Genomic DNA, 144179 nt, shown 5'->3' with positions numbered 1-144179 from the left:
CTTTGTGAGCCTGATATGGTGGCTCATATCTGAAATTCCAGTGGCTCAGGAGGCTGAGGCAGGAGGATCTCAAATTCAAGTGCAGCCTTGGCAATTTAGCAAGGCACTAAGGAAATTAGTGAGAGCCTGCCTCAAAACCAAAAGAAAAAAAAATGCTGAGGAAGCTGAGGCTATGACTCAGGGCGTAAGCACCTAGGGGTTCAATCCTCAGTACCAAAGGGAAAAAAAAAGAATTGGATAGAAAAAAGAAAGAAAGTCTTGTCACATTGCTTTGTTCTACAATATCTTTGCCTCCAAACCTTAGTGGCTTAAGGAAGTAGCTACGAGCAGCTCCTCTGAGTTTAGCCTCAGGCACCAACATGTCTCTGAGGTCTCTCAGAGTCTCAGTGTCTCTGGTGAAGGGGATACACTGAGGACAGGAGTGTCTCAGAATGTGGACAAGCCTGCGGGTAGGGTGCCATGTTTTCAGGTTGGGTGATGGAGAAGAATCTCCTGGAAGAACATGGGTGAGGATGGAAATGGAAAAAGGATGGAAAGTCCTACACATGCACATGGACTCAACTCTGCATGGTTTCCTGAAGACTGATCCTCAGGAGTCCTCTGGAAGAAGAGGGATGAGGAGGCAAGCCATCCACTTCGTGTAGGGTGGGCCTCCCTTCTTCTGCATCAGGTGCTTATGCCAAGGTCCCCACTTTTGGGCAGGGCTGGGATTGCACCAGGTTCTCACACCTGCTAAGGAAGTGTTGTGCCACTACAATTCACACCGAAAATGACTCAGCATGCCCTCCTCCACCACACAGAAGGGTTAGGGTTATAGCCACAGAAAAAGAGGTAGTTGTAGAAAGTGGAAGTGAGGTACAGGCACTACCCACTCAGTGCCAGCTTGCAACTGCTTTATTTGAATATGGCTTGTTTGGGTGGCTGCAGGCCATTGGCTGAACCTGGGCTGACTATTCTGAGAGTGTGAAGTAGTCTGTCTGCAAGTCGAGTTAGGATAGAATTTGTTATGTGTGGAGAGACATTTAGACCAAACTTAAAATAGACACGGAGGCAGTTTTTGAATTTACTTAACAAGAGAGAGAACCTGTTTATTTTTAAATGTTCGTTATTTTCCTTTTTTTTTTATTCGCTTATTATAATTGAAACAAACCATTTCCCATCACAAATCATTCTTCTGGGTAACCCTTGTCTTTCCCCCAACAGGGGGAAAAAAGCTTTCCTGAATTCTTCATGCTTCTACAAAAAGCCCTAGTTTCCTGGAAAACAGAAATGTGTAGGAAATGAAGATGGACAGCAGCTGCTTTAACTTTCCCCAGAAATGTGTGGCTCTTGTTACATGGATGAGCCCAGCATGGCCTCTGTGGGTCCACTCAACTTGGCTCATTTCCTCACCACATGCTGAAGTGCATTCGATTAAGGACCAGCTGGAACCAAACGCTAATTTTCCACTTATCCAGGTATTTCACAAGTGAAATACCAAACTAAGAATAAAAAAAATATTTTTGTGGGCATTTGGAGTCTAAAATATCGTGTGCAACCTCATTGGACAGCTGTGACCTGTGGAAAGAGGGCCTGGCAGGGATAAGTCACACGCTGCTCTGGAGCTTCCCCTGGGGCTTCAGATCCAGAGCTCCTGCTGCACAGACAGCCTCACCACCTAGACACCACACCGTCCCATGATTTCTCTCTCTCTCCAGAACTCCAAGGTAGACTCTGGAGAGACCCCTGCAGTGGAGGAAGCCCCCACAGCACCCTGCCCAGGTGTCATTCCACAGAGCTGGAGCGGCTGTGCCTCCTGACCACAGCCTCCTCCTCCATCAGTCCCCGAAGCCCTGAACCCTGTGGCTCTGGCCATAGAGTGAGATAAGATCTGTAGCATTCTTTTTTATGAATTCTTTTGATCCAATATCAAAATGGTTTTTATCTCACCCAATTCAATGAGAACAGCTGGGAGAAAGACTTCAAGTTAATCTCCAAGGTGTGTCCATGGGATGACCAAAAGGAAGAAGTCCAGAGTTGGAGACATTTCTAACATGTAAAAGGAAAAAATAATGAGATTTACTCTTGTTAAGAGTTACATTCTCAAACGTTAGGATGAGAGCCCAAGATCCTTCTTTTTTTGTTCTAAAGAAAATATTTTTCCTGCCAATCTAAGAACACATGAGGCTTTTCCATCTTCTAAGGTCTTTTTCAGTTTTGTTCGTCAGGGTTCTATAATTTTCATTGAAGAGGTCTTTCTCCTCCGTGGTTAGATTTTTTCCCAAGTATTTTTTTATGTTGTACATAGCATTGGGACTCATTTTGACATGATTATAAAAGCATGGAATAGAACTTGAGATTATTGTGAACAGGGCAGTTTTGCTGATTTCTTTCTCAGCAGATTCATCACTGGAGGACAGGGAATATATTGATTTATGAAAGTTGACCTTGTTTCCTGCTCCTGTGCTAAAATGGTTTATCAGCTCTAGAACTTTTCTGGTGGAGTTTTTTGGGTCTTCTAAAAAATAGGATCATGTCATCAGCAAAGAGAGATAATTTGACTTCTTCTTTTCCTATTTGTATCCCTTTAATGTCCTTTTCCTTTCTGATTGCTCTGACTAGAGTTTCAAGAACTTTATTAAATAGGTTCAGCGAGGTTGGACATTCTTGTTTTATTTCTGATTTTAGATAAAATGCTTTTCATTTTTCTCCATGAAGTGTGATTTTGTCATTTGATTTCTGATAGCCTTTTCAATGTTGAGGTAAATTCCTTCTATTCCTATTTTTTCCAGAATTTTTTAGCATGAATGGGTGCTGGATTTTGTTGAATGCTTTTTGTTCATATATTGAGATGATCATGTGATTCTTGTCCACAATTCTACTTATCTTGAGGATTATATTTATTGGTCAGCATGTGTTGAACTAACCTTGCATCCCTAGAATGAAAGTGACTTGACATTGGTACACTATCCTCTTAATGTGTATTTCACTATGATTTTCCAGTACTTTACTAAAGGTTTTTTTAAAACTAAGTTCATTGTGGATATTGGTCTAATATTTTGTTTCTTCGATGTGTCCTTGGTATTAGTATCAGGATGATATTGACTTCATAGAATTCATTTGGCAGTGTTCCCTCTCTTTCCATTTCATGAAATAATTTGAGGAATATTGGTGTTGGATCTTCTTTACAGGTTTGGTAGAACTTGACTGAGAATCCCTCTGATCCTGAACGTTTCTTTCTTCTTGAATAGACACAATTAATATTATAGAAATGTCCAAACTCCCAAAAGTTTTATGCTGATTTAATGAAATTCCCAATAGAATACCAATGACTTTCTTCATAGAACCAGAGAAAACATTTCTGCACTTTATTTGGAAGAATAAAAGACCCGGAATAGGCAAAGTAATCCTGCCCAAGAATAGCTGGAGGCCTCACATTACCTGATCTCAGATTATACTAGAGAGCTAGAGTAACAAAAACAGCGTGGTATTGGCATCAAGACAGACATGAAGACCAATGGAATAATAGAAGACATAGAGACAAATCCACATAGAGTTGTCTGATACTTGACAAAGTTGCCAAAAACATGTTGGAGAAAAAATAGCTTTTTAACAAGTGATTCCAGGAAGATTGGATAGCCACATGTAGAAAAATGAAACTAGATTCCTTTCTTTCATCCTGTACCAGTCATTAAAAATTGGGTCAAGACCAAGGAATTCAACCAGACATTTTGCAAGTGCTAGGATGAAACATAGGTTTGACACAGCAAAATATTGGTATAAGCTCTGCCTTTCATAATGAGACTCTTAAAGTGCAAAATAAATAACTAAATAAATAATCAATAAGTGGGATGGCATCCAATTAAACATCTTCTGTACAGCAAAGGAAAGAATTAAGAGTGTAAAGAGCTGTATGACATGGTAGAGGCCTGTAATCCCAGTGACTTGGGAGGTTCAGGCAGGAGGATTGTAAGTTCATGACCAGCTTCAGCAACTTAGCAAGGCCCTAATTTAGTGAGACTCTGTCTCAAAATTTAAAAGTGAGTAACTGTGACTTGGTGCTTAAGCACCCCTGAGTTCATCCCTGGTACAAAACAAACAAAACAGTGTAAAGAGCCTACAGAATTGGGGAAAATAAATCTTTGCCAACAATTCCTCCAACAGGGGATTAATATCCAGAATATATAAAGAACTCAAAAAACTTAACATGAATGAAACCAAATAACCCAATTAATAAATGGCCTCCAAATAAACAGACACTTCCTAAAGAAAGAAATACAAATGACCAACAAGTATATGACAAAAATGTTCAGTATCCCAAGCAATCAGGGAAATGTAAGTCAAACTACATGGGGATTTCATCTCACTCCAGTTACAATGGCACTGGGAATACAAATAATACCAAATGCTGCTGAAAATGGTGGGGGAAAGCGTATTCATACACTGTTGGTGGGACTGCAAATTAGTGCAACCATTTTCAAAAGCAGTGTGGAAATTCTTCAAAAGACGAGGAATGGAACCACTACCTGACCCAGCTATCCCACCCCTTCTTATTTATCCAAAAGTACTAAAATCAGCATACTATAGTGATAAAGTCACATTAATGTTATTAATCTTTATAGCAGCAGAATTCACAACAGCTAAGTTATGGAAGAGTCCAGATGCATGCATACAGATGATGGATAAAGAGAATGTGGTTTATATATGCACAATGGGGTTTAAGCCAAAAGAAGAATGGAATTATGGCTTTTACGAGTAAATGGTTGGAACTGGAGCACATCTTGCTAAGTGAGGTAACCCAGATTCACAAAGCCAAAGGTCAAAAGTTTTCTCTCACATGTGGCAGCTAGAAAAAAAATATGGAAAGAAAGAGTGGGAGGGACGAGATCCCATGAAAATAGAAGAGAGATCAGTGGAGCAGGGGAAGGAGATGGGTAGGCGTGGGAAAAGGGAGGGATGGTGGAATAAAATTTACCAGATTTCACTATGTACTTATATGGAAATACCTCAGCATTTATGTATAAATATGTATATAAAGCACATATTTTAAAAATCCTTTAGAAAAAAAAATTATTTTTTGAATTTACTTTTAGAACAGGGAGGAGGCTATCATCTCAGTCGCTGCATCAACAAACAATATCATTGCTGTCCTTCAGTCCTCTCTAGGATGTGGCCCACCACCACAAAGAAAAACCCCCTGTCTCATCCTGTTCCCTGTGTGCTAAGGTGTGCAGGGCTCAAGCTGCAATGTCCTCTGGCTGTTGATCTGGTTGCATCAGTAAAGAACCTTTTCCTCCTGACCGAGGTCTCCTGTTCTTGTAATAACTCGATCAAATGAAGAATGCAACTGTCAGGCAGGGAACACCTGAGGCTCCTCACAGATCTAGACACACACCCAGCGATCTCCTATTATTATCCTTGTAATACACATCTGCAATATCTGGAGGTCAACTTCATCTCTGGATATTGGTGAAAATAAACTTTTGCAGGTATTCCTGAGTCCATGACCCTAGAGTACATCTAGTTCCATGTCTGGGTTTGTACTGAATTATTGAGATGCATGTGAATCAGAGAATGTTGAAGACTATTATTAGAAAAAGAAACACCCAAGAGACATCAGGAGAACATGTTCATTTATTCATCCAAACATGATTAATTTCTGCTGTCAACCAGGCAATGTGATAGCCACTAGGAATACAAGATAGACATGACCATTGACATTGAGATCTCAAAGTGAGAGAGACTCCAATCAAATTGCCTTGTTGATTTGTGTGTATACAGTGTGTATTTACTATACACCTGACTGTTTTTAGAATATGGCGACTATAGGGATAAAATGACTTGACTGAAAGCTGTACTTGCAATGACCATCCCTGTCTACCTTGATATTATTGATCACCATGAAGTTAATATTGTGGTTACCAAGTGATTCACAGTTTCTTTAAAGGGAGCACTTCAGCCAGGAAGAATTCTTGCATCATTCCTTTGGGGACATCTTGTAACTTTTAAATTAAACCAAGAAAAAAGATATTTTCCTTGGAGAAAAGAATCTATTTTGCCTTATTACTGCTTACATAGACACATAATTGATGGAAAACTTTTCCATTGTGATACCTTCTGTGTACTGCAGGGCAGCTGAGTCATTTGGAGAGTACAAAGAAAACAGAATGATTTACTTAATGAGGTGCACTGAGAATTCAACCCCTGAGATGGTAGAAATTTTCAGCATGCCCCTTCTCCCCTCCCCTGTACTTCTCTGCTCCAAGCCTCTGAGAAAACCCAGTGGGCTCCCTAGGACTGGCTGTGCAGAAGGGTCGTCTCCAGTGGTAACACTTGGAGAGAGTCAGTGTGTCCAGGATGGCAGGTGGAGCAAGAAAGAAAAGGAAGGTGGGCTCTGGGCTTTACTCCAGGACAAGGACCCTGGGACAGCCCAGTGTGGTCAGTCTAGGAGTGTGAAGGTCCTGCACAAGCAAGGTACTTTATTTTCCACTGACTCATCTTTTCAAGCTCTCATTCTGTCTCCTTCCCTTGCTCTCTGGAATTCTGAAACTTAATGTAATATTCTGAAATGGCCATTCCTTGAAGGTAGTGCTTCCTGGAGAGTTTTCCTACCTTCTCCACTCCCTCCCCTGAATGACAGTTCCCTGTTAGATTTCCTATTTCAATTACTTTGCTAACTGCTCACTGATGATCCCTCCTGCATGTGGATTGTTCTTATGTGACTGGATGTTTTTTTGAAATCTACCTGTGCCTGATGTCAGACTGCACTCAGGACATCACTGAATAGCTGCATATTGTAGGGGTTGTCACTGACACTGTTCACTTCTGTGACCACTGTATGTATAATCATATGATTATTTGTGATGTTTGATTCTCAGGCCAGTTCTGACCTCATCTCGGGAGGACACTAAGTGATTGAAGTTGGAATATACTCTTTTGCCATGTTCATGAGTTGAACACAAATATCATAGCATTTAATGTTACCATCTTCTATTTGCTGTGGTTTTCCAACAATCATTTTTTATTGTGTTAAGATGTTCCTGTTGGTTTCCTCGTGTCTGAGGACTCTCTTCTGGCTTCTAAGAACGGCAATAGGTGCTAAAACGTCGCAAAGACATTTTTTCTGATCAGGGTTCTAATTTCCCTTCATCGACCTCATTCTTTTATGTGTTATTGTTGACGTGACCTTCAATGACTCTCTGGAGGTCACAGATCTCAGTCTTTTTGGGCAGCCAACATCTGCACTTTTTGAGCATCTGCAAGGTGCTGTAGACGTCCTCGGGTAGAAAAACGAGCAAAACTGCCCCAACCTCAGATCCACAAATCAACTCAGCTTTACCAATGTGTGAGGGGCCTTAGGGAGGATCCCAGCAGCTCCACTGTGGGCCTCAAACTGTCCCTCCAGAACCTCACCCTGCTCCATCCCTGCTGTCTGTCACCCTGGCCGCGGCCACCCCCTCGTACACCAGCTGGCCATCTGGCTGGGTGGCCACACACCCTCTTCTCTCAGACTAAAAAGTTTCTCCCTCACTTACATCCCCCATGAGCAGTCACCTGTCCTTCCTCTTCCCACCCAATCTTTCCTGTTTCAGAGAACACTCTCCTCTCACCTTCACAGAACAAATTGGTCTGCAAGGATTCTTTCCTGTCTTGAAATAGTTAACGTTCTCAGGTTTCCATAACAGTTACTCTTTGTAAAGTTTTATTTATTTATTTATTTATTTTCCCCAGCACTTATTTTGTTTTTTAAATTTTGAAACAGGGTCTTGCTAAATTGCTTAGGGCCTCACTGAGTTTCTCAGGCAGGCTTTGAACTTGCAATCCTCCTGCCTCAGCCTCCTGAGCCACTGGGATTACAGGCATGCACCACCACGCCTAGCTATAAACAGTTATTATTTGGGGGACTGCATACTGGGGATTGAACTCAGTTGCACTCCACCACTGAGCCACATCCCCAGCCCTATTTTGTATTTTGTTTAGAGACAGGATCTCACTGAGTTGTTTAGCACCTCACTTTTGCTGAGGCCGGCTTTGAATTTGTTATCCTCCTGCCTCAGTCTCCTGACCTGCCAGGATTGCTGTAATTTTGTCACCTAATGTTTCTAGTGTCTTTTGGTTTATATAATGTTTGATGTTTGCAAACAAAACCATCAATTATATAATTTGCCTATAAAGTGCTGAATTTAGGACAAATCCTCTCTGCTCAATCCCAAGACACCTGGGCACACACTCTCATGTCCCTTCTGCATGAGTGTGATGTGGTATGTATTTTTTTTCCTCCTCCTATTTATGAAATCCCTCTGCTTTTCCTCCTATGGTAGCAATGCACCTGCCAGGAATTCTCCGAGACAAGAAGGCTTAGGGAAATCGATGAACTACAAGTGCTGTGTGCAGTTACAGGAGGTAAGACAACTGTGGTATTTACATTGATGAGAATTGCATCCTCAGTCGCTGCCCTGTTCAGGGGGATTCTGACCAATGGTACCCATGGAGACGGATCATCTTTGTGATGTTAGGAGCACTATCATGCCTATGAAATGCCCACTGTGAGTCCCCAAAGCCATAGGAGGGCTGCATGCATTATCCTATTGACTTTCACTCCCCAATCTTACATGTAGTGAGTATATAACTCCTACTGTGCAGTGGATGATAGACATCTAAGAGAGCTTAAATAGTTCCTCAAGATCACAGAGATGGCACCTGATGAACCAAAATTCTACTAAACGAGGTCTGACTCAAAATCCAATTTCTGAATGTTGTTCTCACATTGATACAATGAGAGAGATGAGAGATATGTTTCCAAAGTAATTATCCTAAAGGAGGATCTTAGTAAGTATAATATTTATAATACAAAATCATTTTTGAGATACTAATATGCACAAAGAGTTTTTAAACATCTCAAAAAATAGCAATAGTAGTAATCATTCATTTCCAAACAAATCATGTAAGCTGTGGGAATCACAAATTGATAGTGTTAAGTCAGAATAAGCTTTCCTTCTATTGAAACTCCATGTTTCTTCACTATGATAGAAGAATGAGGATGAATGAAGTTAAAGATTATCAAGAGAAGGTGATGGACTGTGTACAGTGATGCACGCCTATAATCCCAGCAGTTTAGGAGGCTGAGGCAGGAGGATGGCAAGTTCAAAGGCAGCCTCAGCAACTTAGTGATGCCCTAAGCAACTCAGCAAGACCCTCTCTCAGGATACAATATAAAAAAGGCTGGGGATGTGGCACTGGTTAAGCACCCTTGGGTCCAATCCCTGGTTTAAAAAAATGAAAAGCGAAGAATTTCTTCATATACTTTGGAAGACTCATGCAAGGAAGAAGTAAGTTGTTGAATCTATAAGATTCAATTCAGTTAGGAAAATTGTAACAAGTGAGTCGGTGACAGAAAAGAGAGAGAGAGATTTCTGCAAAATTAAGGTAATTCAAGACTGTGCATGATGACTCATGCCTGTAATTCAAGTCACTTGGGAAGCTTAGGCAGGAGGATAGCATGTTAAAGACCAGTCTCAGCAACTAAGTGAGACCTGGTCTCAAAATTAAAAATAAAAAAGGCTGTGAGTGTAGCCCATGGTAAGGAGATCCTGGGTTTAATCACAAATAGAACTAAAAAGTGAGTACATAAATAAAACTAAAGAAGCCAGAAGAATTTTACACATTTGAAATGAAAATGGTCTGTGACTTAGCTGAGTGGATCACAGTCACTGGCAGGATTCAATGCAGGATGAAAACCTCCATCTAAGGGTGATACTGTAAAGAGATAAGCAACCAAGGTGAACATGAGACATGGCTCTTTCTCAGCAGGTGTACCAGTGCTATGGAAGAAGGAAACCACACAGGTGTGTTACAGTTCCTCCTCGTGGGCCTCTCAGATGATCCTGAGCAGCAGCTGCTGTGCTTTGGGCTTTTCCTGAATGTATATTTGGTCACAGTGCTTGGGAACCTGCTCATCATCCTGGCCGTCAGCTCTGACCCCCACCTCCACACCCCCATGTACTTCTTCCTCTCCAACCTGTCCTTGACTGACATCTGCTTCATCTCCACTTCAGTCCCAGAGATGCTGATGAACATCCAGACACAGAACAAAGACATCTCCTACATCAAGTGCTTCACTCAGGCATATTTCTTAAACACCTTTGCTGGAATGGAAGATTTCTTACTGACTGTGATGGCTTTTGACCGCTTTGTGGCCATCTGCCACCCTCTGAACTACACACTCATCATGAACCCCCGGCTCTGTGTCCTTCTGGTGCTGCTGTCTTGGCTCCTCATGTTCTGGGTCTCCTTGGTTCACATTCTACTGTTGGATCGACTGACCTTCTCCACAGGCACTGAAATCCCACATTTCTTCTGTGAACTGGCTCAGCTTCTCAGGGTGACCACCTCTGATACCCTCATAAATAACGTCTTTATGCATACGACTACTGCCCTGCTGGGTGTGCTTCCCATGACCGGGATCCTCTACTCTTACTGTCATATTGTCTCCTCGTTACTGAGGATGCCCTCCCTTCCTAGCAAGTATAAGGCATTTTCCACCTGTGGGTCTCACCTCTGTGTGGTCTCCTTGTTCTATGGAACAGGATTTGGGGCTTACCTGAGTTCTGATGTGACCCATTCTTCCCAGAGGAGCATGATCGCCTCAGTGATGTACGCTGTGGTCACCCCCATGCTGAACCCCTTCATCTACAGCCTGAGGAACAAGGACATGAAGGGGGCCCTGGGGAGACTCCTCAGCAGAGGAGCTTCTTGGCTGTGATTCATTCATTGGCCTCAGGAATAAGGTTTTGTGCATATTGAAAAAAAACCCACTACAATAGTTTCAAAATTCTTATCTCTAGATCTCTCAGGACATCTAGTTCTTTCATTTAATTCATGAGGTCTATGACTTGACTCTTCTAGTTTTACACACCCCTGAACAACTCATCTCATAATTTCTTTGATGGCATCCCTGCTCTATCTACTGTCCATGAACCAGTCCTTTCTTCATTTTTACTTCCACACTGGTGAGTTTTAAATTTGAACTGGCAGCACTTACAATACCTTTGTAACCTCAGAAGAGGTTCTTAAGCCCTGGATCATTCACTTAACTTAGCTCTATGGGTTTGCATGTGATTGGTGCTGTTGTTTTGTGTTGTTGTGCTGTAAATTTTTTACTGCATGTGGTATGAATGCAATAAAGGTTAAACTTTGGTGGTAATTTGTATTGGTTAAGAGTTAATTACTTCCTACTCTCATATGAACACTTTCTAGTGGTAATGATCACCATCACCCTTTTATAGGTGAGGAAAAGGAGTCTCTAGGAACACAGGAGCACACACATGAACACTCACAAACACACACACACACAAACATAAAGCAAAACAAAAACTGTTTCACAAGGTTAACGAGGGATCAAGTAGGCAAAGCAGGCTTGAAACCCAGAACTCTGTCCGGATCCATTTTCTCACCCAATGGACAGCAACAATGGGTGTTGCTGTTGTGTGCACCTCCGAGGTTCCTGCACCAGCCTGGATAGTATTACTCCTTATCTTCTATCAGATACCTACCATCTTAGCATTTCCTTTCTCCTTTGAACTTGCACGTGGTCAATTTTTGTTTGTGTTTGTTTCTGTTCAGTTAAATACCAGTGGAAATTAGGTGGCAATTATGGCTCAACCATTTAAGAGCTCATTCATTATTTTTAATATTCTTCCATTTATTGGGCATTTGAGGAAGTATGTGTTGATATAGACATCTCACAGAATCAAAGCTGTCTGGAAAGTTGAGCTAATACATGAGGACTCCGCAATCCAGTTTCCCAGATTGGATCATTTTCCTGGGAAAGAAATAAGCTTTGATTTCTTTAAGTCTGTGGCATTTTGCACTGTTTGCTGCAGCAACATCACCTGCCCTACCTTGGCTGTTACTCATCCCATGTCTTCAGATCCTAAACTGAAACTCCTCTACTCCACAGATTTTTAGTGTTACGCTTATGTTAATTCTGAGATCTCCCTTTTCCTTCATGTGTGACCCTTCTTGAGAACTGTAATCCAGTTTCATGTTACTACATACACCCACGCATGCAAGGACAAGAACCTATTCTTTATTCTGCTTGTGCTGCTATAACAACACACCTTTGACTGAGTTTGTAAAGAGTGGAAATTCATTTGTCTTGCTTCTGTTGGTTGGGAAGTCCAAGATCAAGGCACTGGCAGGTCTGATCATCTGGTGAGGGTAGCGAGGTCTGGCGGGAGGAATGCTGTGTCCTCACAGTGCAGAAGCAGAAGGGCCAGGAGCCACATGCTCTGGGACACCTGCTGTATAAAGGCCTTTGTCTCATTGGAGGGAGGAGTACTTGCTGCCTCTCCTCCTACCCACTACTAGCAGTGTCACAAAGGCAGTACCTGAATTTTAGAGGGGACACATTCAAACCATAGCAATATGCATGCTAATATCTATGTGATTCACAGTCCTCAAGAAAATTCATTGATTATTGTGCCAGAAATACTATTTTCACAAAATGCAAATTCCTTTTGTCTTTAATATTTTGGAGCACCAGGGATGTAGCTTCGAACATGCTGTGCAGGTGATCTTCCACCCCACTACACCCTCTACCCACTCTATTTTATGTCTCCCAGTCATTACTGCTGTCTTCCTAAATTCCACATTCTCAGTGCCTTTGAGGAAAGAAATATCTTCTCTGCTCCCCCTGGACCCATACAGAGGAGCAGTCTCTGGCGTTCTTAATATGTGTTGACTGGATGAATCTAAAACTTTGCCTATGTGCAGACACACAGAATAAGAATTATTTGAACTAACACAGCATTAAAGTTTAAGAAAAATTTACTCTGATTGAAATTGAGCAACTATTGTGCAGTAAACTGATGTGACTTAAAGTGATTATGTATTTTCTTTTTTATGTGATCTCTCCTAGCATACACTATGTACTATATAGATTTATTAAACATCTTATGTCACACTAATATAAGAAATGCAATAAAATACAGCAGCACCTTGTAAAATAATTATTTTAACTTTGTCAATCATGTATTTTAATATCTAATATTTGCATTATCCTATTTTCATATTATTTACATCATTTCAAATATGCAATATTTCCTAGATTATTGTGAGATTCAATAAGAGGCGGGAAAGAGACCTTGAAATCATCTTTAGGATCAACTCTTTTCTCATCAAAAGTGTGTTTCTTCGGCCCCTCTGTATGAGGGTCCGGTGAATTCTCTGGTACCAGCACACTCCAATCATATCTCCATATCGCTTTTGGTAGATACAATATTAATTATCTTGACAATATTAATTCTTCCTATTCAGAAATATGGGAGGTCTTTTCATCTTCTAAGCTCTGCTTCAATTTCTTCAGTGTTCTCTAATTTTCACTGTAGAGATCTGTAACCTCCTTGATTAGACTAATTCCAAGTTTTTTTTGGTTATTATGAATTCAATTTTTCCCTTATTTTTCTCAGTAGAATCACTGATGGAGTCTAAGAAAGTTATTAACTTGTGAATGCTAATTTTGTTGAATCTGACATTTTACAGAATTCACTTCTCAACTCAAGATGTCTTCTGCAGGAATTTTTTGGGTTTCTAGAAATCGGATCATGTCATCAGCAATCACAGAATTTGACCCTTCCTTTTCCTATTTGTATCCCTTTTACTTCCTTCTCTTGCCTGATTGCCCAGCAATGGTCTTGAGAACTATACAGAATTAAGCAACCTCATCTTGTTACTGATTTTAAAGAAAATGCTTTCAGTTTTTCTCATTCCATATGACATTGGCTTTGTGTTTGTCATATACAGCCTTCGTAAGGTTGAGGTGAGTTCCTCTGTCCCTAGATTCTCAGGCATTTTTAACATGAATGAGTATTAGATTTTATTGAAAGTTTTTTCTGCACCTCTTGAGATGATTAGATGATTCTCTTTTTTAAAAAGTCATTTTGGAATTTTTTTATTATTACTTATTATCTTTAGATTTTTTACACCCTGCATTTTGATTCATTGTACACAAATGAGATACATCATTTATTTAGGAATTTTAATTTGGGATTAGGAAGCATACTCATGAATATAATGGTATAAAATTATAGCTGTTTTTCCTTTGAATACAGAGTGAAAATACCTAGAAATTAATAATATTGTCAATTAGCACTCTGGGCTGCTTTTTCACTTTCGGCAGCATTAGGATAGTTGTTAGAAATGTCTGATATTTAGGTAACCTGTGCTGAGTCTGAGTATTACCTGAGTGAAATGGTTTCACTCTGCCTTAATAACCATCATTATGCTCTGATTTTACATCTGAGTCCTTACTGCTGGGTCTGTTCACCTCCCACGCTGCCTAAGTCACAGTGTCCCAAGCACTGGTGACAACCCAAAATGGTGATGTGTATTGTGCCTGACAAACTCACAATCTGATCAGGAAAAAAAAATATTACAAATCTCTTCAATAAACACATCTGGGGATCTGTTTCCTTTGTAGCATTTTGTGGTGGATTTTTGTAGGTGTCCTGATCATGACTCCTGGTTGTTTACAAACCCAGCGCTGTACGCTGACAGAACAACTGTATGGTGTGAAGAGGGATTTAAAACCCAACATAAATGCTCCACGAGACACTCTCCTGTGTGCTGAGAACGAAGGCGGAGGCTCTTCGGAATCAGGTTTCCCACATTTTGGCCAAGGGTGTTTTTCCAAGGCATTTCTTTCACTACTGCAAATTCCCTCAGGGTGCAAGCCTCAGGGTTCACTGCAAACCTGTTCTCACAAACACACGTTCCCAGCATTAATCTTTTCTCCCCCACACCATTGTCTATGGACAGCAGAGAGGGATCCTTCTACCGCAGGTGCTGCAGGGTTGTCCCCTAAGGAGACTGCCTCTCCACACAACCAGGTGCTCCACCAAGGAAACGGAAAGCGGTGTCAGGTGCAGCTCCTCCAGCGTGTCTGCCTCTCTATTTCTACTTCTTTATGGTGGATGTAAATCAACAAAATGTACAGTCTTCATAATACTCTGAAGCTACTGGCTTACTGCTATTTAAAAAAGGACTACTTAAACAGTTTCCTTTTTTTCTTTCTCTTTATTTTTTCTGTGCTAGGGAGGCATTAGATAACATGAATTTCCTCACCCTCGTACATAGCAATTATGTGTTGCGTTAGGTTTTATAATTGAACAAAGGTGACACACATTTGGATAACAACTCCAGGTTATTCGGATTTATCTGCATTCATTAAAAAGCAAACTCCAAGTCAGAGGGATAGCCAGCCCCACTGATGGAAACCAGCAGGTCAGCAGCTCCCTCCTCCCAGCTCTGGGCTGCTGCTGGCTCTGCCTCGGCCACATGGGGGAGCGCTTGCCTAGGAGAAGGAGCAGGGCCGCCCTCCACCCTGGGACAGCTCACTGGCTGCAGCTGTGGGAGCCCAGTTTCCTGGAGACCTGAGTCAATGAGCTGAAGGTGAAGTTCTCAGTTTTCCTTCTTGATCCTAAGTTGGTTCCATCCGCTACAACCTGAGGAGACTGTGATCCCATATTCTGTCCCTCAGACCACACTCTGCCCACCTCTGTCGCCCTGCTTCCTAAGGTATGTTGGAATTAAGGTGTGGAGGGGGGAGTCCTGGAAACCTTGAGAGCTGATATGAACACTTGGAGACTACCCAGCTTGGTCTCCAGGGCAAGAATTTACTTTCACAGCAGAAGGCGCAGAGCAATCAAAATGGAAAGCAGGCAGGCAGAGCAGGGGTCTGCTTGGGCTTCATCCCTGATGCAGGGGATCTGGCTACAGCTGGTGGGTTGGTGCTGACCACACAATCTTTGGCATGATAACTATTGAGGAGGTGTTCACTTTAGAAAGGCAGCTGGGTTGCAAGGAAATGGAAACCCTGAAGCTAACTAAAATGAAGTCTCTGGTTTGACAGAAAAGACTTGTTTTGCCTCAAGTAGAAGAGAACTTGGCCTCCACTTGGGTGGTGGCCCAGGGAAGGACGTGTAGAGGAGGCAGTAAAGACACTGTTTGTGTCCCCTGCGCTACTGGTGGTAGATTCCCCAAGACACACTCTAGTGTAACTGCCCCACTCTTCTGCATGACATGGTCTATCTGTGCATAGTAGGGCTGGTTTTGTGGGTCCTTTGAGCAACTGGACGTTGCAGGACATTGAATCTGTGTACTCTTGCAGCATCCACATGTGAGGATTATGACTATTGTGCTTGGCCACCATGGACAGGAGGGTGATGGCGCTGTCATCCCCCAGACACCTGCCTGCCCCATCTCCTACTCATCAGAGAGAGAGAAGTGGACAGTAAGGCCAGAGCGGGCACCAGACGTCCTGGCCTTACTCAGCACCCACAGCTTCTCCTTGAACTTCTCAGTGGATGAGTGAAGGTGCTGCTGATGGTGGAAAAGCCCTCACCTGCTTCTGCAGGAGGGGGTCCAGGCTCCCCAAAAGGCCTGGAGCAAGGCGGTTCTGTGCTTTGGGGAAGCCAGGAAAATCCTAGCCATCTTTGGGCTGTTGGTCTGCAGATCTCAGGGGGGGAATGGACATGCCATGTGCATGTGGCTCCTTGCCTACGGCAGACCCTACACAGGAGGCATTGTGAGTACGGGGCTTGAAATTTGCCATCTGTGTCAAGGGCAGGACCAGTCTCTCTACCCCTGGCCAGTGAGCTCTGCACTGGCCACAATGTAATACTATTGCAGAATTTCTGGTTTGATGTTGGTGATGATGGTGTCATTGCCTCATTGGTCAACCCTCTGTGCCTGGAAATCTGAATGGAGAGAAGAGGGGACACTCCCTGGCCTTTGTGAGCATTGCTTTGAGGCCTTTGTGTTTGGGGTTTGTTAACATTTACATATTAGATGTCCCCCCAAAAGCTCATGTGGGAGACAATTCAAGAAAGTCTAGAGGTGAAATGATAGAGTTAGGAGAACTTCACTCTAATCCGTAAGTTATTTTCAATAGCAATTAACTGAGTGGTAACTGAGGCAGGTAGGGTATGACTGGAGTAGTGGTCAGTAGGGGTCTTGGGGGCAGATATTTTGTCCCTGGAGAGTGGAGGCTCTCTCTCTCTGCTCCCAGCTTTCCTCTGTTACATCCTTCTGCCTGATGTTCTGCCTCACCTGGGCCCTAAGGAATCAGGCCAGCCCTCTCTGGACAGAGACCTCTAAAACTGTGAACCCCCAAAATAAACTTTCCTCTTCTAATTTTTCTTGTGAGAACTTTTGGTCAGAGAAGTAAAACAAAACATTACAAAAAACCCTGACTAAATCAGTATTCAAGGTTACTGTCCTTGTCGGTAACATGAGACTCACAAACCACATCGCAGTGTGTCCATCTTCAAACTCTTCCACAGTTGAGAGGCTCACTGCAGTAGCAGAAGTCACAAGAGTCTCTGGTGTCATTAGAGACTAGCTTTGCTCTCCCTGGTCTCCCAGGGTCCCTTCCAGATGGGCTAGTCTGTGTCTCAGACGGCAGCCAGGTAATACTGGGACCATCAGAGTGAAAACTTTTGATGTCCTGGAAACAGCTCCACTCTTGGGATCCAGCAGCTGTGAGTGGCCAGTGATAAGGGAGGCCAGAGCGACAGCCCCACACTGTGGTCAGGTTCCCAGGGGAACCTTCAGAAAGCAAGTGTTTCAGGTTTGCAATGAGGCTGCAAGTGGTCCCATGGCTGTGGGCCCAGCTGACAAATCTGCACAGATTCTCAGATGAGGTTTGAAGACAGTCTCCATGTTAGGGGATCCGCAGTGTCTTTCCTGCAGGTGTCTGTGAGTCTGTCCATAGGAGCACAGGCAGTGTTGGAGGAGGAGCCTGTGGGAGCTGGCAGCCCAGGATGGACTGGGCAGGACAGACAGCAGGGGCAGAAGAGCAGCAGAGAGCCCACACCAATGGGGGCAGACAGTGGTGCAGGCCAGAGCAGGCCACTAGCCTGGGTTGTCCACCTGCACATACCCCATCAGATGATTCTTATCCCTAATTCTATTTATATGGTGAGTCACATTTATTCATTTGCATATGTTGAACCAACCATGCATCCTTGGGATGAAACCCACTTGATCATGGTATTTTAGCTTCTTGATGTGTTTTAAATGTGATTTGTTAATATTTTATCAATCCCCATCAAAATACCAATGGCATTCTTTACCAATCTAGAAAAAAAAGTCTGTCAATTTATTTGGAAGAGTAAGAGACCCAGAACAGGCAAAGCAATTCTGAGCAAGAAGAGCAAAGCAGGAGGCAGCACAATACCTGATCTCAGGTTATACTACAGAGCTCTAGTAACAAAACCAGCATGGTATTGTCATCAAAACAGACATGAAGACCAATGGGATAGAAGATAGATAAACCCACATACATAGAGCCATCTGATAATTGTAGAGGTACAAAAAATATAGATTGGAAAAAAGCCTTTTAAATGGTGCTTGGAAAACTGTTCTTACATAGAAGAATGAAACTAGTTCCCTCTCTCTCACCATGCATAAAAGTCCAATTGAAGTGGGACAAAGACCTAGGAATTAGACCACTACTTTTACAACTGATAGAAGAAAACAGAGGGTCGAACTCCATCACATTGGTGCAGGCACCAACTTCCTTTACAAGACCTTAGAACTCAAGAAAGAAAACCAAGAATCAATAAGTGGGATGCTATTAAATTAAAAATGTTCTACCCCACAAAGGAAACAATCAGGAACATGAAGAAAGAGTCCACAGAATGGGAGAAAATGTTTGCCAGCTACTCCTCCGACAGGGGATTAATATCCAGAATGTATAATGAACTCAAAAAACTTACCACCACCAACAACAAAACCCAATAAGAAAATGAGTCAAAGAACTTAATAGATATTTCTCGAAAGAAGAAACACATGGCCAACCAATATATTAAAAATAATTCAGTATGTCTAGTAATCATGAAAGTGAAAATCAGAATTACACTAACATTTCACTTCACAGCAATCGGGTAGCAATGATTAAGAATATAAATAATAAGTGTTGGTGAGGATGCGGAGGAAAAGACACTCATACATGGTTGGTGGGACTGCAATTTAGTGCAGCTGCTCTGGAAAGCAGAATGTAGACTCCTCAAAAACTAGCAATGGAACTGCCACATGACCAAGCTAAGATACCCCAGTCCTCGGTATTTATGCTGAAGAGTTAAAGTCAGCATACTACAGTGATACCTGCACACTCATGTCTACAGCAGCAAAATCACAGCAGTCACATTACGGAGCCCGCCCAGATAATCAGCAGTACAGGAATGGATTAAGAAAATGTTGCATTCATGCACCACAGAGTTTTACCCAGCTAGAAAAAAATGAAATTATGTCCTTTGCTGGTAAATGGAGGGAAATCGACATTATGTTAAGTGAAATCAGCCAGATTGAGAAAATCAAGGGTCACATGTTTCCTTTCATATGCAAAAGGTAGTGAAAAATAAGAGGGAAAGCGGGTGGAGAATTGGATATCATGAAGATAAAGGGAAGATCAGTGGAGGAAGGAGATACAGAGAAAGGGAAGGACAGGCAAGGAGAGGAAGTGTGGAATGGGTTCAGTAACACGATGCCGTGTGCATATGTAAAGACACCACATGGAATTCCACATCATGAATATGTGAAAAGCATCATTCACAAACAAGTAAGTAAAAGAATAAGGGAAAGGAAGACCCATAGAGTAGAGAAAGGAAAACAGGGGAAAGGAGGAGGGAGAGAAAAGGGGTGGGGACAGGGACAGAAATGGAGTAAGTCAAATTCCTTGCATGTATGATTTTGTCATAATGAACCTGTTTCTGTGTGACTATAATGCTCTAAATAAAAGGACCTCCAAGACTGGGTGTGTATCTCGATGGTGGAGCGCTCTGGGTATCATCCTCACCTCTGGGAAAAAATATTCCAACACACTCCAGGTGATTTCATTCACTTTAGAGTAGCAAACTCACCTTCTCTATGACCTTCCCAAAATAAGAACACATTGAATCATTTCTGGTTCTTGAACCACATGATAGTCTATTTTTGATGCCTTCAAAATTAGTTTGATGACTTTCTTAAACACCCCTAATGGCATGTAAGTCACTTACCACGCACTTCACCCATTCAGTGCCTCTTAGTGTATTCCAGACATGCGGAGCCATCACGGTGGTTGAACGTGGGACATTTATCTCACCTCAAAGAAGCTCTGTCATCTTATGTGTCCTTTTAATCCCTTCAAAAACATGAAATGTAAAACAAAATTGATAAAAATTCTAAAATAAAGAACACAAGAAATCTTAAAGGAAAAATTTTCAATTTATATTGGTGGCGTATGTGCAATTAGTGTGCATATACTACATATGACCAATTTTTGTAAAAGATTGCAATTGGAGGGTAACGTCACATTTGTCTCCAAATTCTACTTACAATTTCCTCACTATCTACCTGGACACTATTAATTTTTATGAATTTTCTTGTTTTTTTTTAGTTTTTTACTCAATTTTTTTTAATTGAATCATTGTACACAAATGGAGTACAACTTTTCATTTCTCTGGTTGTAGATGATATCATGAGTTTTAACATTGTGAACACCAAGCGATTCATAAAACCTTCAAGGATTCTCTAGAGGAGGCCCCTCAGAGAGGAATGATTCTTGGGTTTTCTTCCAGGTAGAAATTCCTAAGGGGACACCTTGTGATTTTAAATCAAAGCAAAGAAAAAAGAATTTTCCTGGCAAGGAGTCAGTCCATCTCACCCTCTTGCTGCCCCCACACACAATATTGACTGAAAATTTCTAATTGCTATGTGCTCTGTGCCCAGGGGAGCTGAATTACTTGCAGACTGCAAAGACAAAAGAATAACATACTTAACGAGGAGCAGTGAGAATTCAGCCCCTGAGATGGTAGAGATCTTAAGCATGTCCCTTCTCCCCGCTCCTGACTTCCCTGCTCCAGGATCCGTGAAAACCCAGTGGGCTCCCTAGGACTGGCTGTGCAGAGAGACGTCTCCAGTGAGAGCCCCTGGAGAGAGTCAGCGTGTCCAGGGTGGCTGGTGGAGCCAGAAGGAAAGGGACGGTGGGCTCTGGGCTCTACTGCAGGACCAGGACCTTGGGACAGCCCAGTGTGCTCAGTCTGGGAAGGCGAAGGTCCTGCACATGCAAGGTGCGTTCTTTTCCTCTGAATCACCTTCTCAGGCTCTCATTCTGGCTCCTGCCTTGCTCTCTGGAATTCCCAGTCTGATGCAAGAGTCTGAAATGGCCATTCCTTGAAGGCAGTGCCTTCTGGAGAGCCTCCCTGTCTTCTCCACTCCCTCCCTGAATGACAGGTCCCTGTTGGTTTTCTTCTTTCAATTCATTTGTTTGTGAACTGCTCACTGAAGAGCCCTCCTACGTGAGGTCTTGTTCTTATGTGACGGGCTGTTTCTTTGGGAATCTACCTGTGCCTGCTGTCAGACTGACTCCATGACATCCCTGAATAGCTGCATGTTGTCCTTGGTTCACTGTTATCACCTGTTCACTCAGGTGGTGCAGTGTGATACAATAATGCAGCTATGCCTGGTGTTTGGCACTCAGGCCTCTTCTGATGGCATCTCAGGAGGACACTGATTGACAGTGCAGCAGCTCCTGTCTCATAGGACAATCCCAGGCTCTTCTCACCTGCAGGAAAGTCCCTTCCTTCCTTCCTTCCTTCCTTCCTTCCTTCCTTCCTTCCTTCCTTCCTTCCTTCCTTCCTTCCTTCCTTCCTTCCTTCCTTCCTTCCTTCCTTCCTTCCTTCCTTCCTTCCTTCCTTCCTCCCTTCATTCCTGATGAGCAATGATCTGTTCTGCCTCTCTCAGCCCAAATGTTCCAAATATAGAGAAATCTTTCCTTACAACCTTTACAGACTAGATTGGTCTTCAGTGATATTTTTTTTTTCTGTCTTGAATTAATCAGTGTGCAAAGGTATCACAGTTCTAACTCTTGATAATCTTTCATTTTTAACCCATAAATTTGCCTTTTATTTTCTGTAGGATGATTTGTTTTATGTTTGATGTTGGCAATCAGATCCACTGACTGTATATTTTGGCCTTTAATGCTGATGACGTTAATTTAATACATCTTCACCCAAGAACATGGATATATGAGCACACATTGCCACATATCCCTTATATTTGATTTTTTTTTTCAGTACTGGGGAGTGGACCCAGGAGCACTGTAGTAGTGAGCAGCATCCCCAACCCTCTTCATTTAATTTCATCTTATTATAATTTATTGTTATTCACATATTTATTTTTTTAATTGTGGGGGTTAAGCCCAGAGACATTCTACCACTCTCCTACATCCCCTCCTTTGAGGCAGGATCTTTCTAAGGTGCCAAGGCTGGCTAGGAGCTTGCTGTCCTCCTGTCCCTGAAGCCTGAGTAGTAGTAGGGACTCCAAGTGTGAGTCATGGTGCCAGGATTTGCTTTTTACCCTACTGGTTTTGTGTTTAGCTTTCTTCCTCAGATATCTGTAGTCTGCAGACTTTTCATTCCTCCTGGAACAACTCAAATGGTGGGATTCCACTGAAAAGGGAGCTAGGAATCTTCACGAATTATAAGTACTATATGCATTTAAAACAGGCAACACACGTTTTGTTTTTAGTGTTTGGAATTTCATCCTTAATGACTATCCCCATTAAGAGGGACATTGACATTTGGTAGCCATGCCAGACACATTTAGTGCAATGTTAAGAACAGAAGCTCTGACATGCCTGTGTCCATTAAATGGAATAATACTTGCAGTACTTCATTATCTCCAGACACACCATGTTCACTACATTCATTGTATTTATAACCCTATTGTGAGATGAGGGATGTAACCTAAAGGAGTTTATATAATTTTCTCACATTCCCCCAGGTGGCCCATTGCTAAATCAAAATTACATTGAATGAAGTCTACTAAAAATCCCAAATTGTAAATCACAGCTCCATACTGAACCTTGGGAGAGTTATGTATCTGCAATAGGTATCATAGAAGAGGAGATTAATAATGATTATGTTAATATTACCAGTTATGTGAATATTACAACAATCACTGATAAGTTCCCATAGTGTCTGAGGCAATTTTAAACCTCAAGTGTACAGTAATATTCATAATGATATACTTAGAAAGAAAACAGTTTTGGAGTGAAAGTTAGCTGTCACAAATTGATAGTGTCCAGTCAAGAATATAGGTTGATTGAGTTGAAATTCTATATTTAATTCCTATTTCAGCAGTATTAAAATAAGTTACACATAGCTATCAAGAACACATCATGAAATATCTTCCAGCATTTTCAAAGGGACGTGAAGGAAGAAATTAGTTGATTTCCATTGATTCAGGTAGGAAAACCAAATCTAGAGGTGACTGATAAATGGAGAAGGCTTTTTGCTACACTGAAGGAAACCAGGATAACATCACCCACTTGAAAATGGACCTGGGTTGCCATTTTGCTGAGCCGATCACTGTCATCTTGGAGGACTTAAAGCAAGATGCGTGGCATCCATCCATGGGCGAGATTGTAAAGAGTTGCCATGGGAGGGGCTTGTTAGATATTCTGTGAACAGTGAATTTGCCTCTTTCCAGCAGATGCACCAGCTCTATGGAAGTGGGAAACTGCACAAGTGACTTCCTCCTCCTGGGTCTCTCAGATGATCCAGCCCTGCAGCCCATCCTCTTTGGACTGTTCCTGTCCATCTACCTGGTCACGGTGCTTGGGAACCTGCTCATCATCCTGGCTGTCATTTCTGACTTGCACCTCCACACCCCCATGTACTTCTTCCTCTCCAACCTGTCCTTCATTGACATTTGCTTCATCTCCAACACAGTCCCAAAGATGCTGGTGAACATCCAGGCACATAGGAAAGACATCTCCTACACAGAGTGCCTGACTCAGGCATATTTTTTAAATACTTTTGCTGGAATGGAGAATTTCCTCCTGACCATCATGGCCTACGACCGTTTTGTGGCCATCTGCCACCCGCTCAACTACACAGTCATCATGAATGCCCAGTTTTGTGTCCTCCTGGTACTGCTGTCTTGGATCATCATATTCTGGGTCTCTCTGATGGATATTTTACTGGTGAAGAAACTGACTTTCTCCCCTGGCACTGAAATCCCACATTTCTTCTGTGGATTGGCTCAGCTTTTCAAGGTGGCCACCTCAGATATGCTCATCAATAACATTGTTCTCTATGTGGGCACCATACTGCTGGGTGTGTTTCCTATGACTGGGATCCTCTTCTCTTACTTTCAGATTGTCTCCACCTTACTGAAGATGTCCTCCTCTGTGGGCAAGTACAAAGCATTTTCCACCTGTGGGTCTCACCTCTGTGTGGTCTCCTTATTCTATGGAACAGGACTTGGGGTTTACCTCAGTTCTGCTGTGACCCATTCTTCCTTGAGAACCATGATTGCCTCAATGTACACTGTGGTCACCCCCATGCTGAACCCTTTCATCTATAGCCTGAGGAACAAGGATGTGAAGGGGGCTCTGGGAGCACTCCTCAGTAGAGCATCTCCTGGCCTTTGAAGGATCACTGACCTCAGAAATAAATGAAAAGTCTATCCAACAATGCAAATGTGAACTTGAATACCTAGGCTCTTTTCTTCCCTAGAATACATGAGTAATTGATTCCATTCCTTACAACTTTGCCTGTGATTTATTTTGTGTATGTGTATTTTCACTCTGTTTCTTTAGTAATCGATTTCAATTTTCTTCCCTATACATGGTCCACAAATTTCCAAGATGTATGTGTTCTAACAGGAACACCTGAGATTTCCAATGTGACATGAAGAACTTACATCAGGTTCTGATATGGTTTCCTCAAAAATTATTGCTTGAATATTGGTGTTCTTCACCTGAACAGCAATGCATTCTTGTTTTCCCTAGAGGTGGAATGATAATCATCCAAGTGCTTATCATGTCTGTTTCTGTGCTTGTTGATTTACATGTTTGAGTTTATTTATCCTCCAAAGAGTTTTTTGATGTAAGGAGGAGACCTTCAGGGGTGCAGGACATTGAGTCTTCACTGAGCACAGACTCCTACATTTGCAATCCTGCTTTTGACTATGAGCTTCAAAGCAGGGACCTCCCTTGGAAATGGTCATATGATCGTGGTGATACAGTGCCTCACTTGCCTCATTCTTTGTGATCCTGCTGTGTTCCTATTTTTCTTTTCTTGGTTTTGCCAACATTTCCCTCTTCTTATGATCTTTCCTTTCTCTCTGCTAGGAAGGTTATTGTTGCTGATCGACTCATGGCTGTGCACCATAGGTCTCTTGAAGCTACTCATCAAATCTGCCTCCAATGTGGTGACTGTGACTCAAGCCTAAGTCCCTGACCTCCACCCCACAGCTCTCTTGGATACCGTCTTCTCTGTTTCTCTGAATTCTATCAGGTCCTCCTCTAAGTGAGCTCACTCACTGCTTGTCTTCCTGTGCCTGGCCTATCACTTACAGCATGTCCCACGGGCTCCTCCATATTGTGTCAAATGCCCAGGTGGTCTTACTTTTCATGCTACAATGGTATTTCATTTTGTATGTACAGCACATTTGTTCCTTTATCTATTCATATGATAATAAACTCTAATGGTGATTCTTTACATTAACTTTTGTAATGAGTAATGTTGCCTTGATAATAGGAATGGACATCTGTGTTGACAACTCATTTCATGTATATTATACAGATACACAGTACTGGGATTGTTGAATCTTATACTAGTTACTGTTTCCCCTAATCATGGGGCTGGTTTACTTTGCCTATAATAGCAGTTCATGGTCCCTTTTCTCCATACCCTCATGAACATTTGTTTGTCTTCAGTGTTTTTGAAAATACCCTCTTTAACTGGTGTGACCTGATGTCTCATTGTGGTTTTAATTATCATTACCACAATGATCTGTGATGTTGAGTCTATTTTCATAAATCTGCTGGACATTTTTATCTTCTTTTGGGAAATGGCTAATATTACCACCCTACAGGACCAGCCTTTAATCATCATGGACACAAATCCTATTCAAATCATAACACATTCCATTAAGGGAAAAATTAATGTTCAAGGAAACTTTGTCAGCTGGGCATGGTGGTCCAACTCTGTAATCCCATTGGCTAGGCAGGCTGAGGCAGGAGGATCACAAGTTCAAATCCAGCCTCAGAAACTTAGCAAGGTCCTAAGGAATTTAGTAAGAACCTGTTGAACAATAAAAAAATAAATTAAATAAAAAGGATTGGTGAGATAGTTAAGTTGTTAAGTATCCATGGGTGTTCAATCCCCAGGACCAAAAATAAATAAATAAATAAATAAATAAATAAGTAAATAAAACAAGAAGAAAGAAGCCTTGTCACATTGCTTTGTCCTACAATATCTTTGACTCCCAACCTTAGTGGCTTAAGGAAATAGCTACGAGAGCAGCTCCTCTGAGTTTAGCCTCAGGCACCAACATGTCTCTGAGCTCTCTCAGAGTCTCAGTGTCTGTGGTGAAGGGGATACACTGAGGACAGGAGTGTCTCAGAATGTGGTCAAGCCTGCGGGTAGGGTGCCATGTTTTCAGGTTGGGTGATGGAGAAGAATCTCCTGGAAGAACATGGGTGAGGATGGAAATGGAGAAAGGATGGAAAGTCCTTCACATGCACATGGACTCAACTCTGCATGGTAAGACTGATCCTCAGGAGTCCTCTAGAAGAAGAGGGATGAGTTTGTGTAGGGTGGGCCTCCCTTCTTCTGCATCAGGTGCTTATGCCAAGACCCCCACTTTTGGGCAGGACTGGGATTCCACCAAGTTCTCACACTTGCCAAGGAAGTGTTCTACCACTACAATTCACACCAAAATTGACTCAGCATGCCCTCCTCCACCACACACAAGGTTTATTTTTATCACCACATAAAAAGAGGTAGTTGTAGAAAATGGAAGTGAGGTACACACACAACCCGGTCAGTGCCAGCTTGCAACTGCTTTATTTGAACATGGCTTGTTTGGGTGGCTGCAGGCAATTGGCTGAACCTGGCCTGCTTGTTCTGAGAAGAGGAAATCATCTCAAGTTAGGTTAGAGTTTGCTATGTTTGAAGAAACATTTAGGCCAAACTTAAAATAGACATGGAGGCAGTTTTTGAACTAACTTAACGAGAGAGAACATGTTTATTTTTAAATGTTCATTATTTTTCTTTTTATTGACTTATTATAATTAAAACAAATCATTTCCCATCATAGATCTTTCTTCTGGGTAACTCCTGTCTTTCCTGGGGAAAAAAGATTTCCCAAATTCTTCATGCTTCTACAAAAAGCTCTAGTTTCCTGGAAAACAGAAATATGTAAGAAATGAAGATGGACAGCAGCTGCTTTAACTTTCCCCAGAAATGTGTGGCTCTTGTTACATGAATGAGCCCAGCATGGCCTCTGTGGGTCCACCCACTTTGCTCATTTCCTCACCACAAGCTGAGGCACATTCGATTAAGGACCAGCTGGAACCAAACACTAATTTTTCACAAAGCTAGTTATTTCACAAGTGAGCCAAACCAAAAACAACAAAATATCTTTGTAGGCATTTGGAGCCTAAAATATCCTGTGCAACCTCAGTGCACAGCTGTTACCTATGGAAAGAGGGCCTGGCAGGGATAAGACCCAACCCGCTCTGGAGCTTCCCCTGGGGCTTCAGATCCATAGCTCCTGCTGCACAGGCAGCCTCACCACCTAGACACCACACCATCCCATGATCTCTCTCTCCAGAACTCCAAGATAGACTCTGGAGAGACCCCTGCAGTGGAGGAAGCCCCCACAGCACCTGCCCAGGTGTCATTCCACAGAGTTGGAGCGGCTGTGCCTCCTGACCACAGCCTCCTCCTCCATCAGCCCCCAAAGCCCTGAACCCTGTGGCTCTGGCCATAGGGTAAGATAAGATCTGTAGCATTTTTTTTTTAATTTTTTCACCTTTGTATATTAATTGAGATGATCATATGATTTTTGTTCTTAACTCTATTCATGTGGTGAATTACTTTTATTGATTTGTATATGTTGAACCAACCTTGCATCCCTGGAATGGAAGCCACTTGACATCAGTACACTCTCTTCTTAGCATGTAATTGAATATGATCTGCCAATACTTTATTAAGGATTTTTTCATTTGGTTCATCATGGGTATTGGTCTGATGTTGTCTTTCCTTGACATGCCCTTGGTAGTGGTGTGACATCGGATGATATTGACTTCTGCACGGAATGAGTTTGGCAGTGTTCTTGCCCTTTCTATTTCATGGAATGATTGAGGAGGATTGGGTTAGTTCTTTAGTGGTCTGGTAGAACTTGACTGAGAATCCATCTGATTCTGAGCTCTTCTTTTTTCATGAATAGAACAAACATTTCTAAAATGTATTTGGAAGAATAAAAACATAGATCCCTAGCAATTAAAGTGGAAACTTTGTAACCATTAGAATAAACACAGTCTTGACAGCCCAAAATTCGGTATAAGCACCAACTTCCTTAATAAGTGGTCACTTATTAATTGGGTTATTTGAGGGCTTTGGTGTTTTTTGAGTTCTTTATATATTCTGAATATTAATTCCCCTTTGGAGGAGCAGCTGGCAAAGAATTTTTCCCATTCTGTAGTCTCTTTCTTTACTGCCCAGAAGATTGCAGTTTCCTTTGGTATGCAGAAGATTTTTAGTTTGATGTCATCCCCCGTATTGATTATTTATTTATTTAGCAGATTAATGGTCTTTGTTAAGGAAGTTGGCATTTGTGCCAATATTCTGGCATTTTTTTGTAGTTTTTTTCTTTTTTTGAAGCACAGGGATTGAATCCAGAGTTGCTCTACCACTGAGCTACATGCTCAGCCGTTTCTATATTTTATTTTGAGACAGGGTCTGGCTACGTTTCCAAGGCTTGCCTCCATGTTGCTAAGACTAGCCTTGAACTTGTGATCCCCCTGCCTCAGTTTCCAGAACAGCTGGGATAACAGGCATGTGCTACCATACCTGGCTACACCTTCATTATTTATAGAACATTCAAGTTCTACCCTTAATTCTATGAGTTTGTTTCATAGAATTAGGTGCTATTAGAGAAAAATCCTATTGAATGTTCATAATAAAATAAACAAAATACATTTAGTCTCTCTGGATTTCTTAGAGATCTTTTTGTGCTCTTGACACTGAGCAAGATTTGGCTAGAGATGTTTTCTTAATCCTTAGATTTGTGAAGACAAAGTAAAATGTTCCTGAAGGTAAGCTGGGTGCTTTGGAGGCCCATCTGAGAGAAGAATTGTTTTAGGAAGAAAAAAAAAAAGAACCAAACTTGTAGGGCTGGGTGGTCACATGCTTTTAATCCCAGTTATCTGGAGGCTGAGGCAGGAGGATCCCAAATTCAGACAGTCTGGGTACATTATTGAGATCTTGTCTCAAAATGAAATTCATAAAGAATATAAAGGGCTGGGAATGTAGTGCCCCGGTGTTCAATATTGAGCATTAGAAGGGGAAAAAAAGGAAGAAAAAGTATCTAGTCAGGGCTGGGATGTGGGGCTGGAGTAGGTGAAGGACATGGACTGTAAACGGGGCAGAATAGATCACTCGTCTCACCCCCAGGAGGGAACATCTCTAGAAAGACAACCAGAACAGCAATTTATTTAATAAGAAGTTAGAGGATTCATTCCTCCTCTTTGCTGTTCCCTGCTCCCTTATCCCAGGCCACAAGGAAATGACCCTGGTCAGCCAGGAGTAGCTCTGGCCCTGGGGCCCTGGGATTAGCTCTTTGTCCTTGCCCCTCTGGGGTCCCAGTGCAATTCTCTTTGGTTCCCACTGGGAGGAGCAAAGATAATAGAACCCTTCAGAAATCCCACTGTGATTCTTCAGAATCTTCAGAAATCCCACTGTGATTCCCTAGTTTGCTCAGAAAGTGCTGTGGCAGAGAGGTAAGCTGGGGCCAAGCTTTACTCGTGCACTTTCCTGATGCCTAGCCAGGGACACTGGAGGCAGAAGAAAGTGAAATCTGATAGGCATGTGGGATCTGGACGGGGCTCTCCCAGCCCCGCTTCTTTATGCTCCACTCTGCATCTTCAGGTCTGCTCTTTCTCCCCGCCTTTCATCTCTGGGTCTCCCCCTCATCCTCCTCCTCCATGCAAGTGGACGTCCTCAGACGTCCTCAGAGTGGACATCTGCACCTCTGCAGAGCCTCTCCCTCACTAGCATTGAGCTGATTCGGCACATCAAGAGTGGGAGGCAGAGGAATCCAGGCCAGACCCCACACGGGCAATGTGACAACACCTTCCCGTGTAGTCCAGTCTTCTACAAGTACAGCGGGGGCCAACAAGAGGGTGGTCCTCACTCTCTGGGGCGGTCAAGGAAGATTTGGGGTCAATCTGTGGAAGGAAAGGCAGAAATTATTCAAATGAATAAGGGAGAAAGAGGGTTGCCAGGGAGGAGGGCAGATGAGAACAAAGGACCAGATCCACGAAACGGCACAGGATGTTCCTGGAATCGTAAGATGCTGAGTATCTAAAGCTGATTTTTGGTGGAGTTAATGCAGAGTTCCTTAAGTGTGACCAGCGAATAGTTTGAGAGCTTGAGGAGGGAGACTCTCCCTCCTCAAGTGGTTCCTTGGGGTTCTGATCAGAATCGTCACTGCAGTAGTATTTCCAAAGTGCAACACTTCCAAGGTGCTCAAAGCTCCTGCAAGGGGGAGCCTGTGCCTCCTCCCTTCGCATTCTTGGCCTAACCCTGCCTGAGAGTGGGCACTCACATACGTGTGGAGTAAGTAGAAAATGAAGAGGACGTGAAAACAGTCGTTCAGATGTATCCAGGTATCTAAAGACTCACAGTCAAGAGAAACCATCTTCCGAGAGAGGAACTAAGACTGTGTGAATTAAACAGAAGCGCATTTCAACCCGAGGGAAGAAAATGTGAATGCAGTTTACGATGATCTTCTCAGTTTAGAAGCTCCCTTCTGTGACAGACATCTAGTATTCAGACAGAAATTAAGGTCTATTTTTTAATGGAGCAAAACGAAAGGTAGAAGGCTCTCAATCATCAGTACTAGGAAAATAAATAAATAAATTAATTTTAAAAATTGCCTTGACTTAAAGAAATTTAAGAACTTCCACAAACATGCAGGTCACAATTAGAATACATGGTATGGGGGGGGGGGTCTGATTTGCGCTTTGGCATATGGAGGCATGCTAGGATGCTTGTGTCTTCAGGGTGGAGGTAGAGGGACAGATGGGGACAGGGCTGCAGATGTTACTATAATAACAGGAATTTCCTATGAAAAATTTGCACAGTGTTATGTGAGTTGAACTTGAGACAGGAGAGAGTCTGTTTCAGGACATGGTCAAAGGCATGAAGGCACTGACTGGCCATTACATTCTGAAACTCCTACTGATATCTCTCTCCCTCTCTTTCTCTTTCTCTCTCTCTCTCTCTCTCCATTTTCCTGGGATGAGAGGAGACCACAGCTGCAAGACAGAAAGGAGGTATGAATGAGGATGATGGTTCTTTCTCAGGAATTAAACAACAGAGGAGGAATTGCCATGGGTCAGAGACAATGCAAAGGAGATCTCTGCATAGTATGGAACATTTATTTATAAGAGTAGGCATTGCAGGTGCTGGTGGTCAGGGCACAGAAAAGTGGTCAACTGAAGAAAACAAAATTGTTTAGATAAAACATCAGGCTCATGAGTGAATGGTTTTTAAATGCATGGCACATTCCTGTTTTAAATACGCTTTCCTCTTTCAGGCCAGTTTCCATGAGTTACATGGAACCAGGGAACCAAACAGCTATTTCAAACTTCATCCTTCTGGGGCTGTGGGAGGATAAGGCCCTGCAGCCTCTCCTGTTTGGGCTGTTCCTGTCCATGTACCTGGTCACCATCCTGGGGAACCTGCTCATCCTCCTGGCTGTCAGCTCTGACCCCCACCTCCACACCCCCATGTACTTCTTCCTCTCCAACCTGTCCTTCGTGGACATTTGTTTCACCTCCACCACAGTTCCAAAGATGCTGGTGAACACCCAGGCACAGAGCAAAGCAATTACATATGAAGGCTGCCTTACCCAGGTGTACTTTTTCATGATTTTTTCTGGGTTGGACAGTTTGCTACTGACCGTGATGGCCTATGACCGTTTCGTGGCCATCTGTCACCCCCTACACTATACAGTCATCATGAACCCTTGCCTTTGTGGTCTTCTGCTTCTGCTTTCTTGGCTAATCTGCCTGACATATTCTTTGCTGCAGAGTTTGATGGTTTTGAGGGTGTCTTTCTGCAAAGAAACAGAAGTCCCCCACTTCTTCTGTGAACTTGCTCAGATCCTCAAGCTGGCCTGCTCAGACACCTTTGCCAATGATGTCCTGCTGTATTGTGTAACTGGCCTGCTGGGCATTATTCCCCTGTCTGGGATTCTTTACTCTTATGCTAAAATCATCTCCTCCATAGTGGGCATTTCATCTGCTGGAGGTAAGTACAAAGCCTTTTCCACCTGTGGGTCTCACCTCTCGGTGGTTTCCTTGTTCTACGGTGCTGGCCTTGGGGTCTACCTCACTTCTGGAACATCCCATCCCTCCAGAAGGGGTTCAGTCGCCTCGGTGATGTACACTGTGGTTGCTCCCATGCTGAACCCCTTCATCTACAGCCTCAGGAACAGGGAACTGAAGGGAGCCCTGAGGAGACTTCTTCAGCCGAGGAGCTTGCTCTCAGAGAGAGAACGGAAGTGAAAGATAAACAACAGAGATTCAGAGCAGATGGCTGGTGTGTCTCTGCACCAGTTACATCCCTCTATATGCTGAAGACAGAAAAGAAACACTGCTCTTGAAATACTAGCAGAAAATAATCTTGAAAATATTCTGGAACCAAAGACAATGTGAAGTACTACATCAAAAGGCTCTCCACCCATTGAGAAGAATGAATGATGGGCAACCAGCAACGAAGCTTCTGAAAATAGACTAATTCGACCATACAGACTCTGATAAGCATCAAGGGAAGGGAAAGAAAGCAAATAAAACAAGACAAGAGAGGACACGACTAAAAATATAAGTTATGGGTGTTTTTGTTTTGGTTTTGGTACCAGGAATTGGTTTAACCCAGGGGTGCACTTCACCACTGTGTCCCACATCCCCAGCCCTTTTATTTTCTGAGACAGGGTCTGTTACTTAGGGTCTTGCTAAATTGCTGAGACTGGCTTTGATCTTGTGACTTTCCTCTCTCAGCCTCCCAAGCCACTGGGATTACGGGTGTGTGCCACCACGTCTGGCTGTTATGGTTTAGATATTAGGTGTCCCCAAAAGCTGATGTGTGAGACAATACAAGAAAGTTTAGAGGTGGAATGATTAGTAAATGAGTGTAACCTAATCAGTGTATTAATCCCCTGATAGGAATTAGCTGGGTGGCATCTGCGGCTATGGCTGGAGGAGGTGGGTCACTAGGGCTGCCCTTGGGGTTTACGTTTTGTTTGTGGTGAGGGGAGGTCTCTCTCTGCTTCCTGGTGCCATGTCCTGAGCCACTTTTCTCCACCACTCTCTTCTGCTCTAATGTTCTGCCTCACCTTGGGCCTTGAGCTGGGAGTTGACCATCTAAGGACTGAGACCTCTGAAGCCGTGAGCCAAGTAGACATTTCCTCCTCTAAAATTTCTCATCGGGTCCTTTGGCCGATGACTAAACCAACCAATGTTTACACATTAATGGATCCTCTTTACCCGTCTCAGCTCTGTTCTAGGTTCTAGCGCCATGCCTGCTGGACCACGCTCTTCCCTTGTCTCCACCTAGAAAGTATGTTACCTGACTGTCCCAGGATGGTTTCTCCCTTTCCCCATGAATTTCATTCACTGAATCTTGCTTTAGTGGTTGCTATTAAGGCTGGAAGTGTGACTCATGGTCGAGCATCTGCTTAGCATGTGTGAAACCCTGGGTCTGATCCCTAGTACCACACCAAAAAAATAAAGGTGGTTGCCATCGACCTGTACTGGGGACTATCACAAGATGATTCTAGGAAACCCACTGTAGTGTCTACTTTAAGAGGAAGAAAACTCAGGGTTTTGTCAGTATGTGTAAGCCAGCACATCTGAAACACAGGCACAAAGCAATCTGCTTGCTACCATCCCTGCCTGACCACACTTCCCCAGTGGTCACTTCTAGTCCCTTCTCACAATTTAGGCTTCAAATAATACTGTCAGCTTCTTGGTCTTGACCACCATCTTCCAACCCATTAACAGAGCATAATGGTTAAGGGGGTTCTGGGTTTAAATCTCTTTGACTTGCTAAGGCAAAATCTTGAGAAAGTTACTCCTTACGAGCCTGAAGTGGTACTGATTGCTCTCCATCTCTCCCTTAACTCCTGTTCTAGACATTGTTATTCTATTCCAGGGTTTCTGAACCGGGGCACTGTTGACATTGGGGTCAGATATTGTGAGCATGCATGTGGTGCAGGCTGTCCTGTGCATTGTAAGACATGTAGCAACTTTGTGTCCTCAACTCATTCGATGCCAGTAGGAACCTCCCCTCTCCTTCCCTGTTAAGCCATGACCACCCCTAGACATTGCCGTCATGGGGACAAAATCCACCCTGGATGAGAACCACTGATCTACCATGAACTGGAAGAGTCAAGGAAAGGGCAATGTAGGGAAGATTAAATGAGAAGATCCTGGTTGTCCTAAGACCCAGAACAGAGTGAACCCCAAAGACTGGCCTTTAGTCCAACATCCTTGGGTACCGGAGGCCTCAGATCTGGAGAAGAAACACTGAAGCACACTTGATGAATAAGTTGATGAGCATTTTTACTTATTGCAAACTCCAAGAACCTTGAAACAGGACACTTGTCTGTTCTAAATAAGATTCTAAATAAGTTTTTGCTATTAGAGGTTTTCCATATGCCCACTACCTTACACATTTTACCTGTTTACCCATTTAGTCCACACTTCACCCTATGAGGCAGTATCCTACCTCCATTTGCAAAAGGAAAAAGTAGCACAAAATGATCCAAAGAAATCATTGGCTTGCCAATATCAGAACATCTCCGCTGTCTGAGCCCTAAGGCAGACCTTTCCTATCATTTTGCCTCAGTGAATTTTTGGGAAAGATATGTCTTTCTGCTGACCTTCCTTCTTCCTGGAGGGGCTCTGCAGGAAGTTAAGTCCCAGGAGCCTCTGAGTTGCAATTCCTTCTATGAGTTAAAGGACCAAAGGCTACGTTAGCACAAAGTTGGCTGAATCTCCAAAGCCTTCATCAGGGATGTGGACCACTATCCTTTTGTCCCATTTACTGGCCAAATTTCTGGTGGAACCATCACTTAATTTTACCAGAAATCCTATTTCAAACCAGAAAAATAAATAAATAAATAAAAAAGCCTAGGGATAGAAACACATAGGAGGGAAAGTCACGGCCTCCAACTCTGGGTTGGACTTTTTCACTGAAAAAGACTTTTGTCAATCATACAGGATGCCATCCACAGACAACTCCCTTCCCATGCCCAATGACCAGAAATTTTTAAAAATAGGGGCTCTAATGTCTCTGAATAAATAACTGATAGTCTTCATATAGAACCTGCATGGCAAGTACTGTGCTTTTCCATTTGGGACCTCACAGTACAAAAGCAAGGGTCCAGTAATTAGAGCTTTTAGGGTTTACTCTGCCCCAGGAGTAGAGAAGAATCTAGAAAATTAGATTTATTCTTTTGAAGTTTTTCAGGAATGAAATTTACTCCTGGCTCTACAAAGAATTTCAATCTCATAAAATAAGGGGCTTTGGTCTCTGGACAATTCTCTGATCAGTTTTTCAGAATTGCAAACCAAATTTCCTTCCATTTATGCAGTTTTGTCCCCATCCCTAGAATTCTCTATGTAGCAATTTCCACACATAGTTATCAAAAAAAACCCAAAAAACTCTGGACTCCAAACAAGTACCTGTATCTCATCTCCCACGAGAGGAGGAAATGGGGACTTCACTGTGAGCTCTTCCATGTTATCACATGGATGGGAAGATAAAGGATGGGGGCTATAGTGAGGAAGCAGGGAAAGGAAACTAGCACTTGGAAATCAGACTGGGGGAAGGGTGAGCCATTCCTACTCTAAAACAGATCATGGACTGCCTGGGAAAGAACTGTGAGAGATTACAAAGGTACCTGAGGAGACTTCTGGGGGCTCCCTAACTTGATTATGGTGATGGTTTCATGCAGGCTCACACTTCCCAGGTTGAATACTTTAAATAAGTGCTGCTTCCTATATGTCAATTGCATCTCAATAAAACTATTGCCTCCAATTCCATCCACACAAATGGCGTGAATCTACATCATGCACAACCACAGAAACGAAAAGTTGTACCCCATCATGCACAACCACAGAAACGAAAAGTTGTACCCCATTTGTGTACAATGAATCAAAATGCAGTCTGTAAAAATTAAAAAAAAAAAAAAAAAAAAAAAAAAAATATTGCCTCACTTGGATTTTGGCAATAAAGGTATACTGACATTGTGGCAGATGGGAAGTGAACCTCCGCTTGGTCCTTTTCCATAGCCACACCCCTTCTGCTCAGGGATCACCTGAGATTATACTGGCTGAGGCGCTGTGGGCAAACCTGACGCAGAAGGGACTTGCAAACCAGGGGAGCCTGTACTCTTCTGGACCCTTGGGGAATGTGTGCACAGGACCTGCCTGGACTGCTGGAGGATAAGCCTGGAGTGGACAGCAAGTAACTGGCCACCCAACCTGGCAACACACTGCAGATGCCAGTCCAAAAATCTCCCCAGCTGAGTGTAACCCAAATTGTCAACCAAACAATGCTAAACTACACAGATAGTTGTTTGGTTGTTTTTACTGGGGAATGAACCCAGGGCACTCTGCCTCTGAGCTACAAGCTATATATCCTTTTTTTTTTTTTTTTTTTTTTTTTTTTTCATGTTAAGACAAGGTTTGTTAAGTTGCTGAGAGGCTGGCCTTGAACTTGTGATCCTCCTGCCTCCTGCCTCAGCCTCCCTAGTCCCTGGGATTACAGGTGTGTGCCTCTGTTCTTGCCAAATGGTTGTTTTAAACTGTTGTTCTAGGTGAATTGATATGTGACAGAAGCTAATAGAAATTAGTTCCCTTCATTCCATTTCCCAAGAGAGAACAGTGGTTACCTTGATAAATTGAAAATCTCATCAAATGCCAATTTCCAATTAATAGTTGCAAATAATATGCACTCATGTGCCATGAATCTGGGCTGACGGGAAGGGCTGCCTATATGGCTCATCACAGCAGTCCCACAGGATTATACTGCCTAGTGTTTGAAGCGCACCTGATGTTCACAATGATGAAGTCACCTGCACCCAAGAACACATTTTCCCAAACATGTCCCCATTGTTAAGTGACACACATGTATTGTTGGTTCATGATCTGTGTCCTAACCTCCAGCTTTATCTCCTACTTCAATGATCCTTTTTTACTGGGTCTCTGCATCCAGGATTGACAAGTCAATTCTGTTCCTGAATTCTCTTAATAAACCTTCTCACTTAGCTTGCATCGCCTTTTCTACCTGCTGATTGCCCCCAGTTTAACATCCCCTTCTGGGGTCTCCTGAGTGAACTAGCCCTGATAGCCGCCTTATTGTTTCTCTCTCCTCCCAGGCCCTTCCTTGGTTAAGGACAGGAGCATGTCTTATTGATTTCTTTCTTCCCATCCCCTAAGCGTAAGGAACACCATGATATTCATGATGTATATACAGGTTTTGCTCAGGGGAAAACATTTGAGTGGATTGAAACTTCTTCAAATGTTACACAAGGCAGAGATGGGCCCTGCTGGAGTGGCTCCAGCAACTGAAAGTGAGGTAAGGCAGCTGGTTAATTAAAAGTTCCCTCCAGAGAGTAAGACACCTTGTCCTGAGTACTGGCAGGGAAGTGCCATTAATGAGAAGCAAGAGCCCTGGGCCACTTTAGTAATGAATCCCACAGGAATTCATTACTTTTTCCTTCAAATAACTGATGGGACAGATAAATTGGGCGCAGAGGGAACAGTTTTCCTGGATTCCCCAAGTTCCTAATTACAGAAATGGCCCTGCTTTAGTCAATGTTAAGTGTTCTCCTCCCTTGAGGTGTGGCCTCTGTGGTACACATCCTTTATTTTCAATCCTAGGCAAAAGGCAGTAAGTGATTACTATTTCTTTACTAATGAGCTATGAAAACTTTTGACAAAGGCCCACTGAACATTCAGCGCTGCCACTCAGGGATGTGCAACTGCCCTGAATGGTACACCAAGGAACTGCGTGGAAGACTGCAAGTGCAGAGGAAGGCTCTGGAGCTACAGGTGGCCAAACAGAAGACTGGGAAGCCCTACGATCGTGCAGCTGTCCAGGGATCAGCTCAGAGCTCTCCTTCTGAGCCCCACTGATGCACCAGCTGACACAGGTGTGAGGCAGGGAGAAGCAAGTGCTGTTTGAGCCCATGTCCCAGTGTTCAGCTGGAAAGTTGACTTTTTAACCTGTCTCTTCCTCTGCACAAGGTGAATGACAACCTTCCAAGGGTGCTGGAGAGAACAATCTATGTAAATAGCTCGTCTGCTATCTTCTTGGGTTAGGTAGACAAACTATTTAAAGAATGATCATAGCTGGGTATGGTGGTACATACCTTTAATTCCAGCAACTTGGAGGATTCCAAATTCAAAACCAGCCTCAGCAACTTAGTGAGACCCTGTCTCAAAATGAAAAGAAGGGGTGAGGAATGCAGCTCAGTGGTAAAGCACCTCGGGGTTCAATCCCTAGTACTACATAAATAAATAAGCACAAATGTTAGCAGAGATAATTGTCAAGGCACAACATCAAAACTTGTTTTTAGGAAGCAGAAGACTGACTTAGATCTTTGATGAGTAAGTGGATTGATTCAACAATCAGCTTCTATTCTGGAATTCAAAAAGTACCTGTGGTCTAAAGACAAACAGAATCCATGTTGCTTAAACTGAAGGATTTTCTTGGATGAAAGACCAAGATCTTGGAGGTCAAACTAAGTTAGAAGTGAGCCAGAAACAGTGGCACACATCTGTGATCCCAGCTACTTGGAGGCTGAGGCAGGAGGATCACAAGTTTCAGACCAGCCTGGGCAACTTAAAATAAAAATGGGCTTGGGATGCAGCTCAGTGCGAGAGTGATTGATTAGCATGCGTGAAACTGGGTTCTATCAGTACAGTTAAAATAAAACAAAACAAAACAGCACATGAACTTATAAAAATGCAGATGCAACTGCCCTAGAAAACAGGAATAAAAAAGTCAGGTTTTGACATGACTGAGCAAACATTTTCAATACTTGCAACATGAAAGCCAGGGTCTCAATTGCTCTCAGAGCAGAAAGAAATCACCATGCAATCCTTGTAGGCATTCCTGACCTGCCTGTTCATGGAGACTGGGAGGCTGAGATACAGTTGCCTCCAAGGATTTCTGTGAAGACCAAGTTTCCTGAGAAGGTCAAGCAAGCAAACATGACTATGTACCATGCACAGCACAGAGTTCATGGGTTGAGACCCCTCATCTCTCCACACCCTTACTCAACTGTGTTTTCCTTCACAGCACTGACCACCATGTTGCTACACATCCACATCCGTGTGTACTCTGACTCCAACAGTGCAACACAGATGCATGTGAATGTGACTTACACACAGCAAGTGCCTATGAATACCTGGAAAATAAATGTCATCCCTCAAATATCTGTGGGGGACTGCTTCTGGAATCCCCTGCAAATACCAAAATCCTCAGGTACTCAAGTTCCTCTTTCAAAGTGGCCTCATATTTGCATAAGAACATAGCCATACCCTCCCATATATTTTAAATTATTTCTAGATGACTTTTAATAATTAATACAATGTAAATGCTACAGCCATTATACTGTATTGTTTAGAGAAAGACAAAGAAAAGCATCTGTACACATTCAGTATGAACACAGCCACAGTAAGGCTAACTAACTACATAGTACCTGCCAGCAACATTTTTTTTTTTTTCTCCCAGAGATTTTCAATCTGTGTTTGGTTGATTCTGAGGATGTAGAACCCACAGGTCTGACTGGCCGTTAATACAATCAATCAGTTAATTCCCCGTGTATGCAAGAATTTAATACAGAATGCATTTTTAATGTAGTTGATAAAAGCAGCTGTTTACAAAGGAGGTAGACAAATGGGTCATTACAACAGGGTCTCCGAGTACAACATGTCCTACCATTAAATGAACTACTTGCGCCTTCCCAAGAAACACACCCTCATTCACAGCATTGAAAGGACTGGGGATCTCTGGACCAAGAAACCCATATCCAAGCTCAGACACACACTTGATAGACTCCCAAGGATCTTTACAAGGAGAAAGTCAGCATGATACACAAATCTTTTTCAGGCAAACTGCTGAAAATTCCCTGAGAACCCAAGGGAGGGGAGGGCCACTCTACTACAAATCCCATACTCTGTCCCCGGATGAAAATATTAAGCAGTGTGATGCTTTCCCCTGGCAACTCCGGTGAGGAATGACACCTACAGAGGCAGAATGAGATCGTGAAATCAAGCAGTGAACTAAGGAAGCTCACGAAAATGGCAATGTGGGAATGGAAGAAGGCAGAAGGCTACAGGGACTGGGCTTGTAGCCCAGTGGTAAGAGCACATGCCTAGCATGTCCAAGGACACTCCTAGCACTAAATAAAGAAAAAGAAAAAGACGGGGAAGGATTATGAAGCCTGCCAAAGAACCAAGCAAGAGCATAATAATATGAAGAAAAAAATCTGGTCCCAAAGTCTGAGTCCAGTCCTGCTCCTGTGAAACCCAACCCTTTAAACACACTAGGGCAGTCTTAGGATGCATTATATCAGCTGCAGCTGTTTCTCCATGTGGTAGGTTCAGCTGATTGGCAGGTGCTACACAAGGGAATGAACAGAGTCCACTGCAATGAGGTCTGGAGCGTGCACGCCTCGAGATTCTAGTTGGTTCTCCAGGCCCATTCTCAGCCTCCCCAGTCTGGAGCCTGGACTCCCGTGAGTGGGAACATCACTTTGTAATGATGTCAGGTGTATCTGGCTGCTGATGGGGACCTGAGACCTCGTCTCAAGTATCTGAGACAGGGTTGTCAGAGAGATGGTAGAAAAATAAGGAGCATGAAGTGGAGAGTGTGTGGGATAGTTAGTTACCTAAGTTCTAAAAGATAATAAGAAAAGAAAAAACAATAGGGTCATTTCATCCACAATAAGGTAAAGCTGTGCACCATCTCTGCATTAGAAGCACTGGCCAATGCAATCAGACAAGCAAAACCAATTAGACACATAAGAATAGATACAAAAGTAAAGTCATCTCAATTTGCTGTTTGGAATATCTGGAAAACCTCAGAAGAGCAATGATAAAACTGAAAAAAGTAATTCAGTGAAGTAGCAGGTTATAAAAAATTAAGACACAAAGTCAGTAGTTTTCATATACACAAACCGAATAGAAGATGTAATGGCATAAAAAAATATCACTTATGATGAAAGATTAAATACACAGGAAAACTACGTAAGTTTTTAACTGAAGAAGGCAAGAGCGGTTTTTTGCAATGTTGACCATTCTTTCTTGACTTGGTTTTATGGATATATTCTTGTGAAAATTAACTGAGCTGTCCACTCATTAACTAAGCACTTTCTTAATGTTTATATTTCAATAAAACCTGTTTTTAAACACAGGAGGTGTTATCACCACCATACAAATGACCTTAGCATTTGTTAATACAACCTGGCAGTTTCAAATTCCTGGAGAAAGTAATGCTTCAGAAGTCTTGCGTGAGACACCCTGTAGCTGCATGATCCATAACTGGGAAAAATGGAAACAACTAACCGTACCATCAGCAGAAGAGAAAATAAGTTGATATAATACAGAGGATCGCTGTCTCAAGAGTAAAATTGAAAGCACAGCTCTTTTCATCTTGATTCACTAATAAGTCACCCACACCCCACCAATAATCTGGTCACGACGGCACCTTACTTGAATTCTGCAATGGCTTTCCAGTTGGGTTTTGGTATGTACCTTAGCCCTGTGATCCTTTTGAAAATACAAACTTGGTAGTGATCACTGCTCTGTTAAAAACCCTCCACTATCTGCCACACTGAGAATGAAAAGAAAAATTTCTTCCAGTTCACCTACAAAACACTCCTGGTAAGTTCCTGGGGTACAGACCTGAACTTATTATCAATCACAGGGCCCAACCTTGCTCCACTCATCACACTGATTCCTCTGTTGTAACAAGGCTTGTCCAGGTATCTATCATCTTTGAAGTGCCAAGAGTTCTCACCCCAGATTACACTGTCACATGCCCTCAGTATACCTCTGTTCAAATGTACCTTTAAGTGAAAAGCTTTCCTTACCCACCCAAGCTCCCTTCTATTACCATGCTTAATGCTTCTTCCCACTGTATTTACCACATCTGATACACAATATTCTTACTTGTCAGATGTCACAATCCCACCTAAAACATAAGCACCAAGAGGGCAAGAATCCCGAGTCAGGCCCTGGGTATCACAGACCAATGTCTGCGGTCAAACAGGCACGCAAGAGTCAGATACCATGGTTCAAATCCAAGCCCTACTACCTGCCAATGGGCTGGCCTTGGATAAATAACCAAAACTCTATATAGCCTGAGATTCCCCCATGCAAAATGAAGATGCTGACAACACTTGTTTCCTTGAACTTTTGTGAAAACTAACTAACAGGAAGTCCATGACAGAACAGTTTGATTTAGGGCTTTTAGACTTTATGATGTGTTTATCAGGATGTATCTGCATAGTAAGCCAAGGAACATCTAGAGACTTCTATCAAAAAACAAGTCAAGAAAATAAATGTTTAAGGACATCAAAGATTTAAAACATAGCTTTAAAATGTGGTCTAAAGAATTTAAAAACCTATATCCAATAATTCAAAGTATATACATTATACCCATACACAAAGGTAGCAGTTGTTAAATACCAGATATATGGGCCCCAGAGAGCACCCAGCTGGGCTGGGAACCCTCTTCCCACCAAGAAATAAAGCCAACAGAAAAATAATGAAATATTCACAGTGTCATAAACCAGTAATCAGTTTTATTTTTTTCTCATGAAATAGGTCTGGAAGTAACAAACCCAGGAAACCCAGGGTTAATACAGACACTCAAAAGGCCACAGGGAAGCCCTGCTCACTGTGACTTTGCTGCAGTGTTCTCCTTAGACTGGCTTTTGTCCTCATAGCCACAAGACCTTTCAACACTATGTGCTGGATCTCCTTGCAAGGTGAGATGTAGGGAGAAAGGAACCATATGTGGAGGAAAAAATCTAAGTAAGGAGGACCATTTTTCAAGAGCTTTTTCTCAGAAACCTATACAGTGGCCTCTGCTTATTTGTCAATGGCCAGGGTTATGAGATGTGGACAGCACCAACTGCAGGAAAATCTGTTTGAGAGATTTTTTAAAATAGCACCCCTAACTGAGATCTGGATTCTTTTGATATGGAAGTGGATACTGGGGAAGCAACTAGAAGTCTATGCCACTCTTGGCTGGACAGCAGGCCACAAACATACCAAAGGATCCATGTGATAAAGACTTCATGCTTTGATCACAATGCACTGGAATCAGATACCAGTAACGGGCACTATAAAATACCCACGTTATCCACTACGTAACACAATTCTAAAGATGCCATTGGTCAAGTAAATTACCCAGAAGAAAATTAGACATAGCAAGAATGAAGATACAGTAAAAATACTATATACAAACCTTTTTGTGATGAGGCCTAATGGTTATTTAAAGGAGCATCACCTTAAAAATAAAAACTAGAAATTCATGAGCTAGGGCCTGTTTTCAAGATGAGGGACCGTAAGTGCAATCCTGCATTCACTGGACAATACCATCAGGCTTCTCTCCCAGTGAGAATTCTCATACGCACAAGTGAGGGGACTGACATCATTTATACACAGGGACTATCAGCAATGTTAAGTTCTCACAAATTTCTTCCAAGAACCACGTTAATTTAAAAATTTTTAAAAGAAATATCTGTTAATTTGAGTGCTCGCAGTAAGTGCAATGATTCTCAACCTCAGCAATACTGGCACTGGAGGGCACACTATTCTTTGAAGTGGGGGCAGGGGACTCCTGTGCACCATCCTTGGGCCTTGGGCACCATCCCTAAAGTCTTCCCACTATATGCCAGTAGCTCCTGCCCCAGTAACAACCAAAAATGTCTCCTGATGCTGCCAAATGTCTCCTGGGAAACAAAACTGCTCCCTGTCAAGGACCACTACTGTGGACCAAGGCTTAGCAAAGCTTTTCTGTAAATAGCAAGTACTTCAGGCTTTGAGGGCCACAGAGAGTCTCTGCACAAACTCATCCTCCTTAAAAATGAAACAACTATTCTTAGCTTATGAAAGTTGCACAAAAACAGCTGGTCAGTTTGCTCACCCCTTTCATGGACTTCACACATTCACCCTCACTTCACAGGTTTCTCTCTTCAGTGTGATTTCTCTCATGAGGAATAGAGCGCAAGAACAAAAAGACTTCCCCCATCACTACACTGACAAAAATTCTCCCTAGTGTGTCCAGAAAGTTGAGAGAGTGTTGCTGAAATCGTTTTGTCTGCTTGTTTTTGTGGGATGGATCCCAGGGCCTCAGGCATGCTGGGCAAGCACTCGACACAGGCCGCAGTCCAGCCTGCTGAAGTTATTTTGACAGTAAATGCCGAGCAGGGCCCCTCCCCTAAGTTTTCAAGTGTTTAAAAACTAGATGGAGCCGAAGGCTTTTCCACACCAGCTACATCCCCCGAGACATGTGTTCTCACCCATCTCCAAAGCGACAAGAAACTTGTCTTCCTACAGGCTTCACACCCACTGGATTTCTCCTACGTTCCGTGAACTCTTGTGCTCTGTAAGGAGGGAGCTTATGAGATTCCTGCCTCCTTCACATCCAAAGGCTGCTTTCTGATCTGAGTGTTCCCGTCCCCTAAGAGTGCTCACTGGAGCCTTTTCCACACTGAGGCCGGGAAGAGCTTCTCTCCCCGGTGAGTCTTCACGTGGCTCCGGAGGGACGAGTGGTCGCTGAAGGCCTTCCCGCAGGCGAGGCACTCGTAGGGCTTCTCCCCGGTGTGTATCCTCCGGTGCACGTTGAGGTTGGAGCCTATGCTGAAGGCCTTCCCACAGTGGTCACACTCATAGGGCTTCTCTCCCGTGTGACTTCTCATGTGGGTCTTCAGGGTGGACTGGTTCCTGAAGGCCTTCCCACACTGCCGGCACTCCACACGCTTCTTTACCAGATGGATGCTCATGTGTCTCCTCCGTGACAGATAATCACCAAAGACTTTCCCACAGGCTGCACATTCATAGCGTCTCTCTTGGGTGTGTATCTTCCTGTGTGCGGTGAGGTTTGAGCTGGCGCTGAAGGCTTTCCCACAGAGATCGCACCCATAGGGCTTCTCTCCTGTGTGAGAATTCATGTGTGTCTTCAGGATGGACTGGTTTCGGAAGGCCTTCCCACACTGGCGACATTCCACTGGCTTCTTCACAATGTGGACTCTCATGTGTTTCCTCCGTGACAAGAGGTCACCAAAGGATTTCCCACATTCTTTGCATTCATAGGTTTTCTCCACCATGTGGTTCTTCTTGTGCAAATTAAAGTTAGACTTCCAGCGGAAGGCTTTGCCGCACTGTGTGCACTCATAGGGCTTCTCCCCGGTGTGGTTCCTGACGTGTTCCTTCAGGTGTGAGGGGTGCTGGAAGGCTTTCCCACAGTCCTGACACTCATAGGGCCGCTCCCCAGTGTGTGTTCGCTTGTGCGCAATGAGGTGGCAGCTCCTGCCGTAGGCCTTGCCACACTCGTCACACTTGTAGGGTCTCTCGCCAGTGTGGACCCTCATGTGTATCTTCAGGGCCGAGAGGGTGCGGAAGGCGTTCCCGCACTGACTACAGTCGAAGGGCTTCTCTTTGAGGTGGGTCCGTGCATGGCTCCTGAGGGCGGAAGGGTCGTTGAAGGCCTTCCCGCAGTCGCTGCAGCCGTAGGGCTTCTCCCCTGTGTGTATCCTCCGGTGCCGGGTGAGGGAGGCGCTCGTGGTGAAGGCCTTCTGGCACTGCTGACACTCGTGCATCTTCCTCCCATCATACACACTCACGTGCTGGGTGAGGGGCATCCTGCTCTTGAAAGCTGCCCCGCAACTGTGGCGGTGGTAGGGCCTCTTGCCAGGGTGCCTCCCCATCTGCTGAGTAAGATGAGCACCCATGCTGAAGACTTCAAACAAGTGGGCATATTCAGTGGATCTCTCCCCAAGGTGAGCTCTTTCCTGTTGGTGAAGAGAGGAGAGCTGACAATGCATTCTCCACAAACATTACAACCTTCTTTTTCCTTCTGGTGCTAGGGATTGAACCAGAGCCTCACGCATGCTAAGTGCGTGCCGCACCACTGAGCTACCCCATCCCCTTTCAGTCTTAACATTCACACAGAACATTGCTCACCACTATGACTGCAGAGGCCATCATCTGCACTGCAAATGTGCTCTTCCTGCCTCATTTGAACTCTATCCAAGAGAAAAGGCAAATGCTATACGATAAGGCTCCACATGCTACTTTTACAAAGCTATTTTGCACAGTTGGTTTACTCTTTAAAACCAACTGAGCCAGGCAATGATACACACCTGTAATCCCAGTTAGCTACTCTGGAGGCTGAGGAAGCAGTATCCCAAGTTTGAGATCTGCCTTGATAACTGAGACTCTGTTCTCAAATAAAATATAAAAAGAGTATGGATGTAGTTCAATGATAACAGTACTTGCCCAGCACATGCAAGCCCCGAGGATCAATCCCTAGCAATACTAACAAAACCTCACAGAACCAACCAAACTGAGCCTGAACACTCAGTATCTGAGATATGTTATGGAGTTTTTTTTTTTTTTTTTTTTTTTTTTTGCTTTTTCTTGGTTCTAGGGATTGAACTCAAGGGCACTTTACTACTGAGCTACATCCTTAGCTCTTCTAATTTTTTATCCTGAGACTGGGTCTCACTAAATTGCTTAGAGCCTTGCTAAGTTGCTGAGGTTGGCCTCAAACTTGCCATCTTCCACCTCAGCCTCCAGAATTACTGGGATTACAGGTGTGTGCCACTGTGTCTGGCAAGTTATAAAAATATTTACCCATCAAAATTCTGAGTAAGACTGGGGCTAAATTTAGGATTTTCTCCATGGGTCCTCAGTATTTGTGGGTTCCACATCCAGATTTCAATCAACCCTGGTCCCAAAATATTTGAAGAAAAAAATTGCAACTGTACTGAACATGTACATACTTTTTCTTGTCATTATTCCTTAAATTACACAGTAAAATGGGTATTTACATGTCATTTACACTGCCACCTGGAACCATCCCACAGGTGCCGTGATACTACTCAGTGCCTCTGCACCACCCTCTCCTCTTGGCGGGCCACTGTCTGGTTCTTAGGCAGCTTTTCCAGCTACAGTTGCCTGAGGCTCCTCTAATGGGGAGGATCCAGAATGATCTCAGGTAAATCTTACCACTGTCACACCACTGGATGTTTCCTTCCCAAATATATCTTCCATGAGAATTGACCACTTGGTCTTAGATGGAGTGTCCCAATCTGAAAAAAAATTGGCAAAATACAAACCTAATGAAAAAATAAAATGATGGTGACAGAAAGAGGTGGGCTTCTTTGCAAATACTACCTGTACACAAGGAAATGCAACGTGAAAGGGACACACAATAGCAAAATGGTTTTTGAAAATGTGGCTATGTGAGATGTCTGGAAATGAAGGCAGGATAAACTTAAGTAAGTCAAATAGTGCACCATCAGGAAGGGCAAGTGTAAGAGAATGAGACAAGAGACAACAGAGAAATATCGAATCAAAACAATAAAGGGGCAAGCTGGCCATGGTGGCACACACCTATAAACTCAGCAACTTGGGAGGCTGAGGCATGAGGACTGCAAATTCAAAGCAGCCTCATCAACTCAGCAAGGCCCAGGCAACTTAGTGAGACCTTGTCTCAAAATAAAAAATAAAAGGGTTTGGTGGTAAAGTGCCCCCAGCCTTGATCCCCAGCACCTAAATAAACAGAGGAAGAGCAACCCAAGGATTCGTGTGAGAATGAATGGCCAGTAAAAAAACAGCATCTTCTAATTTCCCCAGGTGACATTATCTAATATGCTTCCCTGCTAAAGTCTGGAGGTCATCTGTCCCCCAGAGGTTTTGTGCTGGAGGCCTGGTCCTCAGTGTGGTCACTCTGAGGTGGAACTCTGAGGAGACATAGGGCCTGCTGTGAGGTGATCCAGTCACAGGAGTTGTGACCTCAGATGGAAGTGATACTGTTCTCCTGGGCCAACTGGTTGTGATCAAAGTGGGCTGTTACGAAAACAGGGAGACTGGCCCGTCCTCAGTCTCCTGCTTCCTGTCTCACCATGGGATCTGTCCCTCTAAAATATACTTCACTGAGATGCCACCTGCCACACTGACACAGCATGTGTGTATGTGCTGGGGACAGGAGGGGCTTACCAGGATGAGGAGCCTCCAGTTCTGTGAACTGATGAAACCTCCTTTCTTTACGTTCTCCCCAGCCCCGGATCCTTTTCTAAGAACAGGAAATGGCCCACGCACTCCCTCACTCCAATCTCTGACCAGAGCTGACAGTCTAAAGCACTCCTCTTTGCCCTACTGCTGGCTCACCTGGACAGGTGCCTTGCTGGATGCACCTCTCCTCTGTCCTCGGCTCGTCTTCTTGCTCCAAGTGCGAGATGAGGCTAGGTTTGCCAACCTGATACCCTGCTCACAGGGAAAGGCACGTGTTGAGAGAGGACTGTGCAGAGGACAGTCCTTTCATTAGACTGGGGCCAATGTTTTCATCTTCAGGGTTCTGAAGGTGGACAAGTCTGACTCAAGAGTAACAGATGACGGTGCCACACTTCTAACACAGCAGAAGCCTCTGAGGACAGAAAACAAACAAACCACACCCACACCTTTTCTCTCCAAAGGAATGGGGATTTCTTATCTCAAAAGCCCGTGTCCACCCTCAGACACAAAGTCGGGAGCCTCCAACATCAAAAAAACAATTGGGGCTCAAAACCTCTGGGAGACACCATGAGGGTGGGCAGCTGTTCTGCTTCTTCAGTTGTGTTTCAAACCCCTGCCTGGTTTCTGGGTCACAGCAAGTACTTCAACAAAAACATCTGATTCTGGCATGAACGAATGAGGAACGAGGCCAGGTTTACCCAGTGAAGTGAGGTTGCTATAGTTCTCCAGCATCACATCCTTGTACAGTTTTCTCTGAGAGGAATCCAGCAGGGGCCACTCCTTCTCAGTAAAGTCCACAGCTACATCCTGGAAAGTCACGGATTCCTGAAACACCACACACATCTGGGGTAAGAAACTAGCCTGTTAGAGTTCACAGGAAGATGAAGACAGGATTTCCAGCTGGTGTGTCCTCAAACACTGTCTCTTCCCCAAGAGGGGATCTCATCCTCTCCCTGCTTCAAACACAACTCTACAAGGCATTGGGTGGCTCTCCATGTGGAGCCTATGAGGGCTCCTAGCTTTATCCCCTGCTCCCGCCTGTCTCTAGGGTTGAGCACAGGTGGGCCTCAGCACTCATGCTCAGAGAAACATTTCCTACATAAATCACTTCCTTTGATTTTCCAGGTACTAGGATAAGCAGTTGCCCTTCCTTAGCTTTTTGGGTCCTGATCATGCAACTGTCTGGGTAAATGAGGATCTGAAAAAATTTAATGTGCAATGATGGAGGCTTTATAGGAAACATTTGCACCCACATGGGCCCTGAGATCTGGTATACCTGAGAAGAAAGACTGTTTGGTGTATCAGGCTCCAAACCATGGCAAGCAAACAGGTCTAAATTCTGGGGACAAGAACGGTGTTTTGAAGAAAGAGGAAATTCTGACTCTCGGAGACACGCAGGGTCCTGGGTGGACACAGCTACAGGAGAAAAGAAGCTCCATGAGAATCACGTGTCTCCCAAGTGTTACATCCCCAAACAACACAGACACCCCATTTGTGAACCACAGCAGCCCTGCACCTCTCAAAGACAGAGAGAGGTGCCAGGCCTACCTACCCATAAGAAGCAGCACACAGATCAAGTATTTCATACCCCCAATGTGTTTCAGATTGTGAGGGGCTTTAGAACATTTGCATATACATGAGGTATCTTGGGATGGAGATTGAATCAAAACACAAAATTCATTTATGTTTCAAAGCCATACAGGGACCCTGAAGGTAATTTTATAGAACACCTTCAGTGCCTGAATGCCCCTACTCCAGTACTGGGGATGAAACACAGTGTGTGCTAGGCAAGCCCTCTACCACTGAGCTGCATCCCCAGTCCATTTTATTATTTTGAGTCAGGGTCTTACCAGGTTGCCCAGGATGGTCTCAAACTTGCAAACCTCAGGCTCCAGAGCTGGGATTACAAGAGTGCACCACCACACCCAGCTAGCGTGCTTAAGCTTTGACTGGAATTTTCCCACTTGAGGCATCATGCTAGCATTCACAAAGACTCAGAATCTGGAGCATGTTGAACATTTCACTTAGGGATGCTCAACTTGTACATAGTCTCAATTTCTGAGTGAAGAAACTGAAGTTCTGAGAGGTAGAGCTATTACTTTGCTCTAATTTTATCAAAATAACAAATGGATAGTACATGGTCCCCCACCCCCTGTATACCCTCTTCACACACCAACCAAATATTCTCTCTCCCCTCTCCCAAACCCCCGAAGACCCTGAATCAGACACAGTGGCCGGTGGCTCCCAGCATCCATCAGCTCGCCCGTCCTCCCCTGACAGCCCTCCCTGTGTGTCCCCCATGTCTCCATGAAGCAGGGGCCACTTATACTCAATGCCCAAGACTAAGAGTTGACCCAGGAACTTACCAAATGTGGAAGACAAACCAAGAGCTGCCATCCTGTGTGGACGGGTCAGCTTCCTAGGTAGCGGGGCACTGGGGAAACAGGAGGCTTTCTCCCAACTTCACGGCACTCTGCAAGCTGGCATCTGTGGTAATGAGGGAAGTGGGAGTCAGAGGCTGGCTGTCTCTCCTGATCACTGAGGACAACTCTGAGTTTTGCTTTTTGGCATTTTTCTCTTCTGAGCAGCAAGTTATCTAATCCTAGAACTTTACCTCATGTAGGAAAAATCTCTGGGTGATGTGGCAGAAGCTCCCTGACTGGCCTCAAGTAGGATACACTTCCACTCTCCCCAGCGATATGTCACCAAGCACAACTGCTCAGCCCCTCTCACTGAATCCTCTGACCTCAGGCTATTGACCTTCCTTACACCATCGAGGTCCCCTGTCACTGAGGATGGCTCCATCCAGGACGCAAGTTCCTACCTCCAGTGCCTCTGGCACCCACACTCCACACCAGCACACACAGCCCTGGGTCACGGCCTTGACCCCTTCACCACTGGACTCAGCCTCACCTCTTGTGGGTTGGGAATATAGCTCAGTGGTACAGAGCTCACCTGGCATGCACGAGGACCCTGGCAAACAGGCAAAACAAAACCGAAAGAGAAAAAGAAAAAAGAAACGGGCTCTCTGGACAAAATGTCCTACACATCTTTCTCCTATTACCGCGCCCTTAAGAGAAGACTGCAGGCACCTGTGCTTCTGCCATGGCGCTCTCAAAGCCACCTCTTCTCACTGCCCACAATCCAACAACTCAACCATCTCTCTGTCCAAATTCCTTCATCTTTCTGCCTATTATAACCCCTATCCAGCAAGACAAGTCCTGATGATTCCAGCCGTCAGTCTTCTCCTCCCTGCAGGTACTTGGAAAGACCAGTGTGCACACAAGTGAAGTCTCACTGATGGTATAGGAGCTAAGTCACAAGCCCCAGAGGGGCATCTACACTAAATAAGCAAACCAAGTACCCCACCTTCCAGTCTCCCAGAGACCAAGAAAAGCTCACCAGTGTTTCTGAATTAGAAATTTTCCTCACTGTTACCCTTACTTTCAGCAAATAATCTTACATTTCACTCCACAGCAATCACAACGGAAAAAACATACCCTGGCAAAGAACTGGAGAATGAAGATTAAAACTCAGTTTTCATTATACATAAAGTACCTAAAAATAAATCAAGTAAAAGCTGTGCATGACCTTGACAATAAAAGGACCACTGGAGATTTGGAAGCAGGTACTTAAAGCAAGCTTAAGAGACTTGCCAGAAAATAAGACAGCAAGCGGTGGTGTGGGCAATGGGCTCCAATTTCCCGAACTGCAAAATGTGAGTTCTTCTTCCTGAGGTGGTGAGAGTGGAGGTCTGTCTGATCAGTACCATTTGAGTGAGATTATGGAGGCCGAAACAGAATCAGGTGACAATACTGTCACCATCCAGCTGAGATGGTGTATTTCCAACAAATATTAGTTCCTTTCCTTTTCTGCTAATGCAGTGTCAGGAAATGCAGGGCTATTAACCAGCACTCATTTATTTCTCCACAGCATCATACCTCTGTCAACTGAGGTTAGACGCTGCTGTCTTTTGGATATGAAGAGGTTTCACAAGCCTTCTCGGGTAAGCTTTCAGACAATTTCAAGTGTGAATGATTCTCATCTACGAAGCCCTTTCCAAGTCACTGTGCCCTTGGGATTAAACATCAGATTACCACTGAGGAGAGGCCCAGACAGGGTGACAGAGACTCAGCCACAGAGGCACACACTGTCTCCATCCTCGGCTCCTTCCCACTCATTGGTCAATGCTCAGTCAGCAGCTTCTCCAGGTGACATCTCCTGCACTTTTTTTGCCAACATCACTGCCAATACTAGAAGTGACATACACAGGGCTTACGATGGACTATATATGAGTCTTTGCAGGAATCATCTCATTTAATCCTCACAATCTGCCTAGATAGAAGATAAGCAGTATCCTGAGGAAACCAGGTTCAGTCCACAGGTACAGACAAGGTGACCTATGTCATCTCCGTAGGCCCCGTATGTGAACTCCTTGACATGAGTATTTTCCCCGCTCAGTGCTGGGGATGGAAGACAGGGTTTTGCACATGCTTGGCAAGCCCTGTACCACTGAGTCACACTCCGGTCCTGACACCAAAATTTGATCCTTATTTTGCCTGACCTTCCAACACATGACCCTGATTCCTGGGAGTACCCCTGTGTTAGGCTGCCATGGTCCTTGCCTTAGATTGTCATCCCACACACTCTTTTTAAGACTCACTCCAGTCCTCCCTCCTCTCCCTGCCCATAGGGGTCAGGGTTCTCCCGGGCCCATCCACACTCATCCCACAACATCACACCCTGAAATCCACGCCTGCTAGGGTGCTGACATCCAGGGTCTGAGGCCCCTGGTAACCTCACTTCTGTGTTAGCCGAGTTCTGCCCACCAGGGCCCTCCTGACAGTAGGTTCATGAAGCCTCAGCTTTTCCATCTGGACACTGAGCATTTGAACGCTGGGTCATGGAATTCTACGTGCTTGCTGAACACTCTAAGACACCATTACCATAAATGACTAGTGACAGTTCCACAGACCGTTTCACAGACTAAGAACACTTGTCGTAGGCACCTCAATCAAGAAGAGCAGGAAGAAGACAAAGGCAGCTGAACACGTCCACTGCCATGTCCAGAAGGAACCAAAGTGAACATCTGAAGGTGGACAAACCGCCAGCTCCCACCTCAGGCAACCCCGCCCTCCCACCAGCTCGGGGCAAAGTGCTCCTACTCGCCTGAGACTCTCATTCCTTCCTACACTCTCCATCCAAATCACCAGCAAATCCTAACTGTATCTTCAAGACGTATCCAAATACTTGGCCACTGCTCACCCTTCCAGTATGACTGCCGTGGCCCAGGGCAACACTTCTCTTCTTGATCATTCCAGCAGCTCCATACCCAGCCTCCCAGCTTCTCTCCTTATCTCCCTTTAGTTTACGTGGAAGTCACAACTTTGCTGGTAAAATGTATATCGCACCATTCCTATTCAAAGTCTTCTGATGATGCACCAGTGCCACCTCACAACAAGCTCTCCCCATTGCTCATCCACCTGTTACACAAGCCTTCTTGCTGGGCCTCATGCCCACCCAAGCAGTCTACCTCAGGACCTTTGCACTTGCTTTTCTGTTTACGATGTTATTCCAGCCTTCTCAGTGTGCTGGCTCTCACTCCTCCTTCAGATCTTCAATCAACTGTCTCCTGACATGGTATTTACTCACAGCTTTATCTGAAGTGCAAACCTTTGCCTTCATCCATCCACATTCCCCATTCCTTTTCCTAATTGGGTAGGAATGAACCCACAGGTGCTTTATCACTGGGCTACATTCCTAGTCCTTTTTATGTTTTATTTTGAGATAGGGTCTTGTCAAATTGTATAGGGCCTTGCTAAAGTGCTGAGCCTGGCCTTGAACTTGTAATCTTCCTGCCTCAGCCTCCGGAGCCATCAATGAAGCCCTGGGTTCAATTCCCAGCATCACAAAAAAGAAAATAAAGTAGAAGTCTATGTGTAGCTCACGTTACTAGTTCATGCTAAGATGGGGGCAAAAAAGCTGACTAAACCAACTGAAATCCTGGTCATTTTGGTCATGGATGATGAGCAGGAAGGGGGGTGCCTGGAGAACTGCATTGTTTCCTACACTTTGGTCCAGACGTGCTCACAGCCCACCAGTCAGAACAAGTCATATGGCCCTGCTAACTCCAAGGATCCTGGGAAAGGTAAGCCAGCAGAGAACGGCCACTAAGCATTACCACGTCTCTTGCACATACTATGTAGTTTACTCGTGTTTAGTTCTGTTTGCTTCCTGTATGCCCAACTAGACAACAATCTCCAGGGGGTAGGAATGTTTTACTTTTTCTAATGTTGTGTTCAGTTTCAGAGCTGGAGCAGTGCCTCTTATAAAAAATTCAGAGTGGTCTGGGGGTATAGCTCAGTATACAGCAACTGCCTGGCACGCACAAAAATCTGGGTTAAAGTCCCTAAAATGCAAAAAAACAAACCAAAACACAAAAAGATAGGAACAGAAGGGAAGAGAGGAAAAGGGGGAGGGAAGGAGGGAGGGAGGGATGGAAGGAGGGAGGAGTGAATGAATGAATGAATGAAAACTGATCTACATTTGCCTTCACTGTGGGACAGTAACAGGCCTTGGGAGGAACAGAGGAAGAGCCTATGGAAATTTGAGGACTGGAGTCTTCTGAAAGGTCCTGAGAAAATAATGGCTACCAAGGGACTAAGACATAACCATGTGGCTTAGTCCCGCACCTGGAGCCCCATCATCTACCACCCTTCATGTGGGGCAAAGGACTCAGGAGGCTCAAGCTTAGAAAATGCACCCATTATCAAATTCAGGCCTGTGGGACCCTTTCAATGTTCCAGAATAATGCAAACCAGAGGCCAGAGCAGAAATTCTGGGTCATCTCTCACCTTAATGACTGTACCACTTTCACAGCTCATCAGTGCTGAATGAGAGTCATCAAAAGTTGGTAGTCCTGAAGAGAGACACAGCAGGAAGCCTGGGGCTGGATGTACAGCACAGGCATCTAGGAAGAAATGCAAGTCCATGAACTCAGAGAGGTTTTCTATGAGGCACACAAAACAATGAAGATCAGAATGACATCACATGGATAAAGGAGAATGGAGAGATTACCATTGCAGAGTTAGAGTCTTTTAATTTCTCCTCAGCTTTTCATGATGCAGTAAAAACAGTTCCACTGTAACATTTCAGCAACTCTTACTCTACTCTAAAGAGGTTCAGGGAGAGGAGTAGGGGGGAGGCAAGCACGGTGCCTGGGCACAGAATTTAAGACACTTCCAGCCTCACATGAATACAGAGTTGGCACCAAGGGTGAGTGCGTTCTTGAATCAGCACCCCAGGAACCTCCCATACCCCAACTCAATCCCAGCACACTGGTCACAATGACAGATCTGCCTCTTCCATCTAGTTACAGGCTAACATTAATTTTGCCCTTTCAGATGGTTCCAATATAAGTTCTCTTTTGTGGCTGTGGTTCCTCCAATATAACTTTAGTTCTATATTCAACTTTACAATCCTGCACCAGGATATTCAGAATTAATATATGCAAACACTATAGGCACAATAATTCTTTTACTACTGTTTGCCCTTGCTACAACTATTTCAACCTGTGTTACTCATGCAAGGAAACACACACAAAGCAACAAAGATTGTGAGAACATCATATATCTGTTGTTTTCTCGGTCAAGAAGTGTGCTGCATTAGTAACTTGGTATTTATATATACAGCACAATCTTTAAGCTTTTAGCCAACTAAATATAATGTTGCAGGAGCTAGAAGGGCAGAGTGAGATTTGTTTCCAACAGGCAGTATAGGTACCCTGACTAAACCTTCCTCTCAAACCTATTTTTAAAAAGCAACACAGGTGTGGTGGCCCAGGTCTGTAATCACAGGGGCTCAGGAGGCTGAGGAGGGGGATTAAGTTCAAAGGCAACCTCAGCAACTTAAGTGAGGCCCTAAGCAACTTAGTGAGACCCTGTCTCCAAATAAAAAAATAAAAAGGACTGAGGATGTGGCTCAATGGTTAAGTGCCCAAGTTCAATTCCTGGTACGAAAAACAAAACAACACAAAATACAGACATATAATACCTTTTAAACCACTCATGAGCTGACAATAAGCATTTAGCAATTTAAAAAACTGTAATCGAGGGGCTATGGATATAACTCAGAGGTGGAGTACTTGCCTAATGTGCTTAAGGCCCTGGGCTTAAGCCCCAGCACTGTAAATAAATAAACTAAATTTCTAAAAGAGCAAATTCAATTACTGAAATAAAAGCAAAACAGAAAACCACCACCACCATCACCACCAGACCACAACAAACTCCCCTAAGTGAAGAACTTTAGATTACATGCAACCAAATAAATGAATTGTGTTTCCTAGCATGACCCAGAGTGTGATCTGTAGGCCAGCACACAAGCTTGCTTGGGATGATGTAATAATTCTGACAGCCAGATCATATGACAGTCAAACTGACTGAGACTTGATGGATGGGCCTAAGAACTGGCGCTTCGACAAGTTCTACAGGTGACGCTATAGACACTTAAGTTTAGGAACTAGTTCTACAAAATGAACATCAGGGCAGCACAGAAAAGAGATGAAGAGAAAACATTCCGAAAGGAAGAGAGAGGTGGGGGGGGGGGGGGGAGGAGGGGAGGGGGAGAGAGAGAGAAATGAAGAGTATGAAGATGGTTAGGAGCCAGGTGCTATGACTCATGCCTATAATCCCAGCTACTCCAGAGGCTGAAACAGGATGATATAAGTTGATGGTCAGCCTCAGCAACTTAGCTAGACTGTGTCTCAAATTTTTAAAAAATTTTACAAAGGGCTGGGGATGGAGTACCACTGTGTTCAATGCCTAGTATCCAGTTGATAAATATCCTTTGAAAGTGTCAATATTTTCTAAATTAATACATAGATTCAACTCAAATTAAAAACAAAAGCCCAGTTTGTGAAATCTGGCAAATTTATTTTCGAATTTAAGCCATGGCATTTCTAAAACTAACTGCTACAAGTTAAGTACTTCACCTATACGTTATTTAGAAATCTTTAAATTATGGATGTGTACTTGCAGTAATATGGAAAAAAGGATATCTATGAAAAGTACTTAAGCATGTGAGTCTATTCACAGATAATTACCAAAATTACAAAGTGTATTTTTGGGAAAGCATATATAAACAATAAAATTTATAAAGAAAATCATGTGGAGTCAGGTGCACTACACTATTCAGGAGGATCACAAGTTGTAAGCCAGTCTGGGCAACTTGGAGACCCTGTCTCGAATAAAATTAACCACCAGAAAGGGCTGGGCAAGTACTTCAGTGATAGAGCTCTGGCCAGTACACTAAGAAGGAAAGAAAAGAATAGAAAAGAAAAACAGAGAGGAGGAGGAAAGAAACTAAGAAAGTCATGAGGAAGAGGAGGAGCACACAAGTTCTGAGGCTAAATGACCTCTTTCTTGGCCTCGTCTGAGGATCCACATTATTGTCCTTTCAATTCTAAGTCTGTGTGTGAGTTTTCACATCTTTTCTTTCATTCTTCTTTGGGGGTGGGGTGGGGTATATGCCCTGTTTTTTAATTTTCAAGTATTTAAAAGGAAAAGGTTAAACAACACAAAATAAGATGGCAAAATCCAAGGCAAAATATCAGTAACCATTACCAGTATGAGTGGTATAACCCTCAAAAAGTTAAAAAACGGAATGTGAGACTGTATTCTAATGCTACTTGTAGGCCACTTACACAAGAATGACAACTAAAATAAGTAAGTGCGGCGGAGATTTAATATATACAAGGAACTATTCAAGTTGAATGCAAACAACAACGAAAAGCTGCGTGCCCACATTAACGTTAACAAAACCGACTGTCTAGCGCCGAGTCTCCAGGTCCGGCCGCCCGCTCAGCCCGGCTCCGGGCTCCGCGGGCCCGGCCGCCCCCACCTCCAGGGCTCCATTCCTAAACCAGGTTCCCAGAACCTCCCCCGTCACTCAACGGCGGGCAACTTCCGCTCCCGCATCAGCAACCTCTCACCCCGCCATCGAAGACGCACCCCCTGCGTGCCTGCCTGGCCTCCCGGCCCCCTCATTTCTACCCCTGGTCCCCCGCATCCAGGGCCTCTCGGGTCCTCAGGGATGCGGCGGGTGGGAGGGTTAGTGATGAAAACCGGGCTTACAGGGCTGGGGTACAACCGAGAGAGCAGAGGTCTCGGAAGCTGCCGCCGAAGGATAAGAAATTCATACGACAGGCCCCATATGCTGCGGGGAAGCCGAGAGCCCCCAACAGATCGAAGGGAGAAGTCGTACACCTCTCCTTTGCCCATGTGTCTTACTGTAATCGCCTCTCGAGAGTAATGGCTTCCGCTTCACTTCCGCCTTCCAAATCTCGCGGTACCTCATTGGCTACTTCTAGCCCGGAAGCCAGGACAGACAGGATTCTGGGAAATGTAGTTCATAAACCTTAACTGACGTGGCGGGCCTGCCAAAGTGTCAACTCACCATCCAGCATACTTTCCCAACTTCTAATCATCTGGCTGCCTCCGGGCTCAGTCCTCAGCCGCCTTCTTTTCCTATAATCATTCACTCTCTGGTAGCAGTGAATCTCACTGCTTTAAGTACTGTTGAGGCTTTAAAGTTTCAGTCCACAACTCTAAATTGTGTTCCTGAGACATTTGCCACTGGCATAGTTTATAGAACTGTTAAAATGCTGCAAATCAAATTCATTCAAAACCTTCTCAGCCTGAAATAGCAGATAGCCCTTTCCACAGTACTGGGAATTAAACCTAGGAGTGCTGTACTTCTGAGCTACACAGTCCTTTTTGTTTTTTACTTGAGACAGGTTCTAAGTTGTCTAGGCTGGCCTCGAAATTGCAGTCCTCCTGCTTCAGCTTTCCTAGCAGCTGGGATTACAGATGTGCATCTCTGTGCTTGGTTTTGAACTTGTTTATTTTAAATCTTGGTAACACTGTACCCTTTTAATCTGTTCCACACATGTCCACCACAGAATGTTGTCAGTTCTACCTTGAATGTCAACCTACAACCTCACCATTTTACCAAGAGGATTTTACTTGCTTCTGAGTCAAGAAAATTGTAGTGGGACCTGAAAAAAATCAAGGTTAGAGTTTTGAAAGGGGTCCTCTTTTACCATCCTTTGCCAAACAGTTAAAAGGTCCAGCTTCAAGGTGAGGGCATTTATCTGGAACAGGTAAGTTTGGAAAAGTCCAAGAGAAGTCTTGGCATGGCCCTGATGATCTCATCTAGCTCTAATTGCCTCTGGAAAGCCCTGCCTCCAATACTGTCAATATATGAACTGGGAAATTATGGTTTGAACACTCGAGTTTTGAAGACACATTCAAATCACACCAAGGTTCATACTCAGGGTAATAAATGCCTACCAATAGGCTGTTTGAGATAGGACAGCATCCTGATTTGTAGCATTTGGCAATTTCTGTGAGTGTGTTGGCGGGGGGTGGGGGGTGTGTGTTGAGAATCAAATCCAGGGCGTCCTGGGTGCTAAGCAAATGCTGTACTACACTGCACCCCCAGCCCAGCAACTTCATTTCTGATTCAGTAAGTCTAGGGTGGGACCAAAGAGCCTGCATTTCTAATAAGTTCCCAGGTGGTGCTGATGCTGCCTGTCCAGCAACTTCACTTTGAGAATCACTAATATAGTACATGGAAATTTTCAAGTATCTAGTACATGGCAATAATCATAAAATCACTACCCAGAAGCTCCTATTGTCTAAAAACCTGAAACAAAACCAATAACTAGGCTTGAAAGAAGGTTTTTATTCAGGGTCCTTTGGGAACTGCAGCACTGGGAGATCCAGGGTCCAGTAGCAACTGAATTGTGTTTTTATTACCAAACCCAGGTTTGGAAACTCATGCCATGGGAAAACCAATTCAGAGAGGAAATATTTGGGAGGGAAAGAAAGGTTTTACTCAGTGGGCAGAGAAGAGGCGGCGGGGGCGGGGGGGAGGGGGGTTGCTCACAAACCAGTTCTCAATTACAATGGGTTGAGGGGTTACAGATAGAGGATAAGAATAATGAGAGAGTGGGACAGGTTGCTAAGAAGGAGGATTATTGATGACTTTCAAGAAAAGGCATAAATCTTCTAGGAATTTAGGTGCTGCTGCTTTTCCTTCCCTTTCACACTTGGTTTTTCTGTTCTTGGCGGCTGGTAGGTATGAGGAGGACACTAGGCCAATCTAGGTCAAATTAACCCTACATTGTGGCCCAGGAAAAAAACATTTCTCAAATGATAAACATGACTACTGCAGAACTGAGTAGAATATGACCGAAAGGTTAAGGCAGCAGAGGAGACAGACACAACCTGAAGGCAGAGACGCCAAGCATTTCCACCCATTCCAGCCACCCATTTGACATTAATATGTCCAACATAAAAGAGTCTATGTTTTCTGAAAAGGAGCCTTCCCATCCTTGGAGAGTAACCTAGAGAACAGTTGTAAGGAATCCCACAGAAACCACGCCAGACATGGGAAGTCACATAAGGGAATTTATTAAGCAAACAGAGTGTCTCCCTGCCGGGTAAGAGAGAAAATGAGAGGAAAAGAGAAAGGAAAGAGAAAGGGCACGCGCTAGAGAGAGTGGAAAGCTAGGAGGAGGAAAAGCAAGTGTGTAGGAGAGAAAAGCAAGAAGGGAAAGATCCAATGTAAATCAGATGGAGCTCTGTTCTCTGATGGGAATGCAGATCTAAAGAGTTATGTCAGCAATCTTCATATATGTGCAATGTTAGGTTCCAAAGTTACTGTAAGGTGGGCAGGAACCAGAGAAGGGAGCTGATGAAACACTGGTTATCTAGCAAAAGAATTCCTTCCTGCCCAAGAGCTGTGTGTCTGAGATCAATGTACTGCCATGCAGTTAGGCATCTTGTGCCCCTGCCCAGGAGCTCTCCCAGGCTCCAGGCATGCCACAGCCATGAGGTCATCAGAGACCCCACTCTCAGTCACTGTTGTCCCATTTTTGCTACTGCGCATTACACTCTTTCTTAAATGTCATTTTAAGAAGTTTACATATATTGACTCCTGAGTCTATATGAACATTAGTTAACACAATTTAAGATTATATCTAAAACATGAATTAAAGAAAGGCTGAGAGAGCTTTTAAGTTTCCTTTTGTGTGGCAAAGTGGTAAAATGCTTTCATGCTTAACCTTTAAACAAATCAGGCTCCCAATAACTTTTAGAAATACATTTAACAAATTTTACACATACCCTATTGATGACAGGTCCTATAATAGAACATTAAATGATAGGTTTACCATTGCAGACAAGTTTAATTTGGAGAATAGCAACTTGATAAATTTTCTGCTTTAAAGGCTTGTATACCTGGAAAATATGAACACATTTAATATACAAAGAACAATGTTTTTAAGTATGTTACTCCATGGAATAACTTTGTAAATAAATTAGATATCTCTAATAAACACATTTGAGTAATCCCATACATATTGACTCTAATTCACTCATCTTATTGTAATAAAACCAAGATATCAGACAAGTGTACCAACAATATTTGCCATCTCTTTCCTGTTGAAGAAAAGTCCTAGAAAAATTGATGTTAGACATTTTATAAACATCAATATTTTATTAGTGTGACCACCTAGAGACTTGTGAGTTAATTTTAAAGACATTTTACTTCTATTAGTTTACTGAATTTAAATTGAACCTCTTTAAATCACGTAAATTAAAAATATTTGGGTCCATTTTTAAATTTTTAATTTTTATTCGTGCTTATATTTAACACAAAAGCAAAGGCCTTGTAATGCTTATCTCCATTGCAATGTAACAGATGTTCAAAAATAACTCTAGAGTTGGATAAAAAGAACTGATCAAAATCATTAACCTAGGTATGTAGGATCAAAATTGTGAGCTCAAAAATACAACCTTTAAGAAAAACAAAAGTCCTAGAAGAAAAATGATAATGGTCATTAATTATAGCATGAGAAAATGAGAAGGAGAGAAAAGGTGAAAGGGAGAAAAGTATTCTGAGTTGTAGACCAGGAGAAATTTAAAATGGACACTTTTTTTTTCTTTGGGTTTGAGACTGGTCTCCCACTGTGCCTTCCTCCATTTACATTTCAATGTAAGCCTTGACTGAGATCTGATTCTGAAAGGGGCTAAAATGTTCTAGCAGAAACTTGATGCTTAGGTCCTTTTTACCCTTTTCCCTGGTTAGTAATTAATTTAGGTTTGGAGACAGAAAATTGTCAAACAATTATCTCTCACTACTTGTGGAGAATGGGGCTGCTTATATCACATGGGGAAGCAGGGGAAGATGGAGAAGCAGGGTCTGGAGGCGCTTGAGCCTGCAGGAAGAGCTAAGAAGCAAGAAAGAAGAGACTTGAAGATAAGTAATCCCTTTCCATCTGCCCACTCGCTCACGGAAGCTGTGTACCATTACACAAACGGATTTTGATGGCTTTAAGTCAGGGGTCAGGTGAAGGGTTCCCAGGGTTGAATCTGCCAGATTGGAGGAACCAGATTCCATGGTGGGGACTGATACAGCCGAGTCTGTGGCCAGGGCGTCCCGAGGCCAGAGTACTGGGCTGGAGATGAGGGGCAGCACATTGATTGTGTTGTCATACAAGCACCAATGTGTGTGCCGGGCAAAAGCCGAGAAGGGTTTGAGGACCTGATATCAGGGTTTTTGAGTACGAGTGCATGAGCGCGAGATGAGCCTCAACCCTGAGAGAAAATCAGGAATCCACTCGGCAGATAAGACCGACTATAGGGGCCTGCTGTAACTATAAAAGTTGTGGCTGGGGGTACCCCCACCCCTCAGCCACCTCGAGGGTCCCGGATAAATCGGTCTAGGGGAACCAGCCTAGAGGACTCACCAACCTGAAGTCCGGTGATGAATGCAGAGCAGAGCGTTCAGGCAGAATGGAAGGTGGGGCCGTATCGGGGGCACTGGGGCATTGGATGGGGTTCCACTCACTTAAGAGACAGTGGAAGATCCCATCCCAAGTCATGGCACCATTGTAAGGAATCCCACGGAAACCACGCCAGAAACAGCTCCCCCGCCCATTCTGTTGTAGTCATTTTCCCCGCCTCCCAACCACTTTTCAATCTGTGAACTCCTCGCTAGCTATGGGTTCCTCAGTCAGCTTGCGAGTATCCTTCTCCGTTATTGGTCCCCTGTTAGCCCGGCTGAATTTAACCGCCATCTTTCCCTTCTTGCTTTTCTCTCCTACACACTTGCTTTTCCTCTGCCTCGCTTTTCACTCTCTCTAGTGCCTGCCCTTTCTCTTTCCTTTCTCTTTTCCTCTCATTTTCTCTCTTACCCTGCAGGGAGACACTCTGTTTGCTTAATAAATTCCCTTATGTGATTTCCCATGTCCGACGTGGTTTCTGTGGGATTCCTTACAACAGTGATCATCATAAGCCACACATCAGAGATATTATCTATCCCAAAGCTACTGGGAGACAATAATGTATTGCCCAGCTGTGTGACCCCTCAAACTAGCCATTTTTAAGTCCACTAAGAGCAAATGAAGCTAAAGGGTTTATTTAGGATTTTCCTGGTAGCAACTCAAGGGAAGGGACAAGGGCAGAATTTAAAAATGCAAAAACCACAACTGCACAAATTGGATTTTATAGATTACGTTTGGTGGAGGCAAATGATGCATTGGTTCAAAGTCTATTGGTTATCGTTGATCAGAAGCTGTGGATACAGCAAAAGCAAGCGCGGATCCATGGTACTGTAGCTCCTGGGGTTTAACGGAATCACAGATATTCAGTTGAGAACATGCATGGGCCCAACACCCTCAGTGACTTCCCAGCTCTGTGTAGGGAGCTCAGAATCAAAGTGCAGTCATCCTGTGATCTCAGTTTACACACATGCAGTTTAAAAAGTGGAGGTCCCTGACTCTGGGACCTGATCACTCATAGATGCTAAACTCATTCAGGAAACGTGACTTGATGGATAGAATGGGGACTTTGGAAAGGATTGAGTATTTTCTCTCACGTGTGGAACTAAAGAGAAAAAAAGAAAAAAGAAAATCTCACAAAAATACAATGGAGGGCAGTAGAGAATGGGAACAGGGAGGCAGGAAGAAGAAAAGAGGAAGCACTTGGGAAGAAAATTGACCATATGATGCTACGGGCATGTGTGAACATAGCGCAATGAGTCCCACTCTTATGCATAATTCTAATGTGCCAATATGAAAATACATAAATAGGAAAGAGACCAGTAGAGTAGACAAAGCGGGTCAGGAGGAGGGAGAGAAAGGGGAGGTACTAGGGAATGAAATGGAGCAAATTGTTTTATGTGCACCTATGAATATGTCACAGTGAACCCCACTGCTATTTATAACTGCAATGCACCCATGAAACACTAAAAGATAAAAAAGAACAAAAGAAGGTGAACTTTGAGTGGGCAGGCTGAATCCAGACTTTAATTCAACCAAACAGTTCTACAACTTTGAGCACCTTACTTGAACTCTCTGTGCCCCTGTTTCCCCATCTGGGACACAGGAACTAAAACTACTTCAATTAAAAATGTTATTTTCAAAAAGTACATTAAAGAAATCACTATGCAGAGTCCAGGGAAGGATAGGGTGCAAGAGAGGCAAGTCAGGCACCAGGCCTGGTCCGACCTCTGAGGGAGGGTGGGGCCAATGTGAGCTTCATGTGTTTACAGGCTCATGAAGGAAGGGTGAGGGTCAAGGACTCTCCTCTTTGGCCTGGGTCCATAAAGGGATGGGTCTTAAAAACAAGAGAAAATGGAAAGAAAACCAAGTGGAAGCATGGAGCTACAACCAGGCCTCCCATCATCAGAAGCACCCAGGAAAAGCTTGCAAAACTACCAGGTGTTCCCATTGAAGTAGACGTCAATGCGAAGATGCCCAGAGATAACAAAGGTAATTGTATAAAGACAAAGCATCCAATGCACCGGGAAGTTATGAAATTATGGATTTGCACTCAATTCATGGTCACCTGAATGAATTGCAATCAGTCTATGATTTTTTAAAATATATTACATGTATTATGATTTATACAAAAAAAGAGAACAAAAAAATCAGTAAACATCCGCAAGGTTTTAACATGATTAAAACCTTGATTTATTGGATATACATTGAAAAATGCATTCAGTAGTTATAGAATGCAGATTTATGTTTTAGTGCAAATGGAACATTTACTAAGTTTGACCACAAATGATATGTAAGGCAAACGTTTAATTTCAAACTGTTGAAATTACATAAAGAATGTGACCACCAGGCAATTAGGCTAGAAACAAACCACCAAAAGATAACAAGAGGTCTCCAGCATTAAGCAGTGCTTTTCTAATTGGGCATGGTGCTACATACAGGTAATAGCAGATACTTGGTAGACTGATGCTAGAGGGTCTGAAGTTCTAGACCAGCCTGGGCAACTCACTGAGACCAACTCAAAAACAGAAATGAAAGTGTTAGAGACATAGCTCAGGGGCAAAGCAACCATGGGTTCAATCCTCAATACCAGGAAGGAAAAAGAAAAGAAAAATATTCATTTCTACACAGAACATGGATTATATAAAACTGTAACTGAACTTTATTTAAATTCATTTACATGTATGGATTCTGGAAGTATTGAGGATTTCCACCCTTAAAGGGGAGAGGGTGCAGTAAGAACTGATTTAATGAATAATTAGTGTGGTGGATTGGTGGTAAAGTCAGTTGTAGAGCGGTCATGGAGTTGATCCCCAGTAAAAAAAAAAAAAAAAAGAAAAAAAAGAAAAAATGACTCCAGCGATTAATGTGGAAGTGTCCAGTACACATTGATTGATGTGAAGCTGCACACCTGATGCTCATTCCTGTGATTTTGTTGATGCTTTAGACAGCCAAAATTCTGTACATATAAATGTTTTCAATTACCTTATACATCCAATATATGTGACATATTCCCCAAATCAATATTTCTTGCACTATGTTACTTTGCCCATTTTATGGATGAACCCAGAGTAAGTTTGCTGGAGGGTCACAAGTTTGAGGGCAGCATAGGCAATTTAGTGACACTCTTGTCTCAAAATAAAAAATAAAAAGGGCTAAGAATGAAGCTTGGGGGTGGAGCACCCCTGGGATCAATACCTATTACTGAATAAAAGAAAAAGGAAAGTCAGAATTTATGGTGCACCCAATATTTCATTTGCTTTGTCTCATTCTGGAAGTTCATACCCAGGGCAATTGACAGAATCACAAAAAGGAAAATATTCCTAAAATGAGTTTTCTCAAGGCACCCTTCATGTCCTTGTTCCTCAGGCTATAGATGAAGGGGTTCAGCATGGGGGTGACCACAGTGTACATCACTGAAGCCAATGTAGTCTTCCTGGGAGAATCTGTAACTGCAGAACTAAGGTAAACTCCAATAGAAGCCCCATAGAACATCAAAACCACAGAGAGGTGAGACCCACAGGTAGAAAAAGCTTTGTACTTTCCACCAGTTGATGGGATTTTCAGGATGGAGGAGACAATTTTAGTATATGAGAATATTATTCCAGAGACAGGACCAACCCCCAAAAGGATGGTTAATAAATAAACCAGGATGTTATTAATGAGAGTATCAGAACAGGCCAGCTTGAGGATCTGAGCAAGTTCACAGAAGAAGTGGGGGATCTCCACCTGTTTGCAGAAAGACAGTCGTAGCAACATTAGACTATGGAGCAGACCATCCACAATGCTGATGAGCAGAGAGACCAAAACCAGCAGGACACAGAGGCAGGGGTTCATGATGACCGTGTAATACAAGGGGTGGCAGATGGCCACATAGCGATCATAGGCCATCACAGTCAGCAATAAATTGTCCATGCATACAAAAATGAAGAAAAAACACACCTGAGCAAGGCAGCCTGCGTAAGTGATGGCTTTGCTTTCTGTCTGGATGTTCAGCAGCATCTTAGGGACCACAGTGGAGGTGCAACAGATGTCAATCAAGGACAGATTGGAGAGGAAGAAATACATGGGGGTGTGGAGGTGGGAGTCAGAGCTGACGGCCAGGACGATGAGCAGGTTCCCAAGCACGGTGACCAGGTACATGGTCAGCAACAGGCCAAAGAGGACAGGCTGCAGCTGGGGATCCTCAGAGAGTCCCAGGAGGAGGAATTCTGCCACATGTGTTTGGTTTTCTGGATCCATGTTGTTGAAGACTCTGCTGGAGGAGGGGGACATGGTGACAAGGGAACACACATAGAGATCAGTGTTGGACAGAAGACTTTGGTCTGGGACTTAAATTCTAGAAATATGTAGATAATTGTTTCCTTCAGATTCTACTTTTCATTAATTTCTTCACACAATAATAGAAATTTATGTATCATGATACATTAAATAAAATGTATTTATCTAGTGATAAAATACAAAAGCAAACTTATGTGTATCAACATAAGTGAATTATGTGTATTGGCAGTATCACATTCAAATGCCATTTATAAATTTAGTTTTAAATTGTACTAGTTTATAAATACAGCATCAAACCTGGTAGATGAAATCATTTTCTGAAATAACATTAACTATGTAGTTAACACTATTGCTCTGAATCAATTCACCATTGCAAATCTATTTCAAAAATTGTGGAAAATTAAAGTCTCACTTCCTCTATCGTATCATTGTGAGAAATGGTATAATTCATCTTTCCTTTGCACATTTTATATTTTAAAATTTCATCAAGTCACCTGTTTGAAGAAATAGCCTTAGCCATGAGAATTGATTTTTATAGACTGCAATTTGTCATTCATTCCTTGTTATTATTTAGATATGTGGTGTCCCCCCAAAACTAATGTGTGAGACAAAGCAAGAAATTTTAGAGATGAAATGATTGGGTTATGAGCATCTTAACCTAACTGTGCATTCATCCTCTGACGGGGATTAACTGGGCTGTAACTATAGCAGGTGGGTGTGACTGGGGGAGGTATGTGATGGGGATGTGTACCCTTGGGGTTCATATTTTGTTCTTGGTGAGCAGAACTTTCTCTCTGCTTCCTACTTGCCATGTCTAGAGTTTCTTTCCTTCTCCATACTCTTCCACCTTGATGTTCTGCCTCACCTCTGACACAGAATAATGGAATTGGCCATCTGTAGACTGACACCTGTGAAACTGTGAGCCCCAAACAAACATTTTCTCCTCTAAGATTGTTCCTTCAGGACTTCTAGTCACAATGGTGAAAAAGTTAACTAAAACATTTCTACCATGAGACACTTATTAAAAAGACTGAATGAGCCTGTGTATTGCATCTACTGTAAAATTTCACACCCACTGCTATGGTTTGGCTGAACTCCTGTGTTAATGCAGGAATGTTCAGAATTTAAATGATTGGGTTATGAGAGCTAATCAGTTCATCATAGTATGAGGGGATTGACTGGTATTAACTCTAGGTAGGTGGGGTGTAGCTGGAGGAGGTAGGTCACTGGGGGCACATCCTGGAAGGGCTCTTCTACCCTACAGTCCCTGCCTCTCTGTCTTTCACCCTCCTGGCCACCCTGATTAGCTTCCCTCTGCCATGCACTGCCACCATGTTGTATCACCTCACCTCAGGCCCAGAGTAATGGAATAGGTCCACCATGGACTACACCTCTGAAACTTTGAGTCAAAATAAACTTTCCCTCTGAGTTCTTGTCAGGCATTTTGGTTATAGTGGTGCATAGCTGACTAACACACCATAATGGAAATTTCCACTGGATCTTTAACAGAAGGATATCCATGATCTTTTGGAAGAGCTGATTCATTTCTTTGGTCATCACGTTTCTTTCATTTCTTTGGCTGCTTGGAGTCTGATGTGTGAACTCACCACTATTTTATAGCCACAATAGTATGGTTAATTTTCCCCTGGTTTCTGCTCTCTGGGAGATGTTTCTATGGCAATGGTTTTGAAATTATACCCCATCCCACTCTCTGAGTACCCCTGAGTGCCTTCTACCCTGTGTGTTTTTGCAGAGCACTCAGAGAGGTTAGGAAAAGTCCAACACCTCCTGTGGACTGTGTCCAGGCCACTCCACCCAGTAAACTGAGTCCTCATTAGGACTTTCAATTGTCCCCCCAAAATCCAGCCTCTGGAATTGTTAAATATGGGTGATGGACTCTTGGCCATCCTCACTTTGTGAAAGTAACCTCCACATCATGGTTAAGTCAAGAAGTCAGCAGGAGAGAACAATTCTAAGAGATGGTGGGTAAGCCTATTATTGTGTTGTAATGCAATAAAAATGAGGCTATTCTACTTCCATCCCTGCTGTATCAAAGGACAAGAGGTGAAATCAGCTAAGCACAAAAAAAAGACAAACACAATGTGCTCTCATTGATAATATGGAAGCTAAAAATGTTGAATTCATGGAAATAGTACAATAGTGGTCACTGGAGACTTGGAAGGAGAGGTGCAGGGGTGACAGAAGAAGGACCAACAACAGGTATCAAGACACAGTTAGATAGAAAAAGAAGTTCTAGTGGCCTGCAGCATTCAGATGACTGAAGATTCCAGCAACTTATTTTATGTTCTTGAAAGAACATGAAGAGAAGGGCTGGGCACACCAGTGCATGCCTGTCATCCCAGTGACTCAGGAGACTGAGGCAGGAGGATACCAAGTTGGAGGCCAGTGTGGGCAACTTAACCAGACCCTGCCTCAAAACAAAACATACAAAGAGTCAGGGGTGTAGCTCAGTGGCAGAGCACCCTAGGATTCAATTTCCAGAACAGCAAAAATTTAAAAAAAAAATAGATATACAAAGGTTTCTAACCTCCAGAAGTGATAGATAATTAAGATAGGTCAATTACCCCAATCTTACCATTGCATGTCGTATACAGGTATTGAATTATCATACCACACCTTATAAATATGTCAAATTATGATGTCAATCAAAATTTTTAAAAATTTTAAGTATAAATCTATTCATCTCAGTATTTGAACTTTGAGAGGATACGTATTCATACCTGAAGTGGAGGAGGCCAGTATGCATGAGAAAACAAGGCAGATGGACAAGCACTTTCCTCTGCCTCTACTTTGGCCAGGGTATGGGGAAAGCATTGTTGGATGAGTCATTTCTAACTAAAGACTCTTTGACAGTGTCAAGACCATATGGTGTTCTATGAAGCAAGAGAAGGCAAACATTGGTCTACCTGAGGGAGACAGAGGGGGAACAAGTTGAACCAAGTTAACCTTGGTCCTTCAAGTAATAATGCACTATGGGCACTAAACAAGAAAATGTCTAAGTGCTAGAGACATAGCAAATACTCCATAGATATTAACTATAATTACTCTTGTTATTTTATTAGTAGTAGCACAGTTGTTTATAAAACACAGGAAGTTGTGATACAACAGGAAGTTGTCCTGGTACACTATGAAGAGAAAATGTTCAGTTTGGGGTAGGAGGTTCCCTTTCCCTTGGATTTTCTCTAACAGTCTGTCATCTGACCAATTGTTACTCACCAAGTTATACTGGAATTAAGAATAGGGGTCATATATTTGGAAAAATTTAGGAATGTAAGAAAAGAGACTTTGAAGTTTTCTTGTGTTAAAATAAGGTCCTCAGAAAATTTAAAAAAGAATTGCTAAATGACTAAGCAATTCCACTTCTGGGTGCAGTAACTACCAAGAATAATTGAAAGCAGTTTCTCAAAGAGATATTTGTACACATATGTCCATAGCAGCAGTAGTCACAAGAGCCAGAAGGTAGGAGAAATCCCAATGTCCATGGGCCAAGGAGTAGATATACAAAATGTAGTATGTGCATATGGTGAAATAATGCTCAGCCTTAAAAAAAAGAACAAGGAAAGAAAAAAAATTTCACATATGCTACAATATTGATGAACCAAGGAGGACGCTATCCTCAGTGAAATCATCCAGTTGCACAGAGGCATACATGTGCTCCCACTTCTATGAGGGGTACAACATGTTGAAATTCATAAAGACAGAAAGGAGAGTGGGGGAGATGAGGATAAAGATCCAGTGCTTATCGGGGCAGAGTTTTAGTTCTACAAGATGTAAAATGTCATGAAAATGGATGTTGGTGTTAGCTGCAGAACCATTGTGAATACCCTTAATGCTGCTGAACCCATCCTACAAATGGTCAAGATGTAACCTGGGCGAGATCTATTTTACCAAAGTATTAAAAGTCATTTAATTAATAAAGAAAACTTCAAAGGAAAACTTTCTGATTTGCTTTATTGATGCTCCTCTCCTGGGTGGAGTTTTGAGAAATCTCCCACCCCTCAGTTCTCACTCTTCACGCAGGGGAAGGTCCTTCTTAAGAAACAGACCCCCACCCCCACCCCAGTCCCGTCTCTCTTCCTCAGCCAGGATCGGGGAACATTCAAAACCACTCATGGTGATGCAGATCCTACCTCCTTCTGTTCTTGGTAGGATCACCTCCAAGTCCAGCTCAGGAATATTAGGAGGATGCTGAGTCCCAGAAGGAAGCAAGGCAGGACCAAGTCTTAGATTCTCACCAGCTCCATCCCTCTACTTCAGAATCCTGGGTAGAGCTGATCCTTGGATGCTGCACGGACATCAGAAAGGACTGGGCAGGTGTCTAAATGTCTACCATTGCTTCTTACAAATAAAGAGACAGGAACCAACCATAATGAGTCCCCAGGGGTCAGAGATTTAAGAAATGAGGATCACAACACCCAATCTCCCAGCTCCACACACCAGGGAGCAAAACAAAGAAAGGCGGTGATTACTTGGTTATTCTCTGGAAAGATGAAAATTTCTACACCATTGCAGCCCACAAACCTTAGTGTGCATCAGAATCACCCAGTAGGTTTGTTAAAATTTAAATATTTTGGGCTGGGGCTGTAGCTCAGTGTCAAAGCACTTACCTAACATGTGTGAGGCACTGGGTTCAATCCTTAGCACCACATGAAAAATAAACAAATAAAATGTAAATATTTTGTTCCTTCTAGGATTATTGGATTATTAGGTTTGAAATGGGGTCCTAGAATTTGCATCCTATCAAGTCCCCTAGTGATGCTGATGCTACAGGTCAAGGAACTCCACTTTGAGAAGAACTACTGTTTTATATGCAAATTACCAGGATCAAATACACAGCAATTATTACACAGTCACAGTCCCAAAATTCCTGTGATCAGCAAGCTTGAAATAGAACCCATGATCAGGCTTGAATAAAAGGTATCCATTCCAGGGCTTTAAAGGAACCGTACTGCCAGTACATTCGGTAACTAGGAGCAATTTTATTGTGTTTCAGGTAAGAGTGGAAGGGCAGAGTTTAAAAATGCAAAAATTACAGCTGTACAAGTTCTTTGGAAAAAAACTCTGCTGAAAGGAAATAGCCACTTATATATCCAAATGTCTGTGGGTTATTGATTTTCCGTCATGATGGGTACAGCAGAAGCAAGGAAGGGTGTAGGGCATTTTGGTTCCTGAGGTTTGGCCTAGTTCAAAAGTCTTCCTTTGAGAATGTGCACGGACCCTCCTGCATAAATGGTTCCCCAGCTCTATTCTGGGGGCTCTGAACTAGAGTACAATCATTTTGCGATTTCAATTCACACAGATGAAATTTTGAAAGCAAAGTTTGCTATTGTGTGAACAAAATATTCAATCTGATTGAGTTAGCAAGGCAAGGTGAATAGACTGTGGGATTTGGGTGGCTTGAATCTAGACTGTTACTAACCACACCAGCTGTCCAACTTTGGGGACATTACTCAACCTCTCTATGTTGCTGCTTCCTCCTCTGTCACACGGGAACTAAAAATATTTCAATTAAAATGAAGAAGAATACTTTTTTAAAAAGCACTGTGTGGAGATAAGGAGAAGATAGGGTTCTCGAGAGGTGAGTCAGGCACCAGGGCTGGTTCTACCCTTGAGAGGATTTAAGAGAGGTAACTGAGGCGCCAATATGAGCTTCAGTGGTCTCCATGCTCAGGAGTCTCTTTGGCCTGGGACCACAAAGAGATGTGCCTTAGAAACAAGGCTCATGGCCAGAAGTAAATTGTCCATCCATACAGAATCCAAGAAAAATGCAGCTGAATAAGGCATCCTGGGTAAGCGGTGGCTCTGATTTTTGTGTGGATGATCACAAGCATCTTAGGGACTATAGTGGAGGTGCTATAGATGTCAGCCGAGAAGAGATTGGAGAGGAGAAGTATCTGGGGGTGTGGAGGTGGGAGTCAGAGCTCACAGCCAGGATGATGAGCAGGTTCCCAAGTACCATGACCAGTACATGTCAGCAATGAGCTAAAGTGGACAGGCTGCAAGAGAAGGAATTCTGCTGTAGCTGTTTGGTTTTCTGATTCCATGTTGTGGAGCGTGTGGTGGAAGGTAGAGGCAAGAAGACGATGAAACTCACACATAAGCCATCACCTGCTGGATAGAAGTGTTGGGTCCATGACTTGAATTCTGGTAATATTTAAACAATTCTCTTCAGGTTTTCCTACTCATTCCTTTCTCCACCCACCAATTCTTGAGTGAATTTACATATTGTGATACATGACATGTGAACATTTTTCTAATGCTAAAATACAAAAATGAAAATTGTGTTACTTTAGTTTTTAGGAACTATCAAGCCTGCATGCATGCTCTTGTTAAATCTAGTATTAAATTGTAGTCAGTTGGAAATACAACAACAAACATGGTTGTACAACATCATTTTCTCAGAGAATCTTTCACCCCACAGTTAACACCAAACCATATCTGCCTATCATTGCAAATCTCAGTTATTACTTAAAATCACTACCTCATATCTCCTTCTGTCTCCTTATAAAAATGACCTAATTCATCCATTCACTTAAAGATGCTATGTTTTGTATCAAGTTCATCCATTGGGACCTGTGTAATTTGAATAAATTACTTTAACCACAAGAATTTCTCTTTCTGGACTGTGATTATCATTTTTAAAATTTTTTTTATTTTTCTAATTAGTCGTACATGACATTGTATAATGCATTTATACATTTTGATATATTATCATTTGTCATTTATTCTTACCACTGAAACATTATTAAAAAGACTGATTGAGTCTCTATCATGTGTCTGTTTTAGTTACATATCCATATTAGAAAACTCCTGTCTGGTCTTAAAAGAAAAATAGTTTTGCTGTTTTAGAACAGCAGGTACATTTTCTTTTGTAATGACATGCTTTTTTTTCATTTCTTTGGCAGCTGAGAAACTTGGAGTCCGAGGAATGGACCACATCTGGAGACACACAGAGTTATTTTATAGCGTGAACCTTTAGGCTAATGTTTCCTTGGGAGCTGTTTTCTAGGACTTGCCCACACGACAATGACTTCCTAATTATCACCCACCCTCTGAACTCTCCTGCGTGCATTTGACCCTGTGCATTTTTGCAGAGCAAAGAGGCAAGTGAAGGTCCCACACTCACTTGTGGAACATGTCAGTTCCCCCTAATTAACCTAAAGGTTCTCATTAGTATCCTCCAACCTCTGACCCCTGTCATAGGTGTACCTGGGTCAATGTCCTCTTAGCAAATCTCAGCGTGGAAAACTGACATGCTCTGTCATGGTTCAGCCAAGAAATCTGCAAGAGTGAACAAACCTAAGTGCTGGTGTTGAAGCATACTGTCAAAGTGCGTGGTATGCTGCTATAATCAAAATGAACTGTTCTAGCAACATGCCCGGTGCCACAGATGACAGGAAGTAGAAAGACACCAGGCACCAAAAGACGAAAATACTGCATGTTCTAACTCCTGTGTGGAAGCTAAAGAGGTTAGTTTTGTAGAATAGAGAGTAGAACAGTCCTCAGTGGAGGCCAAGAAGAGGGAGGCAGAGGAAGATGGATAGCAGATGCCAAAATACAGTTAGGTAGGAGGAATAAGTTTTGGTGCTCTACAGCATAGTAGGGTGAGTGTGGTTTGCAAAAACCTATAATATAGTTCATAAAGAATTAGAAGGGAAGAGTTTGAAGGTTTCCAAAACATAGAAGTGACAAACTTTTGGGAAGATGGAAATGCTAACTAGCCTGAACTGATCAGTATACATGGTGTACAAATATTGCAGTATCAAACTATTCTTTTTTTTGCATTCAAAAATAGTTTTATTAGTGCATTATAGGTGTACATACTATTGGGGTTCACTTGACATAATCATACACACATGGAATATAATGTGCCACATTTCAGTTCCCAGGACTTATTCATTCCCTCCCCTTCTGTATCCCCATTTCCCTTACTCTGCTCTATTGATTTACAGATTTTATTTTATATAATTTTCAAAATTTTTAAATTTTGTGTGTTCTAATCAGTTGTACATCTCACATTTTTCTTTATCCATTCATCTGTTGATGAGCATCTAGCTCAGTTCCATAGTTTAGCTATTGTGCATTGAGCTGGTATAATCATTGCTGTGACTGTGTCACTGTAGTGTGTTGAATTTAAGTCCTTTGGGTATAAATTGAGGAGAGGGATAGCTGGGTCAAATGGTTCCATTCCAAGTTTTCTGAGGAATCGCCATACTGCTTTCCAAACTATTCTTATGAATAGAGACAATTTTTAAGTGTTGATTCCATTTTTAAGTGTAAGACTGAGCTCTTCATCTCAGGTTGTGAGCTTTGGAAGGAAACATGTTTGTAACAGAAGTAGAGAGAGGATGACAGGCATGCGTCCTAAGAGCATCAGAGAGGAGCCTCAATGTCTTCCTCTGACTCTGGCAATTCTGGAGGCCCAGAATCTGTCACTGGAAGAGGACTGAGGAGTTCCTGGAAAGGAGACATGGATTCAGGATGAGTGGGGTTCTTGACATACATGATGGAAAATAATTTTTGCCCATGTCAGTCAGAGACACATGATTTACTTAGGAAAGCAAGTGCACATTCAAAGGAAAATGGGGGCTGTCTCAGGAAAGAGGCATGCCTTTGGGGTTTTGTGTTCTACTTTTAAAGGGAACGTAGTGAGGGGTGGGTGTGGGAAGGTACAGAGAACTGACATCAGTCTGGCAATGACAAGGTGGTTTATGGTGGTCTGGTCATTTTCAGGATCTTAGACTGATGTGGTCTCTACTATTTGATGCTGGAAAGGGGACTTTGACTCTGTGGTGGTAGAAATGAAAGCAAATCAGGCAGGCGGATATGCAGCAAGGATTTTATTAGGGCTTCTATTTGAGAAGGGAGACACAGCACCAGGGTCAGGCTGGCTTCCCAATAGAGGACCTCGTTTTACTCATGTGAAAGGGCCGTTGACAAGGTGCACTATGGTTTAGACATGATAACTGCTTTAGGTGCATTTCAAAGGTGTGCTTTCCCTTCTGTGAAGGACTTCTTCTGAGGCAGGCCTGGTCAGCCAGTCATGCTGACGTCCAGTGCTACTTCTTCATGCAGATGCTTTGTGGTCAGGAGGAGCTGCAGCAGCTGTTAAGACACAGGAGGGAAATGGGAGAGAATCCAGGGAAGGAGCAGGCGGAGCAGGCTGAGCAGCTCTGGGAATTTGTTATTTACCTGCGTCCTCAACAAGTTTTACCTTTTATGTTGTTTGTGCTTGGAAAGTCATGGCAAGAGCATCCTGTCCTTAATAATGCACCTGGTCTCTGAAGCTGAGTAGGTTATTTGAATGGAATGGGCAAGCGACATACTAAGCTTTTAATACCTAAGAGACTATGAGATAAGGTGGGAAAGTAGAGAAAAATGTGATTAACTTTTAATGACTACCAGACTCTGGGTTAAGGCCCAGGAGTGTGTTTGCCCTTTGCCCTTAGGGTGGTCTCTGTCTGAATCTGATCAATAGATAGCACTGCACAGTTCCCTGATTTGCAAGCTTCCTGAAACATCACCCTTTCCTTATTCTATGTATTGTAGGTGCTAATCAACCGTGCGTACAATAATTTTCATAGTGAATTTTTGGTGACCTTAAGGCTTATAGATTTCCCCAAAATTTGGGAGTAACTTTTCTGAGAAAGAAACTAATTTGAGGAGTACCTGGCCTGGAACTATATAATGATATACCTCGTCCTTCCTTTTGTCTCCTTTCAACCTCTTCTTCATGTCTCCTATCCTACCTCACACCTAGGAGCAACTCATTTGTGTTCTGAAGAAAGGGGACGGGGCAAAGTATATAAAGACAAAAATCCCCACTGAACAAGTTGTTTCAAACAACCTGCTTTGTGGGAACAGTGTGTATAGGAAGAGTCAGCAAAGATCCAGGATGTTGGAACTCCTGTGGTTTGGCCCAGTTCAAAACTGTTCGGTCCCCTGTCATGATGGCACATGCTGTAATCTCAGAGGCAGGAAGATTGAAAGTTTGAAGTCAACCTGGGTAATGTAGAAACTGGCTCAAATTTTTAAAATTTTTTAAAAAATGCTTTGATAGAATATTGGCCTAGTAGAAAAGTGTAAGGGTTTAATACCATGATCACCTAAAATAAACTCCCATAAGGATATGCATGGGACCTATTCCATCAATGGCTTCTGAGCTCTCTTTGGGGGACTCTGAACAAAAGTACAATCTTATTTGTATCTCAATTCTTATAGATGTAATTTCAAATATAAAACTCCCCGCTGTTTGACCCAAAACAAAGATTCAATTCTCTTTCAAGCAGCATAGCATGGTGGGTACAGTGTGGACTTTGGGTGGTTTATATCCAGAACTCTCCTCTGCAAAATTTGGGGACATTACTTAACTTCTCCATGTCTCTGCTTCCCCATTTATAACACAGGAACTAAAAATACTTCAATTAAAATTATAACTCTATTCAAACAAAGGTACATAAAATAAATCACCGTGTATACATAAGGAGAAGATAGGGTTCCAGAAAACTGAGCCAGGCACCAGAATGGATCTTTCCATTGAGGGGGTCTGGGAATCACAGATGAGGGCCCATGGTGAATTGTGGATGTCTGCAGAGTAAGGAGTAAAGGCTGAGAGTAAAGGACTTTCCTATTTGTTCTGGTAGCACAGAGGAATGGTCTTAGAAATGAGGGAGATTGGGAAATAAACCAACTGCAAGTATGAACTGCACCCAGGCTTCCCCTCATCTGGAGAACCTAGAAAAGCTTTGTGAAACTGCACTGTGTTCCTGTCGTGCAGAGCAGACCTTAATGCAAAGGAAGCTCGGAGATAACTAAAGTGATTTCAGAAACATGAAAAATCTGGTGCACTAGGAAGAAGTGAAATTTTGAATCTGCATTCACTTAAGAGTCATTTGATGGGATTACAAGCATAAGTAGATAAATTCAATATCACCCTGGGTGAATTTACTACACATCTCACCATGAGCGTGCAACATGGAGGCCAACAGAATCAGAAAGCATTGCCCAGATTTGAACATGATTACCAAGTCGGACTGCTTGGACCTGCAGAGAACAATACTTTCAATAACTAGAATACACCTATTGTGTAATCTCAGCAAGGTAGGAGACTGGATTTCAAGTTCAAGGCCAGCCTCAGTAACTTAGGGAGACCCTGTTTCAAAATAAAAAATGAAAAGTTCTGGGAGGATAGCTCAGTGGTGAGGCACCCCTATTTTCAATCCCAGGAATCACACACACACACACACACACACACACACACACACACACACACACAAATCAAAAATATATATTTATCTAATCACTACAGGTGGAACATGTAATAGTTTGATAATGGCTTTATTTAAGGCGATTTTTTTAAATTCAAAGAACTAAAACTATAGAGAGAATATGTTCTACAACCACAATGTGACAATGTGAAAATAAGTCACAACAGCATGAAAAGCGGCCCTCCATGTGTTTGGATATGGGAAATGCATTTCTCCATAATATACTAATTACATAAGATATCACAATGGATTCTTTTCAAATGCATTTATCTGTAGAGATTCTGGTAGAAATGAAGTAAAAATCAAGAGGAGGTTGACAATAACTGAAAGGGGAAGGGATGAAGTGAGAAGTGATTTAACAAAGATTAAGCAGTTCAGTGGACAAGGAAGTGCTTCACAAGCACAGGCCTGGGTTCAATCCCTGGAACCACACTTACCAATAAAACTTCATTCACAATTGATATAGAAGCAAGAAAATATCTACTATGATTTTACTAATACAGGGTTGTTGATGCAGTAATTACTTATTTAATACTACTTGCTCGATGTAATCAACTTTCTGTGTACATATCACATATTAAAACTTCTCATAATGCCCTTGAAGTGTTTTTTGTGGGTGTGAAACACATGATGAGAACTTGAATAGGTGCCTCTTATTATAGTACTGAAATCAAGTCTACTTAATTTATTAAGTCATGTTCATGCCCTGATTTTATATGCATGTATTTATCAATAAACATTGTGATGCTTGAAAAATATTCACATATTCCAGCAAGAGAGACACATTCCCTGAATGATTACTGAGTGTGTGACATTTGTCTAAGCTTATGATATATGTAGAAATCAAACAAAGAGATGAAGTTGTTGGTATGTGATATGGAGTAAAACATAATAAAACAGGATTCCATACAAAGATGCTTTCTTGAAAGCTTGTGTTTAACTATTTCTTTATAAGGAAAACTAAATTAAGGAAGATTCAGGATCCCCAGCATGCTGTATTGGTCTCTTTTTCATTGCTGTGACCAAAATATGTGACAAGAACAACACAGTGGACATTATTTGGGGCTCAGATGTTCAGTCTGTGGTTGGCCAACTTCATTGCTCTGGGCCCCAGATGAGGAAGAGCATCATGGCAGAAGTGTGTGGCATACAAAAGCTGCTTAGCTCATGATAGGCAGGAAACAGGCAGAGAGAGAGAGGGAGGGAGGGAGGGAGGGAGGGAGAGAGAAAGAGAGAGAGAGAGAGAGAGAGAGAGAGAGAGAGGAGAAGAAGAAGAAGAAGAAGAAGAAGAAGAAGAAGAAGGAGAAGAAAAGAAAACAAAGAGAAGAGGAGAGAGAGAGAGAGAGAACTAGGAACCAGAGAGAAAATAGAGACCCCAATGGCATGCCCTGAGCGACCTACTTCCTCCAGCCATTACCACATGCCTACAGTTACCACCCACTAATATATTAAAGCTATTAATTCATTATAAGGACTAATCTACTGATTAAGCATCTAATCATTTCACCTCTGAATATGTCTGCATTGCCACATGAGCTTTTGCAGGAACATCTCATATCCAAGTCATAATATATACCCCATACTTCATTCTCTTTGACTGTAGAAGCCCATACCCAGGACAAAGTCACAACAATAAAAATGTCCCCAGGGTGAGTTTTCTCAAGGCCCCCTTCATATCCTTGTTCCTCAGGCTGTAGATGAAGGGGTTCAGCATGGGGGTGACCACAGTGTACATCACCGAGGCCACTGCAGTCATTTGGGGAAAATTGGTAACTGCAGAACTAAGATAAACCCCAATGCAAGTCCCATAGAACAAGGAAACCACAGACAGGTGAGACCCACAGGTAGAAAAAGCTTTGTACTTTCCACCAGTTGATGGAATTCTTAGGATGGAGGAGACAATTCGAGTATATGAGAAAATAATCCCAGAGAGAGGAGCAATACCCAAGAAGATGGTTGCTAAATATTCGATAATGTTATTGATGAGAGCATCAGAACAGGCCAGCTTGAGGATCTGAGTAAGTTCACAGAAGAAATGGGGGATCTCCAGGTGTTTGCAGAAAGAGAGACGCAGCAACATCAGAGTGTGCAGCAGGGCATCCACAATGCTGATGAGCAGACAGATCAGAACCAGCAAGACACAGAGGCAGGGGTTCATGATGACTGTGTAATGCAGGGGGTGGCAGATGGCCACATAGCGATCATAGGCCATCACGGTCAGCAGTAAATTATCCATACACAGAAAAACCATGAAAAAATATGCCTGAGCCAGGCAGCCTGTGTAAGTGATGGCCTTGTTTGCTGTCTGGATGTTGAGCAGCATCTTAGGGACAATAGTGGAGGTGCAACAGATGTCAACCAAGGACAGGTTGGAGAGGAAGAAGTACATGGGGGTGTGGAGGTGGGAGTCAGAGGTGACAGCCAGGATGATGAGCAGGTTCCCAAGCACTGTGACCAGGTACATGGACAGCAACAGTCCATAGAGGACAGGCTGCAGGTCTGGATCCTCTGAGAGTCCCAGGAGGAAGAATTCTACATGGGTTTGATTTTCTGGTGTCATATTGTTGAGGAGTCTGCTGGTAGATAGGGACGTGGCGACAGCAGAACACACACAGATATCAGTGTTGGACAAAGGTCTTTGGTCCACAATTTGAATTTTAGTCATATTTAGAAAACTCTTTTCTTCAGGTTCTCCTACCCATATCTTTCTTTAGCCATTATCTCTTGAATAAATTCTACATATTATCATACATAAAATTAAATGTGAAAAATTTTCCAATAATAAAATACAAAACAAACAGATTGCTGTTTTATCCTTGAGGACCTGTGATTTCTGAATTCAGACTTTAAATCTAGCCTTCAACTATTGTAGTTTCTAATTAAAGCATCAAACTGGTGAAATCAATCATTTTTCATGGAATCTTAAGTTGTAGTTTATACTGTTTCTCTGCATATGCTCACCATTTCTAATCTCAGGTATTGCTAAAAATTAAAATTTCACATACTCTACTGCCTTATTTTGATAAATTACATTACTTGTGCATTTCTTGATATGTTTCGTATCATACAATTACATCACATAACTCCAACAGGACCTATGTAGTAATTCAAATAAAATGCTTTAGCCCCTAGAATGGTTGCTTTTCTTTTTTTGGAATTTAATTTGACATTTGTCATATATTCCTCCAAAAATGGACATTATTATAAAGCTGAATGAGTCTGTATTTTGTTTCAGTACAGAAATGTCACACCCAAAGTGGAAATTCCCATCTCCCTTGACCCCTTTTGGTAGTGTTACTGGGGACTGACACAGGGTTGCAGTACTATACTCCAGTCCTATTGATTTTGTATTTTGAGACCGCCTCACTAAGTTGCCCAACCTGACCTCCAAGGTGTGATCCTCCTGCCTCAGCCTCCATGAAAGGAAATTATAGGTGTGGCCCACTGCACCCAGCTCCCGTCTGGTATTTAAAACCAGCATCACTTACTACTTTTGATGAGCTGACTAATTTTCTTTTAAAGTCACACATTTCTCTCATTCCTTTGTTGCCAAACTTAGAGTCCACTGAGCAAATCATGTCTGCAGGCAAACACAGGATCGTTTTACAGAACATATGTTTTGTTAACTTTTCCTTGGAAGTTATCTAGAACTTGCCTAAATGGCAATGATTTTGTAAGTATCTCCTATCCTCTTCAGTGCTCCTGAGGTTGTTCCACCCTGCGCTACTTGGGAGACCACTCCAAGATGCAAGTTAAGGTCCAATACTTTCTTTAGGACAGATCAGCAAGATACAGACACCGCCTCCTCCTATTCTTGGTAGGGTCACCTCTAAGTCCAACTCAGGAATATTAGGGGAATGCTGAGCCTGGAAGGAGGTAAGACAGGGCCAAGGCTTCAGGACTCACCAGCTCTGTCCCTCTACTTCAGCATCCTGGGGCTGATCCTTGCATGCTACAGATGACAGAGAGGACCCAGTGGTTCTTTAAGTGGTTATTATAAATATATGTACAGGAACCCTTCATAATTAGCCTCAAGGGGTCAGAGATAGAAGACGGTGAGAATCACAGAGCTCTCATAACCCAAACCCAGCTCCCCTCTCCAGGGAACCAAACAAAAGGAAGGTGCTGAGTTGGATATACTCCAAAAAGACAATGGTTGCTCTTCCACTGTGGCCCTGAGACGTTAGAGCACAGGTACATCACTCAAAGGGCTTGTTAGAATGCACACCTCTGGTTCTGCCCTAGAGGGTCAGACTTACTAGGCTTGGCATGTGGTCCTAGGAGTTCCGTTCTACCAAGTTTCCAGGTGCTGCTGCTGCTGCTGGCCCAGGAACTCCACTTTGAGAATCCCCAATGCCTGGCAGTTGTTCTGATATCATGGTCCCAAAGTACCTGGTGTCAGCAAACTTACAGAAATACCAACAATTGGACCAGAGTCCAGGGAATTTGTTCTAGAGCCAGTAAGGAGATGCAATATCATGAGACCCAGGGACCAGGAGCAACTATAGTATGTTGTGATAGAAGGGGAGAAGAGCAGAGTTATAAAATGTGACAATCCCCACCTCAGAAGTTGTTCTCCACATATTAGGATGGGTGGAAGCAAAAAGCCAGCTGATGGGTTTGAAAGTCTATTGGCTGTTGTTGATGATCAGCTAAGGACACAGCAAGAGTAAGAGAGGGTAAAGGTACTACAGCTGCTGTGGTTTGGCCCAGTGTCAAAAATTCAGTGGAGGAGATGCCTGGGTCCCCCACCCTGGAAGCCTTCCCAGCTCCATTTAAAGGGCTCTGAGACAAGGTGCAGGCCCTTTGCAATCTCAGTCCACACACATGAAATTCCAGAAGTAGAGCTTCCTGCTGTGTGTCCACAGTGCCTTATACGTTCAATACTGGTTAGGGTAGGATGCCATGAACGGGCAATTGAACAGTTTGGATCCAACATTTACTAACCCATACCAGCTGTGTGCAACTTTAGGGACATTGTCCGATCTCTATATGCCTCTGCTCCTTCATCTGTAATACGAGAACTAAAAATATATCAATGATATATATATATATATATATATATATAAACATTATAATTAAAAACTACGTGTTTTATTATTTTTCATTTGCTCTCTTTAGACACATGATAGCAGAGTATATTTGGACATATTATACACACATGGACTATAACTTACATTAATTAAGACTATGTTTTTAAAAAGTCATTTAAAAAAACACACAGTTGAGCATGGTGGTGCATGCCTGTAATCCCAATGGTTTGGGAGGCTGAGGCAGAAGGATCACAATTTCAAATCAGCCTCAGAAACTTAGTGAGGCCCTAAGCAACTTAGGTGCTGCCTCAAATAAATGAATAAATAAATAAATGAGGGCTGGAGATGCAGATAATTGGTTAAGTACCCCCAGTTTCATACTTGGTAACAAAATAAGAAGAAAAAAAGAAAGAGAAATCCCAGTGTAGAGACAAGGAGAAGTAGGTAATTTGATAGTAAATTGAGCATCTGTATCTGGATTGCATGATAAATAAATGACATTTTTCAAATTCATGTGTTTCAATAAATTTCAGCAGAAATGAGAGAAAAATGCAGAGGAAAATAAAGGGAAGAAGTGAAGTTAGACTTGATTTAGTGAATATTTAATATGGTGCACTAGGACACTCACACACACATACAAATAGTCTATTTCTGATTATGTGGAGGCAAGTAACTGTGCACCCCAAGTTGACTCCTGTGGTACTATAGATCCATTAAGGACTGTTTCATATGGAATGAAACAAACACATCGCTGTATACATGTAATATATTGGATTGTCTCAGACATTTCAGAATATTCCTCCAATCACCAGTCAGTATGTGATACTTTTCTAAGAATTTTATAAATGTGGAAATGGAAATCAGAGAGAGATAGTTGGTAAGTGACTGAGTAAAATACAGGAAAGTGGGGTTCAATACAAATATATTTATCTTAAACGCCAAGGGTGTTTTAACTGAGGGGCTCTATTTCTTAAGTAAAACTACACAGACCTTGAAAAATAAAAATGCCACCCTTAAATTCTGTGCTCTGAGTATTGAACCATGAGTGAGTTAGGATTTCTGCAAACTTGGTGCTCACTGCTCTTATTAGCAGCTGGGTGGCTTCTTACTCTGCCCAACAGAAGAATCAGAAGGAGGCATAACTGCAGTGGGAAATGGACTCTTTGTTGGAGCATCCTGCTACAGCAGAAGGAAAGAGCACTCACCAAGAGTGTGGAGCTGCCCCAACACCGAGGGTGCTGGCTTCACCGCTGGGGTAGCTGGTGGGGCTGGGGTTAGGAATGCAGTGGCCTCAGCTGCCTGTCAGCAGGGCTGTCCTCCTCAGGGAGCACTTCCACTAAGGGAGGGCAGAGTCTGCCATCCTGGTGCCTGAGTCACCTCCCCCATGCCCCTGCCACATCCTGCAGGATCTCCATTCCCTGGGGTGAGGATGAGCTGCAGCAGCTGTAAGAGAACCCCCAGGCACGGAGGGAAGGACAGCAGCTACCAGGCCAGTCCACCCAGGGGGCCTGGAGCTTGCTGCTTCAGTGACTCCTCCACTGTCCATCCCTCATGTGGTTTCTCCTTGCAGAGTCCCTGGGAAGGCGTCCTGACTTAGTGATGGCCCTGGCATGGGAGGTGAGTAGGACTGAGTGTGAGGGAGTGACAGGGGAGGAAAGGGCACCCACCATGAACCCCGATCAGCTCACCAGAGAGAACTAACGTGTGCTGTGTGGAGGACATTTGCCCTCTGTGGTTGGGGAGAGGGCCTGAGAGTCTCATTCCCAACAATGTTTTTTCTCTCCTAATCTTAAAGGGTACTACTTTTGGGGGAGAACTGACTCACTTTGATTTGGTCTAGGAGCTCACAGCAAGGCAGTTGACATATTTATGAAAAAAACACGTCCCCATGGCGAGTTTTCTCAAGGCCCCCTTCATGTCCTTGTTCCTCAGGCTGTAGATGAAGGGGTTCAGCATGGGAGTGACCAGTGCATACATCACTGAGGCCACTATAGCCTTCCTTGGAGAATCAGTAACTGCAGAACTAAGATAAACCCCAATAGCTGTCCCATAGAACAAGGAAACCACAGACAAGTGAGACCCACAGGTGGAAAAAGCTTTGTACTTTCCACCAGTTGAGGGGATTCTCAGAATGGAGGAGGCAATTTGAGTATAAGAGAAAACTATGCCAGACAAGGGACCAATACCCAACAGAATGGTTGATAAATAAACCACAATATTATTGATGAAGGTATCAGAACAGGCCATCTTGAGGATCTGGGTAAGGTCACAGAAGAAGTGAGGGATCTCCAGGTGTTTGCAGAAAGACAGACGCAGCATCATCAGAGTGTGCAGGAGGGCATCCACAGTGCTGATGAGCAGACAGATCAGAACCAGCAGGACACAGAGGCGGGGGTTCATGATGACCATGTAATGCAGGGGATGGCAGATGGCCACATAGCGATCATAGGCCATCACCGTCAGCAATAAATTGTCCATGCATACAAAAACCACAAAAAAGCATAACTGAGCCAGGCAGCCTCCATAGGTGATGGCTTTGCTTTCTGTCTGGATGTTGAGCAGCATCTTTGGAACTATAGTGGAGGTGCTACAGATGTCAGTCAAGGACAAGTTGCAGAGGAAGAAATACATGGGGGTGTGGAGGTGGGGTTCAGACGTGATGGCCAGGATGATGAGCAGGTTCCCAAGAACAGTGAACAGGTACATGGACAGGAACAGGCCAAAGAGGACAGGCTGCAGCTGGGGATCCTCTGAAAATCCCAGGAGGAGGAATTCTGCTGCATGCGTTTGGTTTTCTGACTCCATGTGGTAGAGAGATGAGCTGGAAGGCAGAGACAGGGAACAGAGGGGAGCGCACAGGCATCACATGGAAGGAAGAAGTCTTCGGTAAAATTATGGGTTCTATTTAAACTATGATTCTCCTCGGATTCTCTTACTCCTTTCTTCCTTCTCCTATTAATTCAAGAGTGAGTTTATGTGTAATGATTAATAAAATGAAAAGAATGCCTCTTTGTAATTCTGAAAACAACACAAAAATGAAACCACACCCTATTTTATTCTTAGGAATTATCAGGCCTACTCTGACTTAACCTGGTATTAAATTGTCTTCAATTGTTAATACAGTTTCATTCCTTGTCTGATGACATCATTTCCTAAATGATCTTAAACCTGCTGTGAATGTCATGCCATTTGTCTCTGCCCTTTGCTGTCCATCACAGGTATTGCTAACAATTGCCATCTGATGTCTTCTCTTGCCACTTTGGGAAAAATGACATCACCCACCCACTCCTTCAAAGATATTATATTATTGAGTCACCTCAAGTCACTCCTTTGGGACCTACTTAATTTGAAGGAATTCATTTAGCCCCTACAATTCCCAAATTGATTTTTTTTTTTTTTTGGTGTGTGATGAATTTTGATTTGGTCCTAGAGTGAGGGATATTTCTAAAAGCACTGAATGAATACCCACATTGTATCATTTTGACAAATGACAGAGCCATCATGAAAATGACTATCTGTTCTTTCAAAAAAAGTAGGTTGCTGTGTTTGAAAAACTGGTTCATTTTTTCATTTGTTTGAGTTTGAATTTGAATGTAGTTTTGGTGTGCATTTTCCTAGTGCCTAAATCTGCTGAACATTTTTTTTTTTAGAGATTGACCATTTGCACTTCCCATTTTGAGCAGCATTTGTTCAGTTCATTTGACCATTTATTGATTAGCGTTTTTCTGTTTTCAATTTGGGTGGTTTTTGTTTTGAGTTTTTGGTACAGCTGGGATCACAGCCTCTCTCAGTAGGAGCTGGCCATGACTTTCTCCCTGACAGTTGCCTCTCTGTCACATTGCTGTACAGAACCTTTTGACTTGGTGTTATCCTGTTTATCCATTCCTTCCTTATTTCCTGAGCCATAGGGCTATTCAGGAAGTCTTTGCATACACCTAGATTTGGAAGTGTTTCTCTTATTTTTTCTCCTAACTTTTGCAATGTTTCTGGTCTTATAGCAAAAAAAGGCAAAGCAAAAAGAGTGAAAATAACAGGAAGTGCTGGCTAAGATGTGGGAAATAAAAGGAATTTTTATACAATGGTGGTGGAAATGCAAATTAGTCCAGCCACTATGGCATTAGGAAGGAGGTTTTCCTCAAAAGGCTAAAAATGCATCTACCATACCATCCAGCTATAAAAAGCACTCCTTGGTCAAAAGGACTAAAGTCCTCACAGTTCAGAGTTGCATGAGTACCCTCGGCTATTGCTGCACAATTCACAGTAGCCTCTTCAGGGAATGGGCCTAGGAGTCCATCCAGAGATTCAGGGATAAAGAAAAGGTGGTGCATTGTGGTCACACATGAGATAATTCGAGAGCATGATATTGAGCAAACTCAATAGTGAGTACTCAGAGAACAAATTATTATGTGTATTCTCACCTCCGAGGAAGCTAGAAGAGAAAAACAAAAGGGACTTCTGAAATAGGAAAGGAGACAAGAAGGATGTGGGAGAGGCCAAGGGGAGGTGGGGGATAGCCTAGGGGAATGAAGTTGATCCAGTGGTGTCTTTATGCAAGCATGAAACACCACAATGAGTCCACCATTCTGTATAAACAGTGTGCACCACTTGTGTAGATTTTTAGACTAATTTAAAGATGTAAGTATTTATTGGAGAATGTGCCCTTGAGAGGGATGGGCGTTCCAAAGGGACGTGGTGGAAGGGCCTGCAGGAGTCCTGAGAGGACAGGAGATTGTCAAGCATGTTCTTCTCTCTGCCTGTACCCTGGTCAGTGTGGGGAAGAGGAAAGCTGAGTAGCAATTGGTGACACTTGGGCCACGTGAAAGGATCAGAGACCATAGGATGCATTACAAAGTGAGGCAAGAAGGACATTAGGCTGCACAAGACAAAGACATGAAATGGAGTCAAATTCATTTGAGGGACTAAGCATTGCAGGCATTAATGTAGAACAGACCACAGCACTAGGGACATGGCAAGAGTCTGGAAATATTAGAAATAATTATTGTTGCTGTCACTTCATTAACAATAATACAACTGTGTTAAGAAGAGGAAGTTGTCTTGGTGCAGCACAGGAGAGAAAAGTTTCAGATCACTTTAGATCCTTCCCTTTCCCCTTCATATCCCGATAAGGGGGCTTCATTGATATTCATTCACTAAGAACTCTGAAAACATAAATGGTGCTTATGTGTTTGTAAAACTAAAAAATGCTATGAGAAAGTCATCATATATTTTCTCTTAACATGTTAAAGGTTTTCTCAGAAAATTGAAAATAAAATTAACAAATGTGGGCTCAGTAGCATGTATCTCATGAAACCAAGGCAGGAATATTTATAGAGTCCAGGAGTTCAGGGTCAGCTGGGCAACAGAGCAAAACCCCATCAAAAAATAAATCACGATTAAAGGAATGTTGCCATCAAATCCTATAATTACTCCTCTGGGTCTGCTTATGCACAATCAATTGGAGGTGGGGTGGTAGAGAGAGGTGTACCCCAACATTTACAGGAGTGAAGGAGTGAAGCAGGAAGGACTTCACCATTAGGGGGCGCAGTAGAACTGGGGAGAGAGGCAGAGGAGGGAAAACGGGTTTGGTTTACTGGCAGCTTTGAGGAAGACAGAGGAGAGCTCTTTTGTGTCTCAGCTCTCCATCTTTCAGGACTCAGGGGCACAGAAAGCTGTTGTAAGACAGAGCTGACAGTGGGATAAAAGGCAGCAGAGGTGTAGACTGAGGCAAGCTGTGTTCATCAGAATCCAGCACAGACTGGGTTTCCTGGCACCGGTCAGGGCCAGCCCCAGCTGCTCGGCCTCCAATCTCACCATGAAGAAGTTCAGGAGCTAATGCAATGTGGAGGCTTTAATTTCCAGGTGCTGTGTATCAGCAGCATTATTCACAGGCCTAGCAGGTGGGAGAAGCCAACTGTCCAGGTACCTAGGAGTGGCATGTGTGCATAGTGGGATATCACATGTCCTCACCAGAAGGACATCTCCTATATGCCACACAGGAAGACTCTGGAGGATGCCATGCTCAGTGCAGTAAGCATCCACAGAAAGGCACAGGCTGGCCTGCACTTCCATGGGGCACCAGGTATTGACATTCGTAGAGAGGGAATGAGGAATGGGCTGTCAGGGCTATGGAGCAGGGAATGAGGAGTGAGTGTAGGTGGGTCCAGATTCCGAGTTTTGCGGGATGAAACTGTCTGAGGATGGACGTTGGTGATGTTTGCAAAACATCAAGAATTTGATTCAGGCTTTATAAGTATAAAGTTAGAAATGGTTCTTTTTTTTTTATTGTAAACAAATGGGATACATGTTGTTTCTCTGTTTGTACCTGGCGTAAAGGCATACCATTTGTGTAATCATAAATTTACATAGGGTAATGTTGTTTGATTCATTCTGTTATTTTTTCCCTTCCCCCCACCCCTCCCACCCCTCTTTACCCTCTATACAGTACTTCCTTCCTCCATACTTGCCCCCCTCCCTAACCCTAACTCTAACCCTAACACTAACCCTTCCCTCCCCCCCATTATGTGTCATCCTCCACTTATTAGCGATATCATTCGTCCTTTGGCTTTTTGAGATTGGCTTATCTCACTTAGCATGATATTAGAAATGGTTCTAATCATACACTTTGTTACATCTATTTTACCACAATTTAAAAATTAATTAATAAAAAGAATTGAAGGAACACTTTCAGAATAGCTTCATCGATGCCTCTTTCCTGGACGGACCTTTGAGGAACCACCCACCCCTCATGTCTCCCTTTGCATGCATGGGAAGGCCCTTCTCAAGGAACAGCCCCACACTCACCCCTGTTCCCTCTCTGTCTCTCAGTCAAGAAACTGCCCATCAGGGATCATTTGGCACCACTGAGGGAGATGCAGACCTTTCCTCTGCCTGTTCTTGGTTAGAATTTCCTCTGTGTCCAGCTCAGAATGAGGGGCCAATGGGAGTGCAGGCAGGGCAGGGCTCAGACACTCACCTCCTTGGTCCCCTCTCCACTCCAGGACCTGGAAGACTGTCCGTTGATGTTACACAGAAGCATAGAAGGACTGGCTGATCCTCTTAATGTGTGTGGAATGTTTTGAAAAGTAAAGGGACAGGAACCATGTTAATGAGTCCCCCAGGGTGAGAGGTTAAAAAACAAATATCCACACATTGAGCATCACAAAGACCTCAACACTCAGCATCCCAGAATCACACACAGGGGACAAAATCATAGATCAAGATGATGAGGTTGGTATTCTCCAGGAAGAAAAAGATTATTATACCACTGTGGCTCCAAAACCAGTGTGCCTCTTAGTCCCAAAAGGGCTTGTTAAACACAAATATTTAGGGTCTGTTGGAGAATTTGGCAATGACTAGATCTTCAGAGGAATCCCAGAATTTTCCTTCTCTCAAATTTCCAGGTGATACTGATTCTTTTGGCACAGGAACTCCAGTTTGAGAGCCATTAGTGGAGAACGTGGACATTTGCAAGTCCTTCCAACATGGCAATGAACATAAAATTGCTGCTAAGATATTCTTGATGCCTGCAAGCCTAATCCACAATCACGTTCAAATTAAAGGAATTTATTCTACTTCTTTTACGGAATTGCAATAGCTGGACACATAATCTGTCCCTGGAAGAGGACTGAGGAGTTCCTGGAGACGGGACCTGAACTCAGGATGAGTGGGGTACTTTACATACATGATGGAAAAGCATTTTAACCCCTGTCAGTCAGAGACACAGATTCATTTAAAAAGCAGATGCACATGCCAGGTAATACTAAAACATTGGTCCTTTTAGGTTCAGGGACACTAAGTTGGTAGAGATGGGGTATTAACAAGAAGCTGCTTAAGGACAAAAGAGTCCAGTCCTGTCCCTGTTTGCAGTAAATCCCATATGACAACTCCAACCACTGAGGACATCACCATGACAAGTCCTGTCCCTGAATATATCACCATGACAACTCCTGCCACTGAGTGTATCACCATGGCAACTCCTGCCACTGAGTACACCACCATGGCAACTCTATCCACTGAAGAGTTATTACTATGACAACTCCTGCCACAGGTTCAAGTTTTTAAATGACCAATAAAATGAAGGGGATAGTATTCTAATTAGGTTTCCTAAAGTAACCAATATGGGGAAAATTGGAAAATGTTCAAATTAGGTAGCATAACATAATCAGTGGGAGAAAATGGGGTCAGGTCTTCAATCAGGTCTGTATAGCCAGAAGAATTCCCCATAGTTCAGGATATGGGACCCTGATTTCCAGACATTGGAGCCTTGAGCCTCTCCGTCTGGGCCCACTGTGTTCTACCTGACAGTGTTATCTTCATCCTCAATAAACCTGTACTCTGTTACTTCTGGGTGACTTGCTCAATTCTTTGTTCGTGACATCAAGGTCCTGGTCTTCAACTGCAATTCCCAACAGAGAAAGTTGTTGTCCCTGATGCTGATTCAATAATGAAGACAAGATTTTGAGGAAAAAAGAATTCGATGACTTTGCTAGCAAAGGAAAAGAGCAAGTGGCAAACATCACAGAGTCTGCGAAGGCACCTGTGGGGAACAGGGGTTTGAGAAGGGAAGGCAGGGCTTCTTCCAGATATTCTATATATTGCATAAGTTCATTAACAATGCACAGATCAACTGTGAATGAATGTTTGATATCTTTAAGGATCACAAATTTCTGGAAAGTTTGAGAGAGATTCGTTTGAGAAAGTGTTGCTTGGGAGTGACTGGTGTGCAAGGCCACATGGGACTTTACATTGATATGCCCTGCCCTTCTTTTTGTTCCCTTTCTGCCAATTTCTTAAATGTCTTCTCAACTTCCTAAAGACTAGGAGCAACTGGTTTATGTTTTGAGGAAAGGGGTCAGGAAATGACAAAAATCCCAACTGGACAAGTTGTTTGGCACACACTATGACTGGTGGAGGCCAGTAGATAGTTTGTAGATCACAAGTAGTGTGGGATACTGCTGTTCATCAGCTGTGTGTACAGGAAGAAGAAGCAAAGTTCCTGGATACTGCAGGTCCTGCGGTCTGGCCCTGTTCAAACCATAGTGTTGCCTGGCACAGTGGCACATGCTGTAATCCCAGAGACTCTGCACTCTGAGAAAGGAGGATTGACAGTTTGAGTCAATCTGGGTAATGTAGGAGAACCTGTCTCAAAATAACTAGAGCAAAACAAAACAAAACAAAGAAGTAGGTAGAGCACTAGCCTAACATGTGCAAGGCCCTGGGTTCAATCCCAAAAGCTCTCATCTCACAAAACGAACTCCACTGAGGATATGCATGGAACCTATTTCTTCAATGGCTCCCAAGCTCTCTTGGAGGAGCTCTAAACCAAAGTACAACTATTGTGAGATCTCCGTTCAAAACAGTGGATGTAGAAGCAAGACAACGTCTACTATGATTTTACTAATACTTGATTGTGCACTGATATGTACTGGTTTTTGTGTATCTAACATACATTAAATTATGTCACACACACATGTAAGAGAGATATAGTCCCTAAATAATCAGTAATGTGTGACACTTCTCTGACCATTTCATAAGTGTGCAAACTGAACTCAGTGCAGTTAGTTGGTATGTGATGTGGAATAACACAGAGGAAAATGGTATTTCTTACAAAACTATTTTCTTGAAAGCCCATGAGAAGCCACTGGCTAGGAACACAAGATTAAGTCAGTTTTGGGATTTCTGGCAGAGGGTTCTAATCATCTCTTTATTGCAGTAGCCAAAATGACTGAAAAGCACCACACAAAGCAGAAATAGTTTATTTTGGGCTGTAGTATTCAGATGTGCAGTCCATGGATGTCAATGTCCATTGCTGTGGACTTGAGGTCAGTCAGAACAAATGGGAGAAGGGCTTGGCAGAGAAATCTTCTTGGCTGATGGCAGCCAGGATGGAGAGTGAGAGAGGGACCAGACACAATATGTATCCTTCCAGGACATGGCCTCACAGGTGAACTTCACCTAGTCATACCCCACCTGCCAACAGTTACTACCCAGTAATACATCAAATTAAAATGAATTAATGCACCAGGAAGGATACCATCTCCTGCTCTAATCATATCACCTCTGACATTCCCGCATTGCCACATGAGCTTTTACAGGGACAATTCATATCCAAACAGTAATCTAAGCCCAACTCTCTTTGACTCACTCTACAAACACACGACAGGACACTTGTCACATCTCAAAATAGAACATATTCCCAAGATGAGTTTTCTCAAGGCCCCCTTGATGTCCTTGTTCCTCAGGCTGTAGATGAAGGGGTTCAGCATGGGGGTGACCACAGTGTACATCACTGATGCCACTGCACTCATTCTGGGAAAATCAGCGACAGTAGAATTCAGGTAAACCCAAATAGAAGCCCCATAGAACAAGGAAACTACAGACAGATGAGTCCCACAGGTAGAAAAAGCTTTGTACTTTCCACCAGTTGATGGAATTCTCAGGATGGAGGAGACAATTCGAGCATATGAGAAAATTATTCCAGAGACGGGGCCAAAACCCAAGAAAATGGTTGCAAAAAATAAAATAGTATTATTGACAAGGGTATCAGAACAGGCTATCTTGAGGATCTGAGTAAGGTCACAGAAGAAGTGAGGGATCTCCAGGTGTTTGCAGAAAGAAAGATGCAGCAACATCAGAGTGTGCAGCAGGGCATCCACAGTGCTGATGAGCAGACAGATCAGAACCATCAGGACACAGAGGCGGGGGTTCATGATGACTGTGTAATGCAGGGGGTGGCAGATGGCCACATAGCGATCATAGGCCATCACGGTCAGCAGTAAATTATCCATACATAGAAAAACCATGAAAAAGTATGCCTGAGCCAGGCAGCCTGCATAAGTGATGACTTTGCTTTCTGTCTGGATGTTGAGCAGCATCTTAGGGACTATAGTGGAGGTGCTACAGATGTCAGCCAATGACAGGTTGGAGAGGAAGAAGTACATGGGGGTGTGGAGGTGGGAGTCAGAGCTGACAGCCAGAATGATGAGCAGGTTCCCAAGCATTGTTACCTGGTACATGGTCAGCAACAGGCCAAAGAGTACAGGCTGCAGCTGGGGATCCTCAGAAAGTCCCAGGAGGAGGAATTCTGCTACCTGGGTTAAGTTTTCTAGCTCCATGTTGTTTAAGACTCTGCTGGAGAATAGGGACATAGTGAAAAGGGAACACACACAAGATATCAGTGTCAGACAGAGGACTTTGGTCCAGGGCTTAAATTCTAGTAATATTTTTAGAAATCTCTTCTGATTTTCCTACTGACTTCTTCCTTTAACTACTAATTCTTAAGTGAATTTGTATATTATTATACATAAAATATGTACATTTTTCCAATATCAAAATTCAAAAGTATATTTTTTGCAATACTTTAAAAAATAGGAATGTATTATGTATGCACACTATACACACATACACCATCAATATAATTTAAATATTTTACTTTGCATTTTCCCATTTTTTTTTGTTATTTCTTCAATTGTATTGATTTTGTTTTATGCATTTTTATCTTTTTTAAGGAATAAGAAGGAGATAGCTTAAGGGGACAGATTTCTTTATTAGGTGGTAAAAATGTTCTAAAATTGACCATCATGAAGTCTGCACATCTCTATGAACATTCTAAAAACATTAAATTATATAGCTTTAATGGGTTCAAAAAATTCAAAAATAAACTTTTGTGCTATTTATTTGAGAACCTATGATGTTTGAATGCTATGTTTACATCCAGCTTTAAACTAGAGTAGTTCCTTAATAAAGCATCAAACTTGTTAAGATGACAACATTGTACCATAAAAGTTCAAGTGTGTGTGTTACATGATTCCTCTAAATATGCCCATCTTTTTTATTTTCGGGTATTGCTAAAGATTATAATTTCACAGGATCTAGTACCTTATTGTAGTAAATGACATTATTCATGCATCTATTCAAATATTACATATTTAAAAAACGCACCAACCAACTCCTTTGGGACACATGTGATTTCAATTAATTGTCTCCTGGAATTGCTGGCTTTCTTCTGAATGGTGATTCATCCTTTTCCATATGTCCCTACAGGAAGGGCATTATTATAAAGTTGATTGTAGTTTGCCTACTATAGAAACATCACACCCCAAATGGAAATTCCCACCTTCCCACCTTTCTTTTAGTGGTGCTGGGGACTGACCCAGAGTTGCTGCATCACAGACCTACACCTCCCTCCCTGTCTCTCTATTTTGCATTTTAATACAGGGTGTCCTTAAGTAGCCCAGGCTGGCCTCCTGTTTGAAATCCTCCTTCCTAATCCTCCCCTGAAAGGGAATAACAGGTGTGTCCCAGTGGGCAAAGCTATCCTCTGATCTTTAAAGCAAGAATAACTTGCTATACCTTCAAGTGCTCACTTTGCCTTCCCAGAGTCTCAGAGTCTGGCCCTTCTAATACTTTCATGAATGGAGATGAACCCCTAGACATCCTCACCTTGTAAATCCACACCCTATCACAGCAGCCAGGAAACCTGCAAGGTGGAAAAACTCTCAGAGCCAGTGTGTGAGTATGTTACTGAAGCAGGTGTTCCATGTCAAAATGAAACTCTGCTGGCTCTGTGCATCTGCTGGAAATGAGAGAAAAAGTGAAATAAGCCAGAGAGAAAAGTGAATCCTGCTTGTTCTCACTCATATGTGGGGGCTAGAAAACTGGCAGAGAAGTGATCACTGGAGGTCAGAAAAGGTGGAAGGCAGGAGAAGCAAGAGGTCAGTTAGAACACACCATAACACAGGGAGATGGGATGAATCAGTTCTGATTTTGTACAGCACCCTCAGGTGACTATGGCTTTCAAAATTGGTGACAAATTTTGTTATTATTCTGAAACTGGGTTTGAACCCAAAACTACTCAGCCATTGAGTATAATCTTAGGCATTTTTATTTTTATTTTGAAAGACAGACTTGCTAAATTTCCTAGGCTGGCATTGAACTTGGGAGTCTCCTTCTTCACCTTGTGAGAAGTTGGGATCTCAGGCATTTGTTAATGCACCCAGATTATTACATCTTTCATAAAGAACTGGAAGATATGAGTTCAAATTTCCTAACCATGGAAATAAGGAATGTTTAAGGAGATGGAAACCCCAATAACCTTGATCTGATTATTGTGCATTATGCAAAACTAGCTCCTATTTATCTATCATATTGATGTATCACAGTGTTTGTGAAACATATATCCAATTTTTATGTGTTAATTAAAATTTTGAAACCTATGCAACTGAAATTATCCATCTAGATCGTGAGCTTTGGAAGGACACATACTCATAACGGAAATGAAGGGAGGGAGGCAGGCATGGGCTCTGGAGAGAGCAAAGGAGAGGAGCCAGCAGTTTCTCCTCTGCATTGACACCAGCTGGGGAGGGACAGGGCATTGCTGGATGAGCCAACGCTAACTTTCAGGCCAGGTTTGGAATCTTGGACCTCATGTTGTTTGTGAAGCAAGGGAAGAAGGATATTAATCTATGAAAATGCACAGAAAAAAATCTCAGCAATATTTGCAGTATGCTTCCAATGAATAAGGCTCTTTGGATGCTAAGCAATAAATTCATAAATGAATACATAATTTCAGAAGTTCAGTGCCAGATACAAAGTGAGAGTACTCTTGAATTAGTAGCTACAGTTATTGCTCCTGTCATTTTTCTTAGGATCAGTAAGATTGATGACACAGCAGCAGAAGCAGGGGCACCACAGGGAGAGGCCTGGGGCTCTGGGGGAGGAAATGTGCAGCCAGGTTGGGAGGGTCCCTGGGCCTCCATTTCCTGACCCACAGGCTGTGAGCTGCCTCATTGTTCACTGAGCTCTCTGGATGCATGAAGGGAAGTTGCTCATTTGAAAATGTGAAAGTACAGTAAGGGATTCTTGACCACTTTCTATGGTAACATATTGAAAATTTCCTCAGAAATTGAGCAAAGGAATTCTCAAAGGATTCAGCAATTCTTCTTCTCTGTCAGGGTATCCACCTAAAATAATCAGTCAGGATATCAAGGAATGTGCGTACACACTGGTTCCTAGCACCATTACTCACAAGAGCCAGAAGGTAGGAGAAGCCTCAGTGGCCATGCACAGAGACATGTGTGCACAGAAAGGCTCTATGCTGACAGTGAATTAATGCTCAGTCTTTAAAAGGAAGAAAACCCTCACATGAGCTCCAGCGTGGATCTTGAGGTTTTTGTGCTAAGGGAAATCAGCCAGGCACAGAAGGACCATATTTTCTACTTCTATCAGGGACACAGCATCCTGAAATTCTTCAGGACAGAAAGAGAACCCTGGGAGCCAGGGCCTGGGGAGCAGCAAGTACAGATCTCATGATCAATGGGGATGGAGTTGAGTTTTGCAAGATGAAAAATGTCCTGAGGACGGATGTTTGTGAAGACTGTAGAACAAATGTGAAAGCATCTAATACCCCTGAGCTGCACTTAGAGATGGGCAAGATGTCAAAGTTGGCTATGCATATGGTACCACACTTTAAAACATAATTCAAATTTAAAATGTTGAAGGAATGCTTTCTGAGTTCCTACATTTATATTCCTCTCCTTGATGGAGCCTTGACAGACCACCCACCCCTCATCTCTCTCTCTTCATGAAAAGCAAGGCCCTTCTTAGGGAAGAGCCTACCCTCACCCAGAGCCATCTGTCTCCCTCAACCAGGAAATTCTGAAGATCAGCAAATACTCACCACCTTTCAGCAGGACACAGACACCTCCTCCTCCTCTTCTTGATAGGATCACCTCCAAGTCCAGTTCAGGATCATTAGGGGAATGCTGAGCCCCTAGGCAGGGCCAAGGCTTCAGGACTCACCAGCTCTGTCCCTCTACTTCAGCATCCTCAGAGGCTGACCTTGCATGGTACAGAGGACAAAGAGGACTGGGTGGTTCTCTGAGTAGTTCTTACAAGTAAATGGACAGGATCCCTCCATACCAAGCCTTCAGAGGTCAGAGACTCAAGAGAGACTCACAGAGCTCTCAACACAGCCTGCAGCTCTCCTCTCCAGGGAACAAAACAGAGGGAGGACGCTGAGTTGGCTCTTCTCCAGAAAGACAATGAGTGCGCTTCCACTGTGGCCCTCAGACTTAGTGCACATGTGATTTACTGAAAGGGCTAGATAGCATGCATACATCTGATCCTTCCCTAGAGTTACGGAGTTACTGGTCTTGGTGTGTGGTCCTAGGATTTCTGTTCTACCAAGTTTCCAGGTGCTGCCTCTGCTGCTGGTCTAGGAACTCCATTTTAAGAACCCCCACAATAGTTAGATGGTCGAACCAACCTAGATGCCCTTCAATTGATGAATGGATTAAAAAAACTGTGATATATATACACAATGTAATGTTAGTCAGTCATAAAGAATAAAGTGATGGCATTTGCAGGTACATGGATGAAGTTGGAGAATATCATGGTAAGTGAGATAAGCCAATCCCAAAAAAACAAAGGTCGAATGATCTCTTTGATAAGTGAATGACCATACATAATGGGGGGAGGGAAGGAGGCAAGAATGGAGGAAGAATGGATTGTATAGAGGAAAGAGGGTTGGGAGGGGTGGGGGAAGGGTAAACATAACAGATTGAGACAAACATCACCCCATTTACATGTATGATCACACAAGTTGTATGACTCTACTTCATGTACAACCAGAGAAATAAGTTTTACCCCATTCGTTTACAATGAATCAAAATAAATAAATTAAAAAAAAAAAAAAAACTCCGTGTAGTGCATTGAAATTTTCAGAGACCCAACATGACTGTTGTTATGATATCATTGTCCAGAAGTTCCTGTGTCAGCATATTTGCAGAAAAACTAACTATCAGGTCAGAGACAAGGACATTTGTTCTGGGACCTTAGAAATTGTAAGATCATGAGCCCCAGGCCCAAGCTTCTGTATTGTGTTGTGACAGAAGGGGAGAAGGACAGAGTTTAAAAATGTGAAAATCCTAACCCCACAAGTTGTTCTTTACAAAGTAGGATGGGTGGAAGCAAAACGTCAGCTGAGGGGTTCTAAAGTCCGTTGGCTGTTGTTGAAGAGTCGGCGAGGGTAAATATACACTAGCTGCTGTACTTTGGCCCAGTGTCAAAAAATTCAGGGAAGGAGATGCATGGCCCCCCACCCTGGAAGCCTTCCCAGCTCTTTTTAAAGGGCTCTGAGAGAAGGTGCAGGCCCTGTGCAATCTCAGTCCACACACATGCAATTCTACAAATAGGTTTCCCTGGTGTGTGACCAGGATGGCTTACACTTTCAATGCGATGGGGCAAGATGGCACAGAAGGATATGGGGATTGTAGACATGGTGGATCCAACATGTCATATCCACATGAGCTCTGTGACATTGGGAACATACTGGACCTCTCTATGCCTCTGCTTCTTCATTGTATTATGAAAACTAAAAGTAGATCAACTAAAAATTTTTAAATCTTTACTTTCTTGTAATGGGGATTGTACCCTGGAGCACTTTTATACTGAGTTCCATCAATTCTCATTTTTATTTTTATTTTTAAGGCGGATTCTCCCTGAGTTGTAGAGACCGGCTTCAAACTTGCAATCCACCTGCATCATGTCTTCTGAACTGCACAAATCTGCACCATGACATCCAGGATTTTTAAAAATTAAAAAAATGATTTTGTACAGGAGCAAATGACAAATCTTAGTGGAGAGATTAGGAAAGGGTAGGGTTCCTGAGATGTGAACTGAGCAGCAGGACTGGTCTTATGCTGAGGTGCAGTGTCTGCAGACTCTAGAAGGAAGGGTGAGAGTCAAGGTGTCCCGTGTTTGGCCTGGGACAACATAGGGATGTATCTCAGAAACATGGGAGAATGGGAAGCAAATCATGTGCAAGCAGTGTGTGCAGGCTTCCCATCACCTGGAGCTTCTAAGAAAAGCTTGTGTTCCTGCACTGTGTCCCCATGGATGCAGATCTCAGTGCTAAGACATGTCCAGAGGTAACAAAGTTAGTTGTGTAAAGATTAAACATCCAGTGCATCGGGATGTTATGAAATTATGAATTGGCACTCTGTTATGATCCTTTGAATGAATTATAAGCAGAAACTGAGAAATTAAAGCACTATGTGATTTTAATATATATATCACTCCATGACTATACAACTGTAAAATCAACAAAATTAGACACATTCAAAATATTAGAACATGGTTCACAAATTGGATATACTGGACATACATAGAACATTGTTATCAGTAGTTATTAAAATTAATGACATTACTTATTCAACACTTCATATGTTTGACTACAGGTGCTATATACCTCAAATTTTTAATTGCACAGATTCACAATTATACTGAGCATGTTCTCTGATAACGGCACAACTAAGCAAGTAAAGTGCAATAGAGATTTTCCCTATTTTCAGATTTTAAGAAATGCATATGTACAGATTACAGGGATTACAAGAGAAATATTAATGTATTGTTTCAAATTCATGCATTTGCATAGGTTTCAGCAGAAATATGGACAAAATGAAGAGAAATTAAAAGAAAGGGAAGGGATGGAGTGAGAAAAGATTTCATAAATAATGTGTTGGGCTGGAGGTGTGCACAAACACACACTCACACACACATACATTCAACAAAGGCATGCACTTGAAATTTTGGGAAGGAAAGGAAGTTTATGAGTTCACCAATGGGAATTGTCAGTCTGGTAATTACTGTTTGATTTGTCTGTGCTGAATACAGACCAATTTCTGTCTATACACAACAGTGAATTATCCCAGTAATTCTAGTTTAAGAGATGTATTCCCCCAGATCCTCATTAAGTGTGTAACGTAATTCTGAAAATTCTGTAGGTGTAGAAATGGAAATTAGAGTTGAGTTCATTGGTGAACGACAGAGTAAAATATAGGAACTTTGGGTTCAGTGCAAAGATATTTGGATTAATATCCCACCCTAAAATACTTGCTCTGAGAATTGAACCACCAGTGAGTCAGGATTTTTGCACACTTGGTGCTCACTGCTCTTGTTAGCAGCTGGGTGGCTTCTTACTCTGCCCAACAAAAGAATCACAAGGAGGCACAACTGCAATGGGAAATGGACTCTTTGTTGGAACATCCTGCTACAGCAGAAGGAAACAGCCCTCAACAAGAGTGTGGAGCTGCCCCAACACCAAGGGTGCTGACTTCACCGCTGGGGTAGCTGGTGGGGCTGGGGTTAGGAACACAGTGGCCTCGGCTGCCTGTCAGCAGGGCTGTCCTCCTCAGGGAGCACTTCCACTAAGGGAGGGCAGAGTCTGCCATCCTGGTGCCTGAGTCACCTCCCCCATGCCCCTGCCACATCCTGCAGGAACTCCTTTCTCTGAGGTGAGGATGAGCTGCAGCAGCTGTAAGAGAACCCCCAGGCACGGAGGGAAGGACAGCAGCTACCAGGCCAGTCCACCCAGGGGGCCTGGAGCTTGCTGCTTCAGTGACTCCTCCACTGTCCATCCCTCATGTGGTTTGTCCTTGCAGAGTCCCTGGGAAGGCATCCTGACTTAGTGATGGCCCTGTCATGGGAGGTGAGTAGGACTGAGTGAGAGGGAGTGACAGGGCAGGGAAGGGCACCCACCATGAACCCCGATCAGCTCATCAGAGAGAACTAACGTGTGCTGCGTGGAGGACATTTGCCCTCTGTGGTTGGGGAGAGGGCCTGATGGTCTCATTCATTCTCAACAAGGTTTTTTCTCGCCTAATCTTAAAGGGTACTACTTTTGGGAGAGAACTGACTGACTTTGATTTGGTCTAGGAGCTCACAGCAAGGCAGTTGACATATTTATGAAAAAAACACGTCCCCATGGCGAGTTTTCTCAAGGCCCCCTTCATGTCCTTGTTTCTCAGGCTGTAGATGAAGGGGTTCAGCATGGGGGTGACCAGCGTATACATCACTGAGGCCACTATAGCCTTCCTTGGAGAATCAGTAACTGCAGAACTAAGATAAACTCCAATAGCTGTCCCATAGAACAAGGAAACCACTGACAAGTGAGACCCACAGGTAGAAAAAGCTTTGTACTTTCCACCAGTTGATGGGATTCTGAGAATGGAGGAGACAATTCGAGTATAAGAGTAAACTATGCCAGACAAGGGACCAATACCCAACAGAATGGTTGATAAATAAACCACGATATTATTGATGAAGGTATCAGAACAGGCCATCTTGAGGATCTGGGTAAGGTCACAGAAGAAGTGAGGGATCTCCAGGTGTTTGCAGAAAGACAGACGCAGCAGCATCAAAGTGTGCAGCAGGGCATCTACAGTGCTGATGAGCAGACAGATCAAAACCAGCTGGACACAGAGGCGGGGATTCATGATGACTGTGTAATGCAGGGGGTGGCAGATGGCCACATAGCGATCATAGGCCATCACAGTCAGCAGTAAATTGTCCATACCTATAAAAACCACAAAAAAGTATACCTGAGCCAGGCAGCCTCCATAGGTGATGGCTTTGCTTTCTGTCTGGATGTTGAGCAGCATCTTAGGGACTAAAGTGGAGGTGCTACAGATGTCAGTCAAGGACAAGTTGCAGAGGAAGAAGTACATGGGGGTGTGGAGGTGGGAGTCAGAGGTGATGGCCAGGATGATGAGCAGATTCCCAAGAATAGTGACCAAGTACATGGACAGGAACAGGCCAAAGAGGACAGGCTGCAGGTCTGGATCCTCTGAGAGTCCCAGGAGGAGGAACTTTGCTGCATGTGTTTGGTTTTCTGACTCCATTTGTCTGTGATTTCTGCTGAAGATAGAGGCATCGGGAACAAAGGGAAACATAGTTATCACATGTTGGAAGAAGTCTTGTTAGTAACTTAAAATTCTAGATATATTGAAACATTTCTTCTGTTCAGATTCTTTGACTCTTTTTTTTCTTCACCCCTTCATTCTAGAGTGAATTTATATTTTATGGTCATAAAATTAAATGACTGCATTCTTTTAATGCTAAAAAACAAAAATGAAAATATATGCTGTTTTATTCTTAGTAATTTTGAGTTCTAAATGAGGTCTTAACCTAGTATTAAATTGTCTTCAATTATTAATAACTTTCAAACCTGCTTTGATGACTTCTTTCCTAAAGGATCTTAAATCTGTTGTTAATGGCATGCTCTCTGCCTCTGCCCATTATTGCCCATCTGGGGTACTGGTGAAAATTGCACCTCATGGCTTCTCCTGCCTCCTTGTGAGAAATGACATCATCCACCCACTCCTTGAAAGGTATATTGTACAGTCATCTCAAACCACTCCACTGGGACCTATTTAATTTGAAGGAATTCCTTTAATCACTATAATTCTCAAGTTCATATAGATATTTTTTGTATGTAATGATTTGTGATTTGGTCCTAGAGTGAGGGATATTTCTGAAGTCACTGAACGAGTCTCCACATTGTTCCTTTTTACATACCTCATAGCCATAATAAAAATGACTATCTGATCTTTCAAAGGAAAGCAGGATGCTCTTTTTGAAAAGCTGGTTCATTTATTCATTTTAAAAACTCTTTTATTCATAGCTGGAGTGGTTTTTATTGCTTTGCCTGCTGGGAAGGTTGGAGTCTGATGAGTGGACCATATCTGGAAATACACAGATCATTTCAGACATGTACATTTTCACTGATTTGTCCTTAGCAGCTGATCTGGCGCCTCTGGAAATGATTCTGTAATCGTCCCTCACCCTCAGCTATCCCGAGGGGACTCACCCCTGTGATCTTTGCAGAGAACTCCAAGATGCAGGTGAAGACCAACACTGCCTTGTGTAACACGTCCACGGCATTCCACCCAGCATGCCTTCAAGTCCTCTGACACCTGTGTTCCCTCCGTACCTGATCTTCTAAGATTCACATGTGTGGTGATGTCCTCTTAGCAATCCTCACCTTGTAACACTGAAACTCCCTACCTCGTTAAACCAGGACAAATATGTTGACAAATATGTGACTGAATAAAGTGTGTCATGTGCAAATGAAACTCTTCTGGTTCCATCCACATAGGTGGACATGAAAGAAAGTGAAATGAGCCAGGTGCAAGAAGGGGATCATACTGCATGTTCCCTTTCACAGGTAGCAGCTAACAAACTTGATTTCACAGAAGTAGATGGCAGATTAATGGCCACTGGAGAAAAGCGGTGGAAGGAAGAAAAGTGACAGAGGGCGGGTAGAGGGCAAGTACGAACCTACAGTCAAGAACAGGCATGTGTTCTAGTTTGCTATAGCACGGTTCCATGGCTGTGGTTTACACCCATGTGTTAAAATCTTTTGTAAAGAACCACACACAAAAAAAAAAAAAAAAGAAAAAATACTGCAAAGGTTCCCAACCCTAAGCAATGATAGAAGTTCAGATGGAAATACTGGTTATCCTCATCTGGTCACTATACATTGATACATAAATTGAATTTTCATAGTTTTTCATAAATATGTGTAATTATTATGCATCAACCAAAAGTTTGTAGCTTCTCATTCTGATCGTAGTATAGTTTTGGGTGGCATTTTCCTGGTGGCTGAATATGCCGAACATTTTTTCCTGTAGTGATGGCATTTACACTTCTGATTTTGAAAGACATGTGTTCAGTTCCTTTCACCATTTATTGATCGGGTTACTCATTGTTAAATTTGAGTGACTTTGGTTTTGTGTTTTTGGTACACTGGGTTGCAGTCCTCCTTCAGGGTAGGAGCTGGCCACGAATTTCTCCCAATCTGACAGCTGCCTGTTCACTGTGCTTTATCCCTTGCTGTACAGACCCTTTTGACGTGGTGTCATCCTCTGTATCCATGCCTTCCTTATTTCCTGAGCCATGGGATTATTCAGGAAGTCTTTGCACACTTCTAGATGTGGAAGCGTTTCCCCTATTTTCCTTCCTAATATTTGCAGCATATCTGGTTTAACACCCAAAGTGCAAGCACAAAGAATAAAAATAGCAAAAATTGCTGGCTAGGAGGTGGGACATAAAATGAACTTCTATATGCTGGCTTTGGGAATGTAAATTAGTCCAGCCACTATGGCAATCAGGAAGGAGGATTTGCTGACAAAGCTAAAAATGCATCTACCATACCATCCAGCTATAAAAAGCACTCCTTGGTCAAAAGGACTAAAGTTCTCATAGTTTAGAGTTGCATGAGTACCCATGGCTATTGCTGCACAATTCACAGTAGCCTCTTCAGGGAATGGGCCTATGTGTCCATCCAGAGATTCAGGGATAAAGAAAAGGTGGTGCGTTGTGGTCACACATGAGAGAATTCGAGAGCATGATATTGAGCAAACTCAGTGAGACTCAGAGAACAAATTATTATATATAGTCTCACCTCCGAGGAAGCTAGAAGAGAAACACAAAAAGTACTTCTGAAATAGGAAAGGAGACAAGAAGGATTTGGGAGAGGCCAAGGGGAGGTGGGGGATAGCCTAGGGGAATGAAATTGATTCAGTGGTGTCTTTATGCAAGCATGAAACACCACAATGAGTCCACCATTCTGTATAAACAGTGTGCACCACTTGTGTAGGTTTTTAGACTAATTTAAAGATGTAAGTATTTATTGGAGAATGTGCCCTTGAGAGGGATGGGCGTTCCCAAGGGACGTGGTGGAGGGGCAGGAAGGAGTCCTGAGAGGACAGGAGATTGTCAAGCATGTTCTTCTCTCTGCCTGTACCCTGGTCAGTGTGGGGAAGAGGAAAGCTGAGTAGCCATTGGTGACACTCAGGCCACTTGAAAGGATCAGAGACCATAGTATGCATTACAAAGTGAGGGTAAGAAGGACATTAGGCTGCAGAAGACAGAAATGAAATCGAGCCAAATCTAGCTGTGTCCTTCGAGAAACTCAGCATTGCAGATATTAATCCAGCAAAACCCTAGTGCTAGGGACAATGTAACATTTCCTGACTCCTCAGGAATGTTAGCAGTAACTATTGCTGCTGTTACCTTATTAGCAATGGTACAATTGTTGCAAGAAGAAGTAGTCTTGGTATAACAGCAGTTGGCTTGGTACAACACAGAAGAGAAGAGTGTCAGCTACATTTAGAACCTTCCCTTTCCCCTTGATATACTGATAAGGGGGCTTCATTGACACTCACTAAGGGCTCTTGAAACAAATATATACTTATATATTTATATTTTAAAAAAAGGTCAGTGAGAAAGACATTATACATTTTCTGTTAACATGTTAAAGGTTTTCTCAGAAAATTGAAAATAAAATTAACAAATGTGGGCTCAGTAGCATGTATCTCATGAAGCCAAGGCAGAAGTATTTCTAGAGTCCAGGAGTTCAGGGTCAGCTGGGCACCAGAGCAAGACCCCATCAAAAAATAAATCACAATTAAAAGAATGTTGCCATCAAATCCTGTAATTACTCCTCTGGGTCTGCATACGCACAATCAATTGGAGGTGGGGTGGTAGAGAGATGTGTACCCCAACATTTACAGGAGTGAAGGAGTGAAGCAGGAAGGACTTCACCATTATGGGCGCACTAGAACTGGGGAGAGAGGCAGAGGAGGGAAAACGGGTTTGGTTTACTGGCAGCTTTGAGGAAGACAGAGGAGAGCTCTTTTGTGTCTCAGCTTTCCATCCTTCAGGACTCAGGGGCACAGAAAGCTGTTGTAAGACAGAGCTGACAGTGGGATAAAAGGCAGCAGAGGTGTAGACTAAGGCAAGCTGTGTTCATCAGAATCCAGCACAGACTGGGTTTCCTGGCACCGGTCAGGGCCAGCCCCAGCTGCTCAGCCTCCAATCTCACCATGAAGAAGTTCAGGAGCTAATGCAATGTGGAGGCTTTAATTTCCAGGTGCTGTGTATCAGCAGCATTATTCACAGGCCTAGCAGGTGGGAGAAGCCAACTGTCCAGGTACCTAGGAGTGGCATGTGTGCATAGTGGGATAGCACACTGTCCTCACCAGAAGGACATCTCCTATATGCCACACAGGAAGACTCTGGAGGATGCCATGCTCAGTGCAGTAAGCAGTCACAGAAAGGCACAGGCTGGCCTGCACTTCCATGGGGCACCAGGTATTGACATTCGCAGTGAGGGGACGAGGAATGGGCTGTCAGGGCTATGGAGCAGGGAATGAGGAGTGAGTGTAGGTGGGTCCAGTTTTGTAGTGGATTCCAAGTTTTGCGGGATGAAAACTGTCCTGAGGATGGACTTTGGTGATGTTTGCAAAACATCAAGGACATGGTTCAGGCCTTCTAAGTATAAAGTTAGAAATGGTTGAAATCATAAACTTTGTTATGCCTTTTTTTTACCACAATTTGAAAATTAATAAAATGTGCTGAAGGAACACACCTAATAAAAGTGCAGGAACACTTTCAGGCTAGCTTCATCGATGCCCCTCTCCTGGACAGAGCTTTGAGAAACCACCCACCCCTCATGTCTCCCTCTGCATGCATGGGAAGGCGCTTCTCAGGGAACAGCCCCACGCTCATCCCGTGCCCTCTCTCTCCCTCAGCCAAGAAACTGCCCATCAGGGAACATTTGGCACCACTTAGGGAGATGCAGACCTTTCCTCTGCCTGTTCTTGGTTAGAATCTCCTCTCTGTCCAGCTCAGAATGAGGGGCCAATGGGGTGCAGGCAGGGCAGGGCTCAGACACTCACCTCCTTGGTCCCCTCTCCACTCCAGGACCTGAAAGGATGATCTTTGATGCTACACAAATGCATAGAAGGACTGGCTGATCCTCTTAATATGTGTCGAATGTTTTCAAAATAAAGGGACAGGAACCATGTGTAATGAGCCCCCAGGGTCAGAGATTAAACACACACACACACTCATACACACACACACACACACACACACACACACACACACACACTGAGAATCACAAAGTCCTTAATACCAAGTTACCCAGATGCACACACAGGGGACAAAATGAGACCAAGAATGATCAGGTAGGTATTCTCCAGAAAGAATAAATTATTATACCACTGTGAAACCAAAACTGGTGTGCATCTTAATCCCAAAAGGGCTTGTTAAACACAAACATTTAGGGATGATTGGAGAATTTGGCAATGACTAGATCTTCAGAGGGATCCTAGAATTTTCCTTCTGTCAAGTTTCCAGGTGATGCTGATTCTATTGGTCCAGGAAGTGCACTTTGAGAGCCAGTGGTGGAGAACATGGATATTTACATGTATTTCCCACATGGCAATGAACATAAAATTGCTACTAACAAGTTCTTGGTGTCTGCAAGCCTAAAACAAATCATAATCTGCTTTAAATAAAAGGAATTCATTCTATTTCTTTTAAGGAATTGCAATAACTGAAGACATAGAGTCTGTCACTGGAAGAGGACTGAAGAGTTCCTTGAGAGGAGAACAGGAGTCAGGATGAGTGGGGTCCTTGACATACATGATGAAATGAATATTATCCCATGTCAGTCAGAGACAGAGATTCATTTAGGACCAAGAATTATGAGGCAAGCATTCTCCAGAGAGAAGAAGATAATTATACCACTGTGGTCTCCAAACTGGCACATGCCAGGTAACTCGGAAAGCTTGACCCCGTTAGAGAGGAGTTCAGGGACACTAAGATGGCGGAGATTGGGTATTAACAAGGGGCTGCTAGAGAACAAGACAAAGAGACAAGACCTGTCCCTGTTTACAATAAATCCCATTACCATGACAACTCTAGCCACTGAGGACCTATCACTATGACAACTCCATCCACTGAGGACCTCACCATGACAACTCCAGCTCCTGAGTGTATCATCATGACAACTCTTTTCCCTGAGGACATCACCATGACAAGACTAGCCACTGATAACATCACCGTGACAACTCTTGCCACAGGTTCAAATTTTAACATGACCCATGGAAATAAAGGAGACAGTGTTCTGATTAGGTTTTCTAAAGTAACCCATAGAGGGAAAATGGAAAATGTCCAAATCAGGTATCATGAGATAACCAATGGGAGAAAATGGGGTAAGGGCTTTAATCAGGTCTGTATAGCCAGAAGAACACCCCACAGTTCAGGTTATGGGACCCTAATTTCCAGACACTGGGGCCTGAGCCTCTCCCTCTGGCCCAGAGTGCTATCTTCATCCTCAATAAATGTGAACTCTTACTTCTGGGTGACCTGCTCAATTTTCTGTTGGTGACACCAAGTTTCTTCAACTGCAGTTCCCAACAGTCACAGTTGTCCCTGATGCTGATTCCATAGTGAGGACAGGGTTTTGAGAAAAAAGAAATTTGACAGCTTTGCTAGCAAAGGAGAACAGCAAGACCCTCATACCACAGAGGCAGCCATTGCACCTGAGGGGAGCGCGGGCTTGAGAAGTGGTGGCAGGCTCCTTCCAGATATTGCCAGTGGATGTAATTATGCCCAATGTTAACCTGAGGGGAGCTCTCTTCCCATTTCCAGCTCTCTGATTTCTTGGTGGGAGTGGACATTTGTTGGAACAACAGATGACTGTGCTTTTGGACAGGAAGAATGTGAATCTTGTTTTCTTACAGTTAGTGAAGGGAAGAGGGAGAAGAGGAAACAAGAAAAAAGACATGTCTTTTAAAAAACTAAGTTGCCCCTGGTGGAGCAGCAAGGTTTGTATTAGACCCTGGAGTCAAGCCCTGATCCATGAAAGGGGCCCCTGTCAGCAAGGAGAAGGGGGGCTGTCCCAAGAGAGAGCCAGGCTGCAGGGGTCCCAGGTATTCTGAAAGGAAACTTGGTGAGGAGCACGGGAAACATGCTCACCTGCCAAAGACAAAGAATGGAACGAAGAATGGAGGCGACAGGGAAGCAAGGCTTTTATGAGGGTCTTGCAGGATGGGTGACTGGGTGAGCAGGCACCCAGAGCAGGTGTAATCAGCATTTTATCCCCCGGAGTGCGATGTCCCTCGTCCGGATCCCCACTGGCTGTGTGCTTTGGGGTGCACCATGTTTCTGAACATCGCCTAGGTTTTGTCGTCTCCTATTGGGCTATTTTAAGAAATGAACCTTTTCTTGTCCCCAGCTCCCTTTGTTCTCTTGTAGTGGAAGACCTTTCGGGGTGAGTGCACCTTGGTATCTGTGCAGTTGATTTCCGTTGGTCAGGCTGGTCTCTTTCCCCCTTAGGTTTGTGTGGACTCTGAATCTGCCACACTCAGGTGTTAACTGCTGGTATCCACTCTGTTCAGTTTCCCCTCAGGCTGTTTTTCTTACCTGCAAGGAACTTTACAGTTAAAGGTAAATAAAGTGTTTTGAAAATGAACCAGCACACTTCATTTCTCAGAGGGGTGAAAGTGGGAGAGGCCCCAGGAGGCCATCAGTCTAGGGATGACAGGGCGGTTTATGGTGGACTGGTCATTCTCAGGCTCCTTAGACTGATGTGGTCTCTACTACTTGATTCTGGAAAAGGGAACATTGACTTTGTGGTGGTATCAATGGAAACAAATCAGTCAAGAAAATAGGGCAAGAAGATATACAGGCAGGGTTTTTATGAGGGATTCTATTTGAGAAGGGAGACACAGGGGTCAGGCTGGCTCCCTGACAAAGGAGCTTGTTTTACTCATGTGAAAGGGCTGTTGGCAAGTTGCGCTGTGGTGTGGACATGTCACGTGGCTTTTAGTGCATTTCAGAGGTGCGCTTTCCTTTCTTTTTTTTTTTTTTAATTTATTTTTATTGTAGACAAAGGGGACACATCTTGTTTCTCTGTTTGTACATGAAATAGAGGCATACCATTTGGGTAATCATACATTTACATGGGGTAATGGTGTTTGATTCATTCTTTTATTTTTTTGTCCCCCCCCCTTTCCCTCTATACAGTCCCTCCTTACTCCATTCTTGCCCCCTCCCACCCCCCATTATGTGTCATCATCTGCTTATCAGTGAGATCATCCATCCTTTGGATTTTTGAGATTGGCTTATCTCACTTAGCATGATATTCTCCAATTTCATCCATTTGCTGCAAATACCATAATTTTATTATTTTTTATGGCTAAGTAATATTCCATTGTATATATATACCACAGTTTCTTTAAGCATTCATCAATTGAAGGGCATCTAGGTTGGTTCTACAATCTGGCTATTGTGAATTGAGCAGCTATAAACATTGATGTGGCTGTATCTCTGTAGTCTGCTGATTTTAAGTCCTTTGGGTATAGGCCAGGGAGTGTGATAGCTGGGTCTAAAGGTGGTTCCATTCCAAGTTTTCTAAGGCATCTCCACACTGCTTTTCAGAGTGGCTACACTAATTTGCAACCCCACCAGCAATGTATGAGTGTACCTTTTTCCCCACATCCTCACCAACACCTATTGTTGCTTGTATTCTTGATAATCACCATTCTAATTGGTGTGAGATGAAATCTTAGGGTAGTTTTGATTTGCATTTCTCTTATTACTAGAGATGTTGAACATTTTTTCATATATCTGTTGATTGCTTGTAGATCTTCTTCTGTGAACTGTCTGTTCATTTCCTTAGCCCATTTGTTGATTGGGTTACTTGTATTCTTGGTGTAGAGTTTTTTGAGTTCTTTATATATTCAGGAAATTAGCGCTTTATCTGAAGTATGAGTGGCAAAGATTTTCTCCCACTCTGTAGGCTCTCTCTGCACATTGCTGATAGTGTCCTTTGCTGAGAAAAATTGTTTTAGTTTGAATCTATCCCAGTTATTGATTCTTACTTTTATTTCTTGTGCTATAGGACTGCTGTTAAGGAAGTCTGATCCTAAGCTGACATGTTGAAGATTTGGACCTACTTTTTCTTCTATAAGATGCAGAGTCTCTGGTCTGATTCCAAGGTCCTTAATCCATTTTGAGTTGAGTTTTGTGCAGGGTGAGAGATAGGGGTTTAGTTTCATTCTGCTGCATATGGATTTCCAGTTTTCCCAGCACCATTTGTTGAAGAGGCTATCTTTTCTCCATTGCATATTTTTGGCACCTTTGTATAGTATGAGAAAATTGTATTTATTTGGGTTTGTGTTCTTGTCCTGTCTTATGTACCATTGATCTACCTGTCTATTTTGGTACCAGTACCATGCAATTTTTGTTACTATTGCTTTGTAGTAGAGTTGAAGATCTGGTATTGCAATACCCCTGCCCCACTCTTCCTGCTAAGGATTGCTTTACTTATTCTGGGTTTCTTATTCTTCCAGATGAATTTCACGATTGCTTATTCTATTTCTATACAGTACATCATAGGGATTTTAATTGGAATAGCATTGAATCTGTATATCACTTTTGGTAGTATGGCATTTTGACACTATTAATTCTGCCTATCCAAGAACATGGGAGATCTTTCCATCTTCTAAGGTTTTCTTAATTTCTTTCTTTAGTATTCTGTAGTTCTCATTATAGAGGTCTTTCACCTCTTTTGTGAGATTGATTCCCAAGTATTTTATTTTTTTCCAGGCTATCATGAATGGGGTAGTTTTCCTAACTTCTCTTTCTGAAGATTCATCACTTATGTATAAAAATGCATTAGATTTATGAGCATTGATCTTATATCGTGCTACTTTACTGAATTCACTTATGAGTTCTAAAAGTATTCCATGGAATTTCCTGGTTCCTCTAAGTATGTAATCATGTCATCAGCAAATAGAAATAGTTTGCGTTCTTCTTTTCCTTTAATTTCTTTGGTTTGTCTAATTGCTCTGGCTAGAGTTTCAAGGACAATGTTGAATAGAAGTGGTAAAAGAGGGCATCCCTGCCTTGTTCCAGTTTTTACGGGGAATGCTTTCAGTTTTTCACCATTTAGAATGATATTAGCCATGGGCTTAGCATAGATGGCCTTTACAATGTTAAGGAATGTTCCCACTATCCCTATTTTTTTCTAGTGTTTTTTCAGTATGAAGGGATGCTGTATTTTATCAAATGCTTTTTCTGCATCTATCAAAATAATCATATGATTCTTGACTTTAAGTCTGTTGATATGGTAAATTACATTTACTGACTTCTGGATGTTGAACCAACCTTGCATCCCTGGGATAAAACCCACTTGATCATGATGCACTATCTTTTAAATTTATTTTTGTATGCGATTCACTAAAATTTTGTTGAGAATTTTTGCATCAATGTTCATTAAGGCTGTTGGTCAGAAATTTTTTTCCTCCATGTGTCTCTGTCTGGTTTAGTTATCAGGGTGATATTGGCTTCATAGAATGAGTTTGGGAGGGTTCCCACCTCTTCTATTTCATGGAATATTTTGATAAGTATTGGAATGAGCTCTTCTTTAAAGGTTTTGTAGAACTCGACAGAGAGCCCATCTGGTCCCGGAATTTTCTTTGTTGGTAGGTTTTTGATGACCTCTTCTATTTCATTACTTGAAATTGGTCTATTTAAATTGTGTATGTCCTCCTGGTTCAGTTTAGGTAATTCATATGTCTCTAGAAACCTGTTGATGTCTTCGAGATTTTCTATTGTGTTGGAGTATATATTTTCAAAATAGCTTCAAATTATGTTTTGTACTGCACTCATGTCTCTTGTGATATTTACTTGTTCTTTCCAAATTTTACTAATTTGAGTTTTATCTCTCCTTCTCTTTGTTAGTGTGGTTAAGGGTTTATCAATTTTGTTTATTTTTTAAAAGAACCAACTTTTTATTTTGTCAATTTTTTCTATTGTTTCTTTTGTTTCAATTTTATTAATTTCAGCTCTGAATTTTTTAAAATTTATTTTTATTGTAAACAAATGTGATACATGTTGTTTCTGTTTGTACATGGTGTAACAGCATACCATTTGCATAATCACACATCTACATAGAATAATGATGTTTGATTCATTGTTATTTTCCCCTTCCCCCCCAACCTTTGCACCTCTCTTTTCCCTCTACACAGTCCCTCCTTCCTCCATTCTTGCTCCCATCCCACTCCCATTATGAGTCATCATCCACTAATCAGTGAGATCCTTCGACTTTTGGATTTTGAGATTGGCTTATGTCACTTAGCATGATATTCTCCAATTTCATCCATTTGCCTGCAAATGACATAATTTTATTATCCTTTATTCAGCTCTGATTTTAACTATGTCCTGTCTTCTACTACTTTTGCTGTTGCTCTGTTCTTCTTTTTGTAGGGCTTTGAGCTGTATTGTTAGGTCGTTTATTTGTTGATTTTTTTCTTCTTTCATTGAATGTTCTCCATGAAATAAATTTTCCACTAAGAACTGTTTTCATAGTGTCCTAGAGATTTTGATATGAAGTATCTTTGTTCTCATTTACCTCTAAGAATTTTTTTATTTCCCCCCTGATGTCTTCTGTTATCCATTCATCTTTCAATAGTGTATTATTTAATCTCTAGGTGTTGGAGTAGTTTCTCTTTTTTATTCTGTCTTTCATTTCTAATTTCAATCTATTGTGAACTGATAGAATACAATGTAGTATCTCTATCTTCTTGTATTTGCTAACAGTAGCTTTGTGGCTTAATATATGGTCTATTTTAGAGAAGAATCTATGTGCTGCTGAGAAGAAAGTGTATTCACTCTTTGTTGGACGGTATATTCTATAAATGTCCATTAAGTCTAAATTATTGATTGTGTTATTGAGATCTATGGTTTCTTTGTTCAACTTCTGTTTGGAAGATCTGTCCAGTGGGGAGAGAGGTGTGTTAAAGTCACCAAGTATTATTGGATTGTGGTCTATTTCCTGGAATTGAGAAGGGTTTGTTTGACGTACATGGATGAGCCACTGTTTGGGGCATAGATATTTATGATTTTTATGTCTTGCTGATTTATGCTTCCTTAAGCTGTATGAAATGTCCTTCTTTATCCTTTCTGACTAACTTTGGCTTGAAGTCCACTTTATCTGATATGAGGATGGATACTCTAGCTTTTTTGGTGAGTCCATGTGCATGGTATGTTTTTCCCCATCCTTTTACCTTTAGTCTGTGGATATCTCTTTCTATGAGATGAGACTCTTGCAGGCAGCATATTGTTGGATCTTTCTTTTTAATCCAATCTGCCAGTCTACGTCTTTTTATTGATGAGTTCAGGCCATTAACATTCATGGTTATTATTCAGATATGATTTGTATTCCCGGTCATTTGGCTCATTTTTGGTTTTTTTTGACACGACTTGGTTTCTCCAAAATTTGGCTATTCCTTTAGGGTAGTTCCTCCCTTTGCTGATTTGCTTCTTTGTTTTTTATCTCTTCCTCATGGAATATTTGGCTGAGAATGTTCTGTAGTGCTGGCTTTCTTTTCGTGAATTCTTTTAGCTTTCATTTATCATGGACGGATTTTATTTCGTCAAATCTGAAGGTAAGTTATGCTGGGTATAAGATTCTTGGTTGGCATCCATTTTCTTTCAGAGGTTGAAAAATGTTGTTCCAGGCCCTTCTAGCTTTTAGGGTCTTGTTTCAAAAACCTGCTGATATCCATATTTGATTGCCCCTGAATATAATTTGATTGTTCTCTCTTGCAGCCTTTAAATTTCTCTCTTTATTTTATATGTTATGTATTTTTATTATAATGTGCCTTGGTGTGGATCTGTTGTAATTTGTATATTTGGAATCCTGTAAGCCTCTCGTACTTGATTTTCCATTTCATTCTTCAGATTTGAGTAATTTTTTGATATTATTTCATCGAAAAGATTATTCAATCCCTAGGTTTGTTTCTCTGTGCCTTTCTCAACCCCAATAATTCTTAAATTTGACCTTTTCATGGTATCTCATAATTCTCCTAGGTTCTGTTTATGATTTCTTACCATCTTCTCTGTTTGGTCAACTTTGATTTCAGATTAAACATTTTGTCTTCAATGTCTGAAGTTCTGTCTTCCAGGTGTTCTATCCTATTGGTTATGCTTTTTATGGAGTTTTTAATTTGTTTTATTGTTTCCTGCATTTCAAGGATTTCTGGTTTTTCCTTCAGTATCTCCAACTATTTTTTTTTTTTTTTTTGGTGGTGCTGGGGATTGAACTCAGGGCCTTATGCATGCTAGGCAAGCACTCTACCAAATGAGCTATATCCCCAGCCCCTCCAACTCTTTATTGAAATGATCTTTTGCTTCCCGCATTTGTTCTTTTAACTGTTGATTGGTGCAATCATTCAAAGTCTGCATTTGCTCTTTCATCTCATCGTTTGCTTCTCTGTTCATTTTAATTATGTACATTATGAACTCATTTTCTGACATTTCTTCTGCCATGCTGTCATTGGGATTTATTGATGTAGCATCTAGTTGTGTTTGGGACATTTTCTTCCCATGTTTTCTCATATTGCTCAGGTATCTACCCCTCTAGTAGTGAAACTCAGAGATATTGCAGATTTCCTCTGTTGACTACTACTGTCCCTGTAGATTTCCAATAACTCACCTCCAAGCCTTCAGTACCTTAAGTCTTGGAGGAACTTGATAATGTGGTGCTCCAAAAGGAAGCTGCCCCTCCAGGGGTGGTGGCGTTAAGGTGGGGTATATTGTCTGCTACTGGGCAGAGGCACCTGCACCCATTGACTGATGATCAGCCAAAGGGGGACTATTCTGCGGGCTGGGGCATGACTGGTCTGGGCCTGGGTCTCTGGTTCTACCACCCCGGTGGTAAATTCTCTGCCCGCGGGGAAAGCTCACCCTGTGGGCAAGTCTGACTGGGCAGCTCTCCTCCGAGAAGTTTCCTTCAGTCTGGAACTACGACCTGGTCCAGGGAGCTTGCCCTAAGAGTGAATCTTTTGCTTGACAGCCGTGCTCTGTGATGTTCCCTGTGGTCTGGAACTACTGCCTGGGTGGGGAGCCTGGCTCTGCAAGGCAGTCTCCCGCTGGGTGGCCGTGTTCTGTGAAGCTGCCTGTGGTCCGGACCTGCTGCCCAGTTCAGTGTATACTTGACTGGTGGGAGAGACTCACCTGGTGGCTCTGAGTTAGTCCCAAGTTCGTAATACCTCCTCTTCCTGAATCCTGAATTCTGGAGCGACATGAGTTACAGTCACCCTCTACTCCACCATCTTGGTCCGTGCTTTCCATTCTTTTTTTTTTCCAAACAAAGGAGTTTATTGTCCAAGTTTAAAAAAAAAAAGAATGATTCACAATCCAGGAGCACAAGAGCACAAAATTGGGGGCACAGGATGAGGCAGCACATAGCGACAGAAACCAGATGTCTGGCTGGATGTTACCTATCCCCCAACAAACTGCCGCTCTTGTCCAGTTGCAAAATCTTTGTGGGTATGCAGAAGACTAGCCTCTAGGAAAAGATGGGTGAGTCCACCTGACTTCATCACACATCTCAGCTGCAGCCAGTTTGTGCAGATGTCCTGAGGGCTGCAACCATGGGACTCAGCTCCAGCACTGGGATGTGAGGGAAGTCAGCACCACTTTCTTTAAGATGAGTCACCCTCCTGATTTTGCTGAGTTTCAATGTTTAGATATTTATGTCTCTCAGGGGTTTAGTTTGCAGCTGGTCCTGCATATATGCCAATTCTGCATCCTCATATTCAAACAATCTTAGTTGCAAAACAGAAACAATTTCACCTGCAGTATATAAATAGGTACATTTACCTTGTTATTACTGCCTCTTTTTACATAGTGTTTATGTTCTACTGGGTATTCTATGGTATGTCCTGATGGTTTAGAACATATAGGAGGGTGTGCATGCATTATATGCAAATGCTATGCCATTTGTTATGAATGACTTAAGTATCCCTGGGTTTTTTGTTTTGTTTTTTAATTTATTTTTATTGTAAACAAATGGGACACACCTTGTTTCTCTGTTTGTAATTGAAGTAGAAGCATACCATTTGTGTAATCATATATTTACGTAGGGTAATAGTGTTTGATTCATTCTGTTATTTTTCCTCCCCCCCACCCCTACACCCCTCTTTTCCAACAAAACAGTCCCTCCTTCCTCCATTCTTGCCCCCCTCCCACCCCCCATTATGTGTCATCATCCGCTTATCAGTGAGATCATTCATCCCTTGGTTTTTTGAGATTGGCTTATGTCACTTAGCATGATATTCTCCAATTTCATCCATTTGCCTGAGAATGCCATAATTTTATTATTTTTTAAGCTACACCATCTTGGTCCATGCTTTCCTTTCTATGAGGGACTTCAACTCTGCAGCAGTCCCGTCAGCCAGTCATACTGAGGCCCAGTGCTGCTTCTTCATGCAGATGCCTTGTGGTCAGGAGGAGCTGCCGCAGCTGTTAAGACACAAGAGGGAAATGGGAGAGAACCCAGGCAAGGAGCAGGCTGAGAGCCCTGGGAATTTGTCATTTCCCTGCATCCTCAACAAGCCTTATCTTTCGTGTTGTTTGTGCTTGGAAAGTCATGACAAGAGCATCCTGGACTTAATAATGCACCTGGTCCCTGAAGCTCATAAGGGATATTTCAAGCTTTCAAGTGCTAACAAATGCTGAGATAAGGTGGGAGGGCCAAAGAAAATATATGCTATCTTTTTTTCTTTTTATTGATTCGTTTTCATTATATATGACTCTAGGATTCATTTTGACAGACTTATAAAAGCATGGAACATAATTTGCTCTATCATTGTTGAATGAAGGTCAGACCTGTGTTAAGGCCTAGGAGTGCATTTGCCCTTTGGCTCTATGGTGGTCTCACTGTCTCAGTCTGACCAATGGGTAGCACTGCACCCTCCTGTGAATTATAGGGCTCCTTCAAACATCACATCATACTTTCCTTCTTTGTAGTGCATAAGTTAATTACCAATGCACAGATTCACAGTGAATGAATTTTTGGTAATGTTAATTTTGGTTGACCTTGTCACAAAATCAAAATTGAAAATCACTGGGGTGATATAATATCTCAGTGGTTATGTGACCCAGTTATAATCACACACACCATGAAAAAAACAAAAGAAAAAGAGAATGACTAAATATTTATTTAATCATCACAGAAGGCACGTGTACTAAAGAATATGCCCAAAAGTAGTATATAAACATTTTTTTTTTAACCTAGGGGCATATAACCACTGAGCAACATCCCCAGAACATTTGGATTCATTGTGAGAGAGGGTGTCAATAAGATGTTTAGTGTCTTCTAAATTGCTTAGACTGGCCTTGAACTTGAGATATTCCTGCCATAGTCTCCCCAATCACTGGGATTACAGGCATGTACCACCATGCCCACTTAAAGGCAAATTTTCAAATATAAAGAACTAAAATTATATGGTCAGTTCATTCTCTGATCACAAAGCAAGGAAGTGAAAATAAATCACAGCAGCATGATAAGGGACCCTGCATATGTTTGGATACTGAGCAATGCATTTCTGTATAATACATTAATTACATTAAAAAGAACAATGGAATTTTTAAAAGTTCACTTATCTTTATCAATTTTGGCAGAAAGGAGGAGAAAATAAAAGGAAATTGAAAATAAATGAAAGAGAAAGGGGTGAAGTGAGAAGTGATTTAATGAAGATTAAGTGGAGGAGGACATGCCTCACCTGTGCAGGGCCTGGGTTCAATCCCCAGAACCACACATCCCGATAAAACTTCATTCACAAATGATGTAGAAGCTACAAAACCTCTACTGTAATTTTACTAATACAAGTTGTACACTAATAAGTACTGGTTTAAGTAAATTTGCTTAATGCAGTCAGGTTTTGTGTATATACCATATAATAAAATATCTCACACACATATATAAGAGCCATATAGTCCCTAAATAATTACCAGTGTGGGACATTTGTCTGACCATTTCAGAGGACTGGAAACTGAACTCTGAGATTCAAGTTATTGGGTTTGTGATATGGAGTAAAACACAGGAAAACAGAGTTCTTACAAAGCTATTTTCTTGAAGCCCATGATTAACCATTGGTCAGGAAAAAAGGATTAAGACAGATTGAGGATTTCTACTACACAGTTTCAATCCTCTCTTTATTATAAGGACCAAAATGACTGAAAGCTGCAAGTTTATTTTGGAGAATAATTTTATTTTGGATTCAAAGTTTTCAAGATGCAGTCCATGGATGTGCACATTCACATCTATGAACTTGAGGTAAGACAGAACAACATGGCAGAGGGGCTTGGCAGCGAAGCTTCTGGGATGCTGGCAGTCAGGGTGAAGAGGGAGAGGTGCCAGACACAATATATATCCTTCAAAGAGATATATATATATATATATATATATATATATATATTCAATCCAGTGATTGAATTCACCTAGTCATATGTCACCTGTTGAAAATTACTATCTGGTAATACATTGAAATTATTAATGAACTACTCTACAAATAATGTTACTACTCTCATGATCTCATTATACCACCTCTGATATTTCTTCATTGCCACATGAGCTTTCTCAGGGAAATCTCATATCTAAATGGTAAGATATACCCAATATTTAATCTCTTCAACTCACTCTAGAAGCCTACACCACAACACTTTACAGATCTCAGAAAAGTAAACATTCCAAAGTGAGTTTTTTCAAGGCCCCCTTCATGTCCTTGTTCCTCAGGCTATAGATAAAGGGGTTCAGCATGGGGGTAACCACAGTGTATATCACTGAGGCCACAGCACTCATTCTGGGAGATACAGGAATAGCAGAACTAAGGTAAACCCAAATAGCAGCCCCATAGAACAAGGAAACCACAGATAGGTGAGTCCCACAGGTAGAAAAAGCTTTGTACTTTCCACCAGCTGATGGGATTCTCAGGATGGAGGAGACAATTCGAGCATAAGAGAAAATTATGCCAGACACAGGACCAAAACCCAAGAAGATGGTTGCTAAAAATAAAACAGTGTTATTGACAAGGGTATCAGAACAGGCCATCTTGAGGATCTGAGCAAGGTCACAGAAGAAGTGAGGGATCTCCAGGTGTTTGCAGAAAGACAGACGCAGCAACATCAGAGTGTGCAGCAGGGCATCCACAGTGTTGATGAGCAGACAGATCAGAACCAGCTGGACACAGAGGCGGGGGTTCATGATGACTGTGTAATGCAGGGGGTGGCAGATGGCCACATAGCGATCATAGGCCATCACGGTCAGCAGTAAATTATCCATACCTAGGAAAACCAAGAAAAAATATGCCTGAGTGAGGCAGCCTGCGTAAGTGATGGCTTTGCTTTCTGTCTGAATGTTGAGCAGCATCTTAGGGACAATAGTGGAGGTGCTGCAGATATCAGCCAAGGACAGGTTGGAGAGGAAGAAGTACATGGGGGTGTGGAGGTGGGAGTCAGAATTGACAGCCAGGATGATGAGCAGGTTCCCAAGAACAGTGACCAGGTACATGGACAGCAACAGGCCAAAGAGGACAGACTGCAGCTTTGGATCCTCAGAAAGTCCCAGGAGGAGGAATTCTGCCACATGTGTTTGGTTTACTGGCTCCATGTTGTTGAAGACTCTGCTGGAGGAGGGGAACATGGTCACAATGGAACAGACACAGAAATGGGACTTAAATTCTAGTAATATTTTAAAAATTCTTCTCATTAGATTGTCCTCCTCATTTCCTCCTTTACCCACTAATTTTTGAGTGAATTATACATTCTAATACATAAAATGTGTGCTTTCTTCTAATACCAAAATTAAAAAATAAACATATGTGATATTTATGTTTGAGAAGTTTGAATGCTATCTTTAATCCAACCTTAAACTATAGTCGTTCCTTAATAAAGCATCAAATTTGGTGAGATGTAAACATTTTACCATAGAAGTCCAAATGTGGGGTTTACATATTATTTCTGAATATGCTCATCTTTTCTGGTTTCAGGGGTTGCTAAAAATTATCTTCTCACATGCTCTACTACCTTGATGTAAGAAACAATATGCATTTATCCCAATTTAAATGTACACCAACCAACTCCTTTTGGATCTATGTAATTTCAATTAATTGTCCCCTGGAATTGCTGGCTGTCTTCTGAATGGTGATTCATCATTTTCCATATGTCCCTACAGGAAGGGCATTATTATGAAGTTGATTGTAGTTTGCCTACTATAGAAACATCACACCCCAAATGGAAATTCCCACCTTCCCACCTTTCTTTTAGTGGTGCTGGGGACTGACCCAGAGTTGCTGCATCACAGACCTACACCTCCCTCCCTCTCTTTCTATTTTGCATTTTAATACAGGGTGTCCTTAAGTAGCCCAAGCTGGCCTCCTGTTTGAAATCCTCCTTCCTAATCCTCCCCTAAAAGGGAATGATAGGTATGTCCCACTGGGCCAAGCTACCATCTGATCTTTAAAGGAAGAATAACTTGCTATACCTTCAAGTGCTCACTTTGCCTTCCCAGAGCCTCAGAGTCTGGCCCTTCTAATACTTTCACCAGTGGAGATGAACCCCTAGACATCCTCACCTTGTAAATCCACACCCTATCACAGCAGCCAGGAAATCTGCAAGGTGGAAAAACTCTCAGAGCCAGTGTGAATATGTTACTGAAGCAGGTGTTCCATGTCAAAATGAAACTGCTAGCTCTGTGCATGCTGCTGGAAATGAGAGAAAGTGAAGTAAGCCAGAGAGAAAAGTGAATCCTGCTTGTTCTCACTCATATGTGGAGGCTAGAAAACTGGTAGAGAACAGATCACTGGAGGTCAGAAGAGGTGGGAGACAGGAGAAGCAAGAGGTCAGTTAGAACATATCATAACACAGGGAGATGGGATGAATCAGTTTTGATTTTGTATAGCACCCTCGGGTGACTATGGCTTGCAAAATTGGTGACAAATTTTGTTATTATTTTGACACTGGGTTTGAATCCATTGAGTATAATCTCAGGCACTTTTATTTTTATTTTGAAAGACAGACTTGCTAAATTTCCTAGGCTGGCATTGAACTTGGGAGCCTCCTTCTTCACCTGGTGAGAAGCTGGGATCACAGGCATTTGTCAATGCTCACATATTATTATGTATTTCATAAAGAATTGGAAAATGTGAGTTCAAAATTTCCTAACCATGGAAATAAGGAATATTTAAGGAGATGGAAATCCCAATAACCTTAATCTGGTTACTGTACTTTATGTATATTTATCTATCTATATGGACCTATCACAGTGTTTCTTAAATACATGTCAATCTTTTGTGTCTTAATTAAAAACATTTTTATACTATGCAGCTGAAATTATCCATCTAGAATGTGAGCTTTGGAAGGATAATATTGGTAACAGAAGAGGAGGGAGGGTGATAGGCAGGGATTCTGGAGAGAGCAAAGGAGAAGAGCAAGCAGTTTTCCCTCTGCATTGACACCATCTGGGGAGGGAAAGGGCATTGCTGGATCAACCAGTGCTAACTTTCAGGCCAGGTTCACAGCACATACAATGTGTTATGAAGCAAGGGAAGAGGGACGTCATCAATAAAGATGAAGAGAAATGAAGGCTGTGTGCTTCCAATGAGTAAGGCTCAGTGAGTTCTAATAAATAATTACTTAAAAAAAGTTTCAGTGCCAGGAACAAAGTGAGAGTGCTCTTGAAATAGTCGCTACAGTTACTGCTCCTATTATTCTTCTTAGGATCAGTAAGGTTGATGACACAGCAGTAGAAGCTGGGGCACCACAGGGAGAGGCCTGGGGCTCTGGGGGAGGAAATGTGCAGCCAGGTTGGGAGGGTCCCTGGGCCTCCATTTCCTGACCCACAGGCTGTGAGCTGCCTCACTGTTCACTGAGCTCTCTGGATGTATGAAGGGAAGTTACTCATTTGAAAATGTAAAAGTGCAGTAAGGAATTCTTGACCACTTTCTGTGTTAACATATTGAAAGTTTCCTCAGAAATTCAGCAAAGAAATTCCCAAAGGATTCAGCAATTCTACTTCTGTGTCAGGGTGTCCACCTAAAATAATCAGTCAGGGTGTCAAAGGAATATTTGTACATACTTGTTTCGAGCACCATTACTCATAAAAACCAGAAGGTGGGAGAAACCTCAGTGTCCAGGTACAGACAAATGGGTACACAAGAAGTGCTCTGTTTGGAAAACTAATTAATGCCTTTAAAAGAAAGGAAACCCTCACAGGAGCTTTAGCCTGGACCTTGAGGTTGTTTTGCATTTTAATACAGGTTGGTTGTCCTATATTTATAAAAAAGTCACATAGGTAATTTCTTCTATGAGGGACTCAGTGTGTTCAAATTCACCAGCACAGAAAGAGAACACTGGGAAACAGGGCCTGGGAAGCACTGAGTGCTGAGCTCGTGATAAATGGAGATGGAGTTTAGCTTTGCAATATGAAAATTGTCCACACTGCTTTCCAGAGTGGCTGCACCAATTTGAAACTCCACCAGCAATGTATAAGTGTGCCTTTTTCCCCACATCCACACCAACATCTATTATTGTTTGTGTTCTTGATAATAGCCATTCTAATTGGAGTAAGATTTAATCTTAGAGTTGTTTTAATTTGCATATCTCTAATTACTACAGATGTTAAACACTTTTTCATATATTTATTAATCGCTTGTATATCTTCTTCTGTAAAGTATCTGTCCAGTTCCTTGGCCCATTTGTGTACAATGAATCAAAATGCAGTTTGTAAAAATAAAAAAAAAATAAAAAACAAAATAAATAAATACCTAAATACCATCTAAAATAAAAAAGATGAAAAATATCCTGAAGATGGATGTTGGTCAAGAATATTGAACAATTGTGAATGTACCAATGCCTCTGAACTGCACTTAAAGATGGTCAAGATGTTGAAATTTTCTACACAAATTTTACCACAATTTAAAAAGTAGTTCGATTTAAAAATGTTGAAGGAGCACTTTCTGAGTTCCTAAGTTTATATTTCTCTCCTTGCAGAGCTTGATGAACCACCTACCCCTCATTTCTTACTCCTGGTGAAACGGCGGGCCCTTCTGAGAGAATGACCCACCCTCAAAACAGTCTTATCTCTCTTTCCCTTACCCAGGAAATTCTGCAGGTCGGGAATATTTAAAAACACTCATGGAAATGCAGATCCAACCTCCTCCTTCTTGGTAGGATCACCTCCAGAACCAGCTCAAAAAAGACAGGGGAATGCTAAGTCCTGGATGGTGCAAGGCAGGGCCAAGACTTCAGGACTCACCAGCTCTGTCCTACTTCAGCATCCTCCCAGGCTGATCCTCACACACTACAGAGGGCAGAGAGGACTGGGCATTTCTCCCAGCGGTTCTTACAAATAAATGGAAACGTTCCCTCCAAAACAGGTCTTAAGGGATCAGAGGTACTAGAGAGACTCACAGAACTCTCAACTCCCAATCGCCCAGCTCCGTTCTCCAGGGAACAAACAGGGATGGTGAGGAGTTGGCTCTTCTCCAGAAAGACAGAGATTGCTCTTCCACTGTGGCCCCTGACTTTACAGCACAGGTCAATCAGTGAAAGGCCTTGTTAGCATACACACCTCTGGTTCTTCCCCAGAGTCTCAGACTTAGTAGGCTTGGCCTGCAGTCCCAGGAGTTCTGTTCTACCAAGTTTCCAAGTGCTGTTTCTGCTGGCCCTGGAACCCTACTTTGAGAACCCCCAGTGTAGTGCACTGAAATTGGCAAGGACCCAATACATGGCAGTTGTTCTGATATCATTGCCCAGAAGTTTCTGGTGTCAGCAAATTTGCAGAAAAACCAACAATCAGGCCAGAGTCAACGGCATTTGTTCTAGGATCTGTAAAGAATTGCAATATCATGAGACCCAGGGACCAGGAGAAACTGTAGTGTGTTGTGAACAAAGGGGGGAAGGACAGAGTTTAAAATGTGAAAATTCCAACCGCACAAGTTGTTCTCCACAAATTAGGAAGGGTGGAAGCAAAAAGCCAACGATGGGTTTGGAAGTCTATCTGCTGTTGTTGGTGATCATCCATGGACACAGCAAGAGTAAGCCAGGTTCCAGGGAATGTAGCTGCTGTGTTTTGGCCCAGTTCCCATAATTCAGTGGAAGAGATACATGGGTGGCCCTCCCTGGAAGCCTTCCCAGCTCCATTTAAAGGGCTCTGAGACAAGGCGCAAGCACTTTGAAATCTCAGTTCACACACAAGCAATTCCAAAAGTAGAATTCCCTGATGTGTGCCCACAGTGGCTTATACATTCCATACTGGTTGGTGTAGGATGACATGGAGGGGAAATGAGGTGTTTGGACATTTTGAGCCAACATTTAATATCCCATCCAAGCTGTGAAAGTTTGGGGACATAACTCAACTTCTATATGTCTCTGCTCCTTCATGGGTAATAAGAGAAGTAAAAGTAGATCAACTAAAAACATTGTTTTTAGTTTTTTACATTTTGTAATGGAGATTAAACCCAGGAGCACTTTACCTCTGAGTTCCATCTCCAGTTCTTTTTATTTTTTATTTTAAGGTAGGATCTCCTTGATTGGAGAAGGCTGGCCCCTAATTTGCAACCCTCCTGCCTCAGGACCTTGAGTTACTGGGATTACAGTTGTGCACCACCACACCCAGGATTTATTTAAAATTTAAAATCTATTTTATTTTCTATTGAGGCATGACACGTTTTCAGGTAGAGGTATGGAGTGGATGTTGCTCCTGAGAGGTAAGCTGGGCACCAGGATTGCAGACTCTGTCCTTCCTCTAAGTGGAAATGCTGACTGGAAGTAAACCCTCCTGACAGGCAGCTGAGGTCACTGCATTCCTAATACCAGCCCCACCAGCTACCCCAGTGATGAAGCCAATACCCTTGGTGTTGGGAGCTACTCCACACGCTTGGAGAGTGCTGTTTCCTTCTGCTGCTGCAGGATGCTCAAAGAGAGTCCTGTTCCCACTGCAGTTGTGCCTGCTTCTGATTCTTCATTTGGGCAGAGTAAGAAGCCAACCAACTGCTAACAAGAGCATTGAGGATCAGGTGTGCCAGAAATTCTGACTCACTCTTGGTTCAATTCTCAGAGCAAGTATTTATGGATGGGCTTTTAAGACAAATATCTTCCAATTGATTTTGTTAATCATACTTTTTCTTATGGAGTAATATAACATTTAAATAATACAGTGTGATCTTGACGTTCTTTACCTCCTTGTAATTCATTTAAAAGGCCATTGAATGACTACTAATTCATATTTTCATAATTTCCTGGTGCATTGGATATTTAAACTTTATGCAATTAACTTTGTTATCTCTGGACATGTCCTTCCATGGGGACACAGTGCAGGTACACAAGCTCCTCCTGGGAGCTCCAGGTGATAGGAAGCCTAGATGCACTCCATACTTGAAATGGTTTGCTTCCTATTCTCTCTTCTTTCAAACACCCATCGCTTTGTGGTTCCAGACAAATCAGAGAACTTCTTGACTCTCACCCTTCGCTCTAGAGCCTGCAGACACCTAAATCTCACATAAGACCAGTCCTGGTGCTCTGCTCACTTCTCAGGAGCAACATCCTCTCCTTGTCTCCACACTGGGATTTCTTTATATATATTTGTAAAAACATAGTTTCATCTGGGCACAGTGGTACATGCCTGTAGCCTCAGTAGTTGGGAGGTAGACAGGAGGATCACAAATGCAAAACCAGCCTCAGCTACTTAGGAAGGCCCTAAGCAGCTTAGTGAGACTCTATCTCAAAAAATAAAATAAAAGACTGAAAAAGGACTTGGGATTTGTCTCAATGTTTAAATTCCCTCAGGTTCATTCCCTGGTACCGAAAATATAAAAATGTAGTTTCAATTTTTAGTTCATTTATTTTTAGTGCTCATATTACAGATGAAGGAACAGAGGCATATACAGGTTGAGTAAGGTCCCCAAGGTTATCCAGCTGGTATGGGTTTATAACTGTTGGATCAAACTGTCCAAAGTCCACATTGCACCCAAGCAGCATTAATGTATAAGCCATCCTGGTAACACAGCAGAGAACTCTACTTGTGGAATTGCATGCTCATGGACTCTGATTGCAAAGAGCCTACACCTTGTCTCAGAGCCCTTTAAGTAGAGTTGGGAAGGTTTCCAGGGTGGGGGGGCCATGCATCTCCTCCACTGAATTTTTGACACTGGACCAAACCACAGTGGCTACAGTACCTTTACCTTTGCTTTCTCTTGCTATGTTCATGGATGATCACCAACAACAGCCAATAAACTTTCAATAAGTATTAAATGTGTTATATTACTCATATTGTAGTTGTGGAAGCTGAACTCAGAGAGGTTAATTGGGATATGACATGGAAAAAATTTAGGAAAGTAGAATTAAATACAGACCTAATATGGTTTTTTATTTTATTTTATTTTATTTTTTTCAGTCCAGTGATAGAATTCAAAACCATTTTATTACCAGTGAGCTATATCCCAAACTTTTTATTTTTAAGACAGTGTCTTACTAAGTTGCCCAGGCTGGCCTCAAATTTGGGATTCTCCTGACTCAGATTCCCAAATATCTGAGATTATAAATATGTATCATTATCAGTGTTGAAATTCTGTGATTAACCACTTTTCTGGAAGAATTGAACTAAGGAAGAGTCAAGATTTCTGGAACACTTGGCATTTCATAGTCTTTGACTCTTCATCCAGGACATTTGGCAAAATCATGAAAAGGACAATGTCCCAAAGGTGAGTTTTCTCAACATCCCCTTCATGTCCTTGTTCCTCAGGCTGTAGATGAAGGGGTTCAGCATGGGGGTGACCACAGTGTACATCACTGAGGCCACTGCAATCTTCCTGGGAGAATCAGTAATTGCAGTACTAAGATAAACCCCAATGCAAGTCCCATGGAACAAGGAAACCACAGGCAGTTGAGACCCACAGGAACTTTCCTCCAGTTGACGGAATTCTCAGAATGGGGGAGACAATTTGCTTGTAAGAGAAAATTATTCCAGAAAATGACCCAATGCCCACCAGAATGATTACTAAATATAACACAATGTTGTCAACAAGAGTATCAGAAATAAGCCAACTGAAGGATCTAAGTCAGCTCACAGAAAAAGTGGGGTATTTTAATTTGGGTGCAGAAAGACAGACGCAGCACCATCAGACTGTGCAGCAGGGCATCCACAGTGCTGATGAGCAGACAGATCAGAACCAGCTGGACACAGAGGTGGGGTTCATGATGACAGTGTAATGCAGGAGGTAGCAGATGGCCACATAGTGATCATAGGCCATCACGGTCAGCAGTAAATTGTCCATACATATGAAAATGAAGAAAAAATATGCCTGAGCCAGGCAGCCTGCGTAAGTGATGACTTTGCTTTCTGTCTGGATGTTGAGCAGCATGTTAGGGACTAAAGTGGAGGTGCTACAGATGTCAGCCAAGGACAGGTTGGAGAGGAAGAAGTACATGGGGGTGTGGAGGTGGGAGTCAGAGGTGATGGCCAGGACGATGAACAGGTTCCCAAGCACTGTGACCAGGTACAAGGTCAGCAGCAGTCCATAGAGGACAGGCTGCAGCTTTGGATCCTCAGAGAGTCCCAGGAGGAGGAATTCTGCTATGTGTGTTTGGTTTTCTGGTTCCATGTTGTTGAAAAGTCTGTTGGAAGATAGAGACGTGGCCATAATGGACACACACAGAGATCTCTTGGAAAGACATCTTTGGTTCATGACTTACTCATTTGTCCAATTTCTCCCTGAAGGTTCTCCTACTTATTCATTTCTTCATGCACTAATTTTTAAGTTAATTTTATGCATTTTGATACATAAATTATAAAATGTATATTTTAAATATTAAAATACAAAAATAAAAATGTTATCTTTTTAAAGAATTATGAACTCAGAAAGCTTTTTTTCTTGAATTTTTTTAGATATTGATAGACCTTTATTTTATAAAGCACAGTGTGAAATCCATCACATCTCAATTCAAATCCTGTGAGGTCAAGAAGTGAGATCCTTGGACATGCTTCAGATTTTTGTTTCTCATCTGTGCAATGGAAATACAGTGTCCTACATTCCAGAAGAGGAAAACATAGGGTATATAGCATAGGATGTTCACTCGTTGGTCATGCTACTTATATTACTATTATTCCTGGCCTGACTCAGGGAAGGGGTGTCCAACAAATCAGGTCCTGGCACTCACCTGGAATGACAAATAGAAAAAGTCATGGGGAAAAAGCAGGAAACCCTAACCAGGATAGACACACAGGGAGACCCGTGGACACCTTTGCTTATCCCTGCCTTTAAGGAGCTGACAATGACTTTCAGGTTTCATTGTGTGAAAGGGAATAAGGGCAGGTTGGGGCTTTGCACAGCTGCGAAAGCAGACCATCTTGACCAGGCTTGGGCTTGTACATCCTCATCTCAGGATTGAGCATGCAGGACCTTTGTGGTGATAACAAAGTTGCTGTTGCCCCTCAAGATGCTTATTGATCAGACCTGTTGCTCCTGGAATCTAAAGTGACTCAGTGCAAAGGGGACAGATGCAAAATGGAGGCAGAGATTCAGGTGAAAGTAAAGAGGCTACGTCCTTGTTACCCTATTACTAGGACTTGAGAAGAGATCCTCAATCCTGACATCATCCTTCCACAGAAGGGCATGAGCTTGGGGCTGGGAGTTAGGTCAGTGCATGCCTAGCATGTGTGAGGCCCTGGGTTTCTTCCCCAGCACTTTAAAAATGTGTTTTGAAGGGGTGGGGGAGACAGGGAAGGAAGAGAGAGGTGAGAGGAGGGAGAGAGAACATCCACAGGAGTGGTAAGAAAGGGGACTCATTTGAAGTCCACTGGGACACTCCATCAAACCAAGGGCCAAGCTGACTGGGAATACTGACCTTCTTTCCTTGAATCTCAGCGTCTCCCCTACAGGGCTGGATCTATAACCAGCCATGTGAGTCAGCAGCCAGGCAGGTCTCCTCCTGCCCTACCTGGTATGCAAACAGTAAGCAAGATCCTGCGTAAGACCCTGCATTCCCTCCCTGGCAACACACACACACACACACACACACACACACACACACACACGCTCGCGCGCACACACCATAATAAAAGAGAGACATTGAAAGAGACTTCCATTTTGTATTTGTGTGTGTGTGTGTGTGTGTGTGTATGTGTGTGTTTTCACATACTGTGGATTGAACTCAGGACATCATACAATCCTGGAGAGCACTCTGCCACAAAGCTACATCCCTATTCTGAAAAAGCTCTTCAGTTAGATCCAGGTATTCCAGTTCTGAGTATCTATCCAAAGGAAATGAAATTAGCATACCAAAGGGATACCAGCGTGCCATTGTTCACTGGGGTACTATTCACAATAGCCCAGGTTTGGAATCCACAAAGGATCCCTGTCCCTTAACACAAAAGTGGTTGAGGAAAATTTGGTATGCATACACAATGGAGTATTTATTCAACTATAAAGAAGAATGACATTTTATTACTGGAAGTAAATCAGGGAAGCTCAGCTGACTGCATTTGATCACCCTCCCATGTAAGAAATAAGCAAAAATGTGAAAATGAAAAGTGTATTTAGTAATAGTTGTGGCCAAACCTGGAGAGACAGGTAGCTCACCTCCACCAGTCCTATAGAGGTGTTACAGTTTACAGTAGTAAAGGTCACAAACACGTATACATAGATGTAGTGAGGTTCCATTGACCAGAGAACATGTCACATTCCTGTTTCCTTGACACTCACCTAGGCAAGGGGAGAGCTTTGCAGTTTCCACTGGCAGCATGAAGAAGTTCATCGAAAGAAACAAAAACAAACAAACAAAAAAAACCTTTTACTAGGAAATGGAAGACCAAGAGTCAATATGGAGTCTTTAATTTTAAAGGGTGTTTGTTACAATCCTGTCATTTACAGCAAAATGGATAGAAATAAAGGATGTTGTGTTAAGTGAAATAAGCCAGACACAGGAATACGAGTACCACATGTTCTCTTTCCTATGTGGAAGCTGAAAAATAAAAATTGACTTTAAAGTAAAATAGTGATAACTAAAGAATAGGAAGGGATTTTGGTTGGGGGAGGGTGGAAAAGGGAGGTTGGATTTGATTGGTTCCTGCTACATGCACCTATGGAAATTTCATATATCAAGAAGTTCAAGCCAGGCGAGGTGGCTCATGCCTGTATCCCAGCTGCTCCAGAGGCCGAGGCAGGAGCATTACAAGTTGGAGGCCAGTCTGGGTGAATTAGTGAGAACCTGTCTCAAAATAAAATAATAAAAGTTCAGTGAAACAGCTTGGTGGTAGAACACTTGCTTAGCATGGATAAATTGTGTGTGTGTGTGTGTGTGTGTGTGTGTTTATGTGTGTGTGTGTACTCTGTGTCCAAATAAAATATAAACATAAAGAATGCTGTGGATTTGGCAGATCACCCCTGGTTCCAGCATGGCAAAATTAAAAAGTTTAGAACAGAAAAGAAAGATAAGTGTGGCAGACATTATACATTGGAACTCTGGTAATAATGGGGAGAATTTTTCTCAGTAGATATTGCTGGCTTATTCATTAATTCCAGGACAGCTGACAGCTCCATGCTGCCATACTCATTGTAGATGCTGCAAATGCAACAGTACGGGAACTGATGGGAATCATTTTCCTCGGGGAGCATTCACCCATGAGGTAAGCCATAGGCACTAATAAGAAATGTGTGTCGCAGGCACTGTGATGTGCTATGAGATGTGTTACTCCACCTCTGGGAGTGCTGCTGGCAGGCAGCTCTGTATTTCCAGCCCTTTTCTGGGTCTTCCCCAGCAGAAAATTATTTCTGTGCTGAATAAAGTTCCTGTTCCCTTTCCGAGCTTGCAACCAAAGACTGATCAACACCCAACTGAAAACCTGGTCCATTCACCACCATGTGGGTGAATTGTTCAGCTACATCTCACCTCCATATCTCTTTGCCAGCTCAGTGAACACCATGACAGTCATCTTGTCATCACTGTAAACAAAATCTTGACAAGAGAAATGTAGAGGAGGAAGAGTTTATTTGGACACACAGTTTCAGAGGTTCAGTTCACGGTCAGCCAACTCCATTGCTCTGGGCCTGAGATGAGGAAGAACATCATGACAGAAGGGTATGCTCCATTCCCAGTGGCTAGAAAGTGTGGGGAGAGGGGCCACAGGGAAGATGAACCCTCCAAGGGCTCACCCCGCAGTGACCCACCTGCCTACAGTGGCCACACAGTCACTCCGTTCAAAGTAGGATGAATTGATTAGGTTACGGCTCTCAAAATCCAATCATTAAACCCCTGAATATTCCTGCATTAACACAGGAGCTCTTTGGGGTTACGTCATATTCAAACCATGGCAAACACTGACATTGGAAAGTGTCACAGTTCACCTTAGGACTTTCCTAATCTTGTTTCCATCTCATTTCTTTCATAAGCACTGATGCCATGTGCACACCCTGATAAATCCATACATGCAAATTTTTGCTTCTGAGTCTCCCTGGTTGCCCAACCTGACACTGTAAGAGAAGTATCAACTATTAGATGCTCAGGAGAGTAAACATGGGGGAATTGTGTGAGAAAATGTTAAAAGTTTTAGAGTTGTACAGAAAACAATGGGGCAAATCTTCACTGTCAGTGAAGATTTGAGCAGAAACCTGACATGGTTTCAGGAGTGAATAGTGTGGTTCTATAGAGAATGATCCAACCTTGCATTCCTGGAGTAAAACCCAATTTGGCAGAATATATTCTTTCTTCGTATTCCTTCCTAGATTTTATTTTCTGTAAAAAAATTTTTTTTTCTGGTACCAGAGATTGAATCCAGGGGCATTCAATCATAGAGCCACATCCCCACCCCTACTTTGTATTTTATTTAGAGACAGGGTCTCAATGAGTTGTTTAGTGCCTCACTTTTGATGAGGCTGGCTTTGAACTTGTGATCCTCCTGCATCAGCCTCCCAAGATGCTGGGTTTACAGGCATGTACCACTGTGCCCAGCTATTTTCTGAACTTATTTTAGTAATTTTTCAGCCTTCAGAATACCTTGGGTTTTATCTTTCTTGAATACTAGAAAAATTGGATATCCTTGTGTAGACATTAGATCTCTCTCTCTCACCCTGCACAAAAATCAACTCAGAGTGGATTGAAGACCTAAAACTTAGACTATAAACTCTGCAACTGCTATAAGAAAATAGGATCAACAATCCAACATATTAGTGCAGATATTGACTTCTTTAATATAACTCTTAGAACTCAAGGAATAAAACCAAGAATCAATAAGTGGGATGGTTTCAAATCAAAAAGCTCTGTGCAGCAAAGAAAATAATCACAAGCTTGAAAAGAGTCTACAGAATGGGAGAAAATCTATGTTAACTACTTTTGTTGCTGCACTAGGGATTGAAAACAGAGGTACTCATTACTGAGCTATCTCCCAAATCCTTATTCCAAGTCTTTTTAATTTTATTTTTGAAAATTGTGACAGGATCTTGCTAAGTTGTCAGGGGTCTAGCTAAATTGCTGAGACTGCTTGAATGTGTGATTCTCCTGTCTCAGCCTCCTGAATTGCTGGGATTATAGATGTGTGACTCTGTTCCCAGTTTCTGATAGCTACTTTTCTGACAGAGTGTGTATAAATATAAATTTAACACCAAACAACCCAATTACAAAATGTGAAAATGGACTAAATATTTCTCAAAAAAGAAATACAGATGGCTAACAAATACATGAAAACATGTATTGAAAATAGATAGCTAATGAATATCTGAAACATGCTCAGCAATAGGTCAATGTAAATCAAAAACTAAAGGTTTCATGTCACCCCAGTTAGAATTGAAATCGTCAAAAATAGAAATAATAATAAATGCTAGTGAGGATGCTACAGAAAGGAACACTTGTACCTTGTTGGTGGAACTCCCATTTAGTACAACCACTACGGAAATCAGAATATGGATTGCTCAAAAGTTCAGGAATGGAACACCACAGCTGTTCTACTCCTTATGTTTGTCTAAAATCAGAATACTGTAGGAATACCTACATGCCAATGTTCATAACAGTGCAATTGACATTAGTCAGGTTGTGCAGTCAGCTGAGGATCTGTCCAGTGAGTGGATAAAGAAAACGTGGCATGTAGACACAATGAACTTTTACTTAGTCACAGAAAAGAAAGAAATTTACTGGAAAAGGATGAGACTAAAGAACATCATGCTAAGTAAAAAAGAGTCAGGCTCAGAAAGTCAAGGGTTGAATGTATTTTCTCATATGTGGAAAATAAAAGAAAAAAAGAAATGATAAAGGGGATCTCACTAACACACAAGGAAAACCCTTAAAAGATAAAATAGAGAAGATTGTTCCCAGCCAGGGAGGAGGGAAGGGTAAGGGAGGTACTGAGAATGAAATTGCCCAAGTGATGCTAGGTGCATACAGGGATATATCACAATTGAGTCTATTTTCATGTATAATTGTAACACACCAATTAAAAATAATAGAAGGTATATGGGTAGAGTAGAGGAAGGGAATCAGGGGTAGGATGGAGGGAGGGAAAGGAAGTTACTAAGAAATTAAATTGATCGAATTGTATTATATGCATGTACAAATATGTCCCAATGAAATTCCACTATCATGTATAATTATAATGCATGAAGAAAAACAAAGTACTGTGATAGAATTGGAAAAGGTATTTGGAAAACTCTAAGCAGGGAGTAACTGTCCCACTTATCATTTTGACCTTCAGTGGTCATCAAAGTGTAAAATACAGAGAATTAATGAAACAGATCAGCAAATACTCCATGAATTTTAAGAAAAGGCACCTTAGTTAGTCATACTGGCACACGCCCGTAATCCCAGATACTGGGAGGATGACGTACGAGGATCACAAGTTGGAGGCCAGCCTGGGTGACTTAGTGAGACTGCCTCAAGATTGAAAATAAGCTCAGTGGTGGAGCCCTCATGCAGGAGTCTGGGTTCAAAACCTAATACCACAAAAATAAATAAAAAAAAAATGGAAGAAAGAAGAAGCACCTTGAATCTTTGCTAATATTTATATTTACGTGATTTTTTTTTTTTTTTTTTTTTTTTGCATATCCAGGGATGGAACGTTGGGATTCTCTACCACTGAACTACATGCCCAGCCCTTTTTCTTTTTTAATTTTTTTTTTTTTTGAAAGGGTTGAAAGGGTGTTGCTAGGGTGCCTGGACTGGTCTTGAACATGCAACTCTCCTGAGTTGCTATGATTACAATTGTGAACCACGATGCCTGGCTTATATTTTTATTTTTATACTTATACATAAAGGACATATTTTCATACCTAAAATAGGGATCCATCTTCCCCACATCATTAATCAGATAGAGATGCCATTGTAACTGGAAATGAATACTGGAGTTGATTAGAAATGTGGCGTGTGTTCTGTGTGCAACAACCAGGAGCAGAAACAATGGGGGGAAGTGAGTGGTGAGCTCCTGGCCTCTGGGGGCAGGAAAGGAGCAGTCCTGAACTCCTCGCCTCCTAGGCCTTGGTCTTTAAGGATATTCACTCCTGGGATCTGAATGATTGTGAAATAGCTGTTCTAATGAGGAGCTTTGCATACTGAGCTCCAGAGACACAGAGGCTGCAGGAGTCAGCCTGTGACCATCCTACTGAGCAGCCTAGCCCCAGCCAGGAAGTAGTAGCTGAGCCTCCTCCCAGAGATGAGCCTTCCTGCCCAGGATTCAGCCCATGTGTCCACTAATCCTGAGAACAGAACTGCCTCAAACATTCAGGTGAGATGCTGAGCATCAGCATTGGGGGAGTCAGTTGGGTATCTGATGGCCACTTATTTTAGGCATTGGAGATGAGGACAGATGCTTGTCCTCTGGAAGCAGTGAGGAGAGGACAGGCATGAGAGGATGAGAAGCAGTGCCTGCTGGCCCCTTCTGCCCCTGCCTGTCACCTCTCCACACAGTCTCATGAAGTTTTTCAGTGATACACAGATAATTCTGCTGGCCACACATCCTCCCCAAGACAGAGCCCATTTCCTCTGGCACAGAAATCGGCTCCTCTAGAACAGGGTGACTATTCCAAAATACTCTCATGTTTACTTGAATTCTTACAGTAGTGTTAGGGAGGGCTTCTGCTTAGTGTATTGGTTTGTTAGGTTTTCCATAAGAAACTACAGTAAACCCGGTGGTTTTCACAGAAGTTGATTCTCTCATGTGTCTGAAATTCACTCGGCAGGAGTGGTTCCTTCCAAGGCATTTCTCCATGACTGATAGATGGCCATCTCCCCAGGAAGGTTTGACATGGTCCTTCCTCCTGGTGTATATTAATCCCCTTAGGTTATAAGGATGAGTGCTTACCCTAATGACCACATTTTCACTTAATTACGTTTTAAGTGACTCATCTTCAAATACATTCACATTCTAAAGTATTGGTGCTGAAGATTTCAAAATGTGACTTTGGGGGTGGATAGAAATCAGCCCCAGCCATTTCTGCTCAATCTTCTCCCTAGCTCTTGATACACGATTTTACAGAGGACGGTTGGATGGTCCTGGCACAGCAGCTGTGAGGACTCTGAGGAGGGAAGTGGAGAGGTAGACAGCCTCGCCTGCAGCTTCCTCTGCCCTGTGCTGCCTTTTCTGAAAATATTTTAAACAGGAGCTGCAGGAACAGTGTCACTAACAGCAGCAATGGTGACATGTGACGGCACCTCGCTTCATTCCACCACTAAGTTGTGTTGACATTTTGCTTTATCCTTTTCTGGTCTATAAAGTGCAGTAATAAAATAACAAGCACACAAAGTTCATTGCTATTGGCCTCTATTTCTGTTTTGATTCTCCCCAAAGGCATGCCTCCTTATAAGTGGGAGACCCACGCATGGTTCTATATTGGATATGTAGATAAAAATCAGTAGCCATACACCAATCAGAGAAGGCAAAAATAAATTATATTCTGATGGTACAGTGGAATACTTTCAATTAACGAGAGAAAAATTAAATTGATCAACATTACTTATTGTCTCAGAATATCTATGGTAAATGCATATACGGAAGATTTCCAGTTATCTAAAATGTTTAAAATGCAAAAGAAAATTTGTGGATTTGTCAGTTGGGAGAATATTACCAAACTATGAGAGAATAATGTATATCATGGTAGAGTTGTAACTTCCCTAGGGGAGAAAATACATAATGAAGTGGCAGCCTCAAATATCGCCTATTATTTGTTGCAATAAAAACAACTAAAGTAAAATGGTGTGAATCTTTTGCTGATGGTTGTTGGGTAGTCCACATGTCCTTACCCTCTGTACTTTAACTAGCTTGTCTGCATGTCTCCTAATGAAAGTAGGCATAACTGTGCAGATTCAAAAATACTTAAATTTTTCTCATGGTGTAGACTTTTTCATATACATTTTTTCTACTTCAGGTGTTCAGGTTTTGTGATTCGTACATCTAATTAGTTAATTATTTAATTCACTTTCCTGCTATATATGTTATCATATATCTAGGACAAATGATCACTGGTATCACTGATGTTGCTTACATTTCTACATAATGAGAATTCCCAGAAGTAGTTTTAGAACAAAAACTCTTCCCTGAAATTTGCATTCATCAAATTAGAAATGTTTTCCTCTTGATTTGACTGTGCTGACCTATTACTTCTTTCTCAGAAATGAGGTGTCAGGCACAATTGCTCATGGAAATCTCTCTCTCTCTTTCTCCCCCGCCTCCTCACTCTCTCACCACCTAAAACCAGATGAAACGCAGTATCAGGACAAGTATCCCACCTTTCCCACATTGGCTTCTTTTCCCCTATTTCTCATTAATAAACTATCCTCTTGAGATTTTCCCCCAAATTTACCAAGGTATTATTGCACAAATGAAAATCGTATATATTTAAGACATGCATGTGATCTTTATAGAAGTATACATTGAGAAATCATTAACGCAGCACAGTTAATTAAAACACTGTTGGCAGTTCCTGTTAGCCAAATGAGGACACCAAAGTTTCTCACCCAGTTGAAGCATGTTCCCACCCACAACCCTCTTGCTGGATCCTGGATTAAATTTAAGGTGTGTGAGTCAAATGTCATACCAATGGTCCTTCCTGTCATAGCTGCTTTTCCTCCCTCAGGAGAGGAAGAAGATTTCTCTCAGGACATTCCTGTTATGAACTCTGATGATTTAAGTCTGTTACTTTGTAAATCCCTATTTTATGAACAGCAAAAATTTGTGTTTATTTCTCTCTTTTTATAGTAGCTTCTGCATTTCACTTTTTCTCTTATTTAGCTATTTGTTTGTTATTTATTTATCTCATTATTGGAAGAACTTTCCTTAGGATAAAACAGATAATCTTTTCAGCATGGCTACCCAGTTTATCTTAGACTTAATTCCTAAAGCGGTTTGTCTGCATTTCCAAGGCAAACTGCTTTAGCAATTACATCTAAATAAGCTTCCAGTTGATAGGCAATATTTTCTAATATTTGAACTCATCCAGTTGGGTGGATGCTCTCTACCTGCTAAAATTAACTTAATGGGCAAAATTGGTTCAGAACTAAAAATCAAGAGAATTTTGGAGCTATGTTCAGGAAAAACTATTCAGATTATAAAGAGATTATATGAAGTAATAGGATAAATTCATGAACATTTGGCAATGCTAGTTCTGTACTGTCCAGAGATTGATCAAGAAAGTCACCTTGGTAGTCAGATGATCTGAGCTCTGATCTGGTTTTTGCCCAACACTGACGATGTGCCGCATGGGTCTTGTCCTCAGGAGTCCATGAGATGAAAGCAGGGTACTTCATTTGAAATTTGATGAGCCCTTCAGATGATTCCAAGTCATGGCAAAATTGAATACCATTACTCAAGAAAACAGATTCCATAAGTTCATTCTGACCTTTCTTTTTCTTTGAAGACTTGGGATAATTCTGAAGGAAAGCCCATGTCATATTCTTAATCTTGGTCTACCCACTTGGTACAATATTTGAAAAAATATTCCATAAAGGCACGGGAGATTAGAGAAGATGCGAACAAGTGGAATGGTGGGAGAATGTAAGCAAAGATATGAATATTCTCGTGCTTCACAATAGAAGTGAGAGAAAATTAAGAACATGGGCTAACAAAATTTAGAGATGGTGAGATTACTGGAAGTGTTTATCCAAAGATACATGTGTGCTCCATATTCCCATAGTGTATCAAAATAAAGTCCAAAGTGTAATAAAGAATTTTTGTATTACCATGATCATGGTGGACTCTGCTCTTGTCTGTACATAAAACATTAATTCTGTCTTTCCCATTGTATTCACCAGCAACATGGAACTCATAAATCAAACAGCTGTTTCAGAATTCCTTCTCCTGGGGCTGACAGATGACCCAGCACTGCAGCCCCTCATCTTCAGCCTCTTTCTGTCCATGTACCTGGTTACCATCCTGGGGAACCTGCTCATCATCCTGGCTGTCACCTCTGACCCCCACCTCCACACCCCCATGTACTTCTTCCTTTCCAACCTGTCCTTCACTGACATCTGCATAAGCACAACCACCCTCCCCAAGATGCTGGTGAACATCCAAGCACACACTCAGAGCATCAGTTACACAAGCTGCATCTCCCAGGTCTGCTTTGTTTTGATTTTTGGTGGTTTAGAAAGTTGTCTGCTTGCAGTGATGGCCTATGACCGCTATGTGGCCATTTGCCACCCCCTAAGATACACAACCATCATGAATTCCCGCCTCTGTGTTCTGCTGGTTCTACTCTGCCTACTGGTCACCACTATGAATGCCCTTCTGCACAGTCTGATGGTGCTGAGGTTGTCCTTCTGCACAGCCCTGGAGATCCCCCACTTCTTCTGTGAACTTGTTCAGCTCATCAAGCTGGCCTGTTCTGACACCCACATCAATAACCTCTTGATTTATTCAGTGACTAGCCTATTTGCTGGCATCCCTCTCTCTGGGATTATTTTCTCTTATACTCAAATTGTGTCCTCTGTTTTGAGAATGCCATCCATGGATGGAAGGTATAAAGCCTTTTCCACCTGTGGGTCTCACTTGTTAGTTGTGTCCTTATTCTATGGCACAGCTTTTGGTGTGTACATGAGTTCTGCAGTAAGTGACTCTTCCATTAAGAATGTAGTGGCTTCAATGATGTACATGGTGGTCCCTCAAATGTTGAACCCATTCATCTACAGCTTGAGGAACAAGGAAATGAAGGGAGTCCTGAGACATCTCATCACTGGGATGCCTTCACTCTGATCGTGTTATGGGTTTGGGTTTCCAGATTCATTTAAAGTAACAGAAATAATGGTGACCCAGAGTATCTTACTTATTCATCATCAGGTTCTTCCAGATGTGATTAGATGGCAAGCCGTCTAATTATATTTCAACTTGGGCTTCAAATCTTCCTGACTTTTTGTCCCCTGTATGATGTTTGAAAGACATTATTTCAAACTCTCAGCTCCATGTTGTTGCTCTGTCTCCATCTTACAGAGCTGAGTTGGGGGTTCATTTTAGTGATATTTTATAGATCATTCTCGGAATAAGGAGTGTTGTATGAGGTGAATAGGGCAGGCACAGTGTTAAGCAAGGCTGTGGTAATATCTAAAGATCAGATTCAGCCTAGGCCCATGGTTACAGCCACATGGGTTACAGCCACAGGTAGATTTATTATGAGGTAAAAGAACTCAACTTTCATACATGGGAAGCAATTACTGAGACATTCCCTGGAAAGCTGTATCCTTATAAGGTCATGTTAGCTTCCACCCTCTTCAGTTTCATTATTTATAAACTTCACAGAAATAGACTATGTCAGGGGTTTGAGATGATTTTATGTTATCAGGACTCCATTAGTAAAGAAGTTCTCAAAGAAAAGAAAAAAAATAACTCTACATGTAATATACTGGGACAATAAATAGAATTATTTTTCACTACAAGAACTTCAGAAGTTGGTAACATACATTTTCAGAGACTAGGGCTTCACTGAGTCCTGTGTGAGGTGGCCTCTTCCACAGACATGTGCTCCTCAGAGTCACCAGGTGGTTGCAGCAGATTCAGATGTTGTGCCTGGACCTAATGCCAGAGGCAGAAAACAGTGTCCTGCCCTGGATCCACTTGTGAACATGACCTTTCATAGTCTTAGGGTGAGAAGTCCTTATGTCCAAAGGGGATCTTTGCAGAGAACTTTATCCCAGATCATCTTACTGGGCCCTATGTGTAATGTCTATTTTTATATAGAGAGAAATTGGATTAACATGGGTGGTTTTTCATGGTCAGTATTGAACACATCTATCCAAAAAATGAACCTGCTGGATCTCTAATGTACTGTTCTCGCCCCTCTGCCTGTGGCTCCATGATGCGTTAGAGCCGTGTGCTTCTGTCTGACTCAGAGATGGTTTAAAGATTGTGAGTGAGCTCTGCATCTTGGCAGTTGTGCCTTCATTGCTTTTCTAGAGCCCATGATGCTTTTAAGTCTAGTGCCCATTTGTTTGATTTTCAGTTCACTCTATTTTCATGTAATGAGCAGTGACCATAAAAAAATGTGAAATTACTATCAATGGAATTTGGGTAGCAAATTCCACAATGGATCAAGGACCTTGAAATCAGACCAGAGCCCCTGCATCTTATAGAAGAAAAAGTAGGTCCAAATCTTCAACTTGTTTTTCTGTAATTGTGAAATAGGATGACAATATTCTCTTTAGTGTTTCCTAGTCAAAATCAAAGGTCATTCTATATTTGGCAGGTAATTTTTGGTTAGAAGTGTGTAGCTTATTTTTTTTTTAGTGCTGGGTATTGAACCCAGGGTTGCTCTATCACTGAGCTACACCCCTAGCCTCCTACTCTTTTCATTTTATTTTTATTTTATTTTGAGATACCCAGGCTGACTTTGAACTTGTGATTTTCCCATCTCTGTCTCTAGAGTAGCCAGCACCACGGATGTGCACCCCAGTGCCTGGCAAGAGTTGAACGTTCTTCAACTAATTTTTAGAAAATGATATAATTCGAAAAAAATCCATGCCCATTTCCTCAACCACGTATCTTGATAATCCTACATGACAAGCACGACCTGCCTACCAAGCCTGAGTTCCCTGCTAAGCTGTTCATAAGGATCACATGTTAAAATGCTGTCAAATCTCACAGCTGTCAGCATGTGCATGTGTATACACACCATGGAATAACATTCAGTCATGAAAATAATGAAATCCTGTTGTTTGCAGAAATGTACATGGACCTGGAGGACATTGTGTTAAGCAAGATGGTTCAAGCATAGAATGACAAACAGCACGATCTCATTCATGTATGAATCTAACCAAATTGATAAAGAAGTGGAGAGCAGAATAGTGGTCACCAGATAGAAGGAGCACAGTACGGAGGGAGGAGCGAAGGAGGTCAATCACTAGGTATAGTGTTCAGGTGTGATAGGAGGAATAAGTTGTGCTTTACGGCACAACAGGATGAATGTAATTAACAAAATGTGTCGCATATCTTCAAATAGTGAGAAAACAGAAACATGAATGTGCTCACCAAAGAAAAAAGATAGCATTTTAGGAAATGGGTATGCTAATTAGCCTGAATTATGTCTAATCAAAATTATCTCTACAAAAGAATTAAAACATTGCGTACCTCAAAAATACATATAAATAATATGAGTAAATGAAAACCAAATTAATTATTTGAATTAAAAAGTAAACTTTCATTTGTTCTTGGACATTAATCCCCTCCTAGGATAGTTATTCTTCATTACCTTGACATATGAACTATTTTCTTGCTTATGGAGATAAATCCAAGAGCCCTTGGGTTTCACCTCCCTCACCATGTCATGTTTGCATTTTTTTTTTTTAAACTGGGACAATTTTTCATTAGGTGTTACTGTTCTTTTGGTGGTTCATGGAAAACTGACCTTGTCTTATAGTCCTATTGACAATTTTAATATTTTATCTAGTATTCCTGTTTTGGGAAGAGACTAGGG

The 144179-nt window shown here is 42.4% G+C and overlaps 10 protein-coding genes across 10 annotated transcripts; 4 read left to right on the top strand and 6 right to left on the bottom strand.

Moving 5' to 3' along the window:
- Positions 1-9802: 9802 nt before the first annotated feature.
- Positions 9803-10741, top strand: LOC306646124 (olfactory receptor 7D4-like; the record flags this gene model as incomplete). Its single annotated transcript, XM_079114587.1, has 1 exon — positions 9803-10741. One exon carries the CDS (start codon positions 9803-9805, stop codon positions 10739-10741), a length of 939 nt encoding a protein of 312 aa, XP_078970713.1.
- A 12786-nt stretch (positions 10742-23527) lies between these two features.
- LOC306646189 (olfactory receptor 7D4-like) lies at positions 23528-24460 on the top strand (the record flags this gene model as incomplete). The annotated part of the gene is made up of 1 exon (XM_079114642.1): positions 23528-24460. Exon 1 carries the CDS (start codon positions 23531-23533, stop codon positions 24458-24460), a length of 930 nt encoding a protein of 309 aa, XP_078970768.1. The 5' UTR covers positions 23528-23530.
- Positions 24461-30265: 5805 nt separating this feature from the next.
- Positions 30266-33472, top strand: LOC306646096 (olfactory receptor 7D4-like). Its single transcript, XM_079114562.1, has one exon. The coding sequence runs from the start codon at positions 31580-31582 to the stop codon at positions 32612-32614; it is 1035 nt and encodes a 344-aa protein (XP_078970688.1). The 5' UTR covers positions 30266-31579; the 3' UTR covers positions 32615-33472.
- A 9436-nt stretch (positions 33473-42908) lies between these two features.
- Positions 42909-58685, bottom strand: ZNF317 (zinc finger protein 317). Its single transcript, XM_079114545.1, has 8 exons — positions 58504-58685; positions 55228-55343; positions 50740-50860; positions 49650-49789; positions 49072-49198; positions 48530-48625; positions 47366-47448; positions 42909-46146 (listed from the first exon to the last, which is right to left on the bottom strand). The coding sequence occupies exons 3-8, from the start codon at positions 50768-50770 to the stop codon at positions 44827-44829; spliced, it is 1797 nt and encodes a 598-aa protein (XP_078970671.1). The 5' UTR covers positions 50771-50860; positions 55228-55343; positions 58504-58685; the 3' UTR covers positions 42909-44826.
- Positions 58686-66521: 7836 nt separating this feature from the next.
- On the bottom strand, positions 66522-67460 carry LOC306646114 (olfactory receptor 7G3-like; the record flags this gene model as incomplete). Its single annotated transcript, XM_079114581.1, has 1 exon — positions 66522-67460. The coding sequence occupies one exon, from the start codon at positions 67458-67460 to the stop codon at positions 66522-66524; it is 939 nt and encodes a 312-aa protein (XP_078970707.1).
- A 12951-nt stretch (positions 67461-80411) lies between these two features.
- On the bottom strand, positions 80412-81347 carry LOC306646137 (olfactory receptor 7G3-like; the record flags this gene model as incomplete). The annotated part of the gene is made up of 1 exon (XM_079114595.1): positions 80412-81347. One exon carries the CDS (start codon positions 81345-81347, stop codon positions 80412-80414), a length of 936 nt encoding a protein of 311 aa, XP_078970721.1.
- Positions 81348-85656: 4309 nt separating this feature from the next.
- LOC306646378 (olfactory receptor 7G3-like) lies at positions 85657-86625 on the bottom strand (the record flags this gene model as incomplete). Its single annotated transcript, XM_079115026.1, has 1 exon — positions 85657-86625. The coding sequence occupies one exon, from the start codon at positions 86623-86625 to the stop codon at positions 85657-85659; it is 969 nt and encodes a 322-aa protein (XP_078971152.1).
- Positions 86626-93965: 7340 nt separating this feature from the next.
- Positions 93966-94934, bottom strand: LOC306646377 (olfactory receptor-like protein OLF4; the record flags this gene model as incomplete). Its single annotated transcript, XM_079115025.1, has 1 exon — positions 93966-94934. The coding sequence occupies one exon, from the start codon at positions 94932-94934 to the stop codon at positions 93966-93968; it is 969 nt and encodes a 322-aa protein (XP_078971151.1).
- A 7596-nt stretch (positions 94935-102530) lies between these two features.
- On the bottom strand, positions 102531-129905 carry LOC306646376 (uncharacterized protein; the record flags this gene model as incomplete). Its single annotated transcript, XM_079115024.1, has 5 exons — positions 102531-103515; positions 106064-106074; positions 106675-106733; positions 120994-121590; positions 129581-129905. The coding sequence occupies 5 exons, from the start codon at positions 129903-129905 to the stop codon at positions 102531-102533; spliced, it is 1977 nt and encodes a 658-aa protein (XP_078971150.1).
- Positions 129906-140533: 10628 nt separating this feature from the next.
- Positions 140534-141469, top strand: LOC306646138 (olfactory receptor 7G2-like; the record flags this gene model as incomplete). Its single annotated transcript, XM_079114596.1, has 1 exon — positions 140534-141469. One exon carries the CDS (start codon positions 140534-140536, stop codon positions 141467-141469), a length of 936 nt encoding a protein of 311 aa, XP_078970722.1.
- Positions 141470-144179: the final 2710 nt, after the last annotated feature.

The sequence above is a fragment of the Sciurus vulgaris genome, assembly GCF_902686455.1.
Source record: "Sciurus vulgaris genome assembly, chromosome: 16".
NCBI lineage: Eukaryota > Metazoa > Chordata > Mammalia > Rodentia > Sciuridae > Sciurus > Sciurus vulgaris.
Note: the sequence above shows the minus strand (reverse complement) of the source record. Positions and strands in the feature narration are given on the sequence as shown.

What these genes read in the sequence shown, in the direction of transcription:
- LOC306646096 (XM_079114562.1), top strand. Translation starts at nt 31,580, where the DNA reads ATGAGTGAATGGTTTTTAAATGCATGGCACATTCCTGTTTTAAATACG.
- ZNF317 (XM_079114545.1), bottom strand. Translation starts at nt 50,770, where the DNA reads ATGGCAGCTCTTGGTTTGTCTTCCACATTTG. An exon ending in TAGCAACCTCACTTCACTGG is followed by an intron (nt 48,626 to 49,071) that starts GTAAACCTGGCC and finishes CCCTGTGAGCAG; the next exon opens with GGTATCAGGTTGGCAAACCT. An exon ending in CCAGCAAGGCACCTGTCCAG is followed by an intron (nt 47,449 to 48,529) that starts GTGAGCCAGCAG and finishes ATTTTTTTTCAG; the next exon opens with ATTGGGACACTCCATCTAAG.